Here is a 144,179-nt window from a genome sequence, read left to right as displayed (position 1 = left end):
GAGAAGATGCGGTCTCATGCATGGGAATATGGTGTGCAGATTGTGTCAAGTGATGGGCGTTCAGACATTAGCCGTCCTACACCGGGATCATGGGCCCACTTTACGGTGTGTGTATGTCCTATATTTAATATCTGCTGATTTTGAGTGGGGCAATGTTTTGTCAGTGTTCCATTTTTAGGATCCAGGGACAATGCACGCAATTGTGGGTAAAGGTTAAAGAGGTTAATTAGCAGATTCTAGAACGAGATTATATTGGGAGGATAGGTACAGTCTGTTGTGCTTACATCCATTCTGCTACTGGGGACCCCTCTAAGAAATTGCAGCAGATGGAGTTTCCAGCTCTGTCTGTATCTTAGAAGGATGCAGATCTAGAAAGCTGTGCTCTTAAGATCTCCCAACTTTACATATATTTGTTGGTGTTTACCATAATCATACCTGCTTTCATTAAACTAGACAAAATAAATATGTTTTGCACATAACTAATTGCGGAAGAAAGTTGAAAAACAAATTCATATGCATCCTGTTCATTCCTGCATCAAGCAACTGACCCATCCCAGGCTCCTGGTGGAAGATGGCTGAAATCTGCTCAAAGCCATCTGGTTGTCAGGCCATATGTAGGTCACCCTCCCCAAGCAATGGGGAACAGCTCTCTAAGCAACTCAAGCATGGCCATCAGATAGCTGAGTGAGCTTCACAGTTCTCAGCTGACATTTTGGTTACTCCCCCACTCTCCTTGACTATCCAAAACCGTACTAATTAACAAGCTTCTCACTGGGACCTCTAAATATCAGTAACTCACTGGTACTAGACATTAGAGGGTGACTGGCAGCAACAGACAACAGTCTCAAGTCCTGATGGAGAGGAAAAGAACAAGAATGGCCATACAGAGAAGCCCCAGATATGAGGACAGGAAATGGCCCTGCACTATTGGCTCCTCATGTCAGTAGAGATCCAATAAGCATTCTGGAGAAGTGTTGTCTGTGCACCTCACCACATTCTGATTTATTACACCATTGCAAATGTTCTCTTAAAAGCATTGCGATGGCATGGTGATAAAATGACCAGCAATCATAGGTTTGTTTTACAGGGAACAATCCAGCTGATGTTAGTGCTGCACAGAGAGCACAGAACAGTGGCTCTGCAGAGGTTCAAGCCTACCAGGACCTCCTGCTGGTAGCCTGTAGCAGAACTGCTTAGAAATGGCAGAGAAATGTGTCCAGGTTGCATTTTAATGCGCCCTACTTTAGAACCAAGACACCACTCAAAACTCAAGTATCCTTTGCAAGTTGCACACACAATGCATCACCATCTCCATCACCATTACCAGGGGTCGGCAACCTGCGGCTCCGGAGCCGCACATGGTTCTTGAATCCCTCTGCTGCGGCTCCGTCTCTCAAAACACATGCTGGCACAGCCACTGATCTGCGGCTGAGGCTCCGAGTTATGAAATACCAATAGGTGATGATGAGGCATCCACTCAGGAATACCCCACTAGAAGGTTAAGTAAATTGCGGCATTGCAGCGAAAGAGTGGAACAAGCTTCCTGCAGGCTCTCATGTTACACGAAAGGAACCCCTGCTGAAAATATTCTTTCTGTCCAAATGTAATCTCCTTCCTCTGAATGATAAAAGCTGTGTTTGGGACCTGTCACAATTCACATCACTTAACTGTTGATCTGTTAATTAGTCACTAAACACACCTACATCTGCAACTTCCCCCGGTAGGCCAACCATGGATAAATCAAAGAAAAGTTTCTGAAGAAAACCAAATGTTTAATGATACCTGGGTAGATTCATTTGCTTTTACTGCTGATGAACTTATGGGGTTTGCTGTTTAATGCATGCAGCCCTTTAGCACTGGCTTTGACTCTTCAGGAAGCTGTTCTCCTATTCAAAATATATGAAAGGAGTCCTCCTAGTTTATAATGTAAGATTGAAATAACAGTTTTTAGTGACTGAACAAGAGCTGCAGCTAAATCATAATGAAGATATACATAGCATTAAGGTAAAAAACGATATATGCAGTGTTATCTTCATTTTAGATGTCAAAAGGGTTTTGCGGCTCCCGGTGTTTTCTTTTGTGTGGGAAACAGGTCCAAATGGCTCTTTGAGTGTTAAAGGTTGCCGACCCCTGACCAGTACCAATCATTTCTATACTGCCTGTAGCTCAAGCTGTCTGGGTGGTTTACAATGAAGTATAAAAAGAATAAAGCACAATAAATCAAAACATTTAGAATTAAAAATTAATTTAAAATAACATAAAGTAGCATTAAAAGACAATAAAGACAATTGAAGATGATTTCAAAAGATGTGGCCCAGAATAAAAGAAAGGCACCTGGCTGAATGTATCAGGACCCCAGTGACCAGGGAGGTTTTTAAGAGACTCCACAAAGAGGGCAGTCTTAACCTGGTACAAAAAGATGGCAAATTTGGTGCCAGGCAGGCTGGGGCAGAGAGGTGATTCCCAAGATAGGGGGCTACCACTGAAACATTGAGAAAAATGCAGAAAAATGTGTAGACATGTACATAGAACTTTTTCAAACCATGCACAAAGTGTGAGATAAATGGAACTCACACTTAGAAAAGACCATAAAGGGTAATATCAGCCCAAACTGGCAAAATGAAAAACTGAGAGATACCAAAATGGGCAGTTTGCCTGCCCCACTGAGAGAAGCATGTGTGTAGACTTTCTGGTGTTCAGTGACCGTGTGAAACACACACCTACGCAACACGCTGCAGCAGCACAACTGCCACCTGTCCTCCCCAACCCCACCCATGAACAGCCGAGTCTCATGTAGTTCCCATTAATTTTGACGGGACCTGACAGAACAATATGACAGTGGAACCAGCTGCCTAAGGAGGTGGTGGGCTCTCCCACACTGGAGACATCCAACGTGAAACCAGTCATCTGAGTGGGGTGGTGTAACGTGGTGTCCTCCAACAGCAGGGGGTTGGACCTGATGGCCGTCATGGCCCCTTCCATCTCTGCTATTCCATGATCCTATGAAGTTCCAGAGGGATCACGTGACTCTTCTGAGAATCCCCACCCCCCCCCATTTGAGAAAAGAAAACCTGCTTTTCACCAATGATGTCTCCATTTTTTAAAAAGCAAAATACAAAACAGCAGCAGCTGCCCCCTTCCCCCCAAAAAGTATCCCTTAAGAGTGAAAATAGCAAGGCAGACTTTGGCCTCGCTGGTTCCTTTGGTCAGCATTTCTTGAAATGGATCCTCTCCAGATCTGATTTATTTTCCAGCCGGACGGAGGCCTCCCCTCCAGCTATGAAAGCAATCCTTAATTAAGGTCTCTTCCCAGACAGCATGTTAAGTTTCACTGCTGTCCCTTCAGGACAGCCAAACATTTTTGTATTACAAAATTATGGGAGGTTCTTAACTCGCTGCCGAATGACACATATAAGGGCTGAAAGCTGTAAATTGCTGTTGCAGCAGGGGTGACACACGTCCCTTACATGTCCAATGTGAATAATGCGGGCAGAATTTGCTCACTGTTGATTTGATTTGTGGGAAATATTCCGGGAAGGAAAGGAAAGGAAAGGAAAGGAAAGGAAAGGAAAGGAAAGGAAATGGTTTACATGGGACCATATCTGGATTATTATGCCACCTGTAATGTGCAGTAGACCCTACTGCTGGGAATGATCGACGGCAAAAGAAGAAGGGGGCGGCAGAGGATGAGGTGGCTAGACACCCACTGGGGCAGTGGGTGTGAGCTTGGGTGGATGCCAAGGGATGGTGGAGGACAGGAGAGCCTGGAGGAATGTTGTCCATGGGGTCGTGCATGCCTTTGCGACTAAACAACAAAAACAAATGTCCAGTAGAGCCCTGTCATGCCACAATATCCAAATTACTATTATTTAAAACTGTGATGGTGTGATCCATAGCCCTTGCATACATGAGTTTTCCCCTGGTGGGCTCCCAGTGGCGCTTGTCTGGCTTCCCACAGGGGCCCTTACATTGCAACACGCTCAGTGGAAAGGCCAGCCTTGCCTGCCATATTGAGTTCTAGGATCCCTGCTCTTCCTTAGAGCTGTTCATGCCCCAAGCATAAACAGCATGCACAATAAAGGCTTGTGGATTTTTGTATAGGTTGGCCATCCTCTGTACTTTTCAGTGGATAGTCCTGCATTCAAAAGCATAAAGGAATGTGGGAGCCTCCAACCCAGGAGGTCCCAAAGCAGACCCTGAGTTTTCCCCATCAAGCCTACAAGCTAGGCTATCTCCAGTCACTAATGGGCAAAAACTCATCTCAAATACACTGTGTTTCATTGGGTGTACTTTGCAGGCGTACTTTGAGCACTGCTGCATAGAATTGAGTGGCAAGCACACCTAAACACTGCTGCGCAGACCCGAACTGTGCTTTGCGGGCATGCAAGTTGTTGCACTGGAATTGACTTCCAAATAGAGATGCACGGAGTTGAGCGGGCTTGTATGCTTGGTGCAAAAATGTTCACATGGGTATGTATCACATCTTGTGTTGCCCACTTGGCCTTGGCTACACCAACTCTGCTCTTGGCATCCTCCACTGTATCCTTTCCCCTGCTGGAATGTGGCCTTTCCCAAGTTGGAATTTGGCTAAAAGAATTCAGCACCCCACAGTTTGATGCTGGCCAGTCCAAGCGTGGTTGAAATAATGAGCAGCCAGTGAGGAATTTGAAGTTGTCTATCAGCACCTAGTGCTTGGTTAGCAGACTGACCTGGCCACCTTCTTCCTCCCTGTGGCGAGATGCATCGTATTTCTATTGAAATATTATTAATGATTTCTGAATTTCCATGTATGCATATTAATTAGCACATATACATTCTAGGCACATCTGCTTTTTCACCCCTCTTTTATTATTATTATTTGTTGAATTTGTTTGGAAGCTACGCAATGGCGTCACACTCTCTGGGTGGCCATTACAATAAAAGCACTAAGTGCTTTCTCGTGTTTGTGTAAGTGGCCACCCTTTCTGTATGCAAGGCACTAGCAGACCAAGAATGAGAAGCAATGACTAGCTCTCCGCAAACCCAGAACATGAGCCGAGACCCTTGCAAGAGGTTCTGGAAAACTGCTCGAATGTCAGTATAGCCTAAAAAGATACTTCTGATACAACAGCACAATTTACTCTGGGAATATCGCAGCTGTAATCTTCTTATGAGGATCAGCCCTGAGGTCTAGGATGTTCTTGGGAATTTCCAGTCTTGTGCAGCTGGCTGAATGCCACAGACTGATGCAACAGTCTGTTCTGCAACCTCTTGGGCTCACACCTTAATGGTCAAGCCTTGTGGTCTTTGTTGGAGGCACACCCAAGTAAAAGTCCCTTTGAGTCATGGGGAAGCTCTCACTGAATCACAGCTGAATAAGGCAGCTGAGTAACTAACCTTTGGGCTAAGTAGACTGGATGACCCCATAGGACGTCCCATCTCTGGTTTCAGTGGGCCAAAGTAGGAGAGCCAGGAAAATAAGCTGGAAATTTAGGAAAGAGGGTGAGGTGCCCCAAGGCCTAATGGGATGCCAGCCTTTGTCTACACTCGTCCTGAGAGAGAGAGACACTAGGGATCAGTTTTGGTTTCATCCGAGAACAAATGTATTCCATGCGGTGTTTTTAGGAAATGGTCATTGCTTCATCCTGTAGAGTTGTATGAGGTCCATGGCAATGCCCTTTCCTGGCATTGCAGTAGCTGCATTGCGTGTGGGTGACTCGTGCCACCTGTCCAGCTTGTGATCCTTTTGAACTTACTCACATGCGAATCTGGGCCACTTTGTTTTTCTGCACCTCATTAGAATGCTGGTTTTGAACATTATGCATAGATATCCACATGAGGAAGTCCCCTGCATCGCAGATTCAGGATCAGGTAGCTGAGGAAGACCCACTACTGGAGACCCTGGAGAGCCATTGCTGATCATGGTAGACAAGACTAAGTTAGAGGATACATCATCTGTCATCATTTGTGTATCTTTAGGTGTCATAATAGATGTCTCTATTTTTGATGGCCGATTCACACCTGCAAGTCATCCCTTCCTGATGGAGTCATCAAGTGTTGATTGAGGATATATGAACCCACCCTTCACTTAGATTGACTTAGTAATCTCTCTGAATGTGTTGTTAGTTTTGCTGTCCCTTAGGACTGTGACTGTTAATGACAGGGTTTGTAACATATTATATGAGGCCTGAAATAATTTATTACCAATGGGTTGGATCTAGACATACATTAAATAGACCTACTGAAATCATACTTTCACCTCTTTCCAGACATAGATGACTTCTGGATGTTTTGGCATGTGACCACTTTCAGAAATCCTACGCCTGCGTGGTGGGCTTTTTTCAGAACCCAAAATGGGAAATTATCCTTGATTCTGTCTACCCTGACACTTTTAATCTCTCATTCTTTCCACAAGATCATTTCTTGTGATCCAATAAATGGAGACTTGACTATGTGGTCAAAGAGTCAGTTTGCCACATATTTATGCATTTATTTAAATGTTTCTATATAGCTTTTCATCAAATCATCAAGACTGTGCACAAAAATATAGGGCTGGATCCAGATTTAGTGATTTTTAGTGTAAAAGCAGTTGAATTCATGGGGTATAAGATGACATATGCTTTTTTAAAAGTATATGTTCACTTTAAAATGAAAATAAAAAGAAACAAAAATAGAGGAACACTCTGAACCTCCTGAGCCAAATTTAAGAAGCTTCACTCATGAGGTCAGTAAGATCTTGTGTTAAAATAAATGAAACATGATTGATTTGGAGAAAGGAGCATTCTTAAAACTTAGGCCTACTCTTGAACCAGGCTTAGTTTCTCTTTATTTCTCATTTTTCCAGTCTTCAGTTCACCTTGATATTTGAGGATTAAAATAAAATTCATGAAAACATGTGCAGATTTGTGTGCATTTCTCCCATTGGATGCCTTTTTGTACACAATTTTGTGCAACATGCATATTTTTCTGAGTGATTTTCCTAATATAACACACTTTAAACATTACTTTCAGGAATATATACTTATTTGTGTGCATATTGGTGTTCTCCTAATATACGTATTTTGCATGCCTATTCAGGCTGCAGAGCTCCACCACTGGAGAAGTGTCATTTTCAAGGGGTAACTGGTTTTCAGTTCAGGTTTTGCTCTGAAATGGGGAGCAAAGTAATTTCTCTTCCTAACCTGCCACCAACCCCAGGACTGAGGAGCAACGTGCTCTTCAGAGGACCTGCTTCTCCCTGCCTTCCTGGAAGGCTTAGCTTCAACCTTGATGGAGGTGTGCAGCAGTATAAGCAGTTCGAAGAAATGTCCCGATCTCACAGGCAATCCTGGAGGGGGGGTGTGTGTGGAGAGAAATGGAGAACCGTTTGCCCAGAACTGTCCCCAAAATTTCTTCCAACCGAGGCTCACCATATGCCCTTTGGGTCTCAGAGGCAGGCATAGTTATGTATCCCAGAGCTCTCACTCACAAAATCCCCTGGAGTTGCTTCTCTCACCGTTGCAATTGGCTTGTTCACCTGCCTTTGTTCTGGCTCAGCCAATGGAGAAGGAAAGAAGACCAGGAGACACCATGGCTAACTTTCTCCTTGGCTTTCCGCTTGTCACTCAAGTGAGTCAAGGCCTGATGGGAACATGAATGAGGAGCAGGAGGGGCTCGTGCCATGGCGGCCTTTGGAGGTTGGTTTATCCAAAGTCACAGAGCATGGATTGGCAAGAGAGGAGAAATGTCCTGCTACTTTAAGGAGCAGGTAGGAACAGCAAAGGGAAACGAATTGGGATGGCTTTCCTCAGGTGGAGGGCAGTTTTTAAAATCTCTCTTCCTGCCCTCTGCCGTTGTGGCTGAGAACAGCAAGTATGCGGTCTGTGTGATTCTTCCGCAACCTGATGCCCCATCAGTATCACTCTGGAAGCCACTGTAACACCTGCAATTGCCCCCCACCTTTCCAAGTTTGGGGGGATTTACTGAAACTTCCTGTAATTGTCCCCATTAAAAAAAAAATCAAGAACAAATCTGATTCAAAGGTGTCGGCTACTTTTAGTCTGAACACATTCTGAAGATCCATTTCTGAAGGTCAAGCTACCCCCACTGCTCCCAAAGAAAACATCATCAACCTTTACAGGCAATGGGGGCATAAGATCTTGCGGAAGCTTTAGAACAAGGATCACCCCCATTGGATCATAAAAGAGGTCATCTTTGTGAGGGTGGCGATTGCAAAATGGGGAAAGCTTCCTACATCACCCGAGAGCAGTGACTAACAAATAGAAAAATAGGGTTCATGCTCTCACGGGTAAGTCGAATGCACAAGTCATTTGTGCCAACGGCTTGCATGAGAGCGGAGTGTCCCACCCCCTCATCTCATCATGAAATATGGGACAAAAATCACTTTAAGGAAAGCTTCAACCTCAGCATAACTCTGAGTTGCACATCTTCGCCCAGGGCACATTTTTCCATGTTGAGTAATGGCTTTTTTCACAATCCACCTTTCATATTAATTTCTATAAGGTTTGCAGTAAGCCAAGGTTTCCTTAAAGGAGACAGGAGGAGATGTCAAAGAGGACATTGCTATACTTCTTAGCTGTGTGTGTGTGTATTTATTCTTATGCTTTTCTCTTTTTCTCATTTCCAGGGACCCATGAATTGCAGAGGGATCCCAGATCTTTTGAGATGTTCCTTCTGGATAGAAAGAACATATGTGTGTGTGTTGCAGTGTATTCTGTTTGCCAGCCTCTGGGCATTCACTGAAACACCCAAAGAGGGTTCCTAGGTCCAGCTCTGTGCATCAGAATGCTACTCAGGGGTTCGGCTTGAATGAGCTTAACTTGGAGGCAGTCTGCAGACCTTCCCTCAGGCCACCATGGCCTTGCATCCTTCCAAGGCTGAAAGCCTGGGAAAGTCTCCAAATGTTCCCCCAGTGCCTGTTCTAATCCTGGGTACCCAGGATGCCACCCTCAGATCCCCCGACTAGTGCCCACAAGGAGTTCTGCCCCTTCCGTTATTTCTGGTTATTTTTCTACTTTGAGGAAAAGTTGCCTTTAAATGGGGAGGCTGCTGAGCTGTCCCTGAAGTGCTGCTCTCAGTGCCATCTCTATTTCCAGCCATGTATCTGTGTCCCAGCAGAGTCCTTAGAGAATAAAAAGGAGCTGGGGGAGAACCATAAATAAAATAAAAAGGTGCTAGGGAAGATTTTGCCTGGCTTTTGGAGAGTGGGGGTGGGGAGGCTGCTTCTGTGTGGAGAATCCAAGCACCACTACTTTTCTTTCTGCAAAATGGGTATTTTACTGTGTTTGATATATGATATAGCTCGGTCCCCCCTTCTGCTCTTTTTTGCTTCTGTGGCATTAGTTTGCCTTGTATGACATGGGTGAGAACTGAGTGCAGAGGAGCACTCTGTGTGGAATCCAGATGCCACTTCTGCCTTGCACCTCACTTCTTGGGAACATGTCCTTAGCCCTCACTGTTTACCTTTTGTGAAAGAGATGCTTTGTGACTGTGCTCACTATGGCAGCCATAGTGGATAGGCAAGCTTCCCTCATGGCAGCCATTTTGTGGGAATGCCCACAATACTCGCTCAAGTTTCCATATGTGTCCACCCAGCTACAGCTCCAAAATGTGTCTATAGCCTTTCTTATTAAATGCATCAGTAATGGGCCATCGATATGTATAGTCAGCGTGGCATGTGGTTAAGAGTGTGGCGCTAGGACTCAGGAGATCTGGGAGTTGGTTGCCACTCAGCCATGGAGCTCACTGGCTGTCCTTGGCTAGTCACAGACTCTCAGCCCAACATACCTCGCCGGGCTGTTGTAAGGATAAGATTTAGAGGAGGAGGAGAATTATGGAAGCTGCCCTGAGTTCCCAAGAAGGAAAAAGATGGGACATAAATATAATTAAATAAAATCAACACTGCTTAAGTCATACAGACGTCATGCTAATTGCATGCCTGGCACTGGAAATGGCAGAACCTTGTATCTAGCAAATCACTCCTTTCTCCTTCTTGCAATGGTACCATCTAATATTATTTACCCACATAATGATGAGAGCTATGGCATTTTCCTACCCCACATCACTGGGAAAATGGGAAGAGTTGTGACATCATGGCAGAGATAAATGCAAGTGAAGTTATGGTGGGGAAGAGGCGATGGAGAGATCCAACATGTCGTTTGGGGATCAACGCATAGTGAGCTTCGTATATTGTTTGGGCCTAAAGAAAATGGGAAATTGTGGAGTTAGTTTGGGTGAGCTGTTATATCCTATCAAGAAGTAAAAGAATCTCTTATACAGAAGAAAAAAACTAGTATGAAACAAAACAACAATGCAAGGGGAAATTGATTGCCTGAATCTTCTAGACAATGATCTGAAACAATTGAGAAACACTCAGTTCTTCCTCTCCAGAACATTCAGATTACGATGCATACTCGAACTCAGCTTGTGCATTTGGGCCCTACAGCTACACATGTAAGAACACAAGTAATGGAGCTTATTTCTAAGTAACTGTATTTAGAATTACACCGCTAGGCTACAATCCAATGGTTGCTTACATGGAAATGCATTCCATAAAAAGCAATATGTCAATTGGAACTTATCTGGGACCGATGCTTGAATTATGTCTGCATTCAGATGAATGTACCTTCCTTGTGAATTTGTCTAATCTGTTTTATTAGCTGCCTAATTGGTGGCTTTCATTACAACTTGAAGCACAGAATTCAACAAGTAGCTAACTTGGAAGAACTGAAGAAGTAACTGGGGATATCGAATGGTACTTTGCTAGTCTGAGCTAACAAAGAGGAAAGGAAGTATCTCCCAGGCTCCACTATAATGCACATGATACATTCTGTAGGGGATGGGATAGAAAAGCTTTCACTGTATAAATAAATGAAATACTTTGCAAGGCAATGGTTAAAGGATACGGACTGGTCACTGGGGAATCATCTTAGGAAGAGTTGTGCTGATGGCCACTTGCTGAGCAAAGCTTCCTGAATCATAGAGTCTGGTAGTCAAAGGGGGAATTAGTCAATTCACAATATTGTCCAGATTCTTTGTGGTTGTTAATTTAGTAGCTTCTCTTGTGAATCATATAAACGATTTCTCACATTATTATATACATACATATATATACGCGCACACACTCTCTCCCTTCATGCGCGTGAGCACACATACACTTTCTTTTGGAGTCTTGCATTGTTAGCAAGTGACAGTTTTGCAAATTGCTAGTAAAGAACTTAAATGTCTAATTAGATCTTGAAGATGTACAAGAGTTTGAAGAATGTGATTGATGCCGCAAAGGTGCAGCTTCCTGATGGAGCCACCCTGACAGCAATTGCAGAAGCCCATTTAACGGCTGATGCCTTGTTGTGATCCATGTTGTCATTTTTTCATTACTGATTAAAATTAAAAATCTGCTTGGCAAATCCATTGTAAAAAATTTCCTTCATGAAAATCGACGGGTACAAATTATTTTGTCAATCGCCTGGCAATCAAAATGTGAGTGGAGATTGTTTCATACTCATTTTATTTTCCTCCCCTCCTCCTCTTCCTCCTCCTCCTTTTTTGCTCATCCCAGTGACTTCTCATAACGAAGTTTTTAAAAGCATAGGTGGCAGCATTGGAAACATTTAAAAAGATATATATGTATTAAAGCCATATCTGTATGTTGTGATGAAATGTTCTTTTTGTGCCCCCCTCCCCTTGCTTTAAAAAGAGGAAGAAAAGATGATTTTTTTCTAACTCGAGGATTCATCTTATACCACATAATTGTCTAATGCTGTGTAATGACAGGTGAATAATAGTAATACAAGTCTTTATCAGGAAGAAAATCTGTTTTGAGTAGTGCAAGTAACAGCCCCTTTCTGGAAACTCAGAATTTAAAAAAAATAACTTGTCCTGGCTATTTTCATGAGAACATGTGCAGCAGCAATCCCTCCCAGCCTGTCACCCCATGTTGAAAGAACAAAAAGCCAAAATCTTTGGAAAGCTTCAGCTTGTGAAGATATTAACAACTCATAATGCATATCGCCAGCCACACCTGCTAATTCCACATAGCAGCTTGCTGTTAACGACACAAACAGGGACTTCTGTATTCTCCTGGGCAGCTGAGAACCCTGAGCAAGGAAGGGGACATCCTCTTCTGTTGCTCTGAGCAAAGAAAAGGGGTTTCTCTCTCTTGGTTTTTGCACAGTAGGTAGGTAACAGCAGCTTCATTAATTGCCTATAATGGCTGACCAGGTTGTTTAAAGACCCATTCCAGAAGCTACCTGAAGGGACAGGTACCTGCAGCACCAGGTGTGGAAGGAACAGCTTCTGAAGTTTGAATTTAGGGAGTGCAAGAAAGACAGAGAGGGAGAGAGGAAGCAGGTTTCTGAGTTTGGCATGTGTTCTAAAGGAGCCTGCAAGGATATTGCTGCTCACCCCAGACCAGAGAAAAGATGGATTTTGCAAGTAGGAATGGGTCAATATGTGGCACGGCCATGTGTTACATTGCAATAGTTTTGCTGGCTGGGAGCGATGGGAGTTGCGGTCCCAACACATCTGAAGGATGCCAAACTGGGGAATCCTGAGACAGGTCTTGCTAGTGACCTAACAGGCTTATTTTCAGACTTATAAGTTCCATACTTATTTTTCAGGTCTGAGAAGGTACCACAGGACCAAAGTTTTGGGAGTGAGAAGGAAGGCTGGTTTGGGCAATTGTTCTCATGAACTGCTGGCTGCACTCCAGATGATTCAGAATTTGAATGTGAAACAACTCACAATGGGATTGGGGAGGATGGGTCATGTAGAGACTGAGGTGGAGGAGGAGGAGGTGATTATCTCAAGGCCAGATCTTTGCTGAGCCAAATAACTTCCTGAGCCCTTGTGAATGTGGGAATGCATTCACTAGGTCTTTCTCCCTCACAGATCTTCACTTTTTCACACTTGGGCAAGAAGGTCTTTCCAAGCATACCCACATCCTGCTTTTTTCAGCCTCCTCCGCCTTAGAAAGGCCGCTTTATGATACACTGAAGAACACCAGCTCCAAAAGGGTCTTCTCTCCGGCAACTGCCATTATTGGCGGTTGGCCTTGCTGCCCTTCATACTTGCAGCTTTCCCCACTGCGCTGTCATCTCTCTCTTTGTCTGTCTGTCTATGTATCTCTGTCATCCGTCCACCCATCATCTGATACAGAGCAGTAGCAGAGTTGTTACACATATGCACGCACATGGAAAAGTAGTAAAATGCAGGTGAAAATAGTGCTAGTCTCATGGTAAAACAGTAAAATAGAAGGGAAATTGACTTCATTTTTCCTAGCAGTGGTCACTCATCACTGCACATTCCCCCAGGACCAAAGGATTGTCCCTCCCTCCCTCTTTTTAGGAGCACAGAGCAGAAGGCCTGAAGGAAGGCTGCCACCGTCTGGCACTGGCAGCGGCAAGATTGCAGGGAGCTGCAGTGCCAGGTGGCTCTCATGAGGACCCACAATGAAGTAGCTCTGCCTGGTTCAGATGACAGAAAAAGCTACTGTGGGTAGGAACGAACCTAGAACAAGCCATGGGTTCTCCAGGTGGCTTGCTCGTGAAACATAACCCAACTTGCAGAAAACAGCTGTAAGGTAGCTTCCGATGTTTCTCTGTGTTGTTCCATCCCATTTATGAAGACTCTTTACAAGTTTCAACCAGGTGTTTAAAGGAAAAGCCCTCTTCTTTGATGGCCTTATCTGTCTGTTTGCTTTCTCTTGCATACAGATTTCTTTAAAAGAATCCTCAAGATCCTTCTATCCTGTTTATGGAGAAATTTGCTAACTTTGTCGCGCCCCTATAAAAAGGGGGCCAGCCATGACTGCCTCACCCATCCCTTGTCTTAACAGCAAACTTCCTGGAGCAAACTCTTGACCACAAACACAGACCAAATCTGGAACGGCCCCATTCCAACTGCTGCTAATACCTTTACATCGTCTTCTTCCACCCTTATGATGATTGATGAAGAACACTGACTTGTGGAGGTGGAGGCAGAGGACGAGGAAGAAGAATGCTCTTTTTATGTCTTCCTTGCTACCTTAGATGTGAAGGTATTGATATTTTGCTTCCCGTTGAGATCTTTTTATAGATATTTTTTAAAAAATCAATCCACTTTTGTTATGCTTTGCCCTTGGTGTCTGTGTGGCTATGTGAACAATTGAAAGAAGACAAACCATCGTAGTGTATAACATTCCCTTGCAGGAGTGACCCAGATGTGCAATTTTGTCTCTAACCTTAGCCTTTATGTATATGCTCATGTATTTTTTTAAACATAAAATGCAAACATTTCCAGCCTTTGCAGAGGAAAGGTCAGGGGTGTGGGAATGCATGTGTTGGTGAAGTTGCATGCAGATGTTGACGCTCTGGCCTGGTATGCGGAAAGCACTGTGGGATTTGCTGCTGCTTTCCAGACAATTGCACTGGATTTTTGCTGCTTCGCTGGTTATTGTTTGTGGTATGGGTAATAATTGAAGACAATGGGTTGGAGAGGGAGAAAGAAAGAAACAAAAGGGCAGCCCAGAGGACTTGGCTCCCCCGAAAGGACACAGTGGCCTGTTCTTAATAATGATTTTACAAGTCAAAGAAATGCCAAGAAATACTAATAACTCAGTGTTTATTTTTGCTTTCAGAGCAAAAGGAGACAATCTTTGATTGAGACAGGGATGAGTGTCAACCTCAGCTTATTAATGACTCTGTTTTGTATGACTGACGATTCCAGAATATTCTCTGGGCATGGGAAATTTAGCATGTAGAGTGGGCTTCCCTAGTCTGGTCTGTAGGACTACAACTCCCAGCATGCGCCACCAGCTGTTTATGTCTATGAGACTGCTGTTCCCACACAGCAAGTTGTTAATGTATTTTTGGAGGAGTGAAGATTGATGTTAAACTCCCAGTAAAAATCTCTCCATCTCTGTTGTGTTTACTGTTAGTTGTGGAAGGAAAACTCGCATTGTCCAAGAGGTTAAGACAGAAGAGACCAGTGACTTCTAGGTTGGTGGGATCTTCATCCATGGCAGCTTTGTTTTTGAACTCAACACAGACTCTCTCTGGGTCTGAAACTCCATCCCCCAAATAGGTCCACCACCATCTGCAATGTTTGGGGAGCTCCCCTGGTTTAAGACCAAGCCAGTGCAAGAGGTAGGTGAGCTATAAAACCTTTGACAGGATCCATGCACAGAACAATGAGGAAGGACCACTTATGGAATGCTTGAATAAATGAAACAATTTAATAGAGGGCTGGATGCCATTTCTGAGGATATCTCAGAAGTCTGTGCTGGGTAGAGCTGAAGACAAAATGAGACCAGAAAAATGGCTAAAACCAACACAAGCATAAGTAAGCACAGAGAGCTGGTTTTAGCTTGGACTTTTACTGCTGGCAAATAAGCCATGGAAGATGAATGGGGAGAAAAAACCTGCATGAATGCTGGGAAAACCATTGGGAAATAGGTAGATGAGGAAATGGAGGTTGAGCTCGAGGGAAGGCCACAGTCATTTTGGACTCCCTGCCTGGAACCCCAGGCGGACTGGATTTGACCTCCAGGGATATGGTTCTGCAGCTTGCTTTATAGCTTGTGGGCTTGGAAATGATGGGCTGGATTGTGAAGCAAGCATAAGAACATAAGAAAAGCCATGCTGGATCTGACCAAGGTCTAGCTGCCCACCAGATTGCTCAAACAGGATGGATGCAAGATCTCCTCCTGCCCAAGCTCCTCAGTAACTGGTGTATGCAGTCATGCTGCCTCTGCTAAAGGAGGTGGCCCATAGCCAGCGAGGCTAGCAGCCACTGAGAACCTCCTCCTCCTCCACGAATCGATCCAAACCTTTTTTAAAGCCATCCAGATTGGTGGCCATCGCCACTTCCTGTGGCAGCAAATCCCATAGTTTAACTATACATTGTGTGAAGAAGTACTTCCTTTCATTTATCGAGACCTTCCATTAATCAGCCTCATGGTGACCCCTTTGGGTTCCAGTGTGATGGGAGAGGGAGAAATCTTCCGCTCCTTTTTATCCAATTTTGAACACTTCTATCATATCATCCCCTACTTGCCTTTTTTCTAAGCTAAACAGTCTCATAGTTGTAGCGACTCCACAACCAGCCCACTGATCATTTTTGTTGCCCCTTTCTGGACCTTTTCCAACTCAATAATGTCCTTTTTCAGGTAAGACAACCAGAACTGAACACAAAATTCGAATGGTGATCATACCAAAAATTTGTATGAGGGAAGCAAAATCTTGGCAGTTCTATTTTCTATTCCATTCCTAAACATGCCCAGCATGCAGTTTGCAGTTTTCCCAGCAGCGGAGCACTGGGCTGACATTTTCGTCCAGCTGGCCACCACTTCCCCAAGATCCCTCTCTTGTTCCATCACTGCTGCGTCCGGGAAATTGCAGCCCTGGAAGCAGTCCTCCTTTCTCTCTGTCCTGCCTTGTGCCTGCCTTCATTCAAGTGCTCATTTCTTGCTCCACCCGTGCGGTGAAACAGGGTTGGGGTGGCCGCTTTGGCATTGTCCGAAATGGGAATGTGGGCAAAAGAGGATCCAGATGATCATAAAGCTTGCGTATGCTGATGTATATGTCATGAACCTGAATATGACCTGTTGAATAAATTATTTGATTGGAATTTTAAACTTGTAATAGTCATAGATTGGTTGGTTTATTAGTGTTTTAAAGTTTTATTGTTAATTTTTAATTTTGTGAGCTGGGATGTTGTTAACTTTTTAAATATTGTGAGCCGCATAGAAATGCTGTTAGTAAAATAGGTGGCATATAAATATTTAAATAAATGAAATGAATACACCTTTAAAATAATGACTATAATCTAGAATAGAAATGCAATACAACTCACCATAGTGGGGGAGACTGTGACCAGGTGACCCATGCATCTGGTCCATCTACTGCCCAGGCGCTAACTGTTGATAGGCAACTTCAAGGTTGCTGCCCCATGTCCATAAGGGTTTTTAAAAAATCTTTAAATGAAGCTGGCTCTTGACTTTGATGTCAGTGGCACCACTCATCCATTTCAGCTTTACCATTCAGCCTTATAGGAGTTATGTATAGTCCTCTATGGTGGCGAACTTTTTTTGCAGTTAGAGATTAAGAATGTAGACAGTTCCTGTAAAACTGCAAAGAAAAGCTGCAACAGACAGAAAGCCGCTTTGAGGTAGGGTTTAAACCAGAATTGGCCTGGACAGCCCTTCAAATAGAGGATGCCTTTAAGGATTGCCCTTTCTAAAGAAGAACACCTGGCCACCCTAAGACTTGGGAAATGCACAGTGTAATTATATCAGAGCATGGGATAAATTGCAGTACTTGTGATAGAGAAGAAGTGGGTAATGAGACACAGTCCTACTGTTTTTGGCAGCAGTCCTGCATCTCTTCCAAGATATTGTTCCACCCTACGAACACGAAAGCTTGGTACAAATAAGTTTCCCCCCTTTTATGCCCTCGAATATTCAGACAATGCATCAGTAATACAAAGTAGACTTGGAGTTTTTGAGGCATTAAAAAAAGTGTGAAGCCACAAAGCTTTGAACTTTCTTGCCACTCTTCTGTCCTAAAAGAATGCCAAATAATTCAAACCATACTTATTATTATTTCTTTAAAGACAGAGAGAAACAATGATGTTTCTCTTGTGTGGTGATTATGGGTGCCAAGTTTTAGCTCCTGGCAAATTTTTATAGGATGCAATATTAACTTCTGAAAACAGAACATGTGGTGGAAGCTCAGCCTACGGGGAAGTGGGAGGAAAAGCCATACAGGGCTAAATCCGGAGTTCACATGCACAGATTTCAAAGCATCCCATAATCTCCTATTAAAGTGCTGGCCCTAGATGCTGTAGCTACCTGTATCTCGCTCAATGTGATGTCAGTGTGGTTTTTCTTTTACGAACTGTAATTTGAACCTTTATGCACTTTAAAAGCTGTGTCAATTGTGGTAGATTTTACATAGAGGTAAATGAATGAAGTTGGAGAGAATAGGTTCGGGCTATTTTATAAAAGTGCATAACTCCTGAGCCAAGGCAATCTAATGAATTTACACATCAGCATAATCAGGATGTGAGGCTTGTGCTGAAGGCACTTGGATGTGTTCTAACTCTGGTCAGTTCCAGCAGCCTCACTGACATGTAGCTAACAAAACACCGATGACTAATAGGGTGGGTAACTGGGAAGATTGCCACTAAGGGGTGGTGCCAAAGAATGGAAAGAACAGGATTAAACTGGGTTGAGCGCCAGGGAGAAGCGATGCTTAGACTGCTGAATTGAGACTCAGGAACACCGGGTTTAGTCCATGAACCTCACTGGATGGCTTTGGGCCATTCACTCATTCTCAGCTCATCCTACCTCACAAGGTTGTTGTGCATGCAAAATGGAGAACAGGAGGATTACGTGGGGTTCCTTGGAGGAAAATGGCGGGATGGAAATACAATAAATGAATAAACATGCATGGAAATGTTGAGGCTCCACAAGTAGGCCTGGACCTGACTCTTCCAGGGCTTTCCTCACGGAATCAGGTGGTCCAGCGGCAGTCCCAGAATTTCTTTCCAGATGGCTAACCAGGATGTTTTGCTCGGCTACAGAGTCACCACTGGTGCTTTGGCAACCCTCGCGGAATGGCTCCCAGGCTCTGGTTGCCAACTTTTTGTGAGGAGATGGGTCCATTTGGAGAGAACATCTTGGGTGCTCTCATTCATGGCTGAAATGGTGGGAGGGGGCTGATGCAACACCCCTCTCCTTTGCCTTCCCATTCTCAAGGGCTGGGGAAAACACTTTCACAATCCTTCCCTCCAGAATCTCATGCTTGTCTTGCTCTTGCAAAGGGAGCCAAGCCAACGGGAAGTCTGCCCAGGCCTGTGGAGCCCTGGTTGCACCAGTGGCAACCTTTCCCAGCTCCAATTCCAAGTGGCCAGGCTTCTTATTTATTCCTTTAAAACTTTTGTACTCCATCCCATTACCGAAGTCTTGGGATAGTTTAACAATATGTAAAAAATAAAATACAATACAGTATCCTAAAATTTAGCAAATAATAAAAACCCAATTAAAACAGTCAGGTCTTAAAACATTGGGAAAATAAAAAAGTTTTGGCTGGCGCTAAAAAGAATAAAGTGATGGTGCCAGGCAAACCTCTCCAGGGAGTGAATTCCACAACTGGGGTGCCACCACAGAGAAGGCCTTCTCCAGGTAGTCATCCTCCTAATCTCCTTCAGGGAGGGCACCTGGAGAAGGGCGTCTGCCCCAGATCTTAAGGGATGGGCAGGCACATATGGAAGGAGACACTCCTTCAGATGACCAGACCCTAAGCCATTTGAGGCTTTATAGGTCATCACCAGCACCTTAAATTGGGTCTGGACTTCAACTGGAAGCCAGTGTAGGTGGAAAAGGACCAACATTATATGTTCATACCTGCCAGTCCCTGTTAACAACCTGGTTGCTCTATTCTGGACCAGTTGAAGTATCTGGACCGTCTTCAAGGGCACAGAGTGTGTTACAGTAGTCCAATCAGGAAGTTACCAGAGCAGGGTCACCGCTGCCAGGCACTGCCTGTCCAGATAGGGGCGCAGCTGATGGATCAGCCGAAGCTGAAGAAAAGTGCTCCTCGCCACCGCTGCCACCTGGGATTCCAGGGACAGGGAAAATTAGCAGTGGTTTCTTCCCTGCCCATCGCTGGCAGTGGCTGTAGAAGGCACAGAGGAGTGGTGTCACTTGCACAGCACATGGGGTGCAATTCCTGCCCAAACTCTGAGCACTCTCACCAGAAACCCAAACTCTGGGCCACTGCAAAGTAGATCTGTGTCCAGGGAATCTGGTGGATTTTCTGCACAAGATGGATTCCTTGCACATCGCTGCCCCTCACTCAGGATGGGACCCTAGTTCCCAGGCTAAGGAAGCCAGTCACGGCAGGGGCAGGGCTCACAGTCCCACTGTAGCACAAAGCAATTTTGGTTACACTATTGCAGAAGAAAAGAACAGCAAAGCCCTTTTGCTGGAGAGCTTCACGGATTTAACTGATGCTTATCTATCAAATTGCAAAGAGATCACACCAGTCAATCTTAATGGGAATCAACCCTGACTGCTCTTTAGGAGACCAGATACTGAAGATGAAACTCAAATACTTGGGCCACCTAATGGGAAGGAACAACTCACCGGAGAAGACCCTGATGCTGGGAATGATTGATGGCAAAAGGAGAAGGGGACGGCAGAGGATGAGGTGGCTAGATGGAGTCACTGGGGCAGTGAGTGTGGGCTTGGGTGGACCCTGAGGGATGATGGAGGACAGGAGAGCCTGCAGGAATGTTGTCCATGGGGTCATGGTGGGTTGGGCACAGCTTGGCAACTAAACAATTATGTCAAATAAGCAATGGTTTCAATCCAGAGTTGCTCTTCTGGAAGGGTCTGTGAACCAAGAGAGGCTCTGCTGGAGGAAGCAGGAGGGGAGTTTTGCAGATTCCTCCTTCCTCCTGCATCCCCAGACCACCCCCCATGCTGACCTTTAACCCCTGGGTAGTTTGCTGGCTACCATAGTGGGCTTCTGTGGAAAAGCAAATTGGTAGAAAAGGCGGCCTGCCAGCAGGAGCATCCTAGGGGTGGAGTTTCACTTTCAGGAATCCAAGCACCAAACCTGCCTTGTTTTTAATGCTTTTAATTGTTTTATTTTTATGTGTTGTACATGAGGGGCTTTCAAATAAGCATGTTCAGCAGAGATGCAAAATGATTGACTGATTGAATGAATGAATAAAAACAGGTCAGACAGTCATTCTTTGGTTTTTATTTCCACTTAAGAAAAAAATACAGCTTTGTTATACATACAAAATACAGGTGTAATTATATATTTGCTAAGTTATGCAGTGTGTACAACTACTGAATTTTTCAGATATATAGAGGAACCTGATAAATAGCCATGTGTGGTGTGAATATTTGCTTTTTTGTGGGGGGAGACAGGAATAGTTCCTCACCCCACCTCCTGCCCTGCTCTCCGTCCGTTTTCTATCCTAAAATGTTTGATCTTACAGAACCGCATGATGCTGTTACCATTGAGGCATTTCCTTGAATATGCATTCCTGAGAATATTTAGCCAGAAGAAAATCCCACAATTCCCAGCCAGCAGACGAGCTGGGAAATGCTAAGAATTGCAGGACGTTTTTCTGACTAAACATGCATAGGACTGCATCCTAAAAGGCATTATTTCAAAATATCGTCTGGCAAGTAGGATAAAATAGAACCAACCATGACACCTCTCCTCCCTCTGAGATTACATTTGAATCTCTGAGATCCCTTTCCAGTTTTGAAAACTGATTAATCTGGAGCTATTTACAATCGGAATGAATTTTAATCATCTTGAATAAGTTGATGGCATTATCCATTATTTTACTGCTCACCCCTTACTTCAGATTATTTTTGATTAAGCTAAAAATATGCCAGTCCCAACACTGACACTTGTAAGATTCCAGTCCTTCCTTCCTTCCTTCCTTCCTTCCTTCCTTCCTTCCTTCCTTCCTTCCTGTTTATTTTGCTTCTTCTTCTTTAACCAGTTAGAATCCATTACAGGACCCTTTTGCTTATCACAGGAGTGTCGGAATGGTGCGGTGCTTAGAGCTTTGGACTAGAATTGGGGAGATCTAGTTTAGATTCCTCACCTGCCCTGATGTTCATGGCATGATCCTGGGCCATTTACTACCTCCAGCTATCTACCTCACAGAGTTGCTGTGGAGAGAAATTGTGTAAGAGTCAAAACATGTGCACTGCCCTGAATTTGGTGGAGGAAAGGCAGAGGACATGAATAATAATGAAAACTACCAAAGACCCCCAAGTAAACTTTTTATCATTTATGTTACCCTTTGCTAAAAGACTTTGTCAAATGCTGTTTGTGAGTTAAAGTAAACAATGTCTAACCTGGATTCTCTTCATGGGCTTGGGCCTCCTTCATGCTAACATCATCCGTGTGGCCACTGGGCACACCTGAGGGGCACGGCTAGTCACCGTGAACGTGCTTCTCCTTGGCATACTTGAGTATGGGGGCTTCATCTGTAAGGTCCAATGTTACTAGAAAGAAAAATGTGTTATGGAACTTTAATGCAAGGAAATGTTACACTTTCCAGAGCAAACCCAATGATAGTTTAGTCCCTGATCTAAAGCCATTAGAAGGCTTTGCCTCTTGCATGGAAGACAGCTAAACTGTGTCAAAGTCTGACAGCTTCTTAAAATGCCAGAGTCTTCCAGGGGAAAGGAAAGTACAGAAGAATTGCCAGTGGACAGGTAAGCATCGGTCAGAATTCTGTAATCTGCATTGAAGGCAGAAGAAATAAATAAAACTACAGTTTCCAACCTGGGCCCCTCCAGATGGTTTGGACTACAGCATCCCAGTTCCCTGACCACTGACCATAGTAGCTGTGCCTGATGGGAGCTGTAGCCCAAAGCATCTGGTGGAACCCAGGCTGGGAAAGGCAGGTATAAGAGTCAGCACAGTGAGTTGCCTCCAAACACAACTGGGGTTCCCCAAATTCTGAAACACACTCCCTTTGGAGTTGCAACCACGCTTCACTCTTTCTGCATTCAGGAATGGGATGGAGGCATTTCTTTAACTGGTCAATAAAACTGGAGAACATCAAAAATCACCCATTGAAATGGAAAGACAAAGTATCAGTATGGTGAAAAATGTAGTCTTATTCCTTGAAATAGTCCAACACATTGAAGCTCTGTGATATGCATGCATGCATACGTACACACACAGGCCATCTTCAAGGGCTTAACCTGAAGGGAAAAAAAGATGAGTATATATCAGAATACATTTTAAAAACAAAACCTTCAAGTAAAAAATCATTATAATAATCACAGTGCAATAATGCCTGTGTCTACTTACTCACTATTTCTAAAAAATGTCTGCAGAGATCTTGGAAAAGGTTTGTCTCCAAGACAAATCCTGAGCCTGGTGACATGTTTAATATGCAGTAGTTTTATACATGGATGCTTAAACGTTTCAGCTATATCCATGTTATCTCTGATTAGACTCAAGGCAGTTGAGTTTTGGACAAGCACCATATTATTAGGGAGTATCTCAGAAGTCCTGAACTTTACAAAAGTGGGGAAAAAACTGGTTTTTCACTCAGATCCCCAGTGGTCAAAGATTGCAACCTTAAAAAGAAAAGTAAAAAAGAATCTGAATGGATTTTAAGGTGAAAAGCTCTGAGACTTTGCCTCTTCATTCCACTGAGTTACAGCTTTTAACTTGGCTTTTAAAATAGCTATGATTCTTAAGGTTTTAATGTCATTTTTCACTATACTTTTGCTTGATGGTGGGTTTGATGTTGTGAACTTTTTCTAGACCATCTCAGTTTGCTTCAGAAAATTGGCATGCAAATACAGTAACAACACAATCCTATACATAGGCTCCAAATGGCAACAACATATTTTAGAGGCCAGCTTCAATCTTGGATACTTGCCCTGGGAGTGGAGCTGGAACTCCCAACGTGGAGCACTGCCCTTGCCTTCGTGCAGCAGGTGGGCAAGGAACCACGTGGGCTGCAGCTCCGAGCTTTCAAGAACACCGTTTGGGGGGTGTTTCAGGATGTGGGAGGCGAGGAAAGAGGCTTCTCCAGCAGACACGGCATCTTGGTGGCCCCTCAGTCTCTGAAATGGGCTAAACGCTTTGTATGGCAGGAGGTACATGGAGTATTCCTCCCATCATGCATAGGATGCTCACAATCTCCTGGGTTCAGAGGTTTAAGGGCAGCCTCATTGGACTTCACCCCTTAACTAAGTCTTTACATGTGGTACAAGCCTGGAGTCCTCCAGTGTCCCATAGTGCACGAGAGATTTCTGTCTGAGATGTTCTGCTATCAATCTGGCCATTCCCTCCATACATCAGATATGCTGGTAATAAGGATTTGTAGTAATAATAGTAGTAGTAGTAGTAGTAAAGGTATCATGAGTATATTGCTCCGTATTTGTTCACTCTTTTTCTTAGTTTATTCTTATCCTTTAATATTGTTTTTAAGCAGCCAGTAGCTCATGACTTCAACAAGCAAGTCCTCCCAGAGCTGGGTCTTCTCCATTCTAACTCCAGAGAATGTAACAAAATGAACTTGCAGTCCTGTATGGTACTAGACTCAGGAAGTCGTTGGAGATATTTTCCTTAGGGAAGCTGCTGATTGCCTCTCACATTCTCCAATTCAGTGCTGGCTCCAGGTCTCAGAGGGCTGTTGCCTCAGACCCCTTTAGTGGCCCTGTCCCTGGGTGACCCTGCTTCCCTTCCCACCATGACGGTCACCAATCACTTGGTCTTTAGCATCTTTTTCATATCATTCTCACTTTCTTGACTAAAAGAAATATGAACCCACTCCATCTCCTGCCTCCTTTTTCACTTCTACTATTGTCTGGACCAGAGAGTGATGCAGGCTAAGACACAGGCTTTCACCATGAAAAGAGCCCTCAAAGAAGCCGGTGGCTATGATGAACAGGTGCTTCCAGTCCAGAGGGTCTTGCCAGTGGGCCCCTGGTGGGGTGCGGGACATTGGCAAGTACCCAAGCATGCCTAGCATTGTTGCCTATGGCCTGAATTTTCCCTGTAGCACTGTGCCAGCCATCTTTCTCCTCTTACTGTTCATGAGCCAATGCAAAGTTTCACTCTGATGGCACTCCAGATAGAGACTACATTTGATCGATCGCTACCACTAAATATCTGGCTCCTAGAGATGGATTTACTCCTTGAGGACCTAGCTGCATTACAGATGTTGTTTGGTGTCGCAGCTTCCCCTAAAGAACTCTGGGAGGGGTAGTTTGGTGCAAGTGTTGGGAATCCTTCATCAAACACCCCTATCCTTCCTGCATCCCCTGACAGCACTCACAGAACTACAGTTCCCAGTGTTCCCTGGGGCAGGAAAGAAGAACAATTACCTCAGTTCTAGTCTATGCGGGTACATGAAGCCTTTGTCTCTATATCATGATTATTAAAGATATAAATTAGTGTCGGATTTAGCTCCAGCTCTTTTTGTTCACAAATGAATTTGCAAAATGCAGACCGGCCACTTTATGCACAATGCTTGTCGTTCCACTGCCATGAAATACAAGGCAAAGGAGGAAAGAGAAATATAAATAATAGAAATGGCTAATTATAATAAGGTGAAGGGGGGGTGGAGGAGAAAAGAACTGGGAAAAAGAGAAAAGATTGCAACAAAGATCTCTAATATTACTGGTTAAAAACCAATTGGACTGTAAACTTTAATTCATCTACTAAATGTCAAGCACCATTGGACGTATCAGCGGTTGCCTCACCTCTCCTTGTTATTAATACATGCTTAGCTACAGTGGAAATTAGAAGGTCGGTAATAATAGCCTTCCAAAAACACTTCAGATGGAAATTTCAGTTTGAAATTTGCCGAGAATTCTATTACTGTAGTAACGAGCTCTATAAAAGCTAAACGTTAGGATAGAAGCCTTTCATTTAGATCTGCTTAATTTTGTGACATTATACATGCCTTTCCCCCGCCCCGTTTGCATGCGTCCGCGTGTGAGTGTGTGTGTGAGTTTAAGGGATGTTTGCTCAACTGGATTTCTCTGGGATGCAATGCCATTCAACAAGATGCACCGAGTCCAGGGGGTCCCCCTTTCTTTGAAAAGGATTTAGGTAGAATTATGCTATCGAGACATTTTGTATTGGACGCAGGCCACAAGGTGTTGCGACCTGGAGCTTTTGCACAACACCACCATGGGCGAGAAGTGTTGCTTTGCCAAACCATGCAGGCAAATGATATATCGTAATTCTTTTTCTCTCAGAAATGCAACTGAAAGCTCCTTCAGCTGTGATGCATGCACTGAAACCCCAAAATGGAAGCATGGTTGCCATTGTCCATCTCTTTGTCTGCCTCTGTTCCTGCCTCTATAAATATATTTGCATATTTTTAAATCTGTTTTAAACATGGCTTTAAATTATGTATGGTAAGCTTTTTTATGATGTTTTAATATGGAGCCTTTTTGATTGTATTTTATTGTGCTGTTATAAACTGCCCCGAGAACTTTGGCTATTGGGCAGTATAGGAATTAATTAGTTAATTAAATCCCTCTCTCTCTCTCTCTCTCTCTCTCTCTCTCTCTCTCTCTCTCTCTCTCCCCCTCTCTCTCTCTCTGTGTGTGCGAGAGAGAGAGAAAGAGATTGAGAGAGAGAGAGAGAGAGAGAGAGAAAGTCCATGTGCATTATTATATATGTACGCAGATATAGGAAGGGCAAAGCTTGAAGGTTGAGGAAAGGGAAGAAAACCCCATTCTGTAAATGCAAGTTCTGTTTCCTCCAGTCTTAGGATCTTGCCCCATCTCTACAAAAGTAAGGAATGAGACAGCATTAGTAGATATAGCAATGCCTCTTCCACAATACTTGTTGGAGCACCACTCTGAACGGCAGTCTACCTGGACACTACACGCAGCATCTGGGCCCTTCCTCCAGGTGCCAAACCAAGGGAGGCTTGGAGGGTTTCTTGGTGGTGGCCCCCCATCTGTAGAACAACCTTCCCATTGCAGCCTGCCTAGCGCCAACCTTGTCATCTACTTGATGCCAGTTAAGGTGGCTCTTTATGCCCAAGTTTTTAAATATCCAGGGGCTTGAAGGTGGCTTTTTCAATCCACCAGTCATTTGATTGAATGATTTTAGCTTTTGATTTGATAACTCTAATTTTGAATTTGATGAATTTGATTTGATGAATGTTTTTAGCTTCTTTTAATTTTGTTCAAGTTCCCTTTGATAAAATTTTATAGTATTTTTACAGTTTTTTTATGGCACAGTCTTTATGCAGTGTCATAAACTGCCTGGTAAGCTTTGGCTATGGGCAGATAAATAAATAAAACTCCATCGAAACTGGAAAAGAGATTGCAGCTGAAAGAAATACCAAGTGCAACTTGAACAATGGAAGGGTGCCATCAATACAATTTCTGCAATCGATACAAACATTTCTGACTTTCTTTGTTGCTCAAACATAATAACCACTTGAACTTCATTTGTGTAATCCTACTAGGATGTTTTCTGAATATCACTGACAACCAAATTCCAAAGAGAAAAATGAATGACAGCAAAGAACATGGGTAATGCGGTTTGAGAGATTCCTCTCTACCGTATCTTTACCTGGAGAGCCTAAGCAGCTTAGCATCTGGATGCCGGAAGAGCCATCTTCTCTGGCTGGTTCCCCCTGCACATCGATGGTTTTCTTTCTCACATAGCCAGTACTGGGTCCCCCTGGGCCTCAGGTTTGGGAGAAGAGGATTAAAGCACCCCTAATTCCACACTAGCGCCTTGATCTGGACTCTGCACCCATCCACACACACAGAAATACCTCACATCTGAAGGAAAGCCTCGTGATCCCACAGGGCTTGGCCTCTCCCTAGGGTGGGCACACATGTTTTGAGGGGGGGATCTGTAGGGAGCTGCAATAAAGGAATGATAGGTCCACTTTCAGGGGGATGCTCTGCCTAATATGTGCTGATCTTGCATGTGGGGAGGTCATTGTAGAAGGAGCATTTGGGAGAAAGATGCTGAGATCCTGGATTTTTGAGCCATTGCATTTAAAACTTCAGGTCAGGGCCCAGATTTAGTGCACAGAGGCCCATATCTAGCTCTTTGAGCTTCCCATTCTCCTGGCCCAACCCTCTTTCCCAGAATCCCATTTTTTGCCTTGATTTCCTGGATTCCCTCCACTCCATTCTAAAAGGCGGAAACACCTACGCTAAGGCTTTCTTACAGGCACAAAGATCTTGCAGCCACTGCGTTTTTCTTTGACTTCAGCCCCACCCATGAGCTTTTCCAAATGGGCTTTGGCCTTCCAGCTGAAAGGGATTCAGCAGCCCATCTAAAGCTCTGGAAGTGCTTCCCAAGAGACCTCTGAACCATGTCCCAAGAGTTGCATTTCAGTTGTTGCATTTTGCTTGTTGAATAACAGAAGTGATTCCTTCTTACTTGGAAATTACATTACTGTTATTTTATATGTTTCCCTATTATATCAAATAGCTTTTAATTGTTAACAGCTTCAGTTGCCTGTTTGATAGTGTAGTGGGACATCAGTGAAAATAAGAAAATAACGTATTATAAGGGCACAATCCTGCTGCACACACCCTCAATGCACATCTAGGTGGATTGCTGGGGAAAGAGGAGAGAGGATAGGATGCTGATAGGAACTGGTATAGGGGCTTGGTCCAACCTCCTTCCCTCCTTGTCTCCCAGCACACGCCTTTTTCTCCCCTCTGGACTGGGACTCCAAATAATCCTTTTGCCTTCCTTCCCCAATAATGTTGGGAGGTGGTAGGATTTTGCCTCAAGGGGCTGATCTTTGTACATGGTTGTTCATTGAGTCCTAATGGTGAGAAGGTGTTTGGAGGACCTTAAAATGGATTCTATTCAATGGCCCAAAGACAGGAGTTGGTGGAAATTGGGAAGTCCTTGGCTGAATGAGTCACTTGTCAGTGAGAAATAATTTATCTGCTGTAGGCCTAGCTAACCATCAAATAACAGCTACACAACAGCGGTCTTCAGTGAATCTTTTGATTCTGGTAAAAGGCAAAGCTATCTTTTATGAGAACATGTGGGTGGAAGAACAAACTCCGTCCTTGGCTTTACCGCATCCTTCACAGACACTTGAATAAGTTAATTATAAATTGCTACTTAATGACCTAACGAGGCTCCCTGTTTCCCACAGAATGGCAATCAATGAAGAAAACGAGCTTTTCAAGGTTTCTTACCTTGCTAGAGAAATTTAATGCTTAGCAGAGGTCCACGTGCATAGAAGACCATTAGCTCCCACTCAATACCAGGATGAAGCTCTTTGTATCTTACAGTTGTGTTGTTTTTCTGACAACTAAATAACTGCCTAGGAATGTAAAGTTTCAAAGCGTACGTTGTGTGGTGTTAGTGCATGTCCTTTGCAAACTCATGTGTGAACTTACATTTAAAAGGCAGCTTGAATAGCAGGAGGCACTGCATCCCACAGCAGATCTCCTTGTCCTAGCCCAGGAATGCTGAATCTGTTTCAACACAAGGACAGAACACAATTCTCAGGGATTGTATTCCAGGTGAGTCAGAGTGGAAGGCTTAAGGTGAAAAGGAGAAGGTCAGAAATGCTGGATAGATATTTGCCATGTCTGCTTGAAACTGGATTCCTGTATTGAGCAGGAGGATGGAATTGATAGTCTAAATGGCCTCTTCCAACTCTATGGTTTACCAGAAATACCAAAAATTTCAGCATATTTTCACTTGAAGTTTTTATTGCTAGTAATTGAGCCACAGGAGAAAATTTTAGAAAGGGAGATGCTGTGCAAAAGCTGGGAAGACCCTAAATGATGAATAGGAGAAGACAGTGGGCCAGTAAAAGGAGGCATGGCTTTCTGAGCAGTCCCAGAGAGCCAGATTAGGACCCAGTGCAGGTTGGATTTTGGAACTGAGGTTCAACATCCCTGGATGAGTCTCCCCACACTGAATGAAATGAAATTGGATGGTAAGGGTGGAAGTCTTATGATTTGTGGGGAAGAGAGAGATAACAGGGACCCATAATGGGGTAAGGTATCCACAGTCATCCAAATTGTGCAGCTGGCTGGAAGCAAAGGTTGGGGGAGAAGCTACCTGGTTTGGGAGTCAGCAACATCTGGGCAAAGGGACCATGACTTGGTCCCAAATGGCTGAACCCTGACACCTTCTTCCTCCCACCATGAGGCATCCCACTCTGGGGATATAAGAGGGTTGTCCCACAAGGATCCACAACGCCAGTCTTCTGCACATAGAACAGAACCCTGCCCGCATCCCCCAAACACTTCAGGCAACCTGCCAAGAACCACCAAGGTGGAAGTTGCCTTAATGCAGCATGCGAAGGTCCCATCTGAGCAAAAAAGGCAACACTTGTAGCCCATGCAAAGACAGACACGCTGGGCCCGGGAACATGTGTCTGGCCCTGAACGCTAGGAGCAGAAAGGCTTGTGTGTCCGGAAGCCTCCAGCACAATTGCCAGCCAACACAATGGAAGATCTGTGTACCCCAAATCTGGCAAACTCACATTGTGGGCACCTGGGCAATGATGTGGAAAGAGACTGAAGGGGCAATGCTTTAGACATGCTTGGCTTGGGTCAAGCCAAGGATTCAAAACGTGGCTCTTGGATGGTGCAGAAGGAAAACCTTTGTTTCATGGCTAAGATTGGGTGGGTCAATGGATGCACTGCAAAGCTGCTTCCGATGGAGGAGCTGGTGGGAGACGATACCTGGATTAAGGTGTTTCCACTGGTCATATGTACTTGCCATTGAATTAGATTGGAAAGCTGGCCTAGAAAAAGGCCGCGGCCATATGTCGTCCAGGTATTTGTCTGTGTGATGATGATTTATCCTATCTACATGCCGCCTTTTTTCTGGCAGGGAGGTGCTTACATGGTCCTTCTCCTTCCCTCCATTTCCTTGCAACAACCGTTTGAGGTAGGTCTGGCTGAGAGTCAGTGACTGGCCCCAGATCCATCAGTGAGCTTCATGGCCAAGTGCGGACTGGCAGCGGGAGCTCTGCAGCCCCTGTCTAACACTCTCACCTCTCTGCCACATTGGTTCTTGAACCTGATTTGCCCAGGTTCCTGCACAGAGGAGTCCTGCTGAGTCACCCAGAAAATTTCCCCCCAATTTATTTCAGAGGTACAGGATTCCCACCAGTGAGGGCTGCTTGGCAGCAACAGGGGGTCCTTGTTAGAGGCCTACAAGGCCTGCTTAGTGTACACTCAATGCCAAGGGCAGGTTTGTTGTCAGAAAGAGGCAAAAATCTGAAGGATTGCCTCCTCCCATATATACTTACTTGGAACCTGATGTCATCTTGGGGGTGGGGGCTTCTTTCAATTCCAAAGGAATTGAGGTTGGTGGCTACCTGCAGGAGGGCCTTTTTGGTTGTGGCTCCCCCGTGTTGGAATGAGTTCCCCCAAGAGGTATGCCTTTACAGTCTTTTTGGTGCCAGGTGAAGGCTTTTTACTTTCCTCAGCATTTTATAAATCTAACTTTTTAACTTTGTTTTTCTATATTCCAGTTTATTCTGTAATGCTGCTATGCTTCTAAACTGAGTAATAGCTATTGGTTTTATTCTTTTTAATTAGTGCGTGTGTGTCTTTTAAAATTTTGTTTAATTTTAACTTTGGTTAACCACTCAGAGAGCCTCAGCTATTGGGCAGTATAAAAATGAATGAATGAATGAATGAATGAAATAAACAATATTCTCACAGTTACATTAACGCTTCTTCTATTCCTCAGGATGGGATAGAAACCTTGCAAACTTGCCCCGTGAGCCTTGCAAACTTTGCTGGACCCTCCTTGCCTGAAGAAAACAAACTAGCTATGAGAACTGATGCTACGACAGCATTGACTTTGGATTGCTGAGGATTGTGACCCTAGTGTGTGTTGTAGGGTAGTGCAAGCTGCTGAAAAGATAAAGGTTTAAGTTTGCATTGTCTTTCTCATTCTCTGATATGTGTGTGTAGGATCCTGTCCCCTCAGGATGCCCCTCTGTGTAAAACAGGGAATATGGACAGTGGAGAGGCAAGCACTTGATTTCCTGAAAACAAACCCCCAGGCAGAGAAATGGCGGGGGGGGCCGCAGGGTGCATGTGGGCAATTTGCCAGCTAATCCTGGGGAAACAAATGCAGCAGAGATCATAAGGGGCCCCTTTACCTCCATTTCAGCAAATGCCCATGGACAACAGGGTGGTGGGGCAGAGGGCCCCCCCAAGTGTTCAGGACTCCAGCTGGAAGATTCAGGGCTCATGCCCTAGTGGGCCCTCCTCTAACTCCACCTCTCTGAAAGGCCAAACGTTAAAGCCCCCAAACCCCACAGCAGGGCTCCAATCTGGATTGGAGAACCCGCACGTACTGTGGAGCAAATGGAAGGAGAGTGATAGTTGCTTGCTTTGGTGCTTGTAATAATCCATATTCCCCCAGTGAGCCAATTTGAACCATGGCTGCTTGTGCTTCGATCAGCCCTCTAGAATGCGGGATTTTAGTTCTGTCGGTGGCTAGCTGGAAGACGGACAGTTGCACACAGATGGGAAAAATAGATATGCATGTTATAATGTTATTGTAAAATGTTTCTGTTTGTCAGTGCTCATTTGGAGCCGAAGGCATGGGAAGGGACAGACAAATAAGGAGACCCTGAAGCCTGTGTAATTGCTGTGCAGCTGATCCATGATTTTCAATATATATGTTCTTGAACTTCTAAATTTGACATCACCATCCTCTCACGTTCATACATATTCTAGGCAGCAAATCCAGCTGTTGACTCTTAATCAAAATGTGAAACACGTAACCGCTCTGGTTATCAGACATTCATAGAAGTGGGAGGTAGAAAATAACAATTGTCATACAGTCTATCTTCCCTGTTATGGCAAGAACATTCCCCACTATATTAGATGTTCTACTACTCTGACCTTCCTATCTTTAGAAGTCCATAGAAATGAAGATTCCATTATGATGTGTTGGTTATCCTTTTGTATAAACGTGTATCGTTCCCATCCTATTATTCCTTACAGGTGTTTGTGGCTATTTGTGTCTGCATATTCACTGTGCTTAAAGCTTTGTCTGGTGGACAGTCACTGAACATTTTCTGAACCATGAAACAAAATCTATGAGCCCAGGATACAAATGTATGCAAATTCTACCCTGGACTTCTTAAATACCATGCAGTTGAGAGCAGTGTTCCTTGAGGAAAATGAAAAGGAAACCAGAGCTGAATCGAAATCCTGACTTCTTGGGTTCTTAATAAAATTCACCTAATTTGTTTGATTAATATTGATAGATCCATAATTAAGAGCAGGGAACGGATGGAGATTTTGTTTACAGGTGCTGCTGGGAATCATAGTGTAGCTGGGAAAATAGAGTGGGGGCTTTGGAACCATGTTATTTTGGAAACTAAATGATTGTTTGACTGGTAAGTTTGGGCAAAAACCATGTGCCGTGGAAACAGTGCAGGGTTGTTCACTCTGTTGCATGACTCCAACCACTATGGTAATTGCATAACATTTAGTTGCATATAAATATTACTTTAGAGTAAATGTGTGCAGTACAGATCAGGATCAGTTGGAGAAGTGGATCAAACCTTTTCCAGATCTATCTGATACTCAAAATTCTGCTGTGCAGGAATTAAAAAAGAAGAAGGAAGCTCTTCATTGGAGTCTTCTCTCCTTTTAATCCTATGGGAGGATGAATTTTGGGAACCAAATACGGACCAAAGGGTATTCCTGCTCTCCCAGAGTGCACCATTTTCAGTCTGAATTGGGGCCAAGCACACTGACTCTATAGTACAAGAAAACCTGAAAAAAGACCAGCCTCAGTTATGTGCTACCCAATCAATATAATATACAATTTGACCTGGCTTAGATTTGGTTATTTATGCATTGCCAAAACAAGAGGAAATGCATCATCCCCTTGCAATGAAGGGCACAGGGAGGCATGGAATTGTGTAACATTTGCACAGTCTCATTTACAGGTATATAAGTGCAAATTTAGGAATAATTACTATAGTTTAAATATTAAATACAGTTTAAAATAAAGTTCAAAAATTAAACACAGGTGCAATACCATAGAAAATTAATTTCAGCACAGATCCCCAGCTTCTTGCTGAAATACTATGGAGTGCCACAGAGATTCCCAAGGTATTTCATGAATTCTCAGCCCCAGGCCATCTCTCCAAACTGTTCAGAACCCCTGGGGACCACCATATGTGCTCATCACAAGGGTTCTGTACATCTCAGGAATTAGGACTCTCTTTCCTCCTTTGTATGCTCACTTTTGACCTGAAATATTCTCTGTAAAAAGGCAGGTATTTTTACACTGGGGCATCCTAGGATAGCTGGTAGAAAGATGACAAATAGCTTCTCAGGGGTGGAGTGAAGGCTTTGCATGGGAATGGCTCTAGGTTCAAAACCTGGCAGCCAGGATATGGCTCCTGTGGGAAGCCTTAGGTAGTCAGAGTAACACTGAGCTTGATGGACCCATAGTCTGGCTTGGAAGCGTCTCGTCTTTGTAATGCAAAAGATGTCCAGGGTGGCTAGCATCAGGTTAAATGTAATATCATTCCTAGAATGTACTCGCCCAAAAGTAATGCCTGCACAACCAGCCCAAAAGTAATGCCTGCACAACCAAAGAAAGGAAGCCTTGCCAGCGATACAGGACTAAAAGAAGGAAGGGTGACTCTTCTCTCAAAGCCTGTTCTGCATGGCAAGCCAGGCCCCGACTGTATGTTCCAGGCCCACGTGGTAAGTACCGACAGGAAACCAGGCTGAGATGGCATTCTGCAGCCATGAAATCTGAGCTGTCTGGGCCAAACCTAACTGGGAAATCCCCAAACTAGAAAGATTAGGTGTCACTCCCAATTAAAGATCAGTAAGACATTTAAAGTGATTTATAAAAATGAATTGGGGAGAAATGTTCTTTTAGAAACTACTGCAAATAAAATCACTCCACACGCCGTCGTATTGATGGGCCCTTTATGTCTAAACACACATTAACTTGGGCAGACAATAAAAATTAATCCTCTTCTTTCGTAAAATGGAAGGTCATTTTCCCCGACCATCCCTAAGGGAAATGATGTCATTATGCATGCTGCTAAGACATTTGATTAAATCTGACTTGGCTGTTTGCATGAAAATAAATTAGGGGCATCCATATTTAGCAAGGAAGGAATTTTAAGGTACAGTGACTATGCCAGGAGTATATTTATGGTAAAAATATTGCAGAAGGGATGTGTAATTAAGAATGATATAACTCTATTAAAACTATGTGAAATGCCAATCTTAAAATGATGAAAGCAAAGAGTTTGACACCCTCACTTGATCATTGTGGGGCGTCTCTCCAATTCAGGGGCAAAACTCTGGAGAGGAGAAGATGGATACTGGATTATAGTATGGGAAGCAACAGTCTGGCAGAAGGGACTGTAATAGATTAGGATACAAATAAAGCAAATGTTAGGCATTTTTATCTACAGTGCTACCTCTGCTCACAAACGCCTCAGTTCATGACCCAATCGGGTTGTGAACAGAAATTTCAGAAAAAAATTGTCTTAGGTCATGAACTCCACATTGGGTGATGATCGCGGTCGTGATCGAGGGTGGAGGAGATGGCCATGCTTGGGGTGGGGGGGGGGGATGGTTGCGATCTTTGTTGTTCTTCGTCACTTTGCATCAATTTTTTGTGATTTAAAAAAAACATTTACAGAATAGATTAACCTTATTTACATTGAACCTTATGGGGAAATCTGACTTGGCTCATGACCAATTTGGGTTGTGATCAGAGTCTTGGAATGGATTGAGTTGGTGAGCCAAGGTACCACTGCATACCCCATTGAATTTAATGGGAGGGTTTCTTGTTTGACTCACCAAGGAAAAATACTTTCTAAGCTGGGTCCAGTGTGCCTTTTCTAGAAAGGTTAGATGCCTCTATAGGGCTTAGACTGAGGAAAAAGGAGCAGGAGATCTACTTACATTGTGCGGCCACCTGCAAACCTGTCAAGAAAGAGCAAGCTTTCCCCAACCTCAGAATACTTTGTGCAAAAAGTGAGACTGAATCAGCAAGGCCCTTGCCTGTCCCATTGCCTCCATCCAGCTGTTCTGTCTTCTGCTTTATCTCTTTCATGCCATAGATTTCCTCAGCTGGTTGTCCTTCTATAGATGCAGCAAGTATGCTGGTCATGTGTCCTCATTTGCAGAGGAAAGTCCTCTGTTTGAAGGGATGCTAGAAGACATCTTCCCCTTGAAAGGCCATGGAGGCCAAATTCAGATTAAAGACAAAGAAGCTTCCGATGGAAGAGCTGGGTGTCAAAGTAGCCCATTATTGTTATTTATATTGATATTTTTGTAAGCCGTCCTGAGGCTGCGGCAAAAGATGGCATATTAATAAATAAATAAGCAAGTAAGCAGCACCTGCATAGCAGGTTGAGCGAACTACACAGATCTCCTGGTCACTATCTCAATTAGCATCTCCCTATATCCTGCTGACCTCTTTGCAAGTGGCCACATGTGCAGGAGGAAGTCCTTGCCTTCCTCTACCATTTTCCTCTCTGGCCTTTTATTTCACACCTTAGCCATCTCAGCTCTGCCCAGAATTCTGCCAATCACTCAGTCACTACCATGGATGCTGGAAGTCCATGTAGTATGAGAGGGAGGACAGGAGAAGTAGTGCTCCTTTGCATTTCTGACACGTGGTCGGGTCCATCTCTGGTTGACTATCTGGCTCTGCAACTCAAAAAATGGTTGCTATGTCCTATTATTATTACATTTTTTATACTGCCCATAGCCAAAGCTCTCTAGGCAGTTGACAGCAATAATCATAGAATCATACACTCAAGTCACCCATCCCACTTCTGCCCAGGCCTGCCCCTGCTTAGCTTCCAAGATGAGGCAGGATCAGGCACTTCAGGCTACATGGAAGCTATGCATGCAAAGCACACTATCTTTTTGCAAATAGATGGCTGAGCGATTGACCTGTGGGATACCATTGCTTCAGTGGGCATAAGCTCCAAAAGACCCACGAGAAATGCTTTTCAAAGAACACTGCCCTTCTGTCATATAATCCTGAGTATATCTTTTGAACCTAGGTATGACTTTTGCAATCCTATGGAAATCGCTTCCTTTTCCCTGACAACATGATGTGTCTGAAAGCTGGTTTTAATCTGTTGTTGCTTAATTCACTCTGGACGGTGCTCTAAAGCTGCAATCCTAAGCAGATGTCCGTGGAAGTAGGAGTGGAAAGACATACAGTACATACATGGAACAAAAGCCTGACAGCTGCTTTTCCTATGGAAAAACAACTTCTGAAGGGGTAATTTGGAATAGGAACAAGGCAGAAGACAGAGTGCTTCCCCCTTAGTTCACCCATTATTTCTCCAATTCAAAGCTTTCTGCCTGCCTCCACCACACTCCTTCACAGGATTCCAAATATTTATAAATTTGTGAGTCACCTTTCAGCCCAAACAGGTCCCCAAGGCAACTTATATAGGACCCTGAGGGTGTGGAATCGGCTTCCATGAGAGGTTGTTGCGGCCCCATTGGTGAGGGTGTTCAAAGATAGGCTGGACATGTGCATGGTGGGCATGTCATGAGCGGAGCTGGCTGGAGCCGGGGGTCAGACTAGATGGCCTGGGAGGTCCCTTCTGACTCGCGCTGTTTCTATGTGTCTATGTTTATAGCTAAAATGGGCAGCTAAAATGTTATTACTACATTTTACAGTCATCTTTAAATTAAAGTGAAACCTTGAAAAGCAAAGCAACGCAACACAATGCAATGTAACGCTTCAGAAGAGCAGCAAACAGCAGTAAATTGTTTGTAGAGATAGACACTGCTAGTGTGGGGAATTCACAACTAAACTCTGGCCCTTCTCTGCTCAGCATTACCTCCCATTCAGTTTTCCTTTTACATTCATTTTCCCTTACACATTCTTGTTCCCTTCCTTAGAGATATATTTGTTTCTATCTTTAAAAATAGAATTTGGTGGTGGTCAAATATTTACATTATTGTTTACAACTCTTTCTTCAGCTCATAACTATTACATAGCATTACATAACATGATCAAATCATGCCAAAGAAACTAAGGAACACGTAACTAAGGCTGTGCTCATCTTCCCACCTAGCAAGGAGTAAGGGTCATTAAACTCAATGGGACTTCTATGTAGGCATATACAGGATTCCATTAATATGTTAAACCACATATATTAAAATATTGCCAATATCCATTGCTGCTAAAGCTTCTGGTTCATAAGATTGACTTGCTAGATGTGGATAATGTAAGGTATCTTTTCTTTGTAAGCCGCCCCGAGGCTTTCTGCGATGGGAGTGGCATAAAAATGCTATAAATAAATAAATAAATAATGAATCATGGGGAGTCAGTGTGGTGTAGTGGTTAGAGCACTGATCTGGGACTTGGGAGATCCAGGGTCTAGTCTCTTCTTGGCAGTGAAGTTCACTGGTTATCTTTGAACCAGTCATTGTCAACCTAACGTACCTCATAGTGTTGCTGTGAAATTAAAATGAAAAGAAGAAAGCTTTGGTAAGCTGCCTTTGGGTTTTTGCAAAAGGAATAAATAACAGTGTAATAATAAAGTTTCTCCTTTTCCTTACAGGGGAAGGACAAGCCCTACTGAGAAAGAATCAGCATGGCTTCCAGAAAAGTAAGTCCTGCTTTACTGAACTTTAAGAGTTCTTTGTGATCATTTGTAAACATGTGGACAGGACCGATTCAGCTGGCATTGTTTACATGGACTTCCAAAAGGCTTTTGACAGAATTTCTCACCTAGGAATCCTGAGCAAACATAGCAATGATGGGATAAGAGGAGATATCCTCTTATGGTTAAAAAACAGAAAATAGAGAGTAGGAATAAATGGTAAATTCTCCCATTAGGGAATATACCAGTGGACTTCCACAGGAGCCAGTGTCTTTGACCTTGTTCATAATGATAACCCTAACCCTAACCCCTTTGATGAAAGATCACGCCATCCAAGTCTGTTTAGTTTATTAAAAAGGTGAGTAAACAGAGATACAGAGGTGTACAAAAGTATGTAAGGTGTGGAGAGAGTGGAGAGGGAGACATTTTTCTCTGTTCCATAATAATAAAACCAAGGGACATCCCATGAAGCTGATTGGTAGAACATGAAGAATATCTTCACTCAGAGCACAATTAAACTGTGGGATTCATTTCCACAAGATGTAGTGAGGGGAGGGATGTGGGAGAATTCTGGAACAGATTGGATTTCTATGAATCCAAACCACAGCTTTTTCTTAGTCATGCAGATACTCCAGAGTTGCAGAGTGTTTTTTACTTTCCAGAATAGTATGCAAACATGTTTCTCTCAAACATTTTGACCAAAAATGTGCATACTCACCCATAGACTAAAATATGCAAATGTAGATTTCGGGGATTTGTATGTTTCAGGTGTCCCCCCCCCCCACTTTTGGGGAGATTTTTGCAAATTAACATCAACTAATGCACATTAGTGCTCATGAACATTTACATATGCAAATTTGGGTACATTCTTGCTTATGTGAATTAGCACACATGAAAATTAGCACATGTAGAACAGAATTCCCATAAGAGAAATTCAGTATTGTCAGTGAATGGAAGCTGGAACAAAACATGCTTGACAATCCTCAAAACCCAGACAGTACGGATTTAACAAAATCCATACGTGCTTAAGCAATGGCCACCAGTTTGGATGGCTTTACAAGAATTTGGCGACATTCATGGACAATGTCGACTTTTATAAATAATTTCCCGCATCTGAGGCAGTGTGCCTACACACCAGCAGCTGGTGAATATAATCAGGAGTGTTCCAATGCACTCATGTCCTGCTTGTGGGTTTTTCCTGGGCAGCTCTTTGTGTGAACAGAATGCTGGACCAGGTGGACTTTAATTGTGATTTAGCATAACTCTTTTTATGTTCTTTTCTTCTTCCTTCAGACTTCAGCAGTAGACAAAGTAGCTGTTCTCCTTTCCCTCACCAATCATTTTTGTGCTGGTATTCCTAGTTTGGCACTCCAAAGGCCCCCAAATGTTATCAAAAGAGATAACTGGAAATCACATCTGCTTCTTTAAATACACATCTGGATCCCTGCAGAGGCAGAGTAGCTCCATGTTAATTTTGAGATATATGAATCTTTCACTTTCTGTTTCCCTCATTTTTCCAATTGCAAGTTTGCTTTGTCTCAAAGTTTGAGAAGTGTTCCAAATTTATATGTAGTTCAGCTTAAACCTTGAAAAAGCCCCCCTCCCTCAAGTTTGCATGAAAACGTGTATGGATTTTTGGGTGCAATACATGCATTTTAATGCAATTTCACCTAATGTGCCCGATATCAATATTTCTATGTACATATTTTTGTAAGCAATTTTTGCAAGCAATTTTCATAGTATAATGCATTTTCAAATGTTATCTTCATGAATATATGTATTTTTATGCCCTTTCTCCTAATATACACATCTTTGTCTGCATTTCTTGGTTGGTTAGCTTCATTGCAAAAGCATGCACAGTGGTTCAAAAGTGCAAGAATATGTATGCTCACATTAAAATGTACACAGAATTAATTTCCCCCCACCCTGGACTGAGAATGGAGAAGCATTTGGTGCGATCTGAAGAAATAGTGGGTGGAAAAAGTGTTAAGCATCCTCCCTCCACCACCAAGCCTTCTTTGATCACCCAATCAGCCATTCCTGCAGTGTTTTCTCAATTTCAAAAGAGCTGTTGGGATACTGTTAGGCAAGTCTACATGCAAGATGGAGTTTCAGCTTTTTATTTCTCAACTCCAAGAATTCATCATTGACAAAAGCCTTAAATGGCAAAACAATAGAAGCTTTGACATGACAACAAACATAAGGAGCTCATAAATAATTTGCTAGGTAAATAATTCCCAGGCGATACTCCAGGAGAAAAACCCACACACCCTAAACTCTGGCATTGCACCCTCTTAGCACTATGTACAAACCAAGCACCACGGAGCACACAGATGGCGACTGTCCAATTTAAGCACATTAATCCAGCCTAAGTCTCGGGTTTTATTCCCTTTCCGTCGAGCTTCAATATGCATCTGATCTGAGGATATTGGATTTTTTTCCCCTTTGAGGAGTGAAATAAATGACTTATCTGGGGAATAAATTCCATTCTACTCTTAACATATTGCTCACCATATATGCGGTGCTGAAGAAAGGCTCCCTGTTTCTAATGTAAATCTCTAAAGCTGAACTGTGATAATGAGTTCCTGTGTTTCCCTCTCTATGGTTGGCTGGAAGGTAGGTTGGAGGATTCCCTGAGAGAGAGAGAGAAAGAAAGAAAGAAAGAAAGAAAGAAAGAAAGAAAGAAAGAAAGAAAGAAAGAAAGAAAACACACAGAGACAAGATTACTGCTTGTACTTTCAGAGAAAGGGTTACAGACACAAAGAACTCTAGGGTCTGTATCTCCTTGATATGGTAGCAAAGGGAAGCTGCTAGAACGCATTTGCTTTTGTTTACAATTGAACTGAATCCTGCAGTGTGACTTCTTGGAATCCGTCCTTACTCCTTAGGTTTTGCAACCTCTGGAAAGCAGCTTTGAGAAGGCAGTTCTGCAGCATTTGTCAGGGATGCTAATATGCCAAGGGAACAGGTGCTACCTTTTCCCTCATTGCAGTTTGCCAAAACGCACTGGGCAGTGAGCTCCTTTCAGCTCTGTGGAGGCCCTTCATGGCAATTGACGAACAGTACAGTATACCCCCGTGGAGTCACGGTTCAGCATTTGTGGCCTCAGTCTTTCGTGGAATTTTCCGTGTGGCGGCTTGCGAGCAAGATCATTTTCTCTGAGTGAGTCCAAACTGATCTCCTTGTGAGCAAGCCGGTGCCTTGCCCCCATTGGGTTGGGTCTCATCCCTACGTTGTGGCCAACACTATCTCTGTCTCTTTTTAGCAACCGATGCCAGGGAGGCTAAGGAAAACCTGAGCTACTGCCTGGATGCAGACCTAAATGGACGTGGGGTTATGATTTGAGGCACAATCCCAATAAGGGAAAGGTGCCCTCACCTGGGATTGGGGTTATAGCTTGTTTTGCATGTGGGGGGCATTCCTTCTGAAGGATCAGGGCCAAGCCTGGGGGCTTTGGGGCCCAACATTGTTCCTGGAAGGTTGGCTAGCTCCCCTAGCTGGGAGAACCTTAGTCCAGGTTTGATTGATGTCCTAGTTTCCCTGCTTCCTGAAGAAGAGAGTTGTGACCACAGTGATGCATGCCTTAATCACCTCTCAGTTAGTATTGTAACATGCTCAGAATAGGGGAACCCTTGAAGGACTTTTGGAAAGTGCAACTAGTGCGAATTACTGGGGATGAGTAGGGCCAGGCCTGGTTAGTATTTGGAGCGGGGACTAGTGTCCTGTTAGCAGGGGTTGGACCGAATGGACCTTCTAAGTCCCTTCCAGTTTTATGATTCGATTTGTCTCATCTCATCATACAATGTGACTGCCTCACGTCAATAGTACTGGCTGTCAGTCTGTTTCTGGACACAATGGAGAGTGTTGGTGATTGCATACGATGCGTGAAATGATTGAGTCCAGTTTATGTGAACTGCCGCCTCCCCACACATGAAACAGCCTCCAGATTATCTTTGGGTATACTTCTGCCGGTCCATGAGAGATGGCTTTTTCTGTGGCAGGCACCCCTCCACTGGAATGCCTACAAAATGGAGGTTAGATGGGCTGCAGCTTGCTCTAGTTGTAGGTGTGGTGTTAAAACCTTTTCATTTTCCATTGCTTTAAAAATGCTTTTAAGATGCCTTTCTCCTCTTAATTCTGCCCTGGATGGTGGTTCACAAATGTTCTTATACATTTGAAACTCTCCCACATTTTAAGTAATTTGCTTATGGGGGTTTTATGTAGGCTGAAAGGTGATTCAAAAATAGATACAAAAAAAGCTATGGTCCTATACAGTTTTACCTGGGAGCAAATCCCATTGAATTTCATGGAACTTGCTTCTGTGCAAACATGTATAGGGCCACCTATGTAGTAGTCTTGTTGTTTTTCCAGAGTCCAGGTTTCTTGTTTATGGATTATTTTATGGAGCTTGGATTTGGATAACAGGGCCCAGTTTCAACAAAAAGCAGATTTTCTAAGAATTTCTGACAAAAATGGTGACCTTGCTGGGTCACGGCCTGCTTTGCCTCAGGTTGTGCGGAACAGGAGCCTCCTCGGCAGCCAGCTATCTTCGGTTCCCCCTCTGGACTAGATTACTTGAGAAATTCTGCAGCTCTGAGGAAAAATTACAAAAAAAAAAAAAAAAAAACCCACACTAAAGCCTGACAGTTAACTTGGCCTTTTCTTTTTACTCAGGCTTATGAATAAGGCAGGGAAGGTTTTGTTTTGTTTTGTTTTGTTTTAGGAGTAGATATCTAACAATATTAAGTAGGCTTAATTTGTAGCAACAATTTATTCCATCAGGAAAGTTTCTTATAGATCTCTGCAAAAACTTGACACAATTTCAGATTGTTTATAGATTTTTTTCTTGGTTAATTGTGTGTGGGGGTGGGGTAGGATGGGGGGGTTCTCTCTCTTAAGAAACATAATCGCAGTGAATAACAGTATATTTTGCATGCCAATCACAGATGGCAACTCAATCACTACGTCTGATCAGCCTCATGTCATTTTGTTGCAGTGTTGCCAGATGGGAGAATATCGCTCCATATGTAAACAATAACTTTGCAAACCAGTTTCAAACTGCGGTTTGGCAGAAGATGGCAGAATGTTGCAAACCATGGTTTCTGATCTGACATAAGTTCAGGTATAAAACAGACAATGGGCTTGACTTTATAAACAATGATTTAGTATACCATCAAATGCTTTCCTGAAATGATAAAACAGTATTTGCTGCTAACAGAAAGAGTACAGTCACTGAAGTGCTGTGGTAAAATAGCTTAAACTCAATAGTGCTAGCATGAAAGGTTTTGCTGAAAATGCAGTAAGACACAAAAGATGATTCATAATTTGCCAGGTTAAAAGGTACCAATCCTATCTTCATGGATAACTTAAATGTGTTAGTACAGATAATGTCAACAAAGCCATGAAATACGAAATGAATGCAAAAAAAGAACAAAGTTAATATCCTCTCTCTCTCTCTCTCTGTTTATTTTCTAGAAGTAAACTGTACTTATATGCTGAATTTTACAGGGGCAAAGAGTACTTCCCATGACTGAGAACAGCAAATTATATTTGTTATACTTATTGGATTATTGGGAAATGTTCAGAGATGAAGGTTTAAAATGTAATAAAGGTGGATCAATATGTGTTCAAGGATTTCATCAATCGTATATTAACAGCAACTGTCCCTTTGACCTGTTTTCTATACACTATTCCCTTGATCACAGGAAAAACTGATATAATAAATTACACTTCATATACATCTCTGTTTTGAAGTCCATACCATGGTTGTTCATCTTTGAGATGGAAATTAGAAGATGCAAGGCTGCTAAATGTCCAAGATAAAGAAGGCTCTTTATACCTGGCTGGACCACTGGCCCGTCTAGTTCTCTGCTTATCAGCCCATGTCTCAAACTCATATCTGGGTTTTTCTTAGAAGGCCTTCTCAGTGTCTTACATAGGAAACTTTAAGAATACATGGAAAGGCTAGACTCTTCTTTTCCCCTCATCTATTGAAGCAATAAATTGAGCGTAAGTAGTGTTCCAATTGCTGTATATAAAATCGACATAATATAGAACTGGGTCAAAGGTCTCACAATGAACATAAAATGGGGCAATATAAATCTCCATCCCAGACAAAAATAGGGACACATTTCTAGCCCTGTTGTGTGGACTGAGTTATTGTATATTCAGTCATTAAGTGGCACTGGACTGAGCTGAATCTGACTGGAGTAAGGATTTCTCTTTGTTCTTCTGTTCTCGATCAAGAGAGAGCCAGTTGATGGTTTACACGAAACTTCCACCCATGTGTTGAAAGAACATGTGAGACCAGTTGTGGTGGCGCATGGCCTTGTGCCCCACCATTGTGGGTCGTGTTGAGAGCCAGCGTGATGGCGGGGTTGGGCAGGCATTCCCATGTGACACTAGTCACACCACTTTTGCTGAGCCAGGTGATGAATATTTGGGTGGGTCTGAGGAGCTGGTCTTTGCTCATGGTCCTGGGATACAGCAGGAGGAGGGATACAGCAGGGATACAGCAGGAGGAGGAGGCACAGGTGATTAGCTCAGGCAGGTCAGACAGATCCTGGGAATGGTATGGAGGTACAGCTAGTGGAGGAGCCACTGAGGCTGGGGAAATGCTCAAACAGGGGTCAGCCCCTCCCCTCAGAGCTGTCTCCTGTGGCCAGGTGTCACCAAAGGTGAGAGGCTCAGTGGGATGAGAAGTGCATGGAAGAGAGCTGTGCTTGCTTCTACCGTGCCGGTTCCAGAGGGTGGGGATGCAATGAGCTCATAAGCAGAATTTGGTGAGGTAATTGCTAGGTTGGGTTCAACAAACTGCTTTGTGTATGCTCAGAGGCTCTTCTGGAGCATTTTGCAAGAGAAATGGACTGAGACTAGTGTTTGTCAGAGAGAGGAAATGTGACTCTTGAAAGGTCGTATCTGTGTAGCTTGCTTCAGTTGCTTGTGGGGGAAACATTCCCCCAACAGATAGCTTGGACAGCAGTCCAAAGGGTCTCTTGAGATACTGTTATGCGTATGTCGAGCTTCCCCAAGTGCGGAGTATCAGCTCCGTAGGCACTTCAACAACCGTTTCCATGATTTCCAGACATCTAGAGCAGAGATGGCAAAGAAGCCCTGCTGCTGCAGGCGATGCCTGTCAGGCATGTTCTTTTAGTGCCCAGGAACATTAATCTGAACCTTCTTAACAAGGAGATTCGCCTGGCACCTTCCTTACTTTCTTTGGTGCCAGGCAAAGACCTTCCTTTTTATTTATTTTTTTTTTTAAGTAATTAATGCCATAGACCTTTGTTCTGTATTTTTTGCTTGTATTTTATTCTTTTTTTTTTTAATGTGTCACTGCTTTTTATTGTGTTTTCATTTCACTTTTATCTTACGGCTGTGAGCTGCCCAGAGGTGCTGTGGCGCAATTGGGCAGCATATATATGTTTTAAATAAATAAATAATAGCTAAAGTTCATAGTTAGCGGTCTTAATGGTGCAGGATCTCAGACCTGGGGAGCAAATCCAACTCTTCTGGGGTCCTAAGCTGGTCCTCTGGGTTCCATTGATAGACTTGCTGTTGTCTAGGTGGATTCCTGACTTTTCTGAAGTTTGTTTTCCTGATCCCTTAAATTCCTAAAATTTCTCTCCTACAGGTAGTACAAGTTTTAAATGAAAATAGGATGGAGAAGCAGGGTTTTTTGGGGGGAGGGGTTGTTTTAGCCATGCTCCTTTTGCCTTAGGACTCACTAATGACCGGAGAGTGTCCCTAAAATGGAATTTGGCTCTTGGACTAAAAGACATCTTGTTCTCCTGCTTTACGTCTGCCCTGACACCAAAGAGCATGACTCCCACTGCCTTTATCATTACACATTGTGGACGGTTCTTTTTGCACGTCTTTCCTGTGCTGTAGCTGTCCTCCACTGATTTCAGAGAAAAGTGAGTGTTTGTGCACTCTTTGGGCACAAGATACACTAGAAGAAACAGAATTGTCCTGCAACATATGTATTACTGGCAGTACAAAGCAGGTCTCAGAAGGAGGAGAAAAAGCAGCTTGTCACATCGCCTCTTTGTGTTCCTATGTCTCTACTTGGACTGAAGTGGACACTAGACTTGGACTAAAGCATATACACAGAGACAAGATGCAGTCCATGGTCATCTCTTCTTCTTGTTGTTGTTCAGTTGCAAAGTCATGCCTGACTCTTTGGGACCCCATGGACAATATTCCTCCAGGTTCTTCTGCCCTCCACCATCCCCCGGAGTACACCCAAGCCCACACCCACCTTTCCAGCGACCCCATCCAGCCTCCTTGACCTCTGCTGTCCCCTTCTTCTTTTGCTGTCGATTGTTCCCAGCATCAGGGTCTTCTCCAGTGAGTCCTTCCTTCTCATTAGGTAGCCAAAGTATTTGAGTTTCAGCTTCAGTATCTGGCCTTCTAAAGAGCAGTCAGTGTTGATTTCCTTTAAGATTGACTGATTTGATCGCCTTGCAGTCCAAGGGACTCGCAGGAGTCTTCTCCAGCACCACAATTCAGAGACTTCAATTCTTCAGTGCTCAGCCTTCCTTAAGGTCCAGCTTTCACAGCCATACATTGCAACTGGGAAAACCATAGCCTTGACTATACGCACTTTTGTTGGCAGGGTGATGTCTCTGATTTTTAGAATGCTGTCTAGATTTGCCATGGTCCTCTCACAGACCTCTAAATGCTAGAGAGTGGGTGGGGTGGTGGGTGAGACCTGGGAGAATAGCAAAGCACATGGCCAATTCTTTTAACAAGCCATCTCTGGCAGGATCACACACAGTGGTTCAGCAGGTATAGAATGGGGTGAGTTAATGTAGGAGAAGCTGTCAGCAGGGTCTTTCCATTCTATTCAAGCTCCCCAGTATTAACATTATTTAACATAAAGCTCTTGCTAACAGAAAGGAAGATTTAGGAAAGTTGTTCTATACTTTTGAAATGGGAAGAAACTACACAAAAGATGGAAAATCACTGACTGTTCAGTCATTGGGGGAAAGGGGCATGGCCTTCTGGGAATCCCCAGCAGGCATCTGGCATGACTTTCTGCACCCCTGGACTAGAAAATAAGGATGGCCCATAAGAGATAGGAATTGTTGTGGTGCAAATTGCAAAGATAATTGAGAGATGTCCATGTTGCATTGTCTTGCTTTGTTCATTGTTTGATTGCATACACCTGTCAAATGTACTGTCATATGAATGTTTTATGACAGGCAAGGCTGTCTTAAATCTGTTTTTAGATTGATTGTTATCTGGTGTATTTTTAATTATATTGTGTACAATGTTCTGAGAGTGTTGTGCTAATTGAACTATATAGAAATGCCTTAAATAAAAAAATAAAATAAAATGCTGGTATTTTATTGCATGGCAGTTGTGTGGTGGCAAAACTTTTCTCTGAACAGTGCACGTTTCGGGAAGAAAGGCGGTTGTGTGAGGGGGGTAGAGGGAGAGATCACATGCATCAGCCTGCTGGCAAGATTGATGTGAAAGAGGAGGGAGCGAACCCGAATTATCCATCAGCTGCTCTCCATCCCCTGATTTTTCCCTGCAAAATATGTCTGAGTTGGGGTCCCCTCAACAAAGACACCTGCTCGGAATTGGTCTCCATGTCCTCCAAGGACCCCTCCAGCTCTTCTGAGTCTCTGAGGAACAAGGTAGCCTGTGACTGGGCATTGCCATGGACCACCTGGCTCCTTCCCAGAGTTGGAAGGCGCAGCCTGTCCACTCCTCCATATTGTGAGAGCGCCTAATGCCAGAGTGTGATCTGGGGAAAAGAGGGACAGGAAGGTCTAAGGAAGGAGAAAGATGGGCTGCAGAAACAACATGCAGGTGAGAGTCTTCTACTGAAGTGTCTGTGTGTGGGTATAGGCTAAATTGTTGGCTGACAGGCTGTTTATTACACTGCATTTATATCCTCACTTTTTTTCCTTTTGTGAAGAACTGAAGGTGGCTGATATATCTCCATTTTATCCTCACAACAACAACCCTGTGAGGTAGGTTAGGCTGAGAGAGAATGACTGGCCCAAAGTCACCCAGGGAGCTCCATGGGAACTAGAATGTGGATCTCCTGGGTCCCCAGTCCCACACTCTAACCACTGTACTCTGCCACAGGCGCTAAATAATTCAGTAGTGATCCTGAATGCCAGTCAAAGGTTGTGACTTAGGTTAGTCTTTGTTCTGATGGTGAGTTAATTGTCCTTTTCTAAACATCCATGAGGAATTGGCTAATTGTGCTATTTCTGTCTTAATTAACAAATTGCAGCTTTGCAGTAGAATAGAACTTGCTATGACTTCTAAAAATATCAGAAATGTAAAATGAGGTTTGCAGCCAGCATCACTTGTGCTTTGACTTAACTTCCATTGACTTCACTGGGATTCAGAAGTACTTAAGTTTGGCTAAAATGCAGCTCTCCCTTTAGGAGTTTGGACATGATGTCTTTACCCTGCAGATGTCTAGGGCTACACGAAACACACAATGAAGCCATGCTTCACACAGCCTCCAGCTGTCATCTGAAATAGTAGTTCTAGTCCATCTTAAAACACAATTGTAATGATTCCTGTGATCATATACACGAAATACATTTCATAAATGTTGTGCTGTGCCCAAATCTGTCTCCCCATCTTCCAAGATTTTTTTGTCCCCTTCCCCAGTGAGAAGGTTCTCAGCTTTCTGCCTTATTGTCAGGGCACTTTGGATTTCTTTTAGATTTCTTTGGATTTCTTTGTCTTTGAGCTTACCTTACCTTATCGTGAGATGGCCAAAGATGTTGTGTGCATGCTTTATTTTTCTATTTCTTTGTCCTCCTGCAGCATCTCCAGCTGCCCACTCTCCCTGTCCTGAAAAGACCCCATGGGAGGAGCTTTCCCTTTGGGCATGAAATGTGGGAAGCCATGGAAGCCCAGGTGGACAGAGAGATGAGAGGAAGGACACCTAGATGTCCCCATCAGTGACCTCAGACCTAAGATAAGTATAAGGATCCTCTTTTCTAGTACGATTTTTTTTGGAAAGCAATGTCTAAGTGAATGAGAACAGTAAAACATGCAGAATAAAATGTTGGCACAGCACCAATAAATGGAAACATGAGCCTTTGGGAAGATATGATTTGCAAATCTGCATGTCCGTGATGAGACTGTATTAAAAATGATGACTGTGATGAAGAAGTTGTAATTCTCAGAAATCTGTAGCACAAATCTATTAGGTATCAGTTCCAAATATGAGATTATGCGCATGCAGAGCAGCAAAACAAAACCAGCCTGCTTACACTTATAGCTATCTATGTATAAATCAACCCAAGATCTACTGAAGTGAGTGGAATTACACATGCTAATTTGGTCGATTTGGCTGCAGGCCTTAAACCACTCAGTCCCGAGTGTTCCTCTTAGAGGCAACTAAGTGGTTTAATGATTGTGGGCTCTGGCTGGAAGCCACACACCACTTACTCTGGAGTAGTCCCATTGGCACTTAGTGATGAAGCCAGCTTTTTTTTTTAATGCAATTGTTTGGATTTGGCTTACTCTAAGTGATGGCACAAAATAAAGTGAAAATAAGACATCACATATAATATTTAAACTCCTTAGGCCAATTTGTTGATGAATAACTGAAAGGACACAGTTTTGCATCAGACCTTTAGCTTAACAATTTTTTAGTAAAATGGCAAAGCTGAATTTAGATGAACACGTTTCAATTCAAGAAAGAAAGAAAAGATGCTATAATGACACTAGAATTTGGCCAGGCTGGGCAGATGTGAGACTCCTGTGGGTAGGATGACAGGGATGCTGAAAGTCCTCTCACCCTCGAAGCCAGTTTTCAAGAGACCAACCAGTGGGATGCATTAAGCAACTTGAAAGGAGCTGGTCTCCTTCCCTAGGATAGATGGTTTGGAGTGTAACGCAAGAGGTTCGGGACAATAACTCCAGTGGCTGTTACTAAGGGATAAAGGGACTTACAGTCCCAAAATGTCTGGAAGGCACCAGGTTGCCCACTGCTGGCCCTGGTCATCAAACTTTAAAGCTGGCTCTGTTATCATGATGATGTCTGTGAGTTATGCTTGGCTTCCAAACCAAATTCACCAACTCTTGTCTATCAGTCCTCATTGCCATGACATGTATCGGGTGTTTTGCTAGTCAGTAATAAATAGAGATGCTTATGGGATCTGTCTCTGCTACATTCTGCTGTAGACTTCCAGAAAACACATGTTCCTGGAAACATCTTCTGGAGCAGAGCTAAAACTGTTGGACCTTATTGTTCTTCTGGTATGTATCTGGGATTTTGCAGGCTGGAAGCATGGGGAAAAAACACTGAACCCTTTCCTTTCTCTTCTAACAAACACTGCTAACTTGTAGTTTTAGGAGTGCTGGAAGAGAAGGGGGAGAATTGAGCGACTGCCTTGCTACAAGAATCTTCAGCCAGGGAGTTTATGTGTTCCATACCACAGTGGTTTTGCTAAGTCATAGACTCTTCTTTTCCCTTTACTTAATCCAGTGGAGACTCATTCCTCTTTTGGACTGAACAAGGGGAGGGAAATAGGATGAAGCCAAGAGAACTTGGTGGTGGGGAACCCTTTAGAATGGCCACGTACCCTACTTTACAGAGGACACTCCTGTATTTGAAGGCTAAGGCAGAGCACAGACCTCTGCTGGAAGCTTTTCCCAGACCACCCCTGCTTTAGAGATAGAGGGCCATAAGAAGGGAAAGCAGAATCCTTAAATTTCCCCCACAAGAGTTAGCTTCAAGACAGCAGTCTGATCTGGCATGCTAGCCACTTCCGTCACACTCTTCCCAGCTACAGTGAGATGGGTTGTATTTCTGTTTAAATTATAGTAATTATTTCTAAAAGAGCAGATATGCATATACCTTAGCTAGTGCAACATTTATGCAAAACTGCCTTTTGTCCTATTTTTTGGCAATGTGCAAGTGGCCACCCTCAGCTCCCAGGACCATCCTCCCCTGCTCTCTATTAAGCAGAACCGGCTTGCCACCAACACTGTGAAATGTGAATTTATCCTCAGATTCAATTGGAAGGGAAACAAAGAATTGGTGGAAACTTGGAACAGTGACAAAACCAGTCTGAGAGAATCCACTTATCCCTTTAATGACAACCTTTTCTGTTCCAAAATGTAGTTCAGGAGCACACCACGTGAAAATCCCAATAAACACACCCGTGTGCGCACACACCCAGACAAAAGTAAAAGATAGAGCAGAGACGTGTGACTCAAGGTGGTGCACCAGCTGTACATGCAAAAGGTCGCAGGTTCAGCCCAGGATGTTGCCAGGGAGGGCCAGCTAAACCATTGCCTGAAAATTGGAGAACCACTGGAAATTCATGTCCTCAACACTGCGATAGATGTTTCCAGGCTCCAACTTGGCATGTGGCAGCTCTCCGTGTTCTTGTGTCCCCACGAACAAAGGGGGGATTGCATCCACCGACTCCAAGTCATTCATGGTCCTATCTGCACAGATGCCCACTTGGGTACATTTCCGGATGCGTATGCTGTGTAAGTACCAGAGCCTGGCTATATAAGCACCCCACGGGCCCCGTGCAGATAGATCTCCAACACATCAAGGTCAAAGAATGGGCCACAGGTGCAGCTTTAATTCCCCACTCCATGCATGCATCTGCACACGCGTTGACTGTCTGCACGGGGCTTTACCCTCCCTGAAAACACCCTTCTCCATATCTGCACCTGATAATGAAAACAGCATTACAGGAAAATTCAATTAGATTAGCAGCACAAGCAACTGCTTGCCCCACCATTCCTGAGCAACAATTTATTCCTAGGGTGGTGAGAGGGACTGGAGCCAGCGGTCAGCAAGCCGACAAATCTGTCTTCTTTGCTGGGTGGCTGTCAGTCGAATTGGGTGCCTGCTGATTGTTGTGGCGCTCCCTGTATTAACACCCTGCTGGGATAATTCTTTTTTATCCCTTTTTTTGGCCACCAAGAGGGTCTGCCACCATACTGCTGTTTTTCATCTTGTTAATTGAGTCATTTATTTCTTTAAAAGGTGAAACTTTATCAGGCTTTACATGCCAAAATGTGAGAAGGCATTTTTAATGATACATCAAATGTTAGAAGCACGCAGGTGCCTCAGCGAGGGGAGAGTAACACACTTTAAAAATTCGGAGGGGGGAGTCAGTGCAGACTGCCCAATAGGAGCTAGTGGGGAAAAACACCTCAGCTGGTTTATTTCATTCTGAGGTAAACTGTAATTGTACTATACCTGTGGGCCAGCATGCTTAATTTGCTTCGTTCGCTCATTCACTCTCTCACACTCGCAGGGCAATGTGAATAGAACATGAGAGGATGTGGCGGATTCTGCATCTGGCCTACAGAATAAACAACTGCACTGGAGCGATACAACTCTCTAATCCTGTTGGAAATGACACATCGTTCCCCCTTCAAAGAGGGATTATGCACACATGTTCTATGGGGCATGTGGATTTGTTGCACAAAAGACAATTGTTACACACAATGGCTATCCCATCACTTACCTGTAACATGGGCAGTTTCTGGTCTGTGGACCTAATCCAGCCCATCTAGGTTGCCTAAAAAGTCCATGGGACCTTCCAGGATTCCTCCTGGGGTGGGCCTTGAATGCAGTTCTAGGTGCCAACTCAGCCGTGGTGGCTTTGCCTGCCCCATATGCCCTTCCTGAGGGATAAAGGTGTGGGGCAGGCAAAGCAGGATCACTGGGTGCAAGTTTCAATTGATGGGCATCGATGGGACAAGAAAAAACTGTTTGTCCCCCTGCTGTACCCACCAGGATTGTTGGTGTGGCCAGACACCTGGCATCATGGGGTGTGTCATTCAGCACATGGAGGACTGGCTCGTTTGACTCGTTCAGCTCCTACTGAAATTGGGTTGTTTTGGCTTACTCTAACCTAACTGATAGGTTAAAAATGGGCTTTGGCTTACCTGCAACAATCCTCTCCATGGTGGTAGTGGTAGTAGTGGTTTCCATAATGCCACTTAGCTGTAAAAGGCTCCGGGCGGTTCACAAGAACTAAAATACAAGATACATTAAAATTCAATATTAAAACAAAGTATCCAACTTCAAAACAAACCAAAATCAAATCAGCTACATGAGACAATAAACACAATGATTTACATAATTTATACAGTTTTTAAAACAATAGCAGCAATACAGAGGAATTAAAATTAAACCAATTCATTATCATCATGTAGCCTACAGCTACAAACCACCCACCCAACTGGCCAGTGGCCGAAGTCTCAGGGCCAACCAGGCACCAACGGGGCACCAAATGGGCACCAATGGGCAGGGCTCTTTGCCCACTACCCCCCATGTGGAGGAAAGACCCTAGGGAAATAGAACGGGCTGCGTACAAGTGCCCACAGCTGTTGTGCTCCTCTCGCCTTGCTCTCCCAGCACTCTGCCAGGTCATCCCTTGCCACTGACCAACCTGGGGCTGTGTCTCAATGGTCCATGTTGGCAAGGGGGCGAAGGTCCATCTGGCTAGCTGGGCAGGGCAGAAAGTCCCTGGGGAACTGAGACTGTGTAGGCAGTGGTTGGGAGAGGGGTTTTATTAAGTATCACAGTCGCAAGATGTGCAGCGTTTAATAAGTTAAGACCAGCACTTGGACCTGGGCCCAGAAACTTTTAAGAGCTGATGCAGCACGGAGCTAAGCATTCAAGCCTGCTGGTCCTGGTTTTTCGTCTGACTGATGTGTTTTGCACAAATGGCAGTTTTTGAAGTGTCTTCAAGGGCAGCCCCATTTAGTGTGCATAACCCTAGGAGTAAATGCCGCAAAATGGATAGTTCTCAGACCTTGATGGCAATGTCCTTTACTGTCTTGTCATCTCTTTGAGGATGAGTTGATTGAAGAATTGCCCTGTGGACCAGGACTTGCCAAGCTTAATTTCTCAGAACTGCAGTTATCACTTGATTGCTTAATCATGTTAAATCTGCAACCAGGGGAAATAGCAGGAACCCTTCTCTGTCAACACACCTGAAGAGAAGCACGCACAGTGGACATAAAGCTGTCATGAGTGTATTATCCCTTTTAGTGGTCCTTGCCCAACCTCTCTGCTCCAGAACTTTCACTTTCAAATGCTCCAGAATATGGGACTTATAATTAATTTAGGGGATGATCCCATGGGAATGCCTGAGACCCTCTGAATTCATAGGATTGCAGGAATTTTATATATGGAGGGAGCAGAAGCATAGAAGTGAAGATCATCTCCACACTCCTCTCTGGAGCACTTACATGGCCCATTTTGGCCAACTCAGTGCAGTCCTTTGGAGTGGGGGTGGGGAGTGTGGCAGAGGCACTGTCAAGCTATGTTGCATCTTGGTGGTGGGATTGGGCCCACTTCTCTCAGATTGCACCACTCCAAGGAAGTGATTTCAGGCTTGGAAAGTAAGCCAGACTAAGTAGGAGTTGGAACGTATTCATGAAGTGTCAAGGTCAACAAACAGTATTAGTCAAGTGGCTGGTGGGAACCAATATCTCTCTTGTTCAGGAGGAGATAATGGGGAAAAAAGGGAGGGATGTGAGTTCATCAACCCAGCAGTCTGCCATCAAGCCAAACAAATGGGCCAATTCAGTAATGTTTAGCATTCCCACTGTCTAATTCTCAAGCTATGTAAACCTCCGTGAGGGTGGAGCAAAGCTTTTTGGGGAAGGGAGAGAGGAGTCTTCAGGTTTGAAATCAATTTCTAACATGGGCAGAAGCCTTTCCCTTAAACCAGAGGGATTGTTACTTTGACTGATGCTACCTGTTAACAACTTCTATATTACTCAGACTGCATGGAACAAATCTGAAGATGAAACTCAAATATTTTGGCCACCTAATGAGAAGGAAGGGCTCCCTGGAGAAGAGCCTAATGCTGGGAACAATAGATGGCAAAAGAAGAAGGGGACGGCAGAGAATGAGGTGGCCAGATAGAGTCACTGAAGCAATTGGTGTGAGCTTAAGTGGACTCTGGGGGATGATGGAGGACAGGAAGGCCTGGAGGAATGTTGTCCATGGGGTCGTGATGGGTCGGACACGACTTCACGACTAACAACAACAACATGGAACAAATCAGTCTAGCTCAAATAAAGGACTGTGTTTTTAGAAACCTGTCATGTGGATCAGCTGGAAAAGGAAAGGGGAAGAGACATGTAGAGAATCATCCTGGCTAATGGGTGGGGTAGAAATTTAATGAATGAATGCTTGTGAGAATGCTCATCTCTGCTCTTCTCCTTCCCACTCCTTCCTGCTCCCAAAGCCCCTTTTCAGAGTCATGACCTCAGAGTTGCAGCTGGCACTGCTCTTTCTGCACTGGTTGCAGGGATGGGGAGAAGGATCTGAGTGTGCATCTCAAGCTGTGAGGTCAGAGTGATTTTCTGACTTTAGATCTGGGAATCCAGAAAATCCTTTGGCCTTCTAAACCCTGTTGAGCAGCCATAGGAATGCACTGTTCCATATTGTTATCCTGTCTTCTACTGAAGGATGGTGCACAGGGTGGCTGACAATAAAGTTCAGACTGAAAACAGCCACTTAGTGAAAAGACAACAGAAAAATATAAATTAAAAACAATAATAAAACAGATAAGCAGAACCAACTGATTAAAGATCCCTCCAGGAAAAGATCATTTTATATGCTGAGGGCTAGTCTGCCAGCTAGCCTCAACTTCACCTGCCAGCAGAAGGAAACAGAGAGGACACCACATTAGCCTTCCTTAGCAAGGAGTTCTAGAATCTTGGCATGGTCACCAAGTTGACCCCCTCTTACAACCCACTATAGGCATAACTGGTGGTGGAAGTATAGAGAGAAAGGCATCTCCAAAATCTTTAACCCCAAGCTATTTCAGGTAACCTGATCTCAAGTCATTTAGGACTTTACAGACTGTAACTTTGATTTTCTCTTGACTCATTTGCTTCAGCTCATGCTGGAGAATTTACCATTGGCCAGCACCCTTCATGGCAGAAGGCTGCTTTCAGAAGAAGTATGTTAGAGGGAAATGCACAGATAGAACAGTTCACAAAGGGCATGGCATCCTGAAAAATCAACATTGTGAAGGTGTGGGGGGCACAGACAGACATTTCCAGGAAGAGCAAGCAAGCAAAACACTGAAACTGGCAGTACTGAGAGAGCAGAGGGTGTGGGGGTGAGAGGCAAATGAATGCATGACAAACACAATCTTGTGGGGTGGGGGCAAAGCTAGGAGGGGCCTTGAAGATTGGGAGACAGTAGAACTTGATGTGTTACTAGCAGATAGGAGAAGAAGGTAAATGTTAGGGCTCAGAGCAGCTCTTTCCTGAATGGTTTATTGACTCCAGTAAAGTTTTCTTCCTTTCAAAGTTTGGTCAGAGGATGAGGCTAGTTTCCTCGCTGCAAAGGCTTGTGAAATACAATGAAAGGTGAGAAAAAAGAATCAAGGAAGTACAAAACTTTTTGACATCTTCTACTAGAATCCATGTTCAGGTCTATCATTACTGCATGGCATCCTTGAGGAGAAACCAGTTTCCTCCTGGTCCAAGAAAGTCCATTGCTGATACCTGCCCTAAACCTGACTTGTAATTCCATTCCCAGTGCTTCCATCACCATTGGGCAGCTGGGTTAGAGAGCTGCCATTTAAATTTCCTACAGTTGCTCAGAGCAACACTACATTGGCACATGGTGAAAAATTAAAATGGCAGCTCCTAAACTCCTGGTGCTGTTGGGAACTCTACTGCTGGCACTGACCACCAGTGCTGCCACCAAGCAAGGCTGTCACAGACACCTGACACAAAAGCAGGTCCACTGGAGATTAGTTGGGCCCCTGAAGCCTGTAGTTGGACCAGACAGACAGAACTATCAGAACATGCTCAGGTTAGGACAAAGTAGAAGCCCTGTTTAGGTGTTCAGTTCCCATGGAAATAGAATCATACAGGTGGGACTGTGTGACCACATCAGTTACTCTGGCCTTTCCCTTGCATTCCTGCTGCTTGGCGCAATTGTCCCACATCTGTGGAAGGGTAACTGCCATGAAATCTCCCCACAGCATTTGGAACCCAGTTCACACAGGGTTCTATGTAACATTAAGGCCTACAAAGATGTTTATTTCCTAAGAAGCAGAGGGTTTGAGGAATGGGAGTTGAGGAATGAGAATATGGTGGAAGGGACCAGTGAGTATGGAGCACCCATCTCTTCACAGCTTTCTGATTGTATAGGGAGCAAACGTGTTCATGAGGTAAAGAAATTGCAATCTGAGGTCAATGCCAAGTTGTAAGAAGGGATTTGCAGTTGGGGAGACATTTTTAGTAGGGATCCTGAAACAGACCGAACACCTCTCCCAACCCTAATGACTTTCGCAGTGACAGCCATTTTTCTGTTTTTCAAATGTGAAGAAGACAAAGAGAGATGGTGCCTAAACAGCATGAAGATGGGAGCTTGAACAGAATGAAATGTTTAACATTTCAGAAATGCCATGGAAAAAAAGACACAGCAAAGCTTTAAGACAGTTAGCATGGACCATGAAGGGGGTGCAAAAGTTTCCTTGTCTGAGTGAGTCAAAGATGGAAAGCGGAAGGAGAAGTAGAAATTGGCAAGTTCATAAACAGTGGTAAATGACTTGAGCAGGAAACAGAGACAGCTATATTTCACTCAATTTAACTTGGCATTCATGGCAAAAAATTATAATTATGGCTAGTGGCAGAAAGATGCTGCTGGCAAGCACTGAGTCCAGAGACTCAGTTCTGTCACTGGCACATCATGTGACTTCTCCGTCTTTCAGTGGATTGAAAGCCATTCTGCTGAGATAAATGGGATGCCTGACTTCCTCACAAATGAATTTAGGATCGGGGCAGATGCAGGGGTGAGCCTGTACTGTGTGGTGAAATGCTCCCTCCTGGACAACACAAAGGGCCGATGAAAAAGAAAGATAAACTCGATTAATTATTTTGCTGGTTTGGCTATATAAATGTAGGTGTGTGGGGAACCCATAAGCCATATTAATGAACAATGGCCATGAGTACAATGACGACACTTTTCCTGATTTCTTCTCAGCACTTGAGCTACAGATCTTACAAGCTGCTTCTCTCTCTCTCTCTCTCTCACACACACACACACACACACGCACGCACACAGAGAGAGAGAGAGAGAGAGAAAGAGAGAGAGAGAGTTTAGAGAGGTGTCACACAATCCTAAGAATGCTTTACTCAGATATTCCACTGAGTATCTGCTTAAGATCTTTGCTTTAGGTTGCAATTCTTTCCCCATCTACCTGAATGGAAGCCAGGCTTCCTGGACAGAATAGTGATTTAGGAAAAAGGTGCTTGGCTGATGCTGAACAAGGGAGCAATGCTGAGTTCCTCAATAGCATTCTGTCTGAGAGCTGGGAATGCTGATGTGGGGAAGAGCTACATCATTCCGGCAGTGCGCTTGCCTCCCCCTCTGGACATGGCCAGGGGAAGCAGTGTCTGTACCACTGATGCCGCAAGCCACAGAGTGGCTGTTTGAATGTTGGGGTCCAGGAGTGAACTTGAGATCACAGTCCATGCAGATCAGAAAGGTGGTGAGATTTCTTTTTCTTTCTTTCTTTCTTTTGAAAAATGATTAAACAATTTCATTAATTATCACTTTTATTTAAGTCCTTCAGTGAAAACATTTCGTGTTATATATAGTTGGAAAAGTGTTTTAGCACTAATTAAAAGATCAGTCAATCAACCAATCAACCAATCAATCAAATCAATCAAATCAACGGACATCTGGAATATATCATACCAGGTGTGGGGAGGATGCTGTAGGAGCAAGCGCATGCTTTGCATGCTGAAGGTGCTGGGGGTCAGAGTAGGCAACACTAGTGTGCCCATGGCCAGGATCAAGAAATCTATCAACAACATGCACGGTTCTGTTCCATGAGCCTTCACGGATTCGTTAGGACATCTGTGGATGTCAACCTTCCTTATGCAGGGGTTTAAGGCCACAGCACACTCCGCACTAGCCAGGCTGAAAAAGTTCAGCTGAGTGCTTCTACGAGTCTTCCCCTCACCCCCAGGAATCTTGAGAGTCATAGACTCATAGGATAGTAGAGTACAGTTGGAAGGGGCCAGGGAGGCCATGGGGTTCAACCCCAGGCTTAGTGCAGGACTCCAAGTTAAACCTTCTCTCTCAGGTGGCTGCTCAGTTGCATATGGAATGCCTCCAGTGTGAGAGTGCCCACAAACCTCCCTTGGTCATTGGTGCCATGGTTGTACTATTCTAATTGCCATGAATCTTTCCCCAGTGCCCAGCTGGAACCCAGCTTCTTGTAACTTGAGCCTATTATTCTGTGTTCTGCACTCTGGGATGACCACGAAGAGATCCTGTCCTTCATCTTTTTGACAGCCTTTCAAATACTTGTAGAGTGCTATCATATCTCCACTCAGTCTTCTTTTCTCAAGGTCAAACATGCCCATTTCTTTCCATTTCTCCTCATGGGGCTTTGTTTCCATTTCCTGGATCAGCCTTGTGATTCTTATCACCTTTGCTTTGTTCATTGTTTTGGGGTATAAAAACAGAAGCCACCTACAATCTCTTCATCTTCACCTTTTTTATTTTCTGCCTGGCTTTCTCCAGCCTATTCCCTTGTCTGTTTAGGATGACTGGTATTTTAGGTCCTGTTCCATTGAACTTCAACTCTTAACATTGTTCCAACTCTTAACATTGTTAAGAGTTAGGACACTCTCCTCCTTCACTTTGTAGTCAGATTTATATACCCACTCCAACCAAAATTACAGTGCTCAACAAGACCTACAGTTTGAAGCAAAAGTGGTAAATGATGTGTAGGGATGTATGGACACAGTCTGGGCTGTTTCTTGGATGATCAAATGCCCTTCTTCTATCATCTGCTTATTGACAGAATTAGATTTTGTATAAATGCATCTGTAAAATTTGCACGAAGTTGCCATTGAGTGTGAACTGCCTAGAGATGCCATGGTGTGATAGGCAGCATATAAATTTTAAATAAACAAAATAATGCAAATTTGCACCACCAAATGTGCAAATTCCCCCAAAGTGCACAAATCTATGAAAAATGCAAGTTTTCACACTGTAGCCTAGAGGGCTATCATATATTTTGTCTATGGCGTGTATTTTTGCTATGATTAAATTTGTGTAAAACTAAGCAAAATTAAAGCAGTGGTCTGCAAGTCTATGGAATCTGTGCAGTCAGGGAAAAGTCAGTCTGCTTACAGAATCCTGGGTTGGAGTCACAGAAAATTGAACTCACTTGTGTCTGCAGTAGTTTTTCTAACCTTCAAGTCATGTACTGTCGCCTCCCAAACAAGAATGTTCGTGGCCTGTTCTCGTATGTTCACCACACTCCACCTGTGATTAGCAGTGGGAATTTCTACTGCCTCCAACTACAGGAGGGATTCTCATTACGCTAGGCCAGTGGGAAGAAAATGTTTTTCAGGCCAAGGATCAAATTCCAATCCAGAAACCTATAGAAACCTACTCAGAAGTAAACGCCGTTGATTCTAGAGACAGGGATGTTGGAGAAAACTGCAATGTATTCAAATGAGTTATATTTTATTAATTTATTCATCGATTTCTATCCTGCCTTTTTCCTACAAAAGGCTCAAGGAAATACATCTCCTCCTCCATCTTATCCTCACAGCAACAACCCTGTGAGGTGGGCTGGGCTGAGAGTCTGGGACTGGCCCAAAGTCACCCAGTTGGCTCCATGGCTGAGCGGGGACTAGAACCCAGATCGTCTGAGTCCCAGTCCCATGCTCTTAACCACTACGCCATACTGGCTCTCATCTATATCTAGATTTCCATAGATAAGCTGGCCATTTTTTAATTGTTGGGGGGATTTGCACAAATATGCACTTCTGCAAATATGCATTGGCACAAAGGCACATTTGCAAACAGGACTGAAATTCCTGTACACTGCTAGACAAAAATCTGATTCTATCCATGGGTGGACAGTAGAATGAAAACTGCCTGGTAATCCATGAGACACAGTTGGAATGGATTTAACAAACCTCACAGGCCTGTATTTCTAGGTTAATTGTGCATAGGATTGTAGCAATAAAGCCAGAGTAGGAACCTAAAGACTTAGAAGTGCATTCACTCCAAACATCCCAGGCATTTCCACAGCCACCTCCCATTAGAAACACCTTAAAGTTTAACAAATTAATGCAGGCACCATATTTTCATTTTGTGACTCTCAAAGCATTTACAAAGTGCAACTGGCCCCAAATTTATGGGCATAATATCCAGTGTCAAAAGCAGAACTTTTCAATGGTGGAATTTGTTACATGACTTGATCCTTGCTACTTAAATAGTGTCAAAAGGACCTGGAGCCAGGAACAAATTCAAATGTTTGTTTATCAGACTAAAATTTTTGATTTTCCTTCCTGCACTTCACAATCCTCACATGTGATGATTGTTCACTGATATTGATTTCTCACATTCCTTTTAGCTCGAGCATTGTTTTGTTAACGTTCTAGCCTTTGTAAGGATATGCTTCAGGGATTGCAGAGGCGTGTGGCTGTTGTTTTTTTTCTTTTAAAAGAGACAGTCCTTGTCTCCAAGAGGGAACAGATGGAAGGTGAATTTAGAGGGACTGTACCTTTCTTTAAATGTCAGTTATTGTCTTGGATTTCATTATGTCTCTTTGGGACAGATGGTCATGCTTAGGATCTGGAGTAGGATTATACCTATTATTGACATTGTAATGCTTGCAGAAATCGTCTATCAGCTAAGATGCTTACTTTGGCGATTTGTCATAGTAAGAGCGAATATCTTCATAGCAGTATATGCAAATTGGAGATGATATGACTCGAACGCTGGCAAATTATTTCTTGTCCATGGAACAAGAATGTCATTAGCAAAATTGCCATGTACTGGAAAATAGAGCCTGGAATGAGCGGAAACACCTAACTTTCCATTAACTTATAGAACCATAATAGAGTTTGAAGGGGCCAAAATGGTCATGGGGTCCAACCCCCTGCTCAGTGCAGGACTCCAAGTTAAAGAATTCCTGCATCTTGAATGTCTCCAGTGTGGGAGAGCCCACCTCTTCCCTGGGCAATTGGCTCCATTGTTGTACTGCTGTACCAGTCAGGAAGTTATTTCTGATATTTAGTCGGAATCTGGCTTCCTGTAACTTGAGTCTGCCATTCTGTGTCCTGCATTACGTCTTAATGAGAAGTAAAAACTTTGTTCATGTGATGGTGTGGATTAAGAACATGTGAAGGGAGAGGAATGGAATTGTACTTACTGGTCCTGTCCTCATAGGAATACATGAGCTGTTTACTACCACATCAGCCCATTGGTTATCCAGCCCTGGATTGCCCACACTGACTGGCAGCAATGGTTCTCCGGGGTTGCAGGTGGGAATTCTCCCAGAGATGCCAGGACTGCAGCTAAGACCTTGTGCATGCAACATGCCTCTTGACCGCCATGCATTCAGTGAAAAGTATGGTAAGAGCTCATTGGCTATTGAGAGTTATAGAAATGATAATGATAATAATAATGGTACTACTGAGTTCATACATGTGAAAGTGTTTGTATATTTGGAGCCACATACAGACTAGCTGCTGATCCAGGGGAAGTTGAGGACTAGGACCAGGAGATAAAATTCCACCTCAACCCCAGACTCAAGTTTTCATAGCCACTCCTGTGTTGGTTGGACAGATCTAAAATGATAATAACTGCAGTATTTAGTGTAAGACCATTTCTCAGGTATGAAGCTGGGCAGAAGGAGACCTCCAGATGATTTGGATTTTAGCTCCCAGCCTTCCTGAGCTGCAGTGTGCCCCTGGATTTCTTTTTTAGTGATGCCCTACCACACCTACTTTTTAAAAGTTAATGCAGCTTCTTGTTGGCAGCTCAGAAAGAAATGGGAATAAAGTGAGTGTGAGGGAGGAAAAATAGAGGGGGAACTAAGCTGGTTGGTGGCAGGGGAAACAAAGAGTTTGACTTCTGCAAAATAGGTTTCTGTTAGCACTAAAAACTGAGGGTTCAAAGGAGATGCTAAATGAGTTTGAACTCAGACCTCATTTATGTCTTTTGGGCAGGCTATTTGTCCTCTGTGACTAGCCATGCCTGGCCTTGCAGGCACTTGGTTGGTGCCAAGGACTATTTCTCAAATTGCCAAATGCTTCCAGAAGTTACAAAAGATTGTTTATCTCTGTTCTGGGGTCATATTTTAGTGCTGGGGTAAGCATTCCGGTGCATTCCAGATGTTAGGATTATAATTCCCATCAACTTCAGCCATGATGGTCAATGATAGGGGATTATGGGAATTCTGGTCCCAAACATCCAAAGGTGACCAGGTTGATTGAGTGTGACCTGGACAAATGAAAGTTCCAGCTTTGCAGATAAATAGCCAGTGGTTCTTGCAGAATTGTGTGTGATAAACTAACTGGGTTGAACAATGACTATTGAGTAGATTAAAAATATAATGTAATATAAAATAAATAAAATTGGAATCTGGGATACAACTGATACAGGAACACAGTTCTGGGGCGCATATATGAATATATTAAAATGAGTTTTGTCAACCACTGTCAAATGTATAAGTCAGATCATGGAATCTTAGATCTGGGACCCCAACGATCATTTAGTCTGACCCCTTACCACATGCATAAAATACATTGTTGCATGCAACCTTGATAAGTAGCCATTGAGCACCTGCTTAGAATATTCTAATGAATTACCTTCCAAGTCACTTTGCTTCATGATTGAAATGCTTTCCGCCAAACAGGGAACTGCTCTTTGACAGCCCTTTAAATATAGGGCTGTCTGCTGTGAATAGGATACACAGTTACCATAAATGAGAGCCAAAAAAGCTGTTGTTCTAAAACAGGTGTTGGGAATTTTTTTAATGTGCTGAGGTCTGCATTATCTAAGACTGAGGCTTGGAAGAACATGGAAACATAGAAACAGAGTGAGTCAGAAGGGGTCTCCCGGGCCATCTAGTCTGACTCCCAGCTCCAGCTGGCTCCGGTCACGACATGGCCACCATGTGCATGTCCAGCCTATCTTTGAACACCCTCACTGATGGGGCCTCAACGACCTCCCATGGAAGCCCATTCCACACCCTCAGGGTCCTGACTGCCAGGAAGTGCTTCCTGGCATCCAAATGGAACCTTGACTCCCTGAGCTTTGCTCCGTTGGAACATATCCTGCCTTCCTCTGCAGAGAACAGGTCTCTGCCCACCTCTGTGTGACATCCCCTCACATACCTGTATGTCATCAACATATCCCCTCTGAGTCTCCTCTCCTCCAGGCTGAAGAGACCCAGTTCCCTCAGTCTCGCCTCAAACGGCATCCCCTGCAAACCGGCCACCAACCTTGTGGCCCTATGCTGCACTGACTCTAACCTGGCTATATCCTTTCTGTAATGAGGGGCCCAAAACTGAGCACAACACTCCAGTTGCAGGCACACCAGAGTCATACAGAGTGGTAGTAATACCTCTCTCGATCTAGAAGCCACACTTCTGGCTATGCAACCAAGGGTGGCATTCGCCCTCTTGACCACTGCATCACACTGCTGACTCAAGGAAGAACAGCAAGGAAGGAACTAGGAAATATCATCAAGAATGTTTCAGTGGAGACCAAGGCCAAGATCATCCATACTATTGCATTCCTGATCACAATGAATGGATGTGGAAGCTGGAGAGTGCAGAAAGCAGACAGAAAGAAAATGGATTCCTTTGAAACATGGTGCTGGAGGATAAATGTGTAAGTATCCTGGGCCAACAGAAAAATAAACATGGGTCCTTGATCAAATCAAGCAAAACTTTCCCTGCAAACAAACATGATGAAACTGATGCTGTCATACTTTGGGTACTTCATGAGATGATTAGAGAAGGCAACTGTGCTAGGGGAAGCCAAATGCAGAAGAAGAAGATCACATATGAGATGATTGATTCTATAAAGGAAGCCACAGCCTGACTTTACAAAAGCTGAGCAGGACTGTGAAGGACAGAACATTTTGTAGGGCTTTCACTCGTGGGCTCACCACAAGTCAGGGACAAGTGATTGCACATGACAATAACAACTGCATGGCCTCGGTCAAACCATCTCAAGGTTTAATTTCCATCATTGTACATCAAGAGCCAAAAGAGGGTGGCTCTAATGTGGGCGGGGTTAACACATTGGGTGATATTTGTGAAGTGGGCCAAGGTCTGCCTGAAACGGAGCTGAAATTCACATGTGGCTCATGGGCAGCAGACCTCCACAATCCTTATCTCAAACGACTGTTTCATAATTCCCATTTCTGTGAAGTGTAGTAAGAACTTCTAGGGGCAGACTTTTCCAGGGTCAGTTTTCCTGTGAGAGGAGAATACTGAAGACATAAATGGTTTTTGTCATAGCACTTTATTTACAAGCACAGAAGTTGTACATACGTAAATAGGTTTCTTTTGCCTTGGCTGAATACCTGCTACACCTCAAGATGGTCGAGTGCATTCTGTGGTGAACAGGCACCAGTCCTAGAAAGCCATAAGTGTACTTATCAGAAGCAACTTTTAGTCACAGTGCCTATTTGAAAAAGCACCATTAGCTTTTAGCTGTGCAAACACCTAGAGAAAAAGTCAACTCCTACACCCAAAGAGGATGATTTCAACAATAATAAAGGGGAGAAGTCATGTTAAAAGGGCTCTAGCTAATGGAAGTGATCATCAAAACAACCCTTTTGTCCTATGCTTATTCCTGGAACAGCTATTTACATATGGTGCTGATAAGATCTTTTACTTTTGCCTCTGAATTACTTCTATCTCTCCAGCCTATCTTTGAACACCCTCAAACACCCTGTCTGTTCGTCTATCTATTATCATTTATCCATATCTCCCTGGGGTACTCCAGTTGCACCTTACTATGCGCCTCAACTATGCAAGCCACAAGGGAAAGTAATTGTGTTTAATAGATGGTACCCACATTTGAAGCCACCCCTAATATAAGGCTGTGCAGAGAAGTAATTAAATTTAATAGCAGTCTTGGCTTCTAAACAAAGATATACAGTCTAGTCCATCAGTAGTTCTTGGGAAAGAGCATATCCACTGGTACCAGCTTCATCACCTGAAATATTCATGCTTTTGTAATTGTTCACATCAAATTTCCATCTACAAAGGGACATCCTCTGCTTCAGAGATGACGGGCTGTGGAGGAGTCTAAGCGTGTTCCCCGATTGGGGGTGGAAAGTGGGGTGGGGATAGAGAGAGGGGGAGAGAGAGGAAGGGCGGGGAAGGAAAGGACACTGAACAAAATAAGATTATAAAAGAAGCCCCCAAAAGTCACACTTTAATATTCTGCTCTCATTTTCATCAATCACTGAAGCAATACCCCCTAGATCAGTGCATTAACTTGTTTATCTTTTACAACGAGGGAAGGAAAAAAAAAACTTCATAGCTTCATCATTCATTCCAGAGTGAGGGGGGAAAAAACAAAAGCCAGCCACTGAAATTTGCATGGTGCTCAATTATACATTAGTGAACATCACTTGGCAATCTGTTCATATCAATTTAATTGGATTTTAATACTGCCTCTGATCTTGTTTTCTAATTAACAGCAGTGCCTGGCAATAAAGCGGAACCAGGCACCCAGCAACACCTTTGATCTCAACCATATGGAGCTCCTCCGTGCTCTTGGAAAAAAACTCTCCCTTTCCTCCGATGCAGGCCGAGAAATACCAGGGGCCCCCAGATGGCTGTATACCACTCATGACTGCAACTTCATTGATTATTTTCTCTTCTGATTGGTCCTGATTGAAAATAAATAAAACATGCACTTGGAACTGGATGCAAATTGGTGTCACAATCTTTCGGTTATGTTGATCGTTTTTCTCAGCAACTTCCTTTGGATGACAAGCATTTTAAGTAAACATTAATTGACTCAATGGTCTGTATTTAGGAGCACAACTTTTATCACCAGGACCTTGTGTTTTATGTATAGCTACTGTCCTCCAAGCACAACATCCTAATTAGGATTGGAAGAACCTAACTGTTCATTCCTTATCTTTCTGATGCTATCAACATAGGCAAACTATTTAAGCCTGATTTGAACACAGTAGAGTGTGATTTATAGCCACTTTTTGATGGCTTGCTGTTGACAGTTAGTTCTTTTCTCATCATAATAATTATTATTGCTATGAATATGAATATTTCTTCCCAGGTCAAACTTGAAGTACAGCATGCCCAAGGAGAGCAGAGGTTGGTACAGCACATCCATGTAGCAGCAAGCATTTCATCAGGTTTCTGCGAGAGACTGAGAATAACTTTTTGCATTGGTGCGAAGCAGAGAAAGAAAGAGAACAGCTCAGCATGACCAGGGAGGAGGAAACTAACCCATGGTGGCTTATTTGCCTCTTTCCCTCAGTAGTGCAGCTTGCCATGGCAGCTTGCTGCTGGGAATAATGAGCTACCTAGAACCAATGGACTGGTTCTGAACAGAGTGCATCTAGTCATGGTGGCCTGCCATGAGGAATAACAAGCCACCCAGAATGCATGAACCCGCGACCCAGGCTTCAGGCTTATTTCCCTTCTATGATTGCATGACCTGGGCAGAAGAGCGATTTAGCCTGGCCTCTAGTGGCTTCCCTGTTGGCTCTACTCAGATAATAAATGCCTTTGCAGAACTGTTTCTTCTGTATGGATGAAAGGGGTGGCCATAAATGCAAGAGATCCATCTGCACACCTCAGGTTTGGGCCATTGGTTTAAGAAAAATAGGATCCTGAATCCGGTTCACAGAAGCTTCAGGTCTCATAGGTTAATGGGAAAGAGGCAATGGATCTGCAGCACAACATCTTTTTATTGTATGTGGCATGTGAGGTTCCAGGGCCTTCTTAATAACGGTGCTACTATCAATCAATCAATCAATCAATCAATCAGTCAGTCAATCAGCCTTTTAATGTCTAATTCTGCTGCTGTATTACTGCTGGGTTGAATGATATTGTATTTAATTTGCATTGTTTGTATGATGTAATTTTAGTAATTTAGTAGCTGTATTTTCATTGCCAGAAGCCACTCTGAGGGTTCAATGAATGGAAGGATAGGTTATAAATATATTTAGCAACAACAATTCCATTCCATGTGGGAATCCACCATCTTCAGCTGAAATTAAGGCAAGAGCGGCATGCAGCCACAGAACCACAGGACGCACCACTAGGGCAAACTCCTCTGCCGAGTGAGGTGGGGAGACGCATGTATCCTACCCCCTTGCCACTGCTTCCTCTACTGTCCCCTTCCCTGTGTCTGCCTCCCACCTTCCCACCCACCACATTTGATCTGCCTGGAATCTCCAGGGATTCCTCTCCTTGCACTGTGCCTCATTCTGAGGAAAGGCTGCTCAGAGGCAGGCCTTGGGTGTGGCCACGCCTTCAAGGAGACCTGCAGGCCGCGTCTCCAGCCCAGGGAACTCGGTGGCCTGCTGGCTTGCTCTGAGAGGACCTGCAGGTGCAAAGGCAGGGAGGGAAAGGGCTTTTGTGACTTCTCCTCTGCTTCACCTCATCTCATGACAGGGCTGGGCCTGGCAGGTTGCTACTCCTGGTCTATAACAGATTCATCAGCACAATGTTTACTGCGTCCAAACACTTCTTTCTGCTTTGGGGGCAGTATTCCCAATTACTGCCCCCTCATTGGACTGCATCTCCCCATCAGTACCTGGGGTGGGAAGGACATGACATTCCAGTTTTCCATGGTGACCCTCCCTCATGTTTTTCTAGGTAGAAACCACTGCCCCCTTTTCTGGTTCATTTTTCCATCCCTTGCTTTTTGAGGAAGAGAAATGAAAGAAATGCATAACTTGAGGGAAGGATAAAAAGCCATGCTTTTTATTCCAGTTTCGATTTGCTGATAAATTAACAATATGCTCACTTCTATGGAGTGCAGTGACATTTTACCGATGAAGGAGCAGAGCTGATAAACGACGAGGGTTTCCTGTTAAACTCTGCAAGGAAGCCTCTGATGATTGGCTACATCGTGCCTAGATTACTCTTGTGGTCTCTGTGTGCTTGGGGACTTGTCGCCCTTGTCATCATTAGTATGCTGAGACACCATTTTGATCTTTGTTGCAAGTTTCCTTCCTCTGATAGCATATCAGAGATGCGGGGAGGGGGGGATGCTGCCAGATTTGCTTACCAAGCTGCTACTGCTGCTGCTGTCTTTGGTTATAATGAACCTGCCTCCCCATTCTCCTAGTTCTTGGAGCAAATATGTCTTTGGCTCCCTTTTACATGGCAGTCATGGTTTCCCAAATCCCATCTTTTATACTTTCTATGGATGCTGTGCTGGTTACAATGCCATGATCACTTTCCAGTTTCATGCACAGCTACACTTCTGCACTGAAGCCCAAACATGTTAACAGAACACATGGGAAGGCTGCAGATTTCTATCTCTGACTGTGTCTCACTGCTACGCTACACTACACTTGGTTCTTGCCCTGAGTTTGGCCTGCAGAGGTCCCACTTCTGGCATGCAGAACCTCTTTGGGTTCCTCCAGGAAATGGAACTTGGTCTCCAAGGCCATGTCCTGGACGATTTCCACCTGGAGGGATCTGTGATCAGAGATAACAACAAGCTGGTCTCTTCCAATCAGATCGAAGATGATAGCAAGGAAGTGGCATGAGGCCAAGCCAGGGATTCAGAAGATGCTGAGAGGAGCGGTGACCCTCCTTTGTTTCAAGTAGCTGTAACTGGAGCACATGTTTCTTCTCCCTCTCTAACTTTCATAGTAACCCAGGCAAGCTTTGGCTGAGAGATCTTGTCTGATTCAAAGTTGCCCAGTGAGTTTCATGGGCAAAGCAAATCAAATTATCCAACCAACGCAGCTTTGATCAAAGGTGCTCTAAGGTCATGCTCATTGTTCAGTAAAAAATCAAAATCAGGACTGGGGTGGCCACTTGTGAATCACCAGAAACTAGGACATCACTGCACATCTCCGAAAAAGAGGAAAAAAGGGGGCACTGGTTTGCATAACTTTTACATATGCTTATGCATATGTATAGATGCAAATTTAGAAATATTGTAATTTTGATAGAAATAGAGTAATAGCACCATCGTGCATCATGATCCGGTAACCTGTGTGCCTCTGTAATCTGTTGCCTGGGTCTTAACTGCTGATGGGATTTTTTCATGGTCCCTGCTCTCCTTTTAAGGTCCTTTATTTTTAAAACAAAAGTATGCATATATACATGCATTCATTTCAATACTGCCCATAGTCAAAGCTCCCTGGGAAAGTTCTCTGTGAGTCACAACCAGTTCTCTGCTGGTCAGCCTGCAAATGGAGGATGCATTGAAATAGATGACTGTACTCAAACCATGGGGCCACATAAGAGAACTCATAAGTGAACATGGCCAATGGCCAAAATTGCAGTGAGGTGTAGTCGAGACATCCCAAACATTCAGAGGATAGCAGACTGGGGGTGGCTGAACTAAGACAAGACAACAGGAAGCCTCATCTCTGTGTCTAAAGAGGATGCTTAGTCTAACGTACATGTTTTTGAGAGTTGGGAGTGAAAGAGTAAATCAGAAAATGTGTTTCTTTCAGCTCCATGTACATTTCAGAGTTTTGCATCTCACTTACCTGAGGGAACTTTGATGGCAGCTTGGCTCCATAAAATGTTCAAAGAAGCAAAATTACATGGGATGGGTAGATAATATGGGCTGTCACTACACAATTTGGCGGGGTCTGAATCCAGTGTAACCCTTTGGTCTTGTTTAGCACCAAATTAATATTACACAATTTAGGCATTTTTGGAGCAGGCTTGTTCGAATGACTTCCATAGTCAGCAACAATAGAAAGACAACAACAACAACAACAACAACAACAACAACAGGCTGTGGAACTCCAGTCCAGTTTGGTAAGTGCTTTGAAGATCAGGGTTGGAAATGTCAGAGAAATTTGCAACTGACTCAAGTGAGTTGAGTCATTTGCAAATTTCTAAGAATCTGACCTCTAGATACTGAAGAAGACTGGCATTTCTTGCTTCATACAGATTATGCAAACCCTTTTTGCAGACCATTTAAAAATTATGTTAACTATGTACATAGTTGTAGAAAAGTAAGAAAAACAGAAATAATGACTGAAAATATGTATTTTCCCATTAGCTGAAGTGTGAAAGTGCACATTTCCAGGCATTTGCACATTTTCAGTCAGTGAGAATTTGCGCAGGTGCAGATGCATTTGTACAAATTTCAGCAGGCAAGAGAATGAAAGACACCAGACAATCTGTGAAATGTACTCAGAACAGATTCTACAATGTCCACACTTGGCTAACTGGGGGCCTTGGACAGTTGCTTGCTGAAACCCCCTTGCTGCTATTTCCTTCTGAAAGGGCCACCTGCAGTAAATCTTTGAGACAAAGAGTAATGCAAAATATAAATTTTTTTTGAGCAGGAGATTGGCATGGGGGTTCTATCTAGATTGCAAATGCTTTCTCACTCTTGGCCTGCAGTGCTCTCTGTTTTTACCCAATGAAAGATTTTAAGTGCGCTTCTTTTAAAGTTTGGTCATATTTGAAGAACTTGTACATACCTTGCACCAAACCAGGAAATCTTCTGGTTTTGGGTCAAGAGAAGTTTACTCAGCTTCAAAAAAGAGATGACTGGAAATGTAAATATATCTATGTATTGTACAGCGAAGCACATGATCTGGTTTTATAAGCATGCCAAGATTTAAACCTCCTGGTGATTCGTTTGTTTTGCTTTAATATTTCTACTGTACTGACTTTGCTGTGAAAGAGCAACTGGCTGACTGACATGGTCTAATGTCTGCTCTGCTTCTATCAGTCTCCTGTAATTCTGATAGAAAGGAAGAGATCATAAATGAGTTTAAACAAACTGTCAGAATATGGTATTAACCTGTATATATAGCACTGCTGTCTTCATTCACTTCCAAGATTTGAAGGGAAGTAGGATTTTATATATTAAAAATATAAAATTATATTTAAATCCTCCCTTCCAAACCTATTTGCTGGAATTTTTGGATACCTTGACCCCCTTATATGCTTGATTCCTAGCAAGAAAAAATAGTTTTCTGGCCTTTGCAATGGAGTGATAACTTTTTATCCATTTCCAAATGATAACAGAAAGAAAAATAACCCAAATCAGATAATTCTATGGTAGATTAGAATAACAGAGGTTTAGTTCCCTGCACTGATTCACCCCAATCCAACTAGGTCCATATTTGAGTGAACAAGGATTTCCGCTAGAACTTCTCTATAGCCTAAATTCCTGATCCTGCTTAATCTTGGAAACTAAGCAGGGTCAGGGCTGCTTAAAAGATGGATAGGTGGCTTAAAAGGTTGCGAAGCACCCAGGGAGCCTTGGCTTCCAGTGCTTGAGAAATGTAAAATAATAATAATAATAATAATAATAATAATAATAATAGTAATAATAATGCGAAGGAGAAGGAGAAATGGGCAGAGTTGGAAATAGAGTTGGATTGGCGCAAATTGTCTCAGAACCCTTACTATTCAGAGTTATGTGCCATGATAATGCATGACTTTATCTTTCCTGGCTCTAGGCCTTGCCAGTATTCAACTTCATGCAGCCCAGTTCTGGAACTCACAACCACTGCCTGTTCTTCCAGGTGGGCCAGAAGTAGGTGTGTAGTCTAAAAGAGGCAGGGATCAGGTTCCATGACAACAAAATGGGCATGGAAAGTGTTGGGGAAACAGGTGCATGGAGAAAACCAAACATGAGTGTCTCAAACAGCAGTCAAAGGAAATGGGAGTATTTCTGTGCTTTTGTACAAGAGACCAGCTCCTTTGTGTGATCGTGTCAGCTGAGGGTAGGGCTTTAGACAGCCTGGGGATAGGGGCTCGTCTTTGAGAGTCAGCTGATAAATACTCAGGAGGGCTGGTACTGCAACCTAGATGGAACTCTTGGGGCACAGAGTGTGGTCTGCCAGACTCTTGAAGGAGGAATAGTACTTTTCTGGCCCGGGAGGTGAAGCTTCTGGGAGCACTGACTTGAGACTTCTCTCCTGATGACCTATACTTGGTTTAATTCCTGATACGGTGCTGCATCTGCCAGGTGACCATGTGTCTTAATTCGCAGAGGACCATTCCTTAATTGACGGGTGTTAGGAAGGTCCTCCTTTGTTTCAGGGCTGCAAAGATGGCACTCCCAAGTGATGTCTGGAGGCTTCCTGGATCTGTAGCAACCACCACAGAAAAAAATCTTGGCTGTATTCAAAAAAGAAAGAAGAAGAATCAGAATGTTCCCTGCCATGGAAGCCATGGAATGAGGTGGGAGAAATCGCATTCCTCATATCTACAAGCCTCATCCCTTGTTTCCATGGTTCCTGCAGTAGAAGCTGAATTCCTGGGCATCACAGAACATTCTAGGAAGCAGTGCTCAGAGTTCTACCCACTTCCTAGGATGCTTCAGGGACACTCTAGGAATGGGGTTTCTATGGTCTTATAGTAGCCCATTCCTAGAACTCGGAGTTAAAGAAGTTTTTTGCTTATCCTTATAAGTGCACGATAAGAACCCTGTAAGGTTGGTTGGACTGGCCCAAAGTGACTGGCCCACTGGACTGGCCCAGTGACTGGCCCAAAGTCACCCAGTGAGCTCCAAGCCTGAGTGGAGACTAGAACCCGGCTTTCCTGAGTTCCCATCCTGTGCTCTGAACCACTACCCCACACTGATTATGATGATCCCTGCCACTCCAGCAAGTGGGCAAGACATCTGGCTGCCAGGCATGGCAACCGGAGAAGGTTTCTAGTTGTGCGGCTGGCATCCATGCACATTCGTGGACTTCCTCTTGCCTTGGCTGGCTTTGTAGGACTGGACTGAGCATGAGAGGAAATCTGCAGATTCTGGAGGGACATGTCCTGGGGGGGGGGTGTTGTTGTTCTACCTTTATTATTTATTCTATTTATTAAAACATTTTTATGCCGCCCCATTCGCTGAAGTATACACACAAACACACACATGCATTTTAGCCTAACTACTTTTATGATTTATGTATTTTATTATGTTTTACTTATTTTTGCATATTTATTTTTGTTTATTATTTATTTGCCCTATTTTAACTATTTAAACTTAATTTTATTGCTGTGTTAAGCAGAGTTCTGATCATGTGGCAACTGTTAATATGTGAGTGGAGTAAGAACAAGAGGAGGGAAGGTTGCTGGCCAATAGATTTACAGATTTATTTACAATGACCCTTTGTGAATGTATTTTATTGTTTTTAATGAGGAAATTGTTGCAGGATGTTGTTATATTGTAATTATGGACAGCTATATATTTTTAGCACAATGTATATTGTATTGTTTTCTATATCATTCTATATTTTTAGCACAATGTATTTTTAAACCATTCTGGGAGTTGACTGTTGAATGGTATATAAAAGCAATCAATCAATCAATCAATCAATCAGTCAATCAATATGTGAATTTTATGCAAATCCGTGACTCCTTTTGCCCTCTTTTATTATTATTATTATTATTATTATTATTATTATTATTATTATTATAACATTTCTATGCCGCCCCTTGCCGAAGCCTCGGGGCGGCTTACAACACAATAAAATACATTGAAATACAATAGCACATAATAAATTACCATTAAATACAAAAATACAAAAAATACATTGAGTTACAAACATAATAATATAAAATTAAAATTATCAGTATAAAATAAGTAAATAAATAATATAGGAGGAAAAAAGAGAAGGAAGAAGAAGTTGCCCTGGCCAGATCATATATTTTAACAATTAAAATGATGTTTAAATAAAAAGGTCTTTACCTGGCACCGAAAAACCAGTAACGACGGTGCCAGGCGGACCTCTTTGGGGAGTGAATTCCATAGGTTGGGTGCCACCGCAGAGAAAGCCCTCCTCCGAGTACTTACTCTCCTAATTTCTTTCATGGAGGGTTCCCGGAGAAGGGACTCTCCCACAGATCTCAAAGGGTGGTCGGGCATATACGGACATAAGCGCTCGTTCAGGTAGCCCGGACCCAAGCCGTTTAGGGCTTTATAGGTCATAATCAACACCTTGAATTGGGCCCGGGCTTCAATGGGCAGCCAGTGAAGCTGATGGAGGACTGGAGTCATGTGAGCATAACGCCCCGTCCCCGTCAGCAACCTGGCAGCTCTATTTTGCACCAATTGAAGTGTTCGGACCGTCTTCAGGGGAAGCCCCACGTAAAGCGCGTTACAGAAGTCTAGGCGGGAAGTCACCAGCGCGTGTGTCACCGTCGCCAGGCAGTCGAACTCCAGGTAGGGGCGCAGCTGATTAATCAGCCGAAGCTGAAGGAAGGCGCTCCTCGCCACCACTGTCACCTGAGCTTCCAAAGAAAGCTCCGGGTCGAGGAGTACTCCTAAGTTGCGGACCTTATCCCTAAGAGGGAGTGTTGCACCATTCAGGACCAGGTCAAATCCACCCTCTCCGAAGCTCGATCCGCCAACCAACAGGACCTCCGTCTTGTCTGGGTTGAGTTTCAGTTTATTGGCCCTCATCCATTCCATTACCTTGGCCAAGCATCGGTTCAGCACAGCCACTGCCTCACCTGGATTAGTGGAAAACGAGAGGTAGAGCTGGGTATCATCAGCGTACTGATGATTCCGCAGCCCACACCTCCTGATGACCTCTCCCAGCAGTTTCATATAGATGTTAAATAGCAGAGGGGATAGAATGGAGCCCTGTGGTACTCCATGGCATAGCTGCTATGACGCAGAGACATGGTCCCCCAGCACTACCTTCTGGAATCGACCATTGAGATAGGAGTGGAACCATTGCAAAGCAGTGCCTCCAACCCCCAATCCCGCTAGCCTATCCAGAAGGATACCATGGTCGATGGTATTGAAAGCCGCCGAGAGGTCCAGAAGAACCAACAGGGATGCACTCCCCCTGTCCTTCTCCCTGCACAGGTCATCGTACAGGGCGACCAAGGCAGATTCAGTACTGTACCCGGGTCTGAAGCCGGACTGAAAAGGATCCAGATAATCAGTTTCATCCAAGAGTGCTTGGAGTTGTCCCGCCACCACTCGCTCCAACACCTTGCCCAGAAACGGGATGTTGGCCACAGGTCTATAGTTAGTGGCCATCTCTGGATCCAGTGACGCTTTCTTCAGGACTGGTCGTATTACCGCCTCCTTTAAAGGGGCAGGCACTCGACCCTCCCTCAGAGAAGCGTTAACCACTTCTAAGATCCAGGTCCCAATCCCGTGCTTGGAGTTATTTATTAACCAAGACGGGCAAGGATCCAATAGGCAAGTGGTGGGACGTACTCGTCCAAGTACCTTGTCCACATCATCGGGCCGCAATAATTGAAATTCCTCCAACAATTTTGGACCAGGCGGTAGCATAGGCGTCTTCCCAGAGACTTCTGATTCATTAGTGGAGTCCAGCTCGTGACGAATCTGAGCGATTTTCTCCCTGAAATGCCTGGCAAAGTCATCACAGCGGGCCTTTGAGGGTGGCATCGGATCTTCCTTAGGACCCGGGCGAACCAGGCCTTGTACCACTCGAAAAAGCTCCGCCGGACGGCATTGTGAGGAGGCAATGGAAGCAGAAAAAAACTTCTTTTTCTCTGCCTTCACTGCCACAGCATAAGCCCGATAGTGGGCTCTCAAGTGTGTTCGGTCAGATTCATCCCGTGATTTCCTCCACCTACGCTCCAGTTGTCTCCCAACCCGCTTCATCGCCCGCAATTCAGGTGTATACCAAGGGGAAGAGCGGACTCTGCCCGGTGGGAGAGGATGCTTGGGAGCGATCGTGTCCATGGCCCTGGTCATCTCTCCGTTCCACAGTTCGATCAGAGCCTCGACAGGAGCACCAGTCTTGTCAGCCGGAAACTCCCCCAGGGCCTTCAGGAATCCATCCGGATCCATCCGGCTCCGGAGGCGGGCCCATACAATCAGGTCCGCACTCTTTGAGGGGATGCAGTGACTTTTGGGGGCACAGCGTCAGCACTCATCCTGACATGATGTGTAGATGCATTGTGTTGCCAAGGAAAACCAGTGGTAAACATGGTTGTCCTGTCAGAATTAGGTCCTCAGCCCCTTTCTCACAAGTGACCATGAGAGGCTGGATAAAGTTAGATTCTTATTTGAGACTCTGGCAGAAATTCTGCTGCCCATCATGATGACAGATATGATTTGATAATGAAATCTGTGCTTCATTCTTCAGAGTCTCTTGTGTGAAGGAATGCTTAACACCCTTGAATTCTATGAATGGGAGAGCATAATGGAAAACAGAAAATGGAGCATTATTTGGAGACAATGATCTTTGATTTGTTTGTGTTTATATGCTGTCATAAAATCAGCAGCATAAGCGGCCATGCCCACCCTGTCCCCTGCCAGCGTTCTCCTCTCTTCCCACCCCTCCTTTCATTTAAAGGGAAGACTCAGAGCATATTGTCCATTCCGCAAAGGGTTAATTGAAGCAAATAAAGTTCTTAAATTGTTAATAATCCTCCCAATTTGATCTTGTTCTTTCCCCACCCCACTCAAGCAGTAAGAGGATAAGTGCGAGTGATAGAGAGATTGATAAATTATTTCTCACAAGCTGAATGCTTTAAAAGGGAATATAAAAACCTGCTATGTGTCAGGCAGTCCATAGAGGCATTCGTGAGCATAGCGGATTTCTCAGACTCCCTGAAAGCAGACACGATAGTTTGTAAATCTAGCAACTGTCTGTGCAGAATGATAATTCGTCATTAGCCAGATTAACATGATCAAGAGAAAATAATAGATTATTTACCCACGAAAAACCAGAAGGTCACTGGTTTGGCCTTTATGAATAAATCCATTTTAATAGAATTCTGTCCATATATTTTAGGGTTTGGTACAAGCTCTCTCACAGTATTGAGATTTGGCTTTTATGCAGTAAGAAATGAATTGCAGTTGGACAGTGGGTAAACAGAAAGTTGTTTGTGTCTTTTTAAAGAAAAATACCCCAAGCCACCCTTCTGATACAGTGAAGATGGGGGTCCCAAATTGCCTTGTGAGTGTATGTGTGTCCTTTTTGCACTAACTTTTGAAAACATGCATGTAATGTGGGGTATACTATTTATGTATTACTCTTCTGTACTGTCCCTTCACAGACGTCTCGGGATGGTTTACAACAAGGGGAGGCACTTCCTCTACTAGGGGCTGCTACCAGTACCACCGATTGTCTCTAGGTAAATTTCATAGTTCACATTTCATGGTTAAAGTTTGTTTTAAATGTGTGAATGTAAAAAAAAAAAATCATGTGCAAAAGCAAAAAAAAAAGCAAATCCAGACATATGTGCCATATTGCAATGACAGCGCTAGGTAAGTCTCTCTGGAGACTCAGCATTCGTGATGGGATGGAGCCCGGGCTCCCACGGATGCAGAATGGGCCCATTTTTATGAGCAGCAACATGGACATCACTTGCCCTCCACTCCTTCACACCTCCAACGTTCCCTGTCGCCTGAGCTTTGCTGCAGTCCTCACAGCCAGTGGCAGCAAAGAAGTGTTCCCAACCGCTGCTTTTCATCCCCTGTTGTCATGCGGAGCATTTGTGTGACTTGCTCCTGAATGGGCACTTTGCTTTACAGAACACCTGCTCTTGGTGGAGGTAGACAGTGCAAGAGTGGGGGTGTCATTATGGATCAAGGCAGGTGCCTGAAAGTTTGGACTTTCCTTGGGTCGGGGGGGGGGGGGGGGCTGCTGCTTGTATCCAGCAATGAAGCTGCTGCTTCCTGCCCATGGCCTCACCACCCTCCAAAAGCTTCTGTTGCAGCAGAGTAGTGCTGCAGAAAGAACTTGCTGGCATGGAAATGAGTTGGTTGAAATCTCACGTACTTGCAGCTAGAGAGAAAGATCAAAAAAATTATAACAATGTCTTTGCTCTAAAGCAGGGTAGGAAAAATTTGAAGGCCTGAGGTCTGGACTCTCCACTGAACCAAACCACCAACTTGGGAGCTGGCAAGGGGAGGCCCCACTCTTTAAGTCCCTCTTGATGCCATCAAACTCATCCCCATTTTTTCCTTCACTGAGCAAGATGCTGTGGACCTCCATGTCTCTGTTTGCAAGGATAAAGTTATTTTATTGCCCTCACTGTTGCCGACGTTTTAATTGTCTTCTGCACCATCACAACTCGTTCTTCATTCTTGCTGGCAGCCACAGTATCTTTTTCCTCACCCAGCTTGTTTGCAGCTGCTTTCCTCTGTGGCATCTCCATCAGCAGATTGACTGTGAACTTTTATTTATTTATTCATTTAATTAAAATATTTCTATGCTACCCAATTGTGCCACAACATCACTGGGTGGCTCACAGTCATGGGATAAAACACAATAAAAGACAAATTGCAATGCTAAAACATGCAATGTTAATAAAACATGGATAAAAATACAAAACAGAAGGTTGAGTGGCAGTAACTATTAAAATATTTTTTAAAGGAAGGTCTTTGCCTGGTGCTGAAAAGAGTATAAGAAAGGCACCAGCTGACTCTCCTTGGGGAGAGCATTCCAGATATGAGGAGCAGCTGCAGAAGAGGCCCTGCTCCTACTGGCAGCGATCCCTCTCGTCTCCCTAAGGGATGGTTCACACAGGAGGGCCCCCTGCACGGATCTCAGAGACTGAGTGGGCACATACGGCTGCAGGAGCTCCTTCAGATAAGCGGGGCCTAAGCCATTTAGGGCTTTATATGTCAGCACAAGCACCCTGAACTGGGCCTGGGCCACAATTGGTACCCAGTGCAGTTCCTTCAATATAGGTGTTATATGGGCCATTCTAGGGATTCCCATCACTAACCAAGTGGCCCTGTTCTGTACCAAGTGTAACTACTTTTGCTTGTCAGCACCATAATTTCCATCTTGATTTTTTTTAGCAAGTTGTAGCACCATCGCCACTGGCGACCTCATTTGAGTTCAAGTAGCTTTGACTCAGGGATGCTAATCCAAGCACACTTATTTTGAAATAAAAGCTAAACCTGATAGATGTTTAGATTGCAAAAAATCCTAAAACCTGTAGGATTCTTTCTGTCTAAACATGCATAAGGCTGTGCCCTAAGTGTGTCTGAAAGGCTAATTTATAAATCCATGGAAGGCTTGGTTGCCAGCCTGGTCTTCTTCAGACATGATCAGACTCGGCAACATCGTTGTATTTAACCCAAATTAATTTTGTTTATATTTATTCTTATTTATTTCTTTAATTTCTATATCCCCCAACAGCTGAAGCTTTCAAGGACACTGCTTATCAGTTCATCTAGTACTGTTACATTCAAACGCCTCCTTACTATATCATTTGACCAAGCCAGGAAAATTACAATTTTCTGAATTTTCACCCTGAAACACACCAGCTATAACTTTTTTTTCTGAAGAAATATTATAATCTTGTCTCCACAGATACAGATCTGAAGTAACAATTCCAATTAAATGTCATAAATGAATAATTACTTCCCAAAACTGAAGATTTGAATTTAATAGGATACTTATTGTGTGTTAATTAAAGATTATTAAAATCATATGGTAAGGAGGCTGAAATTTAATATCCATGTAAAAGATATGTAGATAAAACTAAGTGATACATATTTTGTGTCTACTTGTTAAAGCTCAATAAATATTGGTATTCATTTAACATTCTGCTCCACTTAAACTTTCACGCTGCAGAAACCAACGTTTAACGCTTTATCACAGTTCAGGCAGCTGTAAGTTCTGATTGTATGAATTGCTGTGGTCAATGTGGAAAATAATGGATTTGAGGCATCTCAGGGTGTGGTCTGAGGTCTCCATAAGACTCTCTCTTCTTACGGAACTTTAAACTGGGCTTGGACCTGATAGGCCTTCGAGGACACATGACCACTCTAGAGCTGACCATTTTAGATTTCAGCCAACTCATTCTTTCTCTCTTTGTCCTTCTGCATCTATTTCTGACTAAGTTCCTATCAAACAGGACCTGTTAGAGACATACAGGTACGTGTGGAGGGGCCACACAGAGGTGGGTCATGGCCTTTCCCCCCCTGCAGTGGAGGACAGGATGTGTTCCAATGGAGCAAAGCTCAGGGAACCAAGATTTAGGGTGGATGCCAGGAGGTACTTCCTGATGGTTAGGACCCCGAGGGTATGGAATGGGGTTCCTCAGGAGGTGGTTGAAGCCCCATTGGTGAGGGTGTTTAAGGATAGGCTGGGCATGCACATGGTAGGCATGTCATGAGCAGAGCCAGCTGGAGTCAGACTAAATGGCCCAGGAGATCCCTTCCGACTCACTCTGTTTCTATGTAACTGCAGTTTTTTTTCACATGGCTTTTGCCCTTGTCCTCTTCTGTTGGATCAAGGGATGTCATGGCTTTTGCCAGCTCTCTTGGATAGCCCTTTAAACAGGTCTTGCCTAACCATTAGTTCCTGTCAGCCAATCATTCTGGGCTATTAACCAGCAAGTGACTCCACAGAAGAATGCTCACCCAGAAGCATAACAATATTATATCGAACATGCATTGCTAATATTGCTAAAAATCTTGTAAAATAAGCAGAATAGTGATGGGAAGAGAAGGACAGGGCTGTGATGAGACCCTCAAGTGAGGAGGCAGGAGGCCATCTTGTGAAACCGGTTCACCTACAGCTCGTGTTTTCTACTACCACCAAATGCTACCTTTGTGGGCATGAATATCAAAGAGAGATTTTTTTGGATGGTTAATACACACAAACACTCTCACACTCAGAATTGGATCCAAGTTTAGTCATACCTAGAGGACAGCCATTGAAATAAATGTCACTTAAATTAATAACTAACTCAACTCCTGTGGATTTTAGTGGGTTGTCTATATGGATGCCAAAATCTGAAGCTGACCCATGCTTTGGCAGAGTGCTTTAGAAAACTGAAATGGTGCTTTTAGAAAAGAGTTTGAATTCCATAGTGTACATGAATAGGCTTAACTTATGTGGGCATAGTAAGACATTAAAAAGGATAATTGTAGCATTTATTGCGTTTATTTCATTTATATAATCCCTAGTAACCCAAGCTGTCAGGGTAGTTCACAGCCATTCATACAAAACTATAAACTACAAAGTATCACATAAAATTTCAATATATAAAATTTTGAAACAATGTAAACAGCTACAATTTAAATCAGCTAGTTTTTTTTTTTTTAAAAAATCAACAGCTAAACATTTCATGGTACTTTTGTTCAATATCTGTTGAATACATAATTGTTCTTGTTCATGGTGAAATAATTTTATGCAAAAGCCAAATAATTATTTTAAATATTTTGCAAGATTTTATGGACTGAATATGATCAGACCGTTAAGTCTTTCCTGAATTTCACCCAAAGACATCCCTACAAATGTTTTAAAAAATACTGCTGTAGGAAAATGTGCTAGATAGTTCAAGCAAAATGGAAGAGAGTGTGGTATAAAAACAAGGACTTTAAGGTATAAAATCTGGTATAAAATAAGGTATAAAGAGCTATGCAATATTTAGAGTCCTTCTGAAGAAACCTGGTATCCTGAATCCCAGTCCTACATTTCCCACTATGTGTATCTATACCTATAATTAAGCATATGCACATTTTCTGTGTAACTCTCTTTCTAGAACCAGACCGAGAACACCCTCAGTGGTTTAATTTGGCAGCTGCATCTGAGCTGTGGCTGAGATCTTGCACTTTACAAATGGCCCAGCCAGTCTGTGTGCCCTCCCTGTACAGCCGTCTAGGGAAACTTACAGGGAGATTTCCTCCCCAAAGTGCAAGTTGTCTTCAGCCGTTGCTGCTCTTAAATATCTCCTAGCAAGTGAGGAAAGGGTTTTTCCTTTCCTGACTCACAAGACATTTTGGCTTGTGGAGCTTCACCACATCAGACAGAGATGGAAGAATCTGTCCATTTTTGGTTTCACTCATTGTTATTTTTCCATCCTAAAATCAATTCATTCCAAACTTTGAGACTTAAAAAAACCTCATTGTGTGCATTTCCTTTGAGCAAAAACCCACAAACAGGACACGAGTGCAACAGCACACTCCCGCCCATGTTCCCCAGCAACTGGTGTACACAGGCATAGAGACTCCGGTACTGGAGGTTGCACAGAGCCATCAGAGCTAGTAGCCATTGGTAGTTTTCATCCCATGCCCTTGTAAAGCCTTCCAAATTGGTAGTCCTCATGATCTCACTAATTTCCTTAATAGAATACCTTTAATTTATTTTACTAATATAGGCACTGTGTGTGCATTTATGCCTAATACGCTCATTTTTGTACTTGTTTCTTGATCGGAACTCTCTATCACAAAATTTGGAGAAGTGCAATTTTTGACAAACAACTGAGTTTTGGTTTGTATATTGATGGAAAAATACTAATTTAGGTACGTTCATATTAAAATGAGAACTGGATGAGTTTGTCCCTATCCTAGCATCAGCCACTACCTGTAGCAGGTGGAGCTCTCAACAGCTTGTATTTTCTAGTATCGTTGCCTTGTAAATCATTGTCTACATGTAACTTTTGTGGAGGTTTGGAAAATGTCTTTTTGAAATTGTCACCAGAGTTCTTCGGGTTTTTTAACACCTGACCTTAGGTACCTAGACTGTAATAGGCTGAAAGGTAAGGCTTCACGTTTCCTGACTCTTCTGCATCTATGCCCATAAAAACATGGCCTCCTGCATGATTCCCAGATAGCCCTGGATTAATCCCTTTAATCTGCTTGCTTGTTTAAATAGTTTGAGCTTTCCGGGAAGAAAACAAAACCTCATGAGGGCCCCTCCTCTAAGTTTAGGGATTTTGAAAAAGCCTTTTTTCCAAAGAGGCATTTCTTCATCATTCTGTCCACTGCTGATTTTCCTTCCTTCCAAAAAAGGAAAAGACTTGCTCAGCATTGAGAAGAGTGAGGTACTAATTAGGGGCCAGGTGAGCATGCAGAAGAAAGGAGAATCTTTCTAGCATTTCCTTAACTTGAAATGACACTCCCATGTATGCTCAAGTGCATAATTTTCTGCTGTGAGAATGGAATGAACATATTTTTCTACCTTCCACTTTGAATCAAGAGGCAAAGGAATATTCAGATCTCAGGTCCCTGGCCATCATTACACAGAAATTCAATTGAAGGAATCAACTTGGGGAATTCAATTTGAGGCTGAGAGAAAACGCCAAATGCCCTGCTCCAAAGAAATGGTGCTTTTGCATTCATGGTGTACAGAGCACCCCAGTAGTCAACTCTTTTCTGTGTTAAATTGTCAAATGCCAATAGGGGAGAAGCATATTCTAAAATTTCTAAATTTTTCTACAATTGAATACTTCTCGAATATAAGATAGATGGTGTCATCAGACAGAAAGGCATATTAAAGCTACATTTGGCAAATATTGGTCTGTACAATATTGCCATGTTAGGCAGATTTAGAGACACCAGGATGCATAACATAAAGGCAAATTACATGTATATGAGGTTACATTTAATTACCTGAAATAACCTTGTATGTTGAGTGAAAAATACAGTTTTCATTAACACCATGTTAATTACTGTTGCTAAAAGCGGTAATTGACTACTGTGTGTCTCAGCTCATGAGTCAATGGTGACTAAATGTTTACTTCGGTGTTTCTAATTGCCTGCACAGAACACTTGTTTCCCCTGGAATTCTCCAAGGTCCAGTTTCTGCTCCATGTTTTATGTGAGCAACCATAGATTTTTGCATATGATCAAGTGCAAAGAAAGAGTTCCTTCATGTTACACTTATGTAGGAGATGGACTATATTAACATTCTACATTTATGTTGCATTGCAAAATTTTCTTTATTTGGGTGGGTTGTGAGATCCAGAGAAGGGAGACAAGGTCAATATGAATCCAGAGAAGGGGGTGCTCCTGCCATTTGTCCAGTTGTGCCTTTGGACCCTCAAAAACTTGCTTGCTCTTGATTTACAGAATGAACATGAGGGTTATGCATGTTACGTTGGGCAAAATTGCATATTTAGGGAAGGATTTTGATTTGTGCCCTAAGCTGTAGTTGCCCTGGTGAGTCACATGGAATATAGGAAGCTGCCTTCTGTCATGGTCATGTCTGACCATGAGTCCATCTTGCCCAAAACAAGTAATGAGAGACCTCTACCTGAGAGTTTGGAGAGCTATTGCCAATTGAAGAAGGCAGCAGTGGACTTGGTTAACCTTCTCAAATCTGGTGTCCTCCGGACATGTCGGACTGCAGCTCTCATAATTTTCAGTCCTACAGCCAAACCTAAGGGCCATCTGGCCCAACCTTCTTGAAGCTGGCACCCTCCAGATGGGTTGGAGTACAGTTTCCATAATTCCCAGCCACCATAACCAACAGTAGTACTAATAATAGCTGCAGTCCAACCCTTCTGGAGGCTACCAGATTCGAGAAGGTTGACCAAGTCCACTGCTGCCTTCTTCGACTTGCAGCAGACTCCATAAAGGAAGCCACAGCCTTGAATTTACAATAGCTGAGCAAGGCTGCCATGGACAGAAGAGCACTTATTAATCCATTTATTAGATTTTTAGCACACCCCATTAGCCATAAGAGGTCACTGGTTGGAGACAATTTAATGATGTGTATCAACAGGGACTGCTGAATCTGTCAAATATGATCTTGTTGAGATTCTCAGTTTTGTCTTCTTTTTACAGGACTTATTTTGTCCTGTTTTTGGGTGATCTTTGTCTTTTATGCACTGAAATGTGAGGCATTTTTCAAAATATGTGCACTTTTCTATTGCACACATGTTTCTATGCATGAGCCCATTGACTAAAATGGTCATGTGCATATTTTAGGAATGCACACATTTTTCACTGGGCATTTTCTAAAAGTCAGCATGTTTTCTAACTTGTTTTCCACCTTCCCTGTTTTGCGAAGTGCACCACAATCTTGGAAATGTATGGATTTCCATCTGCACATTTTGTTTGGAATTGTGTCCAGGAGCTGTGAATTGGACAAACTGGTATAAAAATGTGAACCCTGCTCAATCTCACTCTCATCTGTAATGCAGAGCTTTTCTGCCTTGTGCCACCTTCTCTTTTGTTTGCTTGTTTGTAATGTTACCTTTTCTGGGTACTGTAAAAGACACATATAAATAAGAAAGGTTAAGCCAAAGAAGAACAATGAAGAGAATAAAAAATTGAAGAAGAGTAACAACAAAAAAAATCCCCACAGTCAACTCAGCTGAATAACCCAGTATGTAGCTGCAAGAAAGCAAATGTAGGTATCAGTGGAAAATCTCACTGAAAAAGTCAGCAAGATATAATGCCTACAGATCAATAAAGCATTACTCTCTTATTCAATCGACATCCACTCTCCTGCAGCCTCTTGAACTTATGAAACTTGTTAGGCAAACTTTACCCATTAAGAAAGACTGATAGCCACCCCTGACCTTTACTGGTGCCACACCACCATTTCTGAACCGTCCTAGTGGAAAAAGATTGTGCATGTTGTGGGTTTAAATGGCCACTGCGTGGAGAATTTTCCCCAGTTTATTTCCATTCCTGGCGATCCACAAATGCTGGCCTCAAAGACAGAGAGTGTGGCTGGCTTTGGACAAGGAACAAGGGCAAGGGCCCAGGTTGGCAAGGAACTGCCCTGGGCTCCCAGTCGTGTCAGTGCATTGGTCCATCTTGGTCAGTACTGGCCACAGGGACTGTATTGTCCACACGTCTCTGCAGAGCTTCAGGCAGGGGTCTTTCCTGGCCTTTCCCTAGAGATACAAGAGACCAAACCTGGGACCTTTTGCATGCATGGCATGTGCTGTATCAGCAAGCTACAGCTCTTGACGTTTGTCAACTTTGAGCTTTCCCCAGGGGAAAGTGTCGCTTCTGAAGTGATATGAAAGTTTCACCGTGAAAGTTCTTTCAGAGACACGGTTTCTCATTCATTCATTGAATGTAGAACTTGAGATATATAGTGAGAATTACCCAGCCAGCCATCCATCCAACCTCAGTGATAAATTTTAGCCTTGTGATCTCGGTCTGGCCTTGCAGAAAACTCATGGAAAGCAGATGGTCTCCCATTGGCTACATGTCTGAGGAAGATCAAGAGTGAAAGTTATTCCTTTCGAACTTGCTATGTGCGAGTGGTACACATCTAATTGGTTCCAGATCCGCTTTGTGTAAGCAGTAAAAGAGAAAAACAATTTGAGAATTTTGAGAGAAATACCCACTGCTTCCCAACCCATCTCCCCTTTGGAGACATGCCATGGCAAACATGGAGGACATGTAGATCTAAGTATTCATAATTTACGGAGAAAAGTTGAAATCCCAAGCAGATCAAAAGTCTAGTGGGGCGGCTGTTGTCAAGCGCTCAAACATTTAACTGATTGCACTTGTGAGAGATCTGTAGGACAGATCTGAGGGGAGAGCTTGGCCTTTTGTGATGCTGGTTTCCATCCCACAATTTTTGAGTGAGCTCTTTGTGCCTTGTTTACTGTGGAGTATGATTAGATTTTAATTTAACAAGAAAGGAATGTATCTTTCATGTGGCATGTCCCATGGGGCCAGAGCTTTAGTGTGGAGAGAAGCGGGGGATGGGGATGGAGCTTTTAAAGACGTAGTGGAGAGTCCCAGTATATTGCTCATCTCAGAATTACTGTTTGTAAATAGGCCTGGCCAGTCTCGGGCAACATGATTTCAATAATTTCCCCTGTATAAATAAACCGTGCCTTCTGAGCTGTGCTCATTACGGGAATTCTCCCTAGCTTTAGATTTGACCACAGTCTCCCAGAGGCCTGCAACCAATCTAGACAGAGAAATTTAAAAAGACACAGCCTCTCTCTTTCGATAACCCATTTGGAAGTCATCAGGAGAGAAATCAATTATAAAATCATGAGCAGTGCGGAGAGAATGAATAGAGAGAAACGAAAAGCCTGCAGCTGAAAAGCTGGCTGGCTGTGGCAAATCAATATACGAAATTCAGCGACCGCTGTCCCCCACCCAGCCTGCTCCAAGCTTTTTGGCTCTCGCTGGGTCTTTTCAGTTGCCAGGCCACTGAGCGCTGGTGATGGCGAAGCTGCTCTGGACAGGGGCACTTGTAGACCTCTTAAAGCTTTCACAGACTTGAGAAAGCCTAGACCTAACCGCCCATTGCTTTCTTGGATCCCTGTCCCATCCACTCCAGCCCACTAAAAGTCCCTCATCTTCTTCCCACTTTCTCCCAGCTCCTATCCTCCAAAGCAAGGATTTGGTCCTCCTTTTTTCTTACATTCCCCCCTTTCCACTTCAAGCTTCCATTTTGGCTTCTTTATCCCACATCTTCAGCCACTCTTTCAACAGCTGCATTACTCCCATTTCCCCAAACACACGTCCCTTCCTTACCTCAACAATTGGGAGGTTTCTTCCAAGAACCTTTCCACCTCATTGTTCTCTCATTTCTGCACTTTTTACATGCATCCCTTTCTTTATATGTATCACTTGTCAACACTTTCCTCAGGCTCATGGTCACCCACAGGAAGAAGGGACTGTGGGGAGTTTCCTCTGTTCCAAGAGCAAGGTGGATGTGCAATCCATTGAGTCTGAGTACAGTGGCAGCCAGAGCACAGATGGAAAGGATTCACTGGGTGTCTCCTGAAGGGATTTCCCAGAGGAGCTTAAGGAGGAAACGAGCGAAGCTGCTCTACACCATGCAATTCTTGGTGCTTGTCTGGTCTGCTTGTTGTCTCTACCAGATGGCAAGACAGGGACAAACAAAAGACCAATCTTATTTTCCTTACGCAAAATAAGGTTGGCTGATTACATTCATTGCCATAAGGTGCGGCTATGCCTGCTAGCTGGGGAGCAAATGTGGCTGCTTGCAACCCTCTGAGCTTGCAGGGTAATGAGCATCCTATCAAGGATGGAGGCAAAGATCACCACTACACTTCTCCTACCCATCATGTAAAATGCTTGGCCAAGTTTGGCTCGATGTTTTTTGCCTGCTGGTAGAATCATAGAATGGTAGAGCTGGAAGGGGCCAGAGGCGACTGGATACAACCCCCTGCTCAGTGCAGGACTTCAAGTTGAAGCATCCCTCTCAGATGGCTGTCCAGTTGCATCTTAAATGCTTCCAGTATGAGCGAGCCCATAGCCTAGGGAATAGGTTGCATTGTCATACTCCTCTAGTCAGGAACTTTTCTTGATATCTGGCCAGAATCTGGCTTCCTGTACCTTTAGCCCATTATTCTGTGTCTGGCACTGTGGCATGATTGAGAAGGGATCCTGTCCTTCCTCCTTGTGACAGCCTTTCAAGTACCTGAAGAGTGCTATCATATCTCATCTCAGTCTTCTCTTCTTGATGCTGAACATGCCCAGTTCTTTCAATCCCTCTTTACAGGGCTCTCCAGATCATCCTTGTCACTCTCTTCTGAACCCTTTCTAGCTTGTATGCATCTTTCTTAAACTGTGGGCCCTGAACTAGGCAAATATTCCAGCTGAGGCCTAAACAGTGCTGAGTAAAGGGGAAATTGTACTAGAATTTGGAAGGGATACTTCTACTAATGCAGCCTAAAGTAGCATTTGTCCATTTTGCAGCCACATCACATTGTTGACTCCTATTCAGCTTGTGATCTACAACAATTCATCCTTCCATCCATCCATCCATTAAATATGTTTAAAGCTGCCCTTTAGTAACAATTTCAAGATCCTTACTTGCAATATTGTTGGGTCAAGTAGTGTAATGCATTTGTTTTCTTTTTCCTAGGTTCAGAACTTGGCATTTGGCCCTATTACATTCATTCTGCTAATCATTCCTTGCACTTCCTCATCCAAATCATTAATTAAAATGTTGAAGAGCACTGGGCCCAAGTCTGAACCCTGTACCTCTCCCCAGTTTGAGATGGTGTCATAGATGAACATTCTTTGAGTCCGATTCCATAGCCTTTGGCAGTTGGGTGCGATAAAAATGTATTTAATCCATAATAATCAAACTGTTCATCCACTTGATAGTTGTTCCATTTAGCCCACTTTTTGCTAATTTGCTCATCAGGATACCATGGGGCACTTCGTCAAAAGCTTTGCTGAAGTCAAGATATACTATGTCCATAGCATTCCTACAGCCCAGTCCAAAAATGAGATCAGATTAGTCTGGCAAGATTTGTTCTTGATAAATTTGTGCTGGCTTCTAGTAATTACTACGTTGAATGAGATGTGAACTCATTCAACACGATTAGATGATTTTTGACCATTTGCCTATCAATTCTGAGCTGCCATCCTGCTCCTTCAGCTTGTACTTCCGCTTCATCAAGAAGGTCAACAGTCTTCTTTAGGGAGAAGAATCAACCAAAGTAGGAATTGAGCACTTCTGTTTTTTCTTTGTCATCTATTAAAGTTTTGCCATCCACTAAGTAGTTGAACCCCCATTTCATTCCTCTATCTTTTATTCAGTTCATTCCTAGCTTTAGCCTTCCTGATGCCTTACCTGCAATTCTGTGCTACCAGCTTGTATTCTTCTTGTATTTTTGTAGCATGGCCTTCCTTCCACTTCCTTTTACATATCATTTTTCTTCTGTTGGCCTCTACCCTTTTTCCTTGCTAGAATTGTTTGTAATTATGACTGTAGAATTTCCCTTTTTAAAAATTCCCGCCCTTGGGCTTCTTTTTCCATTAGAGTTACTTGCCATGGAACTTTACTTATCATTGTTCTGAGTTTATTAGAATTGCTTTTCCTAAAATTGAGGGTATATATTTGGCTACATTTGGCTTTTGCTTCCTTCAGAATCAAGAATTCAAGTGTGGCATGGTCACTTTCCCCCAGATTTCCTGTAGTTCTTCTGCACCTGTCACTTTTCCAGGGGGTTTCCTCCTCATTTCACCTTCCCTCAGAATTCTTCTCTTCTGCCTCAGCTTGCTGTTGTACTTCTAGTTTCTGTACTACTCTTAGCTGTTGCAGTTCTACTGCTCTGTCTAAAAACTCTTCATCTTCTTTTACTTCCTTGAGGTGACACTTGGTGCCTTCTGCTCTTTTCTTCTAACAGAACTATGGCCTCCTTGTCCCTCCAGTGATGGCACCAGGGATAGTTTTCTGTCCTCAGATTTGGTGGTGCAGAAAGAACCACACCAACTGTGAAGGCGGAACGAGGTTGGGGTTCCAGTTTTGACCTTGGAGTAAGTTTTTGCAACATTTCCTATGGTCATTCAGACAAGTGTCCAGAAACCATAGGATTGTGCCTCACTGACCTCCACAAAAACCCAATAAAAAACAAAAACAAAACAACAAAAAACAAAAACCCAAAAATCCAACCCCCCTCCAAAAAATAAAATCAATTTGGTGAATGGAGCTGAACTAAGTAAAATATTGTACTGATCCAACACAATGATTATAATAAGATAATCAAGATGGCTACATGCAAAAAGCAAACTCACAAATTATGTCAAAAACCAGGTGAAAGGATATTCTCCCATGTCTGTCAATATTTTAACAATACTTTCTGATTAATTTCAGAAAGATATTTCCTTCTTCAGGGGGCCACTCATCATGCTCTGCATACCCTCTGAAAAAGCTCACTGATTCTTCTGCTTTTTCAAGAGGCTATGGCCAAGTCGCACCAATCCCATGGTGACTGTTTTCCATTTACCCGACTTACAACTGACTATATACTGTAAATCTATTTAATGCAGTGGCCACATTTTTATACTGAGATTATATAAACAATTGAGAAGGAAATAATAAATTATTGATAGCTGGACATTGCCTTATTGGAAAAAAGCATAATACAAATCATTGATAGCTACATCAATCAAAGATGCTCTGGATGGCTCTATGCAGCTGTTTGGATTCACTTTATAGCCACCTCTGAAACCAATTCATTAAAACCACTTTTTAATAATTCAGCATCACTGTGATTAAATCTACCACATTGGACAATTCAGAAGATGTGTTCCCTGGAGCCCAGAAGGAGAGTGTGATTTCAGTGACCTCCAGCATGCACTGAGCATTCTTGACATGGCCATCACGAGTGCCCACAGCCATTGGCTATGATGTGATATATACAGTGTCAGTGAATTATTTGGCAAATACAGCATGTGGAGAAAGGCAGACCATGCCATGCTTGCCTAGAGTGTTAAAGATAGGTAGATAGTCAGGTTCCTGGCAAATAGATGGGGAAGATATGGAGGAAATAACAGATTTTATTTTCCTGGGCTCCAAGATCACCGCAGATGGGGACTGCAGTGAAGAAATTAAAAGATGCTTGCTCCTTGGGAGGAAAGCTATGACAAATCTAGACAGCATACTAAAAAGTAGAGACATCACTGAGGCCTTTGAATTGTGGTGCTGGAGGAGACTCCTGCGAGTCCCTTGGACCGCAAGACAATCAAACTGGTCAGTCCTAGAGGAGATCAACCCTGACTGCTCTTTAGAAGGCCAGATCCTGAAGATGAAACTCAAATACTTTGGCCACCTAATGAGAAGGAAGGACTCCCTGGAGAAGAGCCTAATGCTGGGAACAATAGATGGCAAAAGAAGAAGGGGACGGCAGAGGATGAAGTGGCCAGATGGAGTCACTGAAGCAGTTGGTGTGAGCTTGAGTAAACTCCAGGGGATGATGGAGGACAGAAAGGCCTGGAGGAATGTTGTCCATGGGGTCGTGATGGGTCGGACACGACTTCGCGACTAACAACAACAACAAGATAGCCAGGTAGACAACTTTTTTCTTGATTGTGGGGGGTGGGTGTAACTTGGTGGCATTACCCATGCTATGGGTTAAAAATGGTGGAACAGTCAGTCATTCTGGGCTTCTCACTGGGATGCCTGACAACTCCTGAACTCAGGGGCTTTTGGGTGTCCAATGATGGGTGGGAAGGGAGGCGAGCAGAGCCAGTGTGGTATAGTGGTTAGAGTGCTGGGCTGGGACTTGATATATCTGGGCTCTAGTCCCCACTCTCCCACTGGGTGACTTTGGGCCAGTCAGAGGCTTTCACCTTAACCTACCTGACAGGGTTGTTGTGAGGAAGAATGGAAAGGAAGGAAACCTTGCAAAACATCTTGGATTCCTTGCAAGGGAAGAAAGGAGGGGTATTAATGCAATGTAATGATAATAATGTTTGTTAGATGGGCTTCTTAGGTTGTCTAACTTGAAGGAAGGCCTCAGGTGTTGATCAGAGTATTGAGGAAGATGGAGACTGGTTCTCCACCAGGTATCATGGTTCCAAGCCATGTAAGACTTTATAACTTAGAATAAGCTTGTTGAATCTGGCTTGCAAGCACACAGGTATCCAGTGTAAGTGGGCAGACCTGTTCTTGTGCCTTCTGGTCACTGTTATGAATTTGGCTTCCACATTTTTCACAAGCTTCAGCTTCTGCAGAGTCTTCAAGGGTGGCCCTGTGTAGAATGCATTACAGTACTCTAACTTGCTAATCACCAGAGCATAGATTACTGGAATTAGGCTGTCCCTGCCCCGATAGGGGCACAGCAGGGCCACCAGCTAAAGCTGGTAGAAGACACTCCATGCTGTTGAGGTCACCTGGGCCTCAAGGGAAAGAAATGGCTCCAGGAGAACTGCCAGGCTAGGAGCCTGCTCTTTCAACCCCATCCAGAAGAGGCAGCACACCCTTCATCCAGCCAGAGGATCCACCCACAAACAGCTTCAATTTGAGCTTCAGTTTGTTAGCCCTCATCCAGTTTAGTGTAAATAACGTTCAGTGGCCACCCAAACATTGCTAGAAGGGAGCTGCTTTCCCTTAAAATCCACTCCAAAAAAAAAAAAAAAAAAAAAAAAAAAAGACTGGGCTTGTCATCTGATATTGGACTTTTATAATCACAATCGCAAGAACTCAGATGTTGTTTGTATGGTAATAATGGGAGGCTGGGAGGAGGAAGCTTGGTCTAATGTACTCCAGGCATAGGCAGCAGAAGTTTGGACAACTCCCAGAATCCCTGACTATTGACCATACTGTCTTGGTCTTAGGGAAACAAGTCCGAAATCCCTGGAAGGGGTATGGGATTGCCTCCTGCAGCTAGTCCTGCCAAGGGCCGGGTCTTAGTGTTTCAGTGTCTCCAGATGGACATTGCCTAGGACTACCAGTCAAAGGGCATCATGCAGTTATTCCAACTTTCTCTCCTTAAGGTTTTTTTATGGTAGGAAATAGTGCAAAAACTTGGGGAGGGGGAATTATTTATTCATTTCATTTCTATACCACCTCACAGCCGAAGCTCTCTGATAAAAATGGAAGACAATGATTTCTAGACTAGAAATGGGGGAGAAATTAATCTGGTTCATATTTTAATGCAAAAGTATCTTGCATTTTGTACCACTGAAGTCATGCACAAACTGAAATGTAGCTGTCCTTTGAAACTGACAGTTCTTGTAATTTTGCCATGGTGTCCACTAATAAAAAATAGGCATAAAATGCATAGATTAGGGAAAAGTGCACAAGATTAGACACAAATACATATCTCAGTAAAAATGTTAAACATGCATTATATCTGAAAAAATCCTTGCAAAAATGTGCATACTAGGCAGAATTGTATCAAAAATGCATGTATGAACAGAAAGCCATACAAAAGTGCATTCATATTTGCATACAAACTGGCAAAAAGGAATCAGAATCTATAATTTCAGAATGAACTAATGAAAGATGGGAAAAATAAGAAACTGTCAGAAGCTGGTCAGATTTGTTCATTCCTAGAATGGATCATTCCTCCTCACCTGTTCCATGAATGCAATATGATGATTGCACAAAAAAACCTTCAGTTTGAATCATCCCTTCTCAACTGCATTATTTTCCCACCCTCATAGGGTTAATTCCCAGTATAGAACACACTAAGCTGATGACAATGCTTGGATGTGCTATTTTTAAGCACAACCTGAACAAATGTGATTCAACCTGTGCTGCTCCAGTAACTATTACAAACCCAACATTTATCTTAAAATTCATGTCTTTTCCAGGATAAACTTCAAAGAATTTAATCTGTCTTCTTATATCATGAGAGTTGCTTTTATATGGGGAAAAATCATTGTCAAATGAAAGGTTAATGAATTATAACTAAAAGGTTGTCATTGGGAAACTTTTGTTTTAAATTATCTAAATTAAAGAAATGGTTCCTTCTATTTTTATGTGTGTATAAAATCATTGCACTTTCCATTTAACAACATAGCTTTCATTCTCATTATCAGAATCATAAAAAAGATTGAAGTGATGGATTCTTTTTAAAATGCAAAGTGTTTCATACCAGAAGTTCTGAGAAATGGGATTTGCTTTTTCCTTCCTCTCTATTTGCAGGTGTGTGTGTGTGTAGAGAGAGAGTTCCATACCACAGCTCCACTTTCTTTTTCCTTTATTTTTCCCTTAAAGAACTATCTCTTCTGTTTATAAGTTAAAGGGGGGAGTTGTCCAAAATTGCATTTTCACAAAACAAAGGCAAAAAACAGTGAAATAGTTGAAATGAAAAGTTCTAGATGTATAAAGCTGAACAGAGAAGTAATTCGCATTAATTCAAAGCAGAGCCTCTTTATTGGATTATGGGCTGATTATGTTTACAAATACATCGCCAGAAGGTTTTTTAATTTTGGGGCAATTTCATTGTTCATAGATAGATATATCTCTCTATAGATACATATCTACAAAATTATGTGGTTATGTGTTTTAAATGAGATACAGCTCTTTCCTGCTTAATGTAATATATATGCTCCCATTTTTATGGCACAGTGCAAACGCTGTGCAATTTTATAACTATTTTTATTCGAAATATCATCATAAGTGAAAGATGTAAACAACATTATGTTTATAGACTGAGTATGAGTTTCCATTCATGGCAACTTAGTGACTGCAGCATCTGAGTAGAGCAGCCTTCATGAGGAAAATATGATCATTTTTATTACCTCCTACATTTCTGGACTCCTGCTATATCTTTAAAACAGGCAGTTCCTTCTGGGGGTTGAAATATATTTTGTAAACAGTACCCCCCCAGACCTTTTCCTCCATGTCTTGCTAAGAAAAAAATGCCTTCAACTCAAATGAAATGACTAAAACCCAGCTTTGCAAGCTTTAATAGATCATCAGCTAAAGATTTACAATACAGTGCTAGGCAGGTTTACTCCAGAGTAAGTATCCCTGAAATTAATTTACTTCCAAATAAGTGTACATGGGACTGCAGCTTGAAAGCAGAGCCTGAGACCTGTCTACTCTGGTATAAGTCCCATTGTGTTCCATTGGCCTTACACCCAGGTAAGTGGGTATACAGATGCAGCCAAAGGGCACAATCCTGTGCATCTTTAGACAGAAAAAAGTCTCATAACTACCAGGATTGGCCAGCCTGTGTAGCCCAAGTTGATTAGCTGGGGAGGCCCAGATTTAATTCTTGGCAGAATCTGGCGCAGTGACTTGCTAGCCAAAACCACCAGTGGCCATAGGGTGCTGATGGAATTCCTGCGGTTACCTTTAGGTGTGGGCAGGTGGAAATGGAGGTGGGGGGGGGGCTGGGGGATACTGCAGCTGGTACCACCCAAATGGAGGATTGCTAAGTGAATGCTCCATAATAGGTTGGCAGAATCACTCAGGTGAACATGCTCTCAGCAATGATGTGATGTCTCATCCTCTTTTCTCCTGTCTCCACCCTTTCCCTCCTCTCAAGCAAAGCTACTGATAGTAAGACCTTTAAAATATGTTGGTATTTTACCCTCACTACTTTTGCCTTTGGCCGTGCCCCCAACCCCCAAGTTCAAATTAGGTCTTGCATACCATTGGAATGACATCTCTGAGAGCTTCTTTGAGATTGAACTTGGCCTTTCTGCATAAGAGCGAAGCTATGGCCAGTGAATTGAACATGTACAGTTGACTAAAGAGTGGGAGATCATTTCTGGACATGCAACCTAAAGGTGGCATGCCAGAATTAGGCCAATAGTGTGAGTGAAGTTGCTCACTGAAGACGTAGATGGATCAGGCAGGACACTTTCATAGAAGTATCATTTCCAAAAGACCATTTATTAGAAAGAGAATATTTCTGGAAGGATGTTCTAATGTCTTAAATATTTAGATGAGCACAGGGATGGGTGAGAATTTTTTTCAGGTTTTTTTTTCAATAAACAGGATAGAAAAAACTTGAGATTAAAAGAAAATGAATGTGGGAGAATGTGAAACTTACAGATTCATCTGGCCAGGTCCAGGGCTTTGAGTAATTTCTTTTTAAAAGTCCCTCTTCTTCCTGGAAAAGGCTGAACCTGTTGAATTTGCCTGGTGCAGTTGGATCGAAAAAAATAAAGAACATACCAAATCTGCAGATTTTTTCATATATGGGATAGAATGAACTTGACATTAAAAATGCAGGAGAAAATAAAGCAGACAGATTCATCTACCCCTATATAGCAACACTTTATGCTATATTATATATTGCAATATCTTTAGAGTGATATCTTTAAAGTTGTGTTTAACTGTTGATCTACAAGATATACATACATACATGCACACACACCACCCACCCACACACACACATATACAGAGAAGAAGAAACCTTAGAAATAAACATCAAACAATGGACACTTTCTAATGCATAGGTTCTGCATTAATAACACAATCAGTTAATCCAGAATTCCAAAATCTGGGGATGAAACTGGATGGCATACATTTTGGAAGCCTCTCTTAACCATTATCCTAGGAAATACTCACCCAAAGTGTAATGTCTCCTGTTTCTGATCATTCTTTGTGAAGGCAGCATGGTAAAGCCCCTGGCAGAATTCGATTCGTCTCTGCTTACTTGAATATTTGGCTTTTACATGCCAGCGATCCTGGTACTTTGTTCATAATCAGTACGTAAAAAGCTTTATTTTATTTATTTTCAAATTTATTTGTTGCTATTCTAGAGAAATACTCTGCCCAAGGCAGCATACAATAAAATCAATAGCATACAGTGAAAAGAGTAATATTCACAGCAAAAGGTAATAGGCAGAGCAGACACCAACAAGCAGTAAAATCAGAGTATGGTATCAAACACTAGGATGAAAAGAAAAGTTGCCTTTTAAATGCCTGTAAGGAAGGCTTCAGCGGGGCTTCTCCAGAGAATAAGTTCTACAGAGAGGGCTGAAAGTCAAGCCTATCTCCTCATTAGTCTGATATCACAAGTACATGGGAATCAGTAACAGGGCCTCTTGTGCATGGAGGGAGAGATCATGTAAGTGAAAGGATGTGCAAAGACACACCTGCATTTGGGCACTGATGTGCAGGTGACAAACAGCATCTTCATGAGTGTCCATTAATCACAACAGTCCAGGGGAAATGCAACATGTTAGTTATGAAGGGAGACCATCTACGTGCTGTGATAGTAGGGTCTGAAGGCACACAAGGCATTCATCATGCTGTAGCTAAGCAGGTCTGGGGCTGTCCTGAGCTTGGAAGGGAGACCACCTGGGAACAGCATGTAGCCACCTTGAGTTCTACAATGGAGAAAAGTGGGATATAAAAAAATGACTAACAACTAACTAACTAACTGAATGAATGAATGAATGAATGAATGAATGAATGAATGAATAAAGAGGTGGCCAGTGGGGGCTGTTGTCTCCTATGTCAATGCGTTTCCTCATCCATCCCAGCTGTTCTTTTTAGCTTCATAGAAGTTTTATAGGAGCTATAAATCCGCAAATTAGCATCACCACCATGGAACACCATGGATAGCTCCTAGGAAGAAAAAGAAAGCTTCAATGGATATGGAGCCCCAGTGGATCAGGAGTCCCCAGCCACCCTGAAACAGATTGTAATATTTTGCACCTTGCACTTCACAACCTCACACTTCCCTTGGAAGGTCATGTTTGGAAGGTCACAGTTGCTGTAAGCCTCCCACTGTTACTCATTCCTTTCAGACAAATGCAAGAAGCCACCAAGATCTGAGCTGAAACTTCTCAGAAAGCCAGAAGTGGTGCTGGATGTGTCCCACTCAGGGCTGGTGCCCCAAAATTTATTTGGAGCTCTTATCTCAGGGATGCTGTCTGCCCCATGGCTTGGATTAGCTGGCCTTTTCCCAGTATGTACCTCACCTTCTGCTGGTCTCCTCAAAGCCTTCTGCCTGAGTTTTTTCTGAGATCAAATGCTTTCTTTTCCTCTCTCCATGAATCCCACTTTCAAGATAGGGGTACCCTTAGGATACAGACACCTTTAATGATTCTCACACAGTATTCCTTGCTGGGAATCTTGCTCATCACTGAATGAAACATTGTTTACCTTCTAGATTTCTTTTTCTGCGTTTTCCTGTCGGTTATGCCTGATCTTGAAGTGAGATAGGAAGGACAGAAAACTAAGTAGCTGAATATTTTGAAGAGATTGTCTACCGTTCCTGGTGTTTGAGGGTCATAAATAAATAAGAGAAAGGGGATTCTGGTTTATAAAATATTTGGGGATCCTAGGAGCAAAAGCAACCCTATCATTGTCTGTCATTGCAAGCAGGATAATATTGAGATTGGATTAAATTCAGAATGATTTTGGAAATGCACAATAGCTTTCTATGTGCATAAACTCTATGCACGTGGGTAAAACTTCAATTACCACTGAAATGGAAGATATCGAACAGATATGGTCTCATCTAACTTGAATGCTTCTCTTTAAAGTTATGTAACTGATTTTGGTAAAGATACTATGATATTTCCTATCTCACTATATTTAAGTATTAATGGATTTTTTTCCCCATGAAATCTCTATCTCTCTTCTGCAAGGTAACCTTTGCCCATAACACTTGTTTGATATTGTGGGCCTTGCCATGGCAACCAATTGTGATGTCACGCATGGAGAGATTATGAGGTCAAAAAGTGCCCAAAGCAGAGTTAAAAACAAGAAATGGAAAATATTCAGCGAAAAGCACAAATATTTTAAAGTCAGGTATTCCAGAGGAATAGAAAATAGCCCAAAACCAATAATCAAACTGGAAAAAAAATGCATTTGGAGTGGTGGTCATTTTTGTTTAAGTTACAAGCCTGGGTATGTGTGAATGGGGGGGGGGAGAGGGAGAGAGGGAGAATGAGAGGAAAATCTAAATAATATATAATAAAAAGCAAATAGCTTTGCATCTCTGTCTCTCTGAGACATTAAAGCCCTCTTCATATATTAATTCAAGTTGAATGCACAGAGAGGAGAACTGGAGCATACTGGCAGGCCCTGTCTCCAGCCTACACACATTTATTAGTGTCAAAAGGACCATGCATTTGTAGAGGGATGTCTTTCATGTGTACTGCCGTGTGTGCAAGATTCATTATATATGTTATTGTGAAACGCATGTAGGTGGGGAATGGAACTTGCCACTCAGGTATTATCTTGCTACACATGTCCATTCTACCTGAAAAGGGGCGGAGGGGGGTATAAGAGAAGAACTAATTTTGAAGAAGAGCATTCTGTACATAATGTCTTGTTCCCTGGCCAACGAGGGATGGGGAAATCTGCCTGTTCTCCTTTCTCTCGCATTCATATTTTTTTAAAGTTCAGGCTCATTTTCTATCCCAGGAGAACTTGGTGAATGTTGGCAATGCTTATCGAAAATGAGTTGAAATCAAACAAGAGCCACGATTTGCGCATGAAGAGGACCAAAATGTTTTTGGCTGTCCTATAACTGTTAAAGGTGAATAACCTGTTAGAATTAAACAAACACAAAAACAAAAATGGGATAAATCTAATTCAGCATGAATGTGGTTATATGCAGACATTCCAACCCCGACTTTTGAAAAAGGTCAAAACACTCTAAACCCCAGCATTGGAGGAAGATATCTTCAGTTTTGGTTTCTCCCACAGTGGAATTGTCCCGAATAGCGACACATGAGGTGAAATGAGTGCCTTAGTTAGTTCTGTATAGCCTTTGAAATGAAAGCATCAATCCTCCTGTTTCCTGCTTCTGTCCCAAAGGAAATTTTCAGTTGGGTTGAAACAGACCTGGCCAGAACGAGAAAATATCTCATCACATTTTTCTTTACTTTAATGCAGCCAGGTTGTGGCATTGGCTCCACTTCTGAACAGCACAATGGTGCTAGGATGTGTATGCTTGGTGAACCCACATTTTCCTAATCTGAATTGCCTCAACTGCAATTAGCTGTGGTTGGTAGTGGGAACTCAGGTACACACACAACCTTCCTGAAGTTGCTGGTCTGCTCCAAATTGGAGTCCTGGTCTGAAGGTGCATAAGGCATCTATTCATTCATTCGATTTATTCATTCGATTTATATCCTGCCTTTTTCCTACAAAGGGCTCAAGGCAGCTTACATCATTCTCTTCCTCCATCTTATCCCCTCAACAACAACCCTGTGAGGTAGACTGGGCTGAGAGTCTGTGACTGACCCAAAGTCACCCAGTTGGCTCCATGGCTGAGCGGGGACTAGAACCCAGGTCGTCTGAGTCCCAGTCCCATGCTCTTAACCACTACACCACACTGGCTCACATTGCTGTTAACCACACTACCACATTGAAGCTAAGCAGGTCTATGGCTGGCCTGAGCTTGGATGGGAGACCACCTGGGAGAAAAGTGGAATAGTAATATAAAAACAACAATAATCCTCACAGGGCCCATGCAATAATTATTTTAAAATATTAGTGATATGATCTTTGACCCCCCCATATCATTACTTTTGGCCCTGTCTTAGGGAATTATTTATTTATTTAAACAACTTATATGCCGCCCCCTTCGCATAAGCCTCGGGGCGGCTTCCAATCATAAATAAATGGCAACATATAAATACATAAAATAGTGGAGGCATCCGGGCAATTTAAAATCAAAAAATAACATTAACAATTAAAATAACGTTCGAATAAAAAGGTCTTGGCCTGGCACCGAAAAGCAAATAACGACGGTGCCAGGCAGACCTCTCTGGGAAGCGCGTTCCATAAGTGGGGTGCCACCGCAAAGAAGGCCCTCCTCCGGGTACTCACCCTCCTAATATCTTTCACGGAGGGCTCTCAGAGACCTCTGTCGCCGATCTCAAGGGGCGGGAGGGCATATATGGACACAAGCGCTCCTTTAGGTAACCAGGTCCCTAATAATTCAAAATATATTTACAAGAGAGGTTGCTTCTGTGATCACAGTGGACTGGCTTCTCAGTAGACATGCATCGAAAGTACTGTTAATTGCAAATGGACGTTTTCTTGAGGGGCAGCCATGTTAATTCATTGCAGAAAAGAAAGAAAAGGGAGGGAGGAGACTCTGGTGGCTTCTTAGAGATGAATAAATGAATTCTGACAAGGATTCAGCAATGTTTTTTGACCTGCGGACACTTCTGGCAATTTAAGGAACTGCCCTGACCCCCGTCATAAAATGGCTGCCATGGCAAATGTGGCAAAGAGCAAGTAACTAAGAAGACAGACTACAAGGCAGAGTTGGGGAAATCTGAGCTTTTCCTTTGAATTCACAGGAGTCAGAACAAACAGAAGCTCGTTTCATGGCAATCCCAAGCACCATAAGCAAATGTGTTAATTTCTTACTTAGTGGTTGGGGGAAGGCAACTTGGTCCATGCCAGGTAAGGTGTGTGAGATACATGCAGCTCCCAGTCACTCTTGTGAGGTGTGGCTCTGCTCCTGAGTAAACACGATGCTTTTGAGTTGTTTTTCCACAAGGCTTGATTGTTGCCTAACTCTGAGTTCACCCAGAATGAAGTGCTGAGCCCTCTGTAACACCCCTCAGTCTCTTGCCTCAAGTGGGGTTCTGTGAACCCTAGCCCTCCTGAATGCTTCCCATCGCACAGATAGCTGAATTTCCCGCCTTGCTGTCTCCCAGCAACTGGTACCTCCATGTCAGACAGGCTTCTCAGCTCCTGCTGTGAGGCCTGCCCAGTCCCCAATTCCTCCTGCTGCTGCTTTGGTACTGATAGACTGGGGCTCTTGCCAGTCCTGGTTGCCAGCTACACTCCCCACTGTGCTCTCTTGCCATGCCCATGGGCCAGTGGCCGTCACCCCTCTCAGCGTGGACCAACAACTCATCTCCTTGTTCCCAGGCATTCCCTGATCTGTTACTGGAGCTTGTCGAGAATCCACAACAATCTCATCTTCACTGTCTGAACATCAATTCCCATCAAAGCTATAATCTGTTCGTGAGCAGTCTGGCACTTTGCCATGGTGCCTGCACACAACAGTCACCATGTTGCCCTCCACAGCTTTACGGCATACACTTCGGTGGACTGCCATCCACTTTATTGGATGCACAAGGCGTTATTGTGAGTTTCAGGAGTTATGCATGTAGTTGGTGGGTGAGGCCACAGGGAAATAAAAAGCAGGAGTTATATGCAGTTAGAGTCATGCTCTTAGCAGTGGCCATTTGCAGCCTCCCTGAGATGTATATTCCAGGGGAAAATGGTCTAGCATGCTGCATAAATCCAAGGGTGCTACTACAAACTAGCTGTTGGGAGTGGTTCACTCCCACTTATTCACCGTGGGCCAGAGAAGAGGAAGGGATGATTGTGCTCTCTAAAGGGAATGTTTCCAGATGTTTTGTGCACTCTCTCAGCTTAGAGTGGCGAGGGTGAAACTGTTCAGCAACACCAATCTAGCAGTATAAAAATGGGAGTTAATTGTGCTATAAGCCACAAAGCTAGGTGAGAAAAGCAGCAAAACTTCTGACAAGCACTTTTGTACTGCTAGAAGGCAAGGAGCTGAACTGCCTTGTTATTTTCTGGTGCTAACAATATTAAATAATAATAACAGCAACAACAACAATGATGATGATGTTGAAATTTCTCCAAGGCTTAATAATGTTTCTGGGGTGTTAATCCCCTAGGGAATATTTTCTTAGCAGTCCCTGAAAAACTTGAAATGTTGGGACGGGGGGATGGAAGGAAAAATGCCATTGGGATGAAAAGTACTTCAAAGGAAAAATAGAATGCAATGAGAATCTTCAAAGTGAAATCCTTTTCTTCCAACAACTTATACTGCTTCATCAAAGGTAAAATAATTGGTAGAATATGTAACTCTCTGTCCAAGTTCAAAGATTCTTCTTTAAGGGGCAGTTCATCATTGGATTCGGCAAATGCCTTAAATGAGGATCATCACCCCAAACGAACTTGGTCCCTATCAAGGAAATGGCGTTTCCCCATCTCTGTAATGCTTCAAAGAGGGTCAACTGGAACTGAAACTTTGGTGGTCCAGGAGCCAATTTCCAAACACTTTCCGCAGGCTGCGCACCTGCCCACACCAGACTTTGCAGTTCAGCAGTGGCAGCAAGGGCCAGGGCTAGGGCTGTATGCTGCTGCCCTCACGTAGCCTTGGAGACGTCACAGATGCTTTGGCACTGTGCTGTGTGCGTCTGATACTGCAAGGATCAGGGATGCCCACTTAGGGCAGGGGTGGTACCTCTGTGGAAGGGCGCCTGCTCTGCGTGCAAAAGATCCTCAGTTCAGTCTTGACATCTCTGGGTAGGCAAAGAAAGAACCTTACCTGAACCTGGAAGAGATACTGCCAGTCACTGTTAACCAGACTGAGCTAGATGGACCCATGGTCTGACTTCATATAAGGCAATTATACCAGGCAATTCATTAAAAAACAATTCATGATATTTATGAATTGCTTGTGTTACAGAAATCCCTAAGTGAAATACAAAAAAGAGTCTTCATACAGAGGACAGGATTATCTTCCTGGAAATGCCTATTAGAAAAGGGTTGTTTTCAGTGGACACTGAAAACCCAAAGGCTATTTTGTAGAGGGAGAAAGTTCCTAAGACTGAGTGCTATGATATAAAGGACCATATACCTTTACTGTGTCCAGCATACCTGAACTGTGGTGGACTGGACCTCTGAAAACTTGCGTATGACTGGGAAGATAACTTTTGGCAATGAACCATTTACCTTTATTGTGTGTTGTGCGAAGAAGTACTTTCTTCACTGTTGTCCTCTCGAACATTTTTGGTAGTCAATGTCTTCTAACAACCTTGCAACATTTCAATTTCCCTCTCCTTCTCCACACTGCTCATTGCTCCCTTGTCATGCAAACAGATAGTATTCCATCAGAGCCAGTCTGGTTAAGCAAAATGAAATCTAGAGGGCATGTCTTCAAAGGGAGGATGGAAGTGAGACCTCTGTTAATCTGCCAAACCTTGAAGGCCAGATTCCCAGTTTTTCTATCAGTCCTTGAAAGTCCAGAAGCTTAACACAGTCTGACAGTTACAGTGGCTGATACTGCAAGTGCTTGCTTGGGTGCCTGAACTGGGCACTGAGACTGGAACATACATTATCCATCTTAGCTTACTAGGCAAGTACCAGGGCCAAATTATGCGGTTGCAGTATAAGGTTTCCTAGGGCATTTCTGGGTTGGGCACAACACCTAGAGTACAAAACTATATGCAGCCACCTGCGTGAGTGTGTATCTATCTTTTCTAGTTCCATCAACATGAATTGGAAGAGGAGCCAACACTTTAAGAACTGCAGCATTTGGTATAAGCAGATCTTTGTTTAGACAAAAGAAGATAGTTATCTCCTTTCTTTCTTTCCTTCACCGGTGCTGTTTCTCACCATAAATTAAAGCCGACAGAACCTCCAACAAGCTCTCATTGCTAATTCCACTGCCAGCTGTACAAAAATCTGGGATGAGATGTCCAGCAGAGATAAAGGGATCTTCTAGGGTAACTCCCATGTAAATGTCCCAGTCGAGCTAGAAAATGGAGTTACCTGATACAAGGGAGTGGAGCTGATAGGCCCCATTTTGAACAAATGTAGTAATTTTGGGCTGCCTCCCTGGAGGTAATTGGCAGAGGAAGCTTAAATCTGCAGTGCCAGGAATGTAATTTTGCTAGATGAGAAACCGTGGCGCTTACTTCCCTGTTACACAACTCTCACAGGCAATGAGGAATGGAAAAGCACTGTCATCCTGTGGCAATCTATGGATACTTGTGCCCTGTCTTCTTCCAGGAATATACCATGAAGGGTATGTTTCAGTGAAACAAGTCCATATATGCCCTCCTTTATCTTTGTATACTTCCCATACAATTACCTGGTTATTGCTAGGTGTTTGTGCTCCCAGGTTCATTTGGATGAAAGAGAGTGCAAAGTACTGGTTTCTGATCTAACCAATTATCAAAGCACTAGCACGACAATGACTTAGCTGCTCGATGCTGGCAGCAGTTTGTCCTTACAGATGCATGGAAAAATGGTTTCATCTCCAAGTGCTATGCTTTCTGGAATTCACAGCTAGGACATTGGGTTTGCCCAACTTATTTTATCTACAACACCAGGGCATATCATCACAGCTTGGACACAATTCATGTACCTACCTGTTTAAAAGGTAGCTACCAATTAACCCAAATGAGGACAGGACAGGCTCATGTTCACTGGGTCCTGCCTACCTGATGCTGCATCCCTTGTGCACAATACACATACACAATGTACAGAGGATTTTAACAAGATGGAAGAAGAACAGCAAAGTTGGTTGGGCATGTATATGGATGCCAGGCATGATGCAGCTGGTGATCTTATGGGTGTAAGAGAGGGCATGCAGATACAAACCATGAGCTGTACATGGCACAGGTTGCTACTCGCTGTTTCAGCTAAATCTGATCCAGAGGTGTAAGACAGGACAAAGAGACAAGGACAGGTCTGATAAAGCAGCAGTGAAGATGTACTTATTGGTAGCAGACAGCCTGAAATAGGCAAGACTGCAGAAGTCCTAGAGAGTCCTTCCAAAGCAAACCCACCTTGCATGTAAGGTCCAAGCAGGAGAAAGAGCTTGTTAAAAGAGGCAGGAAGACTGTTCCAGATATAGGAAGTGCCATGGCTGAAAGAGGGAGTCAAGAGGAACGAGGCCTTCTGCAGAGCGTGGAAGGAAGCTGAGCTCAGTTATGTCTAGGCAATTTGGAGGTCATCCTCTTGGATTGAGCCACTACAGAGTGGAAGAAGAACGGACAGCAGTATTCACCTGGACCATACAGTAGGGCTCCAGTACACCTGGCATCTTGGGCCACTCACTGTTCCCCATCTCTCCCAGCCCGAAGTATCTGGGAGAGACAATTCAGAGACAATTCTGGCTTGTGAATTTGCACCGAGCGTCTGCCTGCTGACTTACTCATCTGCCAGCACTCCTGTCCATTTGCCTGTCCAGTTCCCCATCTGGGTCCTCTCTCAGACTCCTCTATATGGAACTTCTTGGCCTAGAATCTAGCTGACAGTTCATTTATTTATCATTTATTATATATTTTAAAAGAAGTAAGGAAGGTGTCTTTGAGGGGGAGGGCCCTCTCTGCTGTAGCACCCCAACTATGGAACCACTTCCCCAGGGAGTTGTATCTGGCACAGATCCTTTATATATTTTGGCATCAGGTTAATTTTTTATTTTCCTGATATTTTAATGGCTGAATCTAAGATTCTGATTTTATACTATTTTTTATTTATTCAATGATTGACTTGCTGTGGAACAATTGTTTGGTGTTGTGTATTATTATTATTATTTTGCGCTTGTTTAAAACTTGTTAATATACTTGAATTGTTATGATTATTGTGGACATGCTTATGTTTTTAAGTTTGATATGATTTTAAATAATTGTACACCATTCTGAGAGTGCCTGCTGCCAAATGGTATATAAAAATCTTAAATAAATGAATGATATTTATCTTCCACCATTGTTCCTTTCAAGGAACTCAAGATGGCCTACACAATTCTTATCCTCTCAATTTTATCCACGCAAAAACAACCCTGAGGGGTTTGTTGTGCTGAGAGTCTGTGACTGGCCCAAAGTCACCCAGTTGGCTCCATGGCTGAGTGGGGACTAGAACCCAGATTGCCTGAGCCCAATTGTACCACGCTGGCTCTCAGCCGACTCTGATCTGACCCTCCTCTATATCTGCCCTAGCGCTCCATCTGACTTGGATCCAGATGCTACTGCAGGGTAGTCCTGCATCCTCTTTTACTGAAGACAGTCCTCTGTCTGAAGGGCTGTCAGAGGACTGGTTTGAAGGAGTTCTCTGTTCAAAGAGCTGTCCCGGCCAAGTCCATCTCCAAGGTGGGGAACCATATAGATGGGGATCAGAGGCCTTGAAGTTGCCTGTCAGCAGTCCCTGGACAGCAGAACAAGCAAGACACACAAATGACCTGTTCACAATGCACTATGGTGAGATGCCTGGAATTTCTATTTAAATGATAATCCTTCTTTCTCCATTTGCATGTATAGGTGCAAATTAGTGTGTGGTACTGTCATGCAAACCAGACCTCTCTTTTATCCCCTTTTTTGGTTATTTACCAAAAATAGGCCACCCTATCACGTTGGTGCCTGTTCTTGGTACATGTAAGTTTGGCTGCCTGTAGCTCTGCTCTGGCATGAGAGAGAGGTTGAGAGAGAGAGAGAGAGGAGGGAGAAAGTATCTGAGTTGGGCTAGATGGAGCAAAGGTGTAAATATAGTTGGAGCTGAATGTGGAAAGGCAGGAAGGCAGCACTACAAATGGAGTAATAGAGCCATCGTCATACTGGGAGGGCAGAAAGATGATAAATCTTGCCCTACACCAGACATATTCCTTCCTAATTAAGATAATTGAACTTGTGAACTTATTTCTATTTTCCACTGAAGCGAAAGGAAAGACATATGAGGGATCTTTAAGAATGCAAAGCAGGTTTTCAGGATAATATTAAAAGCGAGAGACTAATCAGCTTGATTTTGTCAGCAGGTTGAGAGTGCTACATTGAAGCTAATGTTCCTTCCTTGGTGTTGTGGCCTTTTTGTTTTTTTGTATTTTTACCAAGGACCTTGAGAAAAGCAAATGATATCAGAGCTCCAAAACTGTATAACTTTTTAGATTTGGTTATACAGGTGGAAGATTGATGCAGAAGTACAGTTCGTCTTACTAAAGTTGGTTGGTTGGTGTATATGCACACATGCACTTCATAGGCTTTGGCCTAGGACTTTCTACGGGCACTAAGAGAATCTTTTTGTACCATTTTGAAGGGTCCAGCAATAAGGTCTGGCCATACCTTTTCTTAGGCAATATCTCTTGTGTGAGGCAGCAATGCACACTGTTTCTGAACAATGATCATGTTCACAGGTCATCTTATACAAGCAATCCTGGCTTAATAAACCATAATTAGACCCTGAGAAGCAGGAAGAACCAATGATATATATTATTTTAATCCCATGTATGGTAAGTCTAGAATGAAGTTTGTTCTGGTTTAATTACTAGACGAGACCATGAATTCATCTATTTCCCAGGATTTCCTGGCTAACAGCCCTACACATACAAAGGAAATATCGGGCTGATTTCATACTTTTTTGTGGAAACTATCCTTGAGTTCACGAGTTCATCCCACAATCCTGTTAAACTTTCCTGCTAACAAACCAAATACACTATGAGGGATCTTGGAGTTTGTTTCTAAATAATAGTGCTGTTGGAATCCTTTGCCAAATGAAATCAAGTTCCAATTTGCATTGTAATTTAGAGGAAACATTACTTTTCAACTATTCTCCAGGCCATGGAAAATGATCCAGGTGGGATGTCCACAGAAATCCATGCTACCCTGCAACCCCTGCATGATATGGAGCCACCTGACTGCATGTCTGTAGACCTACCTGTGTGTTCAAAACTCTAAGCATGGGGGGTACACAGGGACGCCCTCCATCTCCAAACCCTCTGTGTTGAACAGGGAGTACTAAAGACAGATTGGATCTCCTCATGCCTCCTAAGCCATCTAGGGTGGGAGTCTGTGGGGCACATCTATCCCCATCTCCCCTCCATGTTTAGACTTTTGAATGTCTGAATAGGCTCATGTCATATGTGATTCTCTAAAATTATGCTAAATGCTCAGGAGGTAAGGAGTTTTAGCTGACTCCAAATTGTGCTCTTGCTCAATACCTGACCAAATGCATTTGGAAAGAAAACCAGATGTGATGTGGATTGTTCTGATCCTTAGCAAATCCTGTTGATGGTGATCCCTTATAGATGAAGTGTGATGAGTACATGTCTTGTGCCAGCCTGCATTTGGATGCACCAGGAAGGGGCAGAAGAACAGGTTTGGAGCTGTGAGAAAGTGCTTATTGACTTCTTCTTATATTCATATTGGCTCTCATCCTCATTACTGCAGGAGGATTAGTTCTGTTTCCCAGAATGCCAGGCCATGGGTCACATGAAAAAACCTGCCACAATTTGCATGAGGATTCACACAGCAGGTCAGTACAAATGAGAACAGTGTGTTGGAAACGATGGATCTCTGCAAGATATTGCAAGCTAGGGCATTATTTGCATGCTCTGGTGCCAGGGATATGATAGATTGCTTATATAATTATCTAACTCATCAGCATGATCCGTTTTCCACTCTTGGTACATTCTGAGATGTAGTTGTAGCTTTGCATACATTTGATATCATATCAGCACGAATCCACTGAGCTACAATTTTTGTTTTAGTACCGTATAGGCAGTGGATGAATGAAACGTTGGCCATGACCCTGGATACTCTTGATTCATGCTAATAAGGAGCCCCACTGAATGACCTTTTCCTGTTGGATAATATGAATGTTGCAAAGCACATTAGAGGCCTTGATAGAATGCTTTCTTAGAGGTACAGGCAGCACACCCCTGGCCATATGAAGGCCTTTGGCTGATGAATACATGGATCAGTCCACAAGAGCTGCCCCATTCATTTCAAAGATTACAATAGGTGTGCCATTTCTTTGCTATTTATCTATGAATTCATTTATTTACATTTGCTGTGCAATTGAACAATGGTAAGAATCTGCATTTGATCTTATCCTCAAGATGGTGGTGGTGATGGTGATGCAATATCACCCTGCGGAGCTTTTTCAGATGGTTATGGCCTTGGAGATGTAGACTTGGAATGGAACCTTGAAGACACAGTGTGAAAAAATTGCTGGACATTTTGCTGGTCAATTTGTTTGCATTTCTGCTTACTTGGAAGTCATTGTTTTGACAGAGACAGAGATGGATGGGGATAATGCACTGTCTAGTCCTGTTGGTATAGATATCGTTCAGCTTGTTCACTTGGAGGACATGAACAAACTGCATGGAGAATGAGATCCTTGCTCATTTTAGCTTGTGTAACTGGCTAGAATTGGTCCAGATAGTTGGACCTCAGAGTTGGTCATGTCTTAAGCCATATTGAGGTCCCTGCAAATTTCAGTCAAACAGTATAGATGCACTTGCTGATGAAGTCTGTTAATGAAAACAAAATCCTGTGGTTTCCATTAACTACTGCCTAGTATCAAATTTGCTATTCTTGGTCAAGATGCTGGAGTGTGTGATGGTCTCTCAACTCCAGGCAATGTTAGATGATCCTTATTATTTAGATACATTCAGTCCAGTTGCAGACCTAGTTTGGCTATGGGAAAGGAACTGCCTAGTTGACCCTGGTGAAAGACATGATGGGGAAAGAACAGAGAAGAGAAACACTGTTGGTTCTCCTGGATCTTTTAGTGACTTTCAATACGATTGATCATGGTATTCTTCTAGATCACATATCTCAGGTGGGCTTGAGAGGCATGTTATGGTAGCAGTTTCATTCTTTTACAGAGGATTTGCCTGAGGAGGTGGTACTGTGGGATTTCTTGACCACACACTGTCCTCATGGATGCCTCAAAGCCCAATTTTGTTCTCTCAGCATTTACATGAAACTGCTGGAGGAAGTCACCTGTAAATCTAGCCGGGATTATCTGATGTTTGTTTATCCGAGGGCTGTTTTCCCATCAAATGAGCCATACCGTCTGGGATCAGAGGACATAAGCCATGCCCAGGCAGGTAATTATGCAAATGACACCTGGCATGTGTTGGCACATACCACAGCTGAAACAAACCGCTGTGGCCTGTTTAAGGCATGGTGACTATGTGACCTCATCAGTGTAGACAATGCTGAGCTAGGTACACTTATGGTCTAAATCAATATAGATTCCTATGCTCAGAATATGGTTCTCTACCTTTAAATTTTCATCTTTCCCTTGTTCGTCCTGTGGTGCAGCTTTCATGCTTGGTAAATCAGTACAGCCCCTGTCCATAGCCTTAAAATAAAGAACACTCAGGGAAAGGGAGTGTGAAGAGAGGTGGTGGTGGGGAATAAAACATCTTTCAACCAAGTTTTCCTGCTCCTGCTCTCTGATGAGTTAAGCCAAAACTCTGGGCACAATTTGTGATTGCCTCAGAGGTCTTGTGCCCACAGTCCTTCATGCTCCAAACTCATAGATCAGATGTAGCTGATTCCAAATGCTGGAGTCATCAGTCATCAAAAGGAGCATCCAGCCAGTTCACCGAGGCCTGGAGAGAGCACAGGTGGATACTCACCTGCATCTGGACCGGCTGTGTTCATGGAATCCTGCTTCTGTAGGTGGACCTCCCTTGATTAGACTGTCAAAGTAGGGAGAGGCTATGTGTGTTCAGGTAGATAATTGGCGAGCAGGGAAAGAACTCCCATATGAGACCTCGTATCACTTGCCGCATGGTCAGTTTTCAACACTTTCTAGTTATAGATGGCTTGTTAAAGGGCTGGTGGCCAGGAGGTGAGCTGTTTTTATTGATGCTAATCCTTCTTCCAGAGATAGCAGCCTAGGAGTGAAATAAAGGCATTAAAATGAAGTGCGACTTAATTTTCATTCTTAAATAAACATACTGCTGAAAAGTTTTCCTTTGACTACGTGAATATATTGTCAGCAAGATGCTTCAGCCATTGAAATTAATGACAGCCAGCCTTAATAAAATATCACCAACTGCTTTTGTTACCAATAAATATTTAAATATCAATTTTCCATAGGCAATGGCAGCTTAGAAACAAATCATTTAACGATGCTAAGATAGCTTTCATAGACTTGCACTCTTCAGCTATTGCTCTTTCAATCAGTGGATAACTATTAGCGATAAAATGGCTGTAATCACTATTGAAATGGATTCCCCCCCTCCCCGTAAGAACATTATAATAAAGGTGTCCTAATCCTTTGCTTTTCTCATTGTATTTCAATCTTCAAAGACGGAATAAGAAGAGATGACACAAAAGATTATAACTCATCAGTAAGGAAATGCAGGAAGAGCAAAGAGAAAAGTTCCTTTTTTAACTGTGAGGTTTATTAAACAGACAACCGGAGAGTTCCAAATCAGAAAAACTACAACAACTAGGACTGCTATATAAAAATGTTACGTGTGTCTTTCTGTGCATGTGTGTGGATGTGCATGGATATGAGGGTGCATATACATTCTATTTAAACTTTAGAGAAAACAGCAGTTAATTAGGGGAAAATCCACTTGTATTTTTTATCCTTCAAGGGGATAAAATAGGGCAGAATTGTATGCATACAAACGGTGAGAAATAATTTATAGGACAAATTCCCCATAAGACCATTCAGAAAGAAGGGTGGAAAAAAAGTCTTGGCTCTTGACACTAAAGGCTTAACATCAAATGCGGCCAGAAATCCATTTTCACAGTTTTATTGCCCATTCTGGACGCTTCATTTCAAAGGGAAAGAATTTGAATTCAGACACATAAAATTCCCTTTGTTCTCTTGCCCTCCAGCCTTTGGTGCCAATGTGGACAGTTCTATGGGGAGAGGTGGAGAGATATAAAAAAGGCAGCTCAGATACCTGCCCGCAAATCGCACCCCTTTGGCATTGCTAATTAAATCAGGTTTGCAATAAGCTTGACAATGCACTGTCAATGATAATCATTTACATTAGCAAACTGAGCAAAGAGGCTTTGAAGACACACACACTCACACTCCCCCCACCACTTTGGCGTTGGTCTAGTGCTCCTAAAATGAAATTATACAGCTATGACAGTTATTATAGCCCTTTGCAGGTTAGAGGGTTTTTGATCTACTTTTGGTGGACCCCTATGAACACAGGGTGGAAGGGCTTGAAAGAGCCTCCCATTGTAGCCCAGTTGCTGTAGGGGGGTAGAGGGAGGTGTCTTTGCATGTGTGCATGTGTTCTGGTGACTCCTTTACTGGTTAGTTCCTCACCCACTGCAGCTGTTCTTTTAGTTTCATAGGAACTATCCATGGTGTCCATTGGTAGTGGCTCTAATTTGGCGTTGAAGCTCAGCACCATGAATAGTTCCTCCTGAGCTGGAATAAGCCCACCCTGAAAGGGACAAGGGCCCCATTGACACAGGAGTCATCAGGTGGTATTTGAAAATCAGTTTATGTGTCTGAGAGAACATCTGTAATGTTGAGAATAGATGTATGTGTTCCGTGTGAATGTGTGTAAGTGTGTGCATGAGAGAGAGCGAAGGGTGTTGTTGTTGTCAGGTGCTGTCAAATCATCTCAAACTTATGGGAACCCTATGAATGAGAGCCCTCCAAAATGTCCTAAGCAGGACAGCCCTGCTTAGCTGTTCTAAATTCAAGGCTGTGGCTTCCTTTATAGAGTCAATCCTTCTCATATTTGGTATTCCTTTTTTCTGTGTCTGATTCTCCCTAGCATGCTTTTCTTCTCCAATAAGTCTTTCCTTCTTGTGGTGTGTCCAAAGTATGATGGCCTCAGTTTTGTCATTTTTGATTCTAGGGAAAGCTCTGGCTTGGTTTGATCTAGGACCCACTTGATCACTGGGTGACTTTGGGCAACTCACAGACTCTCCGCTCAACCTTCCTCACAGGACTGTTGTTGTTGCTGTTGGGAAATGATTGAGAGCAGCAGGAAGAGAACAATGTTACTGCTTTGAATTCAGTATAAGAAAAAAATCTAACAAACAAATAATTTTATTATTTCTTTTCTTTACCACTCTACTGCTGAAGCTCTCTGGGTTGTTTACAACAATGTGCACTTCAGGATTTCAGACTCGTTGAATGCACAGCTTCTGAAAAGATCAGGAAGCCAGAGCTATTCTTCTCTGAACCTTCCAGATTAGTCCAAAATTGTGCTCATTATAATGGAGAATTCTGAATTAAAACTTTCAATGTCTGTATTAGATCAGAGATTACTGACCGCAGCCTTCTGGCTGGGTTGCAGACTCCAAATCTACAATCAAAGAAGGTATCATGTTCATTATCAGCCCTACATAGTCAATCTGGTTAACCTTTAAAAATTTCCTTTCTTAAAAATAGTTGCTATGTTGAATTTCCTTCTGGTGTTATTATCTTCTTCCTTACTTTCCTTTTCCTCCCCCCCCCCCTGCCTCCTCCTATTGGGTACTTTTTCTAGGGTGCTATTTGTTAATTTAGCCTTCTTTTCATGTGTCAACATCCATCACAAATGTCCCTGAGTGTCAGGAATATTCCTTGATTTTTAAGCAGTCACTCTGATCCTGAGGACATTGGCACATCCTTGATTTTCTACCTGATTATCTAACTGGTTCATATTCTCCAGACTCATGAGTAACAATCATCCATGTATATTATTCAAACAGTCTTCCATATTTCATACAATGTAAGAGAATCGGATTGCTAATCAAGGTGATTGTTTGATCAGACCAAAGTCTAGCATCCAGGGAGTCCATATCTCCTTGTGTTTCAGCAGATGGTCTTTATTTGTAGGTATCCTCTTAGACTATTTGAAGGGCTGCTATCCAATCCAAGGTTATTTCAAAATAGAGGACCATAAAATGGGAGAGCAAGGACTTTGAAGTTGCCCATCAACACCTAGCCCCTGAGTAGCAGATTGGGCAGGCACACAGATCAGCTGGCCAGTCTCCCCCACCCCCATGGTAGGTGTGCTGTATTTTTATTTAAGTTATAGTAATAATTCTAATTAGCATCTATGCACATGAAATAGCATATTTTATGCAAGCCACTGTCCTCATTCTAACTTGCATTGGTACCAGATGGTATCTTTGTTTTGGTCATTTAGTGCACAGAATCGTGCGCAATATGCAAATTTTCCTAAGTGTTTGTTGTAATTGTACACATTTTTGAAATATACATTTTTTTCTCCTGCTGATTAAAGTCTGTTTGATCAAAGATATGGAGACATGCCTTTGAAAATGGAGTTTCCATTGAGTTTTGGAGAGGCCATGAGGGAATGTTCTTCTATGTGGAAGGAAGTTCTCCCTTGCTTCTACAATTTGCAAGCTAACTCTTGTGGTTTATTTAGTTTTCTCCTTGGTGACCGTGGACACCCTTCTACTGTTGCAAAAATCCAGAATATGTTGGTAGCAGCAACAATCCCTTGCCATGCCATGATCCTTCCTCGATCACCCCTCTGGCCTTTCCTTAATAAAAATCCACACACATGCAGTATGCCATTTCTAATTGTGTGAATACTGTCACTCCTATTTTGGCTTTCCATATCCCTTGATGCCACTAAAGAGAGGAGACAAAGAAGACCCAGGGCTGCTGTTTTTGGCAGCAGCTGTCTGTCTGCCAAAGCATCTGGTTCCAGCTTTCATAAAATCCATGCTTCATCACTCGATGACTCACAGCTGAACATTTTGATTGTCCTCCTTGAAAAGACTGACTTAATACCAGGAGGTGGGAGCTCTGCCTTCGATCGGACCTTCAATGGCTGTTTCACAGAATCAACTCCCTCAGTTTGATGTTTCATTCCTTGGAAAATAAATCTATATTCTTCATCATGCCCGGCAACCCAGGGGCTGGGCAGCTGTTGTGCAGGCATGCTCTGAAGTTGCTATTAAGCTGACACATTTCAAGTACAGGCAAGGCGTGACTCATCGCTCGAATGTTCATCATTTAACCTCATTGACACCAGTGACACTGCAGAGGCAGAAAACCCTTGTGTGTTTAGCACATGGTCAAAACTATGTGCGCCCCTCACCACCTTCCCTTGTATGCTTCTAATTATGGCTTGAAAGCGAGTGGAGAGGGGAGGGAAAGGGTGAGGGGATATTTAAGAAAATCAGATGGTTAATAAGAGTGCTTGTTGAGGAAAATCTTTTCCCTGTGCTAAGATTCTTCCTCTCCCTCCTTCCTCCTTCCTTTCATTTCATTACTTACTGGGAAGCCCAAAGCAATTTGATTTAGTATATAATATTTACATGATTGAGTGTTGGTATGGAAGGTGTTTTTTGATGAGTCGGCACTTCTGTATTGAAATCAAATACTTCAACGGCATAAGGAAACACACAACTTAACACCCTTGCGGTACCTCAGAGTCAGTGTCTGAAATCTGCATGAAGGGGGTTACTGGAAAGGCCCCTGAACTCTTTAACCTATTGTATTAGCATGGCAATTCAATTTTTGGGCACATTAGATTAACCTGCACTAGTAGATGGAGGTACCATAAGTCACATAGCAGATTTCAAGAAGTCTGTTCAGGTCTCTTGGACTGCACTGGGCTTGGATCAGCCCACCCCTCCCCCACCCCTTTGGACCTTTTAATTTTGATTTTCCCCTTGCTCTGTACTTGTGTCACTATGCATTTATCCTAGATTGTGCCACTGTAATAGGGAATTTATCCCATCTTTATTTAATTGTTCTTTCCCCCATTTAATTGAGTGTTGCCTTTTGTAGCAGACTGCCTTTTTCAACGTGATCTTTTTCATTTTGGAATTTGTTCAGTCCATATTTTTAAGTGAACGTGTGTGATTTGCTCTTTCCATACTAAGTCATGAATACAGAGACAGCAGTACATCCCTTTTTTGTACTTCTTCAAAATTTACAACACAGTCCTCAGCTCAACAAAACAAAATGAAACAAAACAAAGCACACTGCCCCGCTTTAGAGGAGGGTATCAGATTGCAAACCCATGGGTCAAATCTGGCCCCCCTGGAGTCCCAAACCTTCTAGGGTCCCTAGACAGCTTGGGGTGGCTTCCTGTCTTTTGTGTAGTTTACCCAAATTTGAAAGGTTCCACTATCTCTTCTGAGGCTTAGCTATCAGCAGCAAGTGCTTTCAGCTCAAATGTCCGGACGTTTTGGCCTAGTCTTGCAGGAGTCCTCCCTGAAAACTGGTGTTCTCCTGCTTGGAGGGTTTCTCATGCTCAGTCTTCCCAGCTGAGCCAAGAGGACATCCACGAACTCCGGTTCCGCAAACAATGACCCTCCTCTGCAGCATGTGCTGCACAAGCAAAGTCTGCAAGTCCTGTGTGTGGGGGAGCGTTGCGGCCTGCGCAGCTTTCATGAGTGGCTCATTCGGAGGGGGAGCCCGCACCGGCACTCGGGGTCAAGTCAGTCACAAGAATGCGGGCCAGAGTCCGGAGAGCTGAGCCCAGGGGCCCGAAGGATTCCTATCCCCAGAAGGGATTGCTCACACATCCCCATTTTGGCCACTTCCCCTTTTGCCTCTTCCTTGGCCCCTTTTGCCTCTGGCCATACCCACTGCAGGAATGTGTCCCCAGAGAACTGTATATGTATATGGAAACATAGAAACATAGAAACAGAATGAGTCAGAAGGAGCTGCCTGGGTCATCTAGTCTGACCCCTGGCTCCAGCTGGCTCCACTCATGACATGCCCACCATGTGGACGTCCGGCCTGTCCTTAAAGACCCTTACCTATGGGGCTTCAACCACTTCCCATGGAAGCCCGTTCCATACACTTGGGGTCCTAACCATCAGGAGGTACTTCCTGGCAACCAAATTGAACCTTGGTTCCCTGAGCTTTGCTCCATTGGAATGCATCCTGCTCTCCTCTACAGGGGAGAACAGGTCTGTACCCACCTCCGTGTGACACACGTATATACACACACACACACACACACATAGGGTGTGTGTGTGTGTGTGTGTGTGTGTGTGTGTATTTATGTATGTGTCATAGGATAAAATGCATATAAACATTTAGACTGTAGGATAAATAAGCACAAAATGCCTGGTTTGTGGAAAACAGGTTGAAGATAATGTGAATGTCTCTGTGTTGGTACTTTCTACATTCAGTCTCAGTTGTGATCAGACCAATGCGGAAACAGTCCCAAAAGGATTTATTTTAGCAGACTGGTCCATCCATCCCAAATTGCGTTAAGCCGATGTTTATCATAAGCTGCTTTGGGCATTCTGGAAGTGACAAATAACACTAAGATGAATTAAACGATACACGCTTTGAACAGAGATAGGTGAATATTCTAACAGCAACTACATGCTTGGGAATGCAAGAACTATGCATACCAGAAAGCTCCTTACTTCCGCTGCCCACCCAAAAGGGGAAATGTCATAGAAATATTTCTAGAGGAAATATAATGTTGGTTCGGCATGTGAGTTGTTGCAGCAAAAGCAACAAAGAGTGGGAGGGATGTTGGAGACCTGAGGCAGTTATAACTGCTTTCCTAGTTCACAAACAATAACTGTGTGAGGCTTCAAGGCGCTGCCAGAATGGTTGCTTTTAATGGGAAAGGATACATCTGGAAAATGGCAAGAAATATACCAGATCCTTGAGAGCTACTTGGTGTAATTTCATTGAGGGCATTCGGATGTTGGCTTTGATCCTTAGGCTTTGTTTGAGGATATAGGAATTGTGGGACACATCCTGGGTGAGCAGGAGAGCAGAATTGCAGCTCAGCTGTGGTCCTTCCTCTGCCAAGTAACATGAGATAAGCAGGACCTGGCAGAACTGCAGCATAACATTATTATAATGTTAAAAACTGCACCCGTTGATGATGGAGGAAGAACAAGGGGTTTGGGAATGGGCGAACTAATACATTCACATTTTCCATGCTTTGTGAAAACCTTCTAAAACCCATTAGTTTGGCCCAGTGCCTTCAGGGAGGGTTTCAAAGTATAGTCTTCACCACATAAATGAACTCCTTGATATCTCCTGACTTTTACTTTTCCAGTTGTTGACACTGATACTTGATAATCTGATGCATTATAGCCTTCCTCAACTTGATGTCCACCTGGTGCTCCCTGATAGGGACCTCAACTCCCATAATTCTCAGCTAGCAGTCCCACTTGTCTGCAGGAGACCAGATTGAGGAAAGCTGGCTTGTTATGCTGCAGGGGTGTTTGTGGTTGATCTTGCAGGAACTTTGGTTTCCGAGGGCAAAACTAGAATTAATGAGTAGAAATTTCAGGAAGCAGATTTCAGCAAAACTATAATAAATTTCCCAGCGTAAGAGCTGTTCAACAAGGGAAGAGACTGCTCCAGGAGAAGTTGGGCTCTCATTTTCTGGAGGTGTTGGAGCAGAAGTTGGATAACCATCTACCAGGGAAGCTGCAGGTGTAAGATTTTGGCCTCAAAGAGGGCTTTGACTAGGTGACTGTAAATCCATTCCAAGTTTAAAATTCAATGACTTTAAAGTTCATGTGGAATGTAAGCTGCATCTCACTGGGAACTGTGCCCATCGATTCCCAATAAAAATACTTTTTTTATCATTTCTAAAATTTCAACAAAACATAGAAAAGAAATTTAAAGAGAGAAAGACTGATATTACTACATTAGAAGGATAAGGAATCGCTTTTACCCTGTAATGGATTGAGGACTGAAGAAAACTTTCAACATGTGATTGGGTGAAGTATGGACACCACCTGAGAATTAATATATGGAAATTTGGTCTGCTTCTGTTGAAGTTTATGTATAATTCTTTGAAAATATATTTACATAGCTCATATACATGCATTGAAATTGATATATTCAAATTAATGTAGCTATGCTTTTTCTTTTCCAATAAAAGAAGCTGTACACTAGATTTTAACTTAAACCCTTTAAACCTTTTAAATAAATACATGATAAGTAATCTTTAATTATTTCATCTTTTTTTGTAAAAACAATATTTATTCAAAATAAATGTAGATTCATCTTACAGTCTTATTATTTAATCTATGAAAAGTGGTACACTGTGGAAGATGTCATTACATGGAGAATCATAAGCAAAAACAGGACATGAAGATTTCTAAAGGTCAACATTAACACTTTGAATTGAGCCCAGGAATTGACTGGGAACCAGTGCAGTTGCTAAAGTACTGGTGTGATAAGGTTATTATATCACCTGGCTAATGGTGTGTTGGGATGTGGATGACCATGGGAGAAGCAATCACAGGAGTTCTTGGGAGAACTACATCTCCCATGAGGCCTTGCACTCTGGATGTTGCTAACTGGTGTGATGGAGAGATGAATGGGAAAGAAACCTGCTCATTTCACTCTTTCCAAGGTGTCTTCAGCTGCTGCTTCTGCCACCAAGAGGGAGAAACTTGAGGAAAGAGTGTTTGGGTGTTGATGGTGAGGACAACCTTTGTGAATAAGGGAGTGAAACAGAGATAGGAAGACTGGAAGATTTCTCTCTCTATGTGACAAGAATTGTTTTCCCACTTGCATTTTCATCTTAGCAGAAGAATGTAAACTCAACTCTCTCTCTTGAGGTGGGTTCTGCAGGTTCCCAAAATTAAACTCGAAGGCTGAACTTGGGGGATTTTACTTCCATTTCTAAAACAGAGTTACAACGGTTAGGAGAAACAGCAGGGAGCTGCTTGAGTTGAGCAAGAAAGGTGTGTACACAGGTATATGTCAATTTTACTCCTGATGGCTTTGGATCCCTAGGAACATCTACAATCTTTTGGTTATAATCACTTCTTAGGGATTCAAGCTGTCTGTTCTGTCAGCTATACTCAGGTGTGAAATCTTGATGGTCTAAACCTGGTTGTGAATGGGAAATCATATAAGGGAAGAGTATATATGTTAACCACTTCAGGATCTGTAATCAGTTTGTATGGGATATAAGGTGGCTAAGGAGTGTACAAGGATCCTAGATAAAATTAATCCAGCACTTTCCCTAGAAGAGAAAATGACAACACTGAAACTGCTGTATTTTGGACATATCACAACAAGGCAAGACTCACTGGAAAGCGAAATGATGCTAGAGAAGAAGACAAGGAAGACCACCTACTGTACGAAATGGAACAATTCCACAAAGGAAGCCACAGCCTCGAGTTTACAAGAGCTGAGCAGGGCTGTCAAAGCACAGGACATTTCAGAAGGCATCCATTCATAGGGTTGCTGTTACAGCACATAGCCCTGTTGGTTCTCCTGGACCCCTCAGCGGCTTTCGATACCATCGACCATAGTATCCTTCTGGACAGGTTAGCTGAGTTGGGAGTGGGACGCACTGCATTCCAGTGGTTCCACTCCTACCTGGCTGTCCGTGTCCAGAAGGTGCTTCTGGGGGATTGTGTCTCTGAGCCATGGCATCTATGCCACAGAGTCCCGCAGGGTTCTATTTTATCCCCCATAATGGCTATCATATACATGAAACCGCTGGGGGAAGTCCTCGGAAGGCGTGGCCTGAGTTGTCACCAGTCTGCTGATGACACTGAGCTCTACCTTTCGTTTTCATCAGATGCAGGTGTGGCAGGGAAGGCTCTGAATCAGGGCCTGGTCTCAATAATGGATTGCATGAGGGTTGATAAACTGAAACTAAATCCAGATAAGACGGAGATGCTGTTGGTGGGGAGTCCATCTGTTCAGTTGGGTGGCATCTTTCCTGTACTGGATGGGGTTGCACTCCCTCAAAGGACAGGGTTTGCAGCTTGGGGGTGCTCCTGGACCCTGAATTATCCCTGGAATTCCAGGTGGATTCAGTGGCCAAGGGTGCCTTCTATCAGCTGAGGCTGATTTATCCACTGTGGTCGTATCTGGAAAGGCAGGACCAAGCAACTGTAACCCACACACTGTAACCTTGCACCTAGACTATTGCAATGTGCTCTGTGTGGGGCTCTCCTTGAAGACAGTCCAAAATAGGGTCCAAGTATAGGACAGCCAGATTGCTGATAAGAACTGGCAGATGTGATCATATAAAGCCAGTCCTCTACCCTCTTCACTGGTTACCAATGGAAGTCAGGGTCCAATTCAAGGTGGTAACTCTAGTATTTAAAGCCCGAAACACTTGCAGATTGGGGCCAAGGTATCTAAAGGAGCACCTCTTTCACATACCCGGTCACTTAGATCTTCTTGGGAGGTCCTTCTGAGGGAGCCCCCTCCTCAGGATATAAGGAGGGCAACTACAAGGAGAAGGGCCTTCTTGGGAGTGGCACCCCAACTGCCCAGAGAGGTTCACCTGGTGCCATCTTTATATTCTTTTCAGCACCAGGCAAAGACCTTTTTATTCTGCCAGTATTTTAATTGGTAAACTGTTTTTAAATGGCATTTTAACAGAAGGGGATATGTCTTTTTTGAACTCTGGTGTTCTGGTGGGTGTGTTTTTATTGTCATTCTATTGCCATTTTAGTGTTTGTGATGTTAGGGTGCTATGTGGCTAATGGGGTGGGTTAGAAATCTAATAAATAAATGAATAAATACCATACAGCTGTTAACATATAGCTAGCTGGGCCTCCCATTCTTACTGTATTAGTCTGAAGCATTTCCTTCACTCCTGGGGTTGGCATAAGTTGAAGATCACTTGATGGAAGGTATCAACAACATGGAGCATGCTTCTGCCCGAGAGTCCTGTGCAGAAGAAGCTACAGGACACAACCAAAATAATAGAGCAGGGCTACACAATAATGGACCAGTCTTGGATCAAGTTGTTCTTATGAGCCCCAAAGCTTTGCCTGCACACACCCTTCATAGAAGACAATCACACTGCTAAAGGCTAGTGCATAAGGCTTTGGAAAAAATGGGTATCATGGCATCCCCATAGCTGGCAAGTAATATTGGACAGAATTCCACAGTAAACAAAACTTTAAACCAAGTGTGAGAAGAGGCGATTTACATTTCTCATATGTGCCAGAACGTCTTTTCTATGTCACCTTAATATCCAGGGCAATTTACATTCCTCGCACAGTGCTTTTCAATAAGCAACTAATTCTGATCCATAATATAGTTTGCCTGAACAAGGAAGGTTTCAAAAGGTTTATCCGTCTAGCTAAACCAAGCCTCAGCCGTCTTTGTGCACAAAACACCCACGTAGGCTATTTGTCTTGGACTTGAGTGTTTGGCAGGAAGCCTGACTTAAGCCTTCAAAATGAGAGCTTAGTGAAAAATGCCGGCATTCACAGTGAGTTTAATGTCCAGAACTGACCCCACCCACTGTACTTAGCTGTGAGGTTTTTGGCAAGTGCACGCAAACCACAAGACAAGTTTTATCATCTGGTAAACCTGTCGTTTGAAAAAATGGAAAAGAAGTTTCAGTAAAATATTTCAGGAATTATAGTACACTTTAATTAGTTGCATAGCACATAATTATGTCTCTTTTATAATGTGTAGAGTTTCAAACAACCAAACATCACTTTCCCTGTGGATTTAGCAGTGTCGTCTTGTGTGTTTACTGTGTAGGACTGTTGACCTATGAATTCACATATACTCCAAATCCAAAGGATGGCTAAACTGGCAGCAAGATGAAATTTTCAGGATGATTCACCTTTTAAAGTAGTTTTTCTGGATTAAGGCTTCTACAACTGCTTTGTTTGGATAGGACAGGCAAGAATACTTTCTGTGATCCTATGTTGGACAGAGGCTTGGTGTTTTCCTTACTGGCTGCAGAATTCTGCAACAGGGTTACTATAGCTGTGTGCTAGCATAACCTTCCATGTGCAGTTTTGCAGTCACAAAACCTCTCTGACAGAGGAAAGCCTGGTCCTTGTATTTCTGTTCTGTGACTCAACATATCTGCTCCTTCCCTAGGAAACTGGTCATTCTGTGGATGAGATTCTGTGGGCAGCTTGATAACATGTGTATCTCTAGGGTGCTTATCCATGATGAGGTTCCCAATGTATTACTGAAGAGGCCCACATTATTTGTAGGTTAGTGAAAAACTGAAACTCGAATGTATCTGCTTTATCTTAATGACGGGTCTACAGTCTCAAAAGGGTGAGGTTAGGATGTGGTAAGGTTTGGCTCTGTTATATAGATAGGAACGCAACAATTGCGAACAAGTAATGAAACCACAGATTTCACCCCATGGACTGTGGATCAGCACCATCCCCTCCTTGCATTTATTATGTGACCGGCAGCCTGCCTGAAAAATCATCCTTTTCCTAGGATTCCTCCACAACAACTTGGGCAGATTTTCTCCCCGCACCCTCGCGTGTTGGTTTTTGGTTGAACTTTGACCATAATAACAGTTTATCCTTTCAAAAAACCAAGGACATTGGGCCAGATCCATGCTAAGTTAATTGTACTTGTTTCCTGATGAAACCAACGGGGCACTTTATTTATTTATTTAGGACATTTCTATGCTGCCCCATTCACAAAAAGCCTCAGAGCGGCTTACAAAATAAATAAACAATCATATAATTAACCTTAAAAATCCAGAAACATCTTGGCACAAATATAAAAACCCAATAAATACAATCAATAATTAACACTTAAAATAACTTTTAAATAAAAAGGTCTTGGCCTGGCACTGAAAAACAAGTAACGACAGTGCCAGGCGGACCTCTCTAGGGAGCGCATTCCATAGGTGGGGCGCCACTGCAGAGAAGGCCCTCCTCTGGGTACTCACCCTCCTAATATCTTTCATGGAGGGTTCCCGGAGAAGGCTCTCTGCTGCTGATCTCAAGGGGTGGGAGGGCATATATGGACACAAGTGCTCCTTTAGATATCCAGGTCCCAAGCCGTTGAGGGCTTTATAGGTGATAACCAACACCTTGAATTGGGCCCGGACTTCAATGGGAAGCCAGTGAAGCTGACAGAGGACTGGGGTTATATAAGAACAACGCCCAGTCCCCGTCAGCAGCCTGGCAGCTCTGTTTAATCATTACAGGGGTCCACTGATCCACTGATCTTGACTGGAATGACATACAACTAACTTACACTGCAATCCTTTGCAAGTCTCACACAAAACTAGCAGCTACATCTGAGCCAGATCTTAAAAGCCTCCCTATTCTCCATATTAGGATCTGAATTCAGTTTAAGCCCCTTCTGGGCATTTCCTACAGACAGGGAGAATCATGGCTGCTAGGCACAGATTTACCTACCTGACAGTTTTGGCCCTCGATCTGGGTTTGGAGGAAATCAGGGTTTTTCCCCCCTGTAAAACAAATGTAATCAGATCAGGGTGGCCGGTTCAGTCTCTGTCGACCATGCCTTGGACTTCCACCCTGCAGATCAATGAAACTAATAAAAACCTTTCACAAATGTTGCCAGGCACATGCAAGATTTAACTTTTCATTCATATGTGATCGATCAGTCAAGGGGGCCCTGCTAAGTTCCATCTCAACTCATATTTTAAGTTGCTTTGGAAGGCTATGAAAGCATCCTTAGAACTCCTTTGCCAAAATTTATTTAACAGTCATTTTCATTTCTTAATAACAAATATTTGCTCCTAGGCTAGAAAATGTCTCTGAAAAATGTCTACCCCAAATGTCTACTTTTAATATGCAAGTTAAGAAGCCATGAAAAATGAAATATATACTGGAACGTTGGCGGAGGTGGGGAAGAGAGCCCTTGAGCTACTGCAAGCTTGCCAGCTAAGTACTTTAAATTTTGATTCTAAGCCTCTCCTGTAATTGTCACCTATATGTTGAAGGATACCATTTAGGAGTGGGTTTTGCTTGATTGCAAAGAGCACTTAAGAAGACACTTTTTACCCATGCAGGTTTGAGTTATTGCTTTCCAGGCTGGATTCAGTTGGCTGGGAGAATCAGCAGAAAGATCCCTATTGACTTAAAAGGGTCTCTGATGATTTCATTACAAAAGATAGTTTTAATTAGTGGAGTTCCCCCTCCCCTTTGAAATATGACTTTTAAAAAATCTGTAAGATAAAGCCTTTTGCACTGCTGGAGATGATCACGAACCAATTGCATAAGATCTTGATATGCCTTGAAATTCACACTGCACTTTAAAACTAGTCTAATTTTTACATGCCACCTGATAAAGGTAAGATGCACAGGCATGCATTCAGAGCTATATGATCTTATATTTGCTTCAAACATTTATATACTGTCCTTCTATTAGGATGCTCAAGATGTCAAATAGTAGTGCTATGAAATAAAAGAAAATTAAATGTTTTATTTACTTATTAGGGTCCTTTTCTCAATTCTTATGGCTCTTTAGTGCTTGGACAGCAGTGCATCAGAAAGAGAACAGGCCTCCGTAAAGCAAGAGCAGTGACCACACTAGTTCCTCCCTTGAGGCCCAGCTGCTACCTGTGTAAGGTGGATGGAGCTGCGTCCTCTGCTTTCCCCTGAGAGGAGAGATGGAGTCCTCATGCAGAATATGGGACAATCCATAGGGATCAGGCACTGGCAAAAGGGTGGTGTGGACAGGGCTGTTGCAAGAGTGGGAAGCCTTTATCCCTGGTTGAAATGTAGTGAGGTGTGATAAAGGGCAAGTCCTTGAAAAGGTGTGGCAGGTTCAACAGGTCCCAGTGCAAACGTGACACACCGTCCATGTGCATTGCCTTTGTTTCAGAGAAAAGGTGATGTGGGCTGGGAGAGGAGCAGAAGAGTGTTTCAGTCAGACTGGAAAAATTTCTCAGGAAGTACAATATGATGGCCAAAGGTGGATCATGTCACTTTAAATCTGTTCAAAGCTGTTCTATGCTCTCTGTTTTTAAAATAACACTGTTGTAAGTGGCATTAGGTGATTTCTTTTAAAGAGAAAGGCATCTATTAAAATCACATCATCATTCTCATCATCAAGACCTGTCATGATCCAGGATTTCAGGCAGGGGAAGGTGTTTCCCGCTGTTTGCTACCTTCCCATCGTTCTGGATAACATAACAACCTGGAATGTGATGGACTGAATCTGGGTGCTTCTGTATGCATAGCATCCGTACTACCACTTAGCTCTGATTCATGTCAAAGAGAGGGTCCTAATGTTGATCAGCTTGCCTAGGAATTCTGATCCAGATTGGGCCCTTTGCTCTTACTCTCCCGTTAAGGTGGGGCATTTCAAGAGGTGGGGCCTGGGAATAATTTTCAACTTTGGGCATCCCCCTCCCCACATGGGATGCACCCTACAGAGTTCTGTAACAAAAGAAAGTGAGATTTGGACGCTCTAGGTTTCCTTTAGTGGTTTGCTCCTGTTTTTCAGTGGCAAACCAGAAGATCTGATTCAGTGTTTTTGCTGCCAACAGAAATTTTGGCAGCTGGGCGGTTGAAGCAGGGGATGGCCACACCAGGGGGCAGAGACACATGTTGTCTGTGCTAACTCTAGAGTAAACAAGAGCACAGTGGCTACTTTGCCCAGAATAACAAGCTCAAGGCCCCTCAGTAAACTGCCTGACTTGATGTGGATTTGGTCTCCCCAATCCTAGTCTGACACTTCCACAATAACTGGTCCTGGAAACACATGGGAAACATTATATATGGCATCTGGATCCTCTGCATGGCTTGGGGTTTCTTCCCAAGGCCTTCTGCAGCAAGCAAATCATTTTAATTGCAAATGTTCTACAATGTAGTCCTGTTTTATTGTAACTTTATTTCCTTTTCCTTGGCCAAATTTCCTACAGTGCTGAGAGACTAAAGAGATGAACCCAGGCAGACAGATAGATTTTAATGGAAGTGTTAAAAAATCTAGGCAAAGGGGTAATTTAAAAGATTTACAGTAGCCATATATGCTAATTTTCAACTCTGCTGTATAATAATTTAGTAATTACTCTTTGACTAGATGATAAAATACGGAGCTTTGAATATTGCTTCTTGTTTTGCATGGGGATTATGGAAATGGTGAAAATTAGGTGCATATATTTCATGCCCTTCACCCGGATGTGAAGCATATACATTTGTTTAGTTTTGACTGATTACATTTTTAGCCCACCCTTTCTCCCAGCAGCCAAAGGTGGTACACAGTCCTCCTCTTTGTCCACATTATATGCTCATAACAGCTCAGTGAGGTAGGCTAGGCAGAGAGAAGATAACGGCCCACAACCCAGGATGTGTCATAACTGATGAGGGATTCGACCCTCAGTGCTCTCCAATCCCTGTCCCAATGTTTTAACTCATATCTACTGATGCCTGGTAGATACTTTGGACTACAACTCCCACAAGTTCTAGCTAGAATGCCAAATGGTCAGGGATTATGGGAACTGCAGTCCCAAGTTTCTACAGTGTGCCAGCTTGCCTAATCCTGATCAAATCATGGCTGCACAGAACTTCAAATGTGTACCTTGCTCTTTCCAAAAGCCTTATGCTTTGCTGTTGAAATGTGCCATCCAGTTGTCTCTGATTCATGGTGACCCTATGAACAAAAGCTCTCCAAAGTGTCCTGTCAATGACAGCCCTGCTTAGCTGTTCAAGTTTGTGGCTTCCTTTATGGAACCAATCCATCTCTTATTTTGTTTTCCTTTTCTTCTGCTTTTGACTTTTCCTAGCATGATCGTCTTTTCCAAGGAGCCTTGCCTTCTCATGATGTTCCAGAAGCATGGCAGCATCAGTTTTGTCATTTTTGCTTCTGGGAAAGCTCTGACTTGACTTGATCTAGGACCCACTTGTTCATCTTTCTGTTGGTCCGGGGCATTTGCAAAGATCTCCAGCACCTGTCAGCTTCCTTCGCTGTACAGCTTTCACAACCATACATGATAATCAGGAATACAATCAAGATACTCAAGATAGCAAATAAGACAGAGAATCCATTCTGTCAATCCAATGTCACAGAGGTTTCTGAAATCACATTTTCTTCAAACTCCAGTTGAGTTTCCATCCATTCCTCACAACCTAGGAACCTCACAGATGGTTTTCTAAATCCCCTGCTCTGCTTTCCCCCATCCCATTCAACCATCGTCTTCAAACACACATGTGTTATTTTTTTCTGCTGGCTTCCCACAATTGCGGAATTCCAGTGGGACTAACTGGAGCTCTGGAATCAATGTGGAAAGGGGCACAAAAGGTCTTTTATCTGAATCCTAAGGTCATATAATGCAGGGATAGGAAGACCAAATTTCATTTTGGAGAAGCTGGGCACTCCATGCTGGGAAAGCCAAGGGCAAAAGGTGGGTGAAGCCCAGAGTGCCAGCCTGTTTTTGCTTAGAGCGCTCACTGCTAGTCACTGCCTTGGGAGAGGCAGTTCTGCCTTTCAGAATGGGGAAGCGACTGCATGGAAGCTGAGAAGCAACCTACTGCTTAGTGGTTGTGGGGCAAGTGATGGGATCAGGAGAAAGGTAGCCTCAGGAGGAGTCTCAGAGGACCAGGCTGGACTCCTAGGAGGGCCAGTTTTTGCTCTCAGGCCTGAGTTCTCCAACCTGGATGCAATAGTCAGTAGCGAAAGGTGACACCCTATGCACGATTAGATAGAAAAACGTTCTACGGTTCCCAGCAGGGAGATGCAGGGCTTCTTCTGTCTGAACATGCATAGCATCACACACCAAAGTAACTTTAAACAATGTTATGTTTTCCTGTTGCAGCGTAATTAAGTATAGCTTCCTGTTATCCCCTTTCACAGAGGCTTAGTGGGGCTGGGCAGACTCGTACAACTCCAACAACTCATTAGTCCTGAAGCCAAAAGTGCCACATCCATGATCTCCGTCCTTTTCAAAACAACCTTGAAAGGGGAGTGGTCTGAGTAATAATTGCTTCCCTTCAACTCACCCAGAGAGTTCATGTCCTTATGCAGGACCATTCAAAATAAGCATTTGCAATGTTCAGTGATTGCAACATCCAGCCAGGATCTGACCATGTGAATAGATCTAATGTTGCAAATATTGATATGGAGCAGTGGATGGAATATTGGAATTAGGACTGGGAGATAGCCCTGCAGCCATGAGGCCTACTGGGTGATGTGGGTCAGGCATCCTTTCTCAGTTTAAACTAGTTCACTGGATTGTTGTGAGGATGTTTTTTTAAGAGGAGGAATCCTGTATGCCATCTTGATGTCCATTGAAGAAAGGCAAGGTATGGATGTAAGAATGATATAAAATATCTCCCCCCCCCCTCCCTTGCCTCTGCCTTTAGGACAAACCTTCCCAAGGTCCTTAGACACAGAAAAAAACAACAACAACAAACCATTGGACAATTAGTAATAAACAATGCATAGAAAAACACAGCTAGGCACTGGCAAGCTTGGAAGAATTTAAAAAAGGGGTCCACAGAGAGGGAGGCAAGCAGACTGATTGGTAGAAAGGAATTTCATGAGGTGGGTCACCACTGAAAAGGCCCTGTTCAACCCATGGATCTCAGGCCCAAGGACAGGACCTCTCCTGTTCATCTTAAGGGCTTGGGCAGATTCATATGAATGTAATAATGAAACAGCCTTAAATGAATTCAGTAATTGAGGAGCACACATACCTGCCCTGGGGATTATCTCCCACCATCACGTTTCTTTTCAGCAGGGAAACGTTGTGCTTTTTTCACTGATCATCAAGGGCAGAGGAAAGAAGCCATGATTTGCACATGAGTGATTGTAGATCAGATCCTCATCCACATTATGTTACACAGGGCACAATCATGTGCACATTCAGATCGAAAAAGGCCCTATGACTCCCAGCATTCTTCAACTTGCCATGTTGGCTAGGGAGTAATGGGAGTTGTATGACTTTTTTTGTCTAAGCACGCATAGGATTGGGCATTTTATCTATTGTGAATATTGGAAAGGCCTGTGCACGTGAGTAAGGACAACCTGGATATCTGCTCAAAGCAACAATTTTCTTTGTATATACCCTAGCTGAACTGGCCAAATGCTCTATGCACAGCCTATTTCCAGCTTGCTTCCAGCATTTCAGTCATAATCAAAGGTGACAGTTTAACGACAGATCAAAGATATTAAACAGTCCAGAACTACCCACCTTTCCACCTCCGCCCCCTGCTTTTTCCTGGGAGTGGGGTTGAAATCTGAGATCCCAAAGTGTCAGATTAGAGATGCTAAAGAAGAAAAGCTTCTACTCAGGGTTTACTCACCCACATTCTATTGCAACACTAGTGTTGAAAAGGTGCTGTGTGACTTTTCCCTCACCAGATCCCTGAAATCTGGCAGCCAACCCATAAAAACCACAGTATTTACCTGGAATAGTCTAACGGAGGTGGCTAAGATCTAGCAAAACTCAAATGGAAAATGTAGCTCTTCCTCGCTCAACAACCTGGCTAGATATACTTGTGAATGAGGACCAAATGAACTTATTTGCTGGACAAGTGGGACCTCCTCTGAAGGGACTGATGCTTTAAAGTGGAGGCAGAATTGTTTCCATTAGCAGACTTCCTGGGGAGGGGCAGGTGACTCTTAGCAGAGGGGTGAACTGATCACTTACAGGAGGCTTTTGGGATTAGGCCATGGACCTTACCTTCATGCATCCCCTCCAGCACATCATGGCCTACATTCTAGGGTTGAGGGCTTCATGACAGTCAAAAACAGCATGAATTTGGGCCAGATGGATTATCACCCCAACCTACCTGACACAGTGTGTTGTTGTGAGGAGAAGGAGAATCATGTAAGCCACCTTGAAGTCCTTGAAAGAAAGAAGGTAGGATATAAATATAAAGGTAGATATAAAGGTAGGATATAAATACAATACAATAAATAAATACAATAAATAAATACCCAGAGAGGTCTGCTTGGCGCCGTCGTTATTTGTTTTTCGGCGCCAGGCCAAGACCTTTTTATTTAAATGTTATTTTAATTAATTGTTAATTTATTTATTGGTTTTAAATTATTGCCTGGATGTTTCCAGTTTTTATGTATTTGTATTGTTATTTATTTGTTGGAAGCTGCCCCAAGGCTTATGCAAATGGGGCGGCATACAAGAATCCCAAATAAATAAATAAAATGGAGTGGGCAATGTGCAGCTCTTAAGATGTTTTGGCCTCCAGCTCCCATCATGCTTTGCTGCTGGCTGTTCTGGCTGGGAGGTTGGAGGCCAAAACACCTGGAAGACCACAAGTGGTCCACTCCTGCACACAGAAGCTACATGAGAGCTCCACTGCATGTTGTACAGAATGATACTCAGATATTCAGGCCTTCACACGTGAAAGGAAGTGTGGGGTGTTTGCTGGCCCCACTATGCTCCTGTTGCCCTCTGTCCATGGGAGAGGGAAGGAGGGCCTGGAGATGCAAGGCCAGTGAGTGGACTCCCATGTGGCATTTAGTGATTGGACTTGTGTAGGGCTAGTGAGACGGTGGAATTCTGAAGTATCCCACTTCATACTTCAGGGCAGGACTGGAGTCGACTGTAGGCATGGTCAAGCCCCTACCAAGGTCCCACATCCCAGCAGGGCACCTTGTCAAGAATTCTCTAGAGTTCTTTCTCCTCTTCTCCATGACAACCTGCTCATTCACCTGCCTCTTGCTTTGGCCCTGGCAATGGTGGTGGTTGGGGGCAGGGGAGGAAGAACAAGTCAAGTTTCAGCCTACTTGGTCACTGGCTCTCTGCCTGTCAAGCAAGCAAGCAAGCGGTGGCAATGACGAGAAAGATGGAGAGGAGCCAGAGGATCTGCTATGCTGGTGAGAAGGTGGGCTCACTGAGGAAAGGTCCCTTGAAGGCCCTCCAAAGCTGCAGCTGGCACTACTCAGGATAAAAAGCTCCCCTGGACCATAAGTAACAGGAGAGTGACAAGGTTGGAGGTTGACGTTTGACGGTGCTGTGCTTGACCGCTGCTCATAAGACAAGAACTTTCTATTTGTGAGCCCTTTCAGGAGCATGTCCTGCTGTGCTGTCTGAGTTGGTCATGTCCAATTTTGCCAGCTTATTCTGTGAAATGTATGGAATCACTCTGGTGCAGAACGTAGTTCATGAAAGAGAAATATGCTGAAATGTAAAGAGATATACACTCTGAGAGTTCAGATGCCATTGACTAAGCTAGCCAAAAAAGGTGGATCTGTCAATATCCATTCATAATTAAAGGGAAAAGAAAAAACCCTGACACTTCAGAGATCAGGAATATTAACCTAGGAACAGCTCCTGAATTTCAATTTTGTTTTTAATGGCTATTAAGGCCTGACCACTCATTTATGATGTTACATCCACATTTTAATAATAATTGGTGTCAGCATCTTTTCCCTGAACATTTCAGAAGCTTCATTGAGATAAGCTGAGCTTCACTGGGTTAAGACTTATCCTAAAGATGAAGGCACAGTAAATATTACCTGATCTTCCCTAGATATGGGGGAGATGCTTAAAGCTAAAGTACTATCTGCTACAAACCCTGAAGCTTATAACAAAAATTGAAAATCTCTAGATTGGCTTTTGAACACCTGGAAGATTTATCCTATCCTATTAAGGTTCTTCTCTCTTGGAGGACTAGAACTACTGTGCCCAACTGTTCAAACCACAAGCAAGTCACCAATTTTCCAAATTAAATTTGTAAAAATGCCTCTCAAGCAGCCAGTGATCCTCTCCTTTTCCTTCTTAGGTTGGAGTTCCTTAACTGTGTTGCTTTAATCTATTTTCAAGTTGTAGCAAATAACATGTTACTGAGAATGTTGCATTAGATACAGACTTAGTTACACTTAGAACTGTTGATGTCTATAGGGCTTATGTTAGTCATGGCAGACTTAAACTTTACTGTTTTGAGTATATTCACTCTAAGTATCACCCAGTCTGGCTCCAACACATGAAGTGGGAGAGAACTTGTCCAAGTTTCCTTGATGGAACATTCTGGTGGACATGTTTAGGGTGGATTGATCTGCAGTTTGGACAGCTTCTCCAGGAGATTATTTCTCTCTTATGGAAACATGAAGGGAAGAAATGACATATAAAACAAGGGCCACATCCCTGTTCACAGGGAAAAAGTTCAGGTCTCACACAATGAGAAGCCTACAGCATTTCAGGACTTTGTCTATCTCCATTGCATTCATAATAATGTGAAAGACATGATGTTGTTTTCCCAGAGCATATTTAGACAGATGGATAGCTCCATAGATAGATAGATGGAAATTCCTCCTTCAGAATACATCTGAGGAGTATATAACGTAATATCACTATCATGTTTGTATATAATAGCCAATATTTAAACATTTCTGATGTACTCAGTTGAGAGACTTCTGGGGTTGTGTTGATCCATATGGTGGACATATACTGGCCCAGATGGTTGAGTCTATGTAAGGAATATTTATTTTGCCCAAAGCAGTAAAATGAGAGCATATGAATGCAAAAGAGATACCGGAAGGACTCTTTTTTTCAATATATTTGAAAAAAAGATAAGCAGCCCCTGATGAAGGGAAAGGATTGTTTCAGAAATGTGTTGGACAAAACAAAACAAAAATCTTTTCAGGTGCTGTAGAATTTCCCCTTTTCCTCTGTTTTTGTGATATGCAAGTGCCTTCCTCTCATGCTTTCACTCATTTTGTGTGAGGGCATTGGCAAGGAATATGTGAGGGCACCTTATCATACCCACAGGATTCATTCGGCAGAGCACAAAACCACTTTTGGACATGCCCTAACTGATTTCAGATAATTATCACCCCAGACAACTACCCAATAACTTGAACTTGACTTTCAGACTGTGAACTTTGGGCCAAACCCAACATTTGGTTAATCACGGTTAATGTACCGTATGTGAAGCTTTTGTTTACCGGGTTTAATAGCATGCTAAAAATCACATTAGGACCATGGTGTTCCTGCAGGGCCATATCTTTCCCCTCAGCCATATCTTCCCTGAAGGATTCCATCCCATTCCCAAGTGGGATGCTAAAAAAGGAAAAGACTGTCTTCATGCTAGTCAAGGAAAGCTTTTCTTTCTCTTTCAAAGATCATTACAAAGCAAAGAGGAGGAATTTCAGGGAAAATGGCAGGGGGAAAGTTTTAACTCCCCCTCCTGGAGTCCCATGGTGACAGCCTGAATCAGGGCCACACATGCTTACACAAAGGTGAATAAAACTGTCTTGAATGGCTATATCATATGTGATATGCTGATTGCTTAGTGTGGCCTTCTGAAGCTCCTGGGGGGAATTGCTTGGGAGTACATCATGTGTTCTGAATGTTTAAAAACCATTGGGTATCTCTGACTGATACTTGCACCTGCCCTCTCCCCACCCATCATCACCATCATCATCATCATCATTCTGACCAATAGCTGAAGCTCTCTAGGAGGTGCACAGCAATTCACAAACTACATAAACCACAATAAGAAGCACAAAATTATAAATTCAAATCAACCCGAGCAGCTGAAACCATTTCAGTACAAGACTGTGATAAATGCCTCTCATTCACCATTAAATTCCATTCGATGCCTCAGAGAAGAGGACAGCCTTAACCTGGTGCCAAACGGATCACTGCACTGGCACCAGGGGCGCCTCTGTCATATGCAGGCAACCCTACTTCCCACCTTCTCAAGGACTGCTTCCATATTCTTATATTAGCAATTGGACACTTCATGAGAAGGCAAGACTCCCTGAAGAAGGCAATGTGCTGGGGAAAGGTGAAGGCAGAGGAAGCAAAGGAAGACCAACCACAAGGTGGATCGACTCCATAAAGGAAGCCACAGCCTGGAATTCTGAAGGGCTGAGCAGAGCTGTGAATGAAAGGGCATTTTGGAGGGCTTTCGTTCATAGGGCCGCCATAAGTCAGAGACAACTTGATAGCACATAACAACAACACATCAGCAATAATATGCACCAGTGTTGAGACACAGGCTTAGCACCAGCAGCCATCAGTGCTCTTGGGCAAATGAGGACAGTCCTGTCGAAACCTCCTGTTCTAGTACTCCAATGAGTGGTTGCAATTGCAATTCCCTACTATGCTGCTAGGCAACACTGCATTGCTCCATGGCATTGCAGGCAGTTGCGAGAAGAGGTGGCATCCGTTCAAGGAGTGCCATGCCACTGCCACCTTCCTCTTCCTCTCTCCATGCAACCACAGTGAGCCAACAGGAAGAGCTCCCCAGCAGCATGAACAAGCCAGCAGAGAAACCAGTCCGAGGGCTCCTTCAAAGTGTGCCGAATTCACTATTTCTAAACAACTTATTTGTAGTGGGGAAGGTTATATGTATATTCCATCCTTCCTCATAAAATGAATCTCAGAAGAGCATACATGGATTTCAGGCCCAAATCTGCAGTTTTTTGGAGATGGAGATTGGGAAAGGGCCTTTGATATCGGTGGGATACCTCTTCATGCTACACTTCACAAATGGACTGGGTTCAGACAATACGGTGAACCATGGTGGTCTTCTAGCATTGTTGGCCTGTTGTGTTTTCTGAGCTCAGTCACGGTATTTCATCATGGTAAATTTGGTCTTTAGGAAGCATGATAAGAAGCAACTGTTCGTTCCATGGTTTCCACAGTCTTGGTATGCAACTACCACAGAGTCCTCTGGGAAGAAAGAAAACTTTAGCAGCTGTTCCAGCTTTCTAGCTTCCATATGCGGACCAATAAGGAAAAATCAGGCAACATAAGCAGGGAGTGATGCACCTTGGGATTGAAGATCAGGTGCAGCGGCTGATGAGATACATGTCAATGATGAGAAACATGCCAACAGCAGGAGATTTAGTTGGGAGGATGGAAATCAAGGTAAGGCAGAAACTTCTAGATCATCTGTAGTGTAGATCATGGTAAAGACCATCAACTATGGTAACCATGCAGGGTTGCTTGTCATAATTTGGATAATGCATCTGAGCTAGGAATGCATGAATGGCCCACTGCTCACCCATGAAGCTGTTAAATCCTGCCTCAGTTTCCCTGATGGGAAAAAGTGCTCATGGCTTGCCTCTGTCCCATGTCTCGAAGATCAGTTCCTGAGGAACAAAGAAGGGAAGGTGCAGCACTTAACTGAGTAAAGCAAAGCTGGATCCTGATTTTAAGCATCATAGCCGAGGGTGATGAAAGAAGCAAAGAAGCATTTTCAAAAGGTCGTGGTGCCCCAGTCTGGGTTGAGCCTTAATTTTTCAGTGATGAGAATTAGAACACTTAAGGAAAAATAATTTCTCTTCCATTTTGTCCATAGAAAGGAAAAGGATCATACTTATTTTCAAAAACTTTTAAATAAATGGCTTTTGAAAAATGAAGTCTCTATTAAAAATGAAATAGGGAAAAATCCGCAAGTTTCAATACCTCGGAGTTATAAGTGTGACAAATCCAGTCCTGCTATGAATTCTGGTTTTCATAAAAGGCTACTTAGGGACAAGATAGTTTTAGATCTAAGAAACATGTAAAAATGAGTCATTGTTAATAGGGTGAGCTCTTTGCATTTGGATTAGGGTTAACTGACAGTAACCAGTCACCTTTTATTCTGGCGGATTCCACCAGACGAATGCTTTGTACTGGCCTGAAAAAGGCAGAATTAGGTGTTCCATTTATGCTATTGATCTTAATAACCTACTCTCATAAATACCTACTTTATGACATCAATAAAAAAGAGAATACTGGCAACTCCTAACAATAGAAAATTGTTACTTTGTAATTGAAGTATTTCAGAAAGAGCCACCATAGTGGTACAGTAGTGATATTTTATTACCGACTTTTAAATATCTGTCCAGAGAGACTGCTCTCTTTTTCTTTATTTTTAACAGCTCTAATTAATTGAGCACACTCCAGCTTCTGGGTTCCTATGGTTATCCAAGCTTTTCCTTTCCATCTGTGATCCGTTCCACCTTGTACTCATAAGCAGAAAAAGAACTCTTCCCCTTTAAGCGCCTTGATGGGTACACAGGCAAACAGCATGTGAATTCAGTGGTGCAGGTGTGGGAGCCCAAAGACCAGGGCCCTGTGGCTCTGGATCATCCCCAGTGAGTACCCAGAGAATGGCAGGTGCCCAGGACATCCGGAGGAACTCTGCTTTATTTCTGTAGTGATTATGGTGTTAGGATTTTAGTGGATTTACAATGCAAAGCTTGTGTGTTTTTCTTCGTTTAAACACACATCAGACAGTTTTGCTGTTTGCATTCCAACAGCTCAAGAATGTAGCAGTTGTACGATGTGGAATGGCGCTTGGGTGTGTGCAAAGAGAAATGTGTATTGTGTGCCAAAAACCTTACTAGAGGAAATACCCAAGGATATCCAAAGGCTTCCCTATTGAAGTGCAGGGCCTAAAATTACTTAGCTGAGCTGCTATGTGAATAGAATCTAGTCTGAGGAGCGGTTCACACAAGATGGGTGGGTTTGCACAACACAAGAAGCATGGTGGTATTTTATTTTATTTATTTTATATGTTACTTCATTTTATTTTATTATTTTATTTTACCTTTGTTGGTTTGCCATGTCTTCCATCTCACCATGCTATGTTTGCATGATGCATTATTTATTTATTTAAACCATTTTTATGCTGCCCCATTTGCAAAAAGCCTCGGGGCGGCTTACAACAATAATAAATAAACATAAATAAACAGTTTGTACAATTAGAGTTAAAAAAAAATGGAAACATCTTGGCATATACTTAAAAATCCCATAAATACAATTCATAAATTAACAATTGAAATAACTTTTAAATAAAAAGGTCTTGGCCTGGCGCTGAAAAACAAATAACGATGGTGCCAGGCGGACCATTCTGGGGAGCGCATTCCATAGGTGGGGTGCCACCATAGAGAAGGCCCTCCTCTGGGTACTCACCCTCCTAATATAATTCACAGAGGGTTCCTGGAGAAGGGCATCCGTTGCTGATCTCAAGGGGCAGGAGGGCATATATGGGCGCAAGCGTTCCTTTAGATAACCAAGTCCCAAGCTGTTGAGGGCTTTATAGGTCATAACCAACACCTTGAATTGGGCCCAGACTTCAGTGGGGAGCCAGTGAAGCTGACGGAGAACTGGGGTTATTTGAGAACAACGCCCAGTCCCCGTTAACAACCTGGCAGCTCTGTTTTGCACCAATTGAAGTATCCGGACCGTCTTCAAGGATAGCTCCACGTAGAGTGCGTTACAGAAGTCTAATCAGGAAGTTACCAGTGCATGTGTCACTGTCACCAGGCAATCGTTCTCCAGGTAGGGATGCAGCTGATGGGTCAGCCGAAGCTGAAGGAAAGCGCTCCTCGCCACCGCCATCACTTGAGCTTCTAATTTGATCAGAAACATTTGATTGTTAGAGACTGTGAACAGAAACAACAGTCCATCAGGTGGTTTCTCATGGTGGCTTGTTGTGACATCTGAACCTGGAAGACACACCTCTTCATGGAAAGATGGCCAGGAGCATGCAGCCACTTGGCAAGAACGGTCTGTAGTCATTCTTGCCAAGCAGCTAGCTAGAGAGTGCCACTGACAGCCCTGGGTTGAGGATGCCTCCTTGGCAAGTGGGACTGAGAACTGGGGAGACGCGCCACTTCCCCCTTCATTGTTGCTGATTGCAAGAAAGGTGCTCAGGTTGGAGATGCCCCACTGACCAGAAGAAAGGGGGATGAGTGGGGAATCAGCTGGACAGAATCAACTGAGCAGATTCTTCAATTTCCTGCTCACTCGTGCCTGTGGGTGACTTCCTTTGGACACATGAGTGGGGGAGTTCCTTTTGGCAATGTTGTCCCCTATTTCTCTGAATCTGGATACACACCATCACCAGTCATGTTGGGTTTCCAGCCAGAGCAGGAGGTGAGCAGGCCTGATCAGGTTTCTGTCTCCCTGCTGCAGCTCTCCCGTGTAACGGTAGCTGCTTGAAGCCGTGTGAGCCGAACTTGGCTTGCCATTGTGGCAGTCAAAGAGAGCAGTGGCATTCCTCCCCATGGTGCCTCTTGGGATACCTCCTGGAGGACTGAGAGGAAGGGAGTGGTGAGAAAGAGGAATGTTACCAAAACAGGTAATAATAAGGAAGACAATGAATCCAGTGGAAGTTGTGGGGACTCTGGGGGAAAAGGAACACAGCCTACTTGAGTCCTTGATGTTAAGGGAAGCAAAAAAGGCATGTACTTTGGATTTTGGGAACACTGATTTTAATTAACTCAGGACAGTGATAAGTAAGGTCTTGTGTCGAGTGAACCTAAGGGAAAAAGGTGTCCAAGATGGATGTGAGTTTTTTAAACTCATATTTTAATGGTGCAATTACAAACACAAACATTAAATATTTTAAAAAGATAGCAGATGATGGAAAAAATCAGTGTGGCTCTATAAAAACACTGCATTGCACTAAAAACAAAAAAGGAGAAGTATAGAAAGTGAAAGGAAGGCCAAGCGACAAAAGAAGAGTACAGATAAGGGGCATATCAGGTAGATTTAAGCTGAGAATGAGCTGAGCCTAGCAAGGGATGCTAAAAGTGACAAAAAAGCCCCCCCCCCCCCGCCCCCGAGATACATGCACAGTAAAAGACAGGGAAATGAAAAGATGGTTCAGCTTCTCAATGAGAAGGGCAAACAGATAACAGATGACAAAGAAAAGACCAAAGTGCTGAATTCCTACTTTGGCTCAGTCTTTTCCCAAAAGAGGGCCTTTGACCACCCCTGGCAGAAATGAAGTTCAAACTGAAGGGTCAGGATTGAAGCTTGAGATTAATAAACTAATGGTTGAGGAACACCTAACTTCTCTGAATGAGTTCAGCTCTCCAGGGCCTGATGAACTGCATCCTAGAGTAATAAAGGAACTGGCAGAATAACTCTCAGAACCACTGTCTATTATCTTTGAGAAATCATGAAGTACCAGGTGACTGGAGCAGGGCTAATGTTGTCCCTGTCTTCAGAAAGAGTGAAAAGAAAGATTCTGGGAATTACAGACCAGTTATTTTGACATAAGTTTCTGAGAAAATTCCAGGCCAGATAACAAAGAAGTCTGTCTGTGAGCACCTTGAAGACAATGGATTAGTTACTAGAAGCAGCACAAATTTATCAAGAAAAAAATCTTGCCAGACTAATCTGACCTCTTATTTTTGATTGGCTAACCTCTCTTGTGGACTGTGGGAATGCTGTGGAGATAGTATATCTTGATTTCAGCAAAGCTTTTGACAAAGTGCCCCATGATATTCTGATCAACAAACTAGCTAAAAGTGGGCTGAATGGAACATCTATCAGGTAGATCCATAGTTACCTGATAGTTGAATCCAAATCCACAGAATTGGATTCAAAGTGTTTCTCAATGGCACCTTCTCAGACTGGGGAGAGGTAACAAGTGGGATACCATTAGGCTCTATCCTGGGACCAGTGCTCTTCACCATTTTTATTAGTGACTTGGATGAACATGTACAGAGTCTTCTGATCAGATGTGCCGATGACAAAAAATTGGGTGGGACAGCTAATACCCTGGGAGGCAGAAAGAGGATTCAATGTGATCTCTTTGGTTGCAGGCTGAAACCAACAGAATGAAATGTAATAGGGAGAAATACCAAGTTGTGCACCTAGGAAAAGGGAACCAAATGCACAGTTACGAGATGAGAGATGCTTGACTCAACTATATTACAAGCAAGAAGGATCTTGGAATTGTAGATCAGAACCTCAATATAAGCCAACAATGTGATATGGTTGCAAAATAAGCACTAATGCTATACTGGGCTAAATTGATAGAAGCATAGCTTCCAAATCATGTGAGGTACTAGTTCTTCTCTGTTCAGCACTGGTTAGGAACCATCTTGAATATTGTGTCCAGTTCTGGGCACCACACTTTAAAAGAGATGCAGACACACTGGAAAAGTTTCAAAGAAGGGCAACAAAGATGATCGGGGACTGGAAACAAAGCCCTGTGGGAAGAGAAGGGAAGAACTGGCCATGATTGGCCTTGAGAAGAGTGCACTGAAGGGATATATGATAACACTTCAAATACTTGAAAGACTGCCACACAGAAGTGGGGCCAGGATCTCTTCTCGATCATCCCTGAGTGCAGTTCATGGAATAATGGGCTTCCACAACAGGAAGCCAGATTCCAGCTGGACAGCAGGACAATTTTTCTGACTGTTAGAGCAGTGCGGCAATGGAACCAATTACCGAGGGAGGCTGTGGGCTCTCCCACACTGGAGACATGCAAGAGCCAGTTGGACAGCCATCTGTTTGCTTTGATTTGGAGTCCTGCACTGACCAGGGAGCTGGGAGCCCTCTCCCACCTCTACTATTCTGTTTTTGTTCTGTGATTCTGATGAGCCTGGTCATCTGTCTGGCACATCCATGCAAACTGCAAAGCATAGAAAGCACAGAGGGTTGCTTGTTGTGACATGTAAATACAGCCAATTGGAAACTATTGATTTGAAAGCCAGCTACAGATGGGTGAGGCTCAGAGTGAATGAAAATCCAATGCATCCCACAATTTGGCCTTCTGGACTCTGGTTGGTTAGTCCTGTGTGGGTGTTGACTCGTTGTGGGGCAAGTCAAGCCAGCTCTCTAAGGTGGACCATGGTATGTGCTTGTTTAACTACTAATGAAATATGCTCAAATAAGAACCTGAAAACCATGTGGCTCTGGCACAACTGTGCAGAATCAGGTGATTGTGTACAAATCATACAGAGCTGCACTTTTGGCATTTAGTTGCACAAAGTTTATTAGCAGTAATCGAAAGAGTGCAAAACATGGTCTGTCTTAAAGATGGAAATCTGTGAATTGTCCTTCCAAATCCATTTCCACTGCAGATTGGAAACGTAAGGAAATCTGATGAGCTCAAATGCCAGATTTCTCTGTTTCAGTACATTTACATTCTGAATGTGCATTCAGTAGCTTCAGCACATCTGCCTTTTCCTCTTTATGTACAACCCACGACTGACTACACTTTGTGTGTTGTGGACTGTGACATCCAAAACTACTGGGTTGTTTAGGGGCTGAAGAACTGAGCAATTAACCCAGCAACAAACCATGGGTTAACTGCTGGGTTGTTTAGCTCGTAAAGGTTCAGGTATCATGCTCAGCAACCTACAAAGGAACTGATCATGGGTTATGCTGGAAAGCGGAAGAAGTGGGCAGGTTGCAGGCAGCACGCCAATGCGTCCCTGCCAACCTGTCAGCTTTTAAGCCCATGTGTTGTTATATGCAAATAGCCCCCACATGGTGGCATGCTAAGACAGAGGACATTTATTGAAAATGCACTTTTTACGATTTGTTCGTGATAATTGATATTTGCTGTTAAGAGGAAATGTGAAAGAACAGTTTGCTTATTATTTTTTTATAGGTGGGGTGTGGAAGATTCTTTTCTTTCCTTTTTTCACTTTGCTGTGTTATTCCCTTTGTTTTCCATATGAAAGGCCTTATTAATTTCATTAGCGATTTGTCCAAATCACATTGGATTTGTGCATTTTAATCACTTATACAATATGTGCTAATAAGCACCCCAAAACCCTTTGTTTAACTTGCATTCATTCCATCACTTAGAATCACTTGGTTTTTCTCCCTTGAGACTAAGGATGTGGTGTTGGTAGAGGGGAATTTAACACTTTCTGCCCCACCTCATTCCTAGCACCCCCCTCAACCCTCTCTGGAGTTGGCATTTCCATTTCATGGGAAGCCTATGGAAGCTGTTATCAACCTACCGAAAATATGCACATTAATTGCATTAATGCCATCAACATCCTTTTTAATTTGGCCCGTCAAGGGCAAGGCTTAAGTTGGGCTCACACAAAGCATGGCTTAAGTGCCCTGTTCATGGACATAACTCTGAGGACCTCCCAGCCCTCTTACCAGCATTTGTAAAACATTTTTACATTTTGTAAGTGTTCACATGCATACATGCACTGATCCTACTCATGTGAATCTTTCATGACAGATGCAAGGGAGGGGCCTGTTTGGAGAGGAGGTGCGTAGTTCAGTCTCTGCACAGGCCTGAATTTCGCTGCCTGTGAATTGCCCCTTAGAAACGGAGCAAATAAATGAGTAATGCAACTTCTGCAGAGAAAGAGAAATGAACACCTCCGTGCATTCCAATGCTGTAAAAAAACACTTCAGACTTGTTCATGTTAGCTCTTGGCCTGATTGTACAAAATTAGCTCTCCCGTTGCATTTCAAGGAGTTTGGCAAATGCTTCCAGA

Source organism: Varanus komodoensis, unplaced genomic scaffold, assembly GCF_004798865.1.
Source record: "Varanus komodoensis strain SLA01 unplaced genomic scaffold, ASM479886v1 scaffold3, whole genome shotgun sequence".
NCBI classification, from domain to species: domain Eukaryota; kingdom Metazoa; phylum Chordata; class Lepidosauria; order Squamata; family Varanidae; genus Varanus; species Varanus komodoensis.
This window is presented reverse-complemented; position numbering follows the sequence as displayed.